This window comes from Vulpes lagopus, chromosome X (genome assembly GCF_018345385.1).
Source record: "Vulpes lagopus strain Blue_001 chromosome X, ASM1834538v1, whole genome shotgun sequence".
NCBI lineage: Eukaryota > Metazoa > Chordata > Mammalia > Carnivora > Canidae > Vulpes > Vulpes lagopus.
Genome location: NC_054848.1, coordinates 47,631,227 through 47,775,405, shown reverse-complemented (window position 1 = coordinate 47,775,405; position 144,179 = coordinate 47,631,227). Strand labels below are relative to the sequence as shown.

General features: G+C 41.5%; 2 protein-coding genes across 4 annotated transcripts; one reads left to right on the top strand and one right to left on the bottom strand.

Moving 5' to 3' along the window:
- Positions 1-26,615: 26,615 nt before the first annotated feature.
- Positions 26,616-93,575, bottom strand: NBDY (negative regulator of P-body association). 3 transcript variants are annotated; one of them, XM_041740691.1, is made up of 3 exons: positions 93,229-93,575; positions 91,792-91,910; positions 26,616-26,869 (listed from the first exon to the last, which is right to left on the bottom strand). In XM_041740691.1, exon 1 carries the CDS (start codon positions 93,462-93,464, stop codon positions 93,258-93,260), a length of 207 nt encoding a protein of 68 aa, XP_041596625.1. In that variant the 5' UTR covers positions 93,465-93,575; the 3' UTR covers positions 26,616-26,869; positions 91,792-91,910; positions 93,229-93,257. The 3 variants fall into 3 exon arrangements, 2 of the variants coding, with proteins under 2 accessions (XP_041596625.1, XP_041596627.1); XM_041740693.1 differs by lacking the exon at positions 26,616-26,869 and adding an exon at positions 84,845-85,688; XR_005985639.1 differs by lacking the exons at positions 91,792-91,910; positions 93,229-93,575 and adding an exon at positions 31,710-32,413.
- A 5,881-nt stretch (positions 93,576-99,456) lies between these two features.
- LOC121483006 (ras GTPase-activating protein-binding protein 1-like) lies at positions 99,457-101,306 on the top strand. The gene has a single exon (XM_041741212.1). It carries the CDS (start codon positions 99,472-99,474, stop codon positions 100,867-100,869), a length of 1,398 nt encoding a protein of 465 aa, XP_041597146.1. The 5' UTR covers positions 99,457-99,471; the 3' UTR covers positions 100,870-101,306.
- The last annotated feature ends 42,873 nt before the right edge of the window (positions 101,307-144,179 follow it).

Below are 144,179 nucleotides of genomic sequence, written 5' to 3'. Positions count from 1 at the left end.
ATGGCTGTATCCTCATTTTCATTAGTTTCCAAGAATTCCTAATTTTTAATTCTTCTATAATTTCCTGTTTGACCCATTCACCTATTAGTAGAATGCTCTTTAACCTCCACATGTGTTTCTTCCACATTTCTTCTTGTGATTGAGTTTTAGTTTCAAAGCATTGTGGTCTGATAATATGGAGGGGACATTCCCAATTTTTGATATCAGATTAAAACTCATTTGTGAGCCAGTATGTGGTCTATTCTGGAGAAAGTTCCATGTGGACTTGAGAAGAATATGTATTCAGTTATGCCCGGATGGAAAGTTCAGTATATATCTGCAAAATCCATCTGGTCCAGTGTATCATGTAAAGCTCTTGTGTCTTTGGAGATGTGGTGCTTAGAAAATCCGTCATTTGCAGAAAGTGCTCTGTTCAAGTCTTCTACTATTAGTGTATTATTATGGAAGTATGTCTTTACCTCATTATTGATTAATTGATATAATTTGCAGCTCCCACAGTAGAGGCATAAATATTCATGATTGTTAGGCCTTCTTGTTGGATAGACCCTTTAAGTATGATATAGTGTCCCTCTGCATCTCTTACTATAGTCTTTGGGATAAACTTTAATTTATCTGATATGAGGATTGCTACTCCTGCTTTCTTTGGGGGACCATTTGAAGGGTAAGTTTTCTCCAAACTTTCATTTTCAGTCTGGAGGTATCCTTAGGTCTAAAAGGACCTTGTAGACAGCAAGTAGATGGGTCTTGCTCTTTTATCCAGTCTCAAACCCTGTGTCTTTTGCTGATATGATCAATCACATTGATTGCTCTATGAATGTTGAACCAACCTTGCATCCCGGGGATAAATCCCACTTGGTCATGGTGAATAATCTTCTTAAGGTATTGTTGGATCCCGCTGGCTAGTATCTTGTTGAGAATTTTTCCATCCATATTCATCAGGGATATTGGTCTACAATTCTCCTTTTTGGTGGGGTCTTTGTCTGGTTTTGGAATTAAGGTGATGCTGGCCTCATAGAACGAGTTTGGAAGTACTCCATCTCTTTCTATCTTTCCAAACAGCTTTAGTAGAATAGGTATGGTTTCTTCTTTAAACCTTTGATAGAATTCCCCTGGGAAGCCATCTGGCCCTGGACTTTTGTGTCTTGGGAGGATTTTGATAACTGCTTCCATTTCCTCCCTGGTTACTGGCCTGTCCAGGTTTTCTATTTCTTCCTGTTCCAGTTTTGGTAGTTTGTGGCTTTCCAGGAATGCGTCCATTTCTTCTAGATTGCCTAATTTATTGGTGTATAGCTGCTCATAATAAGTTTTTAAAATCGTTTTTATTTCCTTCGTACTGGTGGTGATCTCTCCTTTCTCATTCATGATTTTATTATTTTGAGTCTTTTCTCAGTTCTTTTTAATAAGGCTGGCTAATGGTTTGTCTATCTTATTAATTCTTTAAAAGAACCAACCCCTGGTTTTGTTGATCTGTTCCACAGTGCTTCCGGTCTCTATTTCATTGAGTTCTACTCAAACCTTCATTAATTCTCTTCTTCTGCTGGGTGTCGGATGTATTGACTGTTTTTTCTCCAGCTCCTTTAGGTGCAAGGTTAGCTTTTGTATTTGAGTTCTTTACAGTTTTTGGATGGATGCTTGTATTGCGATGTATTTCCCCCTCAGGACTGCTTTTGCTGTATCTCAGAGATTTTGAATGGTAGTATCTTCATTCTCATTAGTTTCTATGAATCTTTTTTTCTTAAAGAGGTCACTTTATTTGTTTATTTTTTAAAGATTTTATTTATTTATTCATGATAGAAAGAGTGAGAGAGAGAGAAAGAGAGAGAGAGAGAGACAGAGACACAGGCAGAGATAGAAGCAGTCTCTATGCAGGGAGACTGACATGGGACTCGATCTCAGGACTCCAGGATCACACTCTGGGCCGAAGGCAGCGCTTAAACCGCTGAGCCCCCTGGGCTGCCCTCCATGAATCTTTTTAATTCTTCTCTAATTTCCTGGTTTATCCTTTCATCTTTTAGCAGGATGGCCCTTAACCTCCACGTGTTTGACATCCTTCCAAACTTCTTCTTGTGATTGACTTCTAGTTTCAAAGCATTATGGTCTGAAAATATGCAGGGGATGATCCCAATATTTTGGTATCGGTTAAGACCTGATTTGTGACGCAGTATGTGGTCTATTCTGAAGAAAGTCTATGAAGGTCTATTCTGAAGAAAGTTCCATGTGCACTTGAGAAGAATGTGTATTCAGGTGCATTTGGATGTCAAGTTCTGTAAATATCTGTGAAATCTTCTATCATTTAAAGCTCTTGTTTCTTTGGAGATGTTGTGCCTAGAAAATCTGTCGATTGTAGAAAGCACTGTGTTCAAGTCATCAAGTATAAGTGTATTATTATCTAAGTATGTCTTAACTTTGGTTATTAATTGATTGATATACTTGGCAGCTCCCACTTTCGGGGCATAAATATTGATGATTGTTAGGTCCTCTTGTTGGCTAGATCCTTTAAGTATGATATCCTGTCCTTCTTCATCTCTTACTACAGTCTTTGGGATAAACTTTAATTTATCTGATATAAGGATGGGTACCCTGCTTTCTTTTGAGGACCATTTGAATGGTACATGGTTCTCCAACCTTTAATTTTCAGGCTGTAGGTGTCCTTAAGTCTAAAATGAGTCTCTGGGATCCCTGGGTGGTGCAGCGGTTTGGCGCCTGCCTTTGGCCCAGGGCACGATCCTGGAGACTCGGGATCGAATCCCACGTCGGGCTCCCAGTGCATGGAGCCTGCTTCTCCCTCTGCCTATGTCTCTGCCTCTCTCTCTCTCTGTGTGTGACTATCATAAATAAATAAAAATTAAAAATAAAATAAAATAAAATGAGTCTCTTGTAGACAGAAAATAGATGGGTCTTGCCTTTTTTTCTAGTCTGAAACCCTGCACCTTTTGATGGGCTCATTAAGCCCTTTCACATTCATAGTTAGTATTGAAAGATATGAATTTAGTGTCATCATGATACCTATTCAGTTCCTGTTTTTGTGGATTGCTCCCTTGGACTTCTTCTATTACAGAATCCCCCTTAGTATTTCTTGCAGAGCTGGCTTGGTGGTCACATATTCTTGCAGTTTCTGCCTACCATGGAAGCTCTTTTTCTCTTCTTCTATTCTGAATGAGAGCCTTACTGGATAAAGTATTCTTGGCTGCATGTTCTTCTCATTTAGGACCCTGAATATATCCTGCCAGTCCTATCTGGCCTGACACTTCTCTGTGGAGAGGTTTGCTGTTAATCTAATATTTCTCCCCATAAGTTAGAGATTTCTTGTCTCTTGCTGCCTTAAGGATCTTCTCTTTATCTTCGGAATTTGCAAGCTTCACTATTAAATGTTGAGGTGTTGAGAGGTTTTTATTGATTTTAGGGGGAGATCTCTCTATGTCCTGGATCTCAAAGCCTGTTCCCTTCCCAAGTTAGGAAAGTTCTCAGCTATGATTTGTTCAAATACATATTCTGGACCTCTGTCCCTTTCGGCGCCCTTGGGAACCCCAATTAAACATAGATTTTTTTCCTTCTGAGGCTGTCATTTATTTCCCTTAACCTATCCTCATGATCTTTTAATGGTTTTTCTCTTTTTTCCTCAGCTTCTTTCCTTGCCATCAACTTGTCTTCTATGTCGCTCACTCTTTCTTCTACCTCATTAACGCTCATCGTTAGGACCTCTAGTTTGGATTGCATCTCATTTAATTGATTTTTAATTTCTGCCTGATTAGCTCTAAATTCTGCAGTCATGAAGTCTCTTGAGTCCTTTATGCTTTTTTTTTAGAGCCACCACTAGCTTTATAATTGTGCTTCTGAATCGGCTTTCTGACATTGAATTGTAATCCAAATTTTGTAACTCTGTGGGAGAGAGGACTGTTTCTGATTCTTTCTTTTGAGGTGAGGTTTTCCTTCTAGTCATTTTGCTCAGTGCAGAGTGGCCAAAACCAACTTGTTCTGGAAAAAGGAGAAAAAGAGAGAGGAGATAAAAGAAAAAAAAAGACGAAAAAATAATAAAAAAGGGGATGGGGGAGTGAACAGAAAACCAAAAACAAGGGGAGTATCCTCTGATTCTATGTACTGTAAATCCCTCAACTTCCCCTGGAACTTTCCAGTGCTGCTTGGTCAATAACTTGCTTTCCCCCCTGTCCTTCTAGCTGGTCTTCTCTGGGAGGGACCTGCTGTGCTGATTCTCAGGTGTGAGCACCTGGGGGAGCTGCTCAGCCCCCTGCCTGGTGCCGGTTTCAGTGGGAGTTGTTTATCCTGTTTATCCTGTGAGGCCACTGTGAGGCTCGGTGGGGGTTGTTTATCCTGTGAGGCCCCAGGAGGAACAACAACAGTGGCGGCAGCCAGCTCTCTAGTCCTGAGTCAGCTCCCGCTGTGACTACCGCAGCTCTCAGTCTGCAGGAGCCTGGATGCTCCGGGGGCGGGGGCCACCAATCTGCACAGCTTGGTGCCACCCAGCGGCAGGAGTGTCCTTGCTGTTCTGAGCCCTCCCGGCCTCTGCCTGTCCCCGGGAGGAGGGCCAGATCTTGGACTATGTCCCCCAGCACCCTGGGCTCCGGGGCTTGCACCACTGGAATGACGCTCCTGGGGCTACGCAGCCCACTCCATGCAGAGCCGCCGCTTGAGCTGCTGCCGGAGCTGCTCCCGGGCTCCACCGGGCTCGGGCTCCAGGCCTTTAGGGCCCTCGGCCTGCAGTGTGTGGCGCTCTCTCCCCCAGGTCGCAGGTCCTCTGTTAGTGCCCCTGGAAGTCAGCCCCTCCTGGGATCCTGCTCCAACTCCCTGCAAGCGCCTTCCCGTTGGGGAAGATTGGTGAAGCTCCTGCTTCTCCAGGTCGGGGCTTTCCTGTCCTGGGGCCACTCGCCTGGGGGCCTTAGCCTGGCTCCTCGCAGGGCCCCTCCCCCTTGGATGCTTTTTTATGTCTTTATTTTTTTTCCGTCTTCCTACCTTGATAGATGTGCGAACTCTTCTCACTGTAGCATTCCATCTGTTCTCTCTTTAAATCTCAGACCAAATTCGTAGGTTTTCAGGATGATTTGAAAGTTATCTAGGTAATTTGGTGGGGACAGGTGACTTGGGGACCCTACTCTTCCGCCATCTTGACACCCTCCCCTCCCTGCTTCTTTTGATGGGATCATTTAGCCCCTTCACGATTAGATTAACTATTGGAAAATATGAATTTAGCATCATTGTAATACCTCTTCAGTCTTTGTTTTGTGGATTATTTCTTTGGCTTCCACTTTCTTTTATAGGGTCCCCCTTAATATTCTTGCAGAGTTGGTTTGGTGGCCACATTCTTTCAGTTTCTGCCTATTTTGGAAGCTCTTTATCTCTCCTATTCTGAGAGCTTTGCTGGGTATTGTATCCTTGGCTGCACTTCTTCTCATTTAGGACCCTCAATATATCCTGCCAGCCATTTCTGGCTTGTTAGGTCTCTGTGGGGACGTCTGCTGTTCATCTAATATTTCTCCCATTATAAGTTAGGAATCTTTGTCTCTTGCTGCTTTAAGGATTTTCTCTTTATCTTTGGAATTTGCAAATTTCACTATTAAATGTCGAGGTGTTGAATGGTTTTTATTGATTTAGGGGGGACCTCTCTATCTCCTGGATCTGAATGCCTGTTTCTGCCTCTGTGTCCATCAAAAGATGAATGGATCAAGAAGATGTAGCATATGTATACAATGCAACGTCATTCAGCCATTAGAAACGACAAATACCCACCATTTGCTTCAACATGGATAGAACTGGAGGGTATTATGCTGAGTGAAGTATGTCAATCGGAGAAAGACAAACATTATATGGTCTCATTCATTTGGGGAATATAAAAAATAGTGAAAGGGACTAAAGGGGAAATAAGAGAAAATGAATCGGCAATATCAGAGAGGGTGACAGAAATGAGAGACACTTAACTCTGGGAAACGAACAAGGGGTGGTGCAAAAGGAGGTGGGCGGGGGACTGGCATGACTGGGTGATGGGCACGGAGGGGGGCACTTGACGGTGTGAGCACTGGCTGCTATGCTATATGTTGGCAAATCGAACTCCAATAAAAAAATATACAAAAAGAAATGAATGCCTGTTTCCCCATATTGGGGAATTTCTCAGGTATGATTTCTTCAAATATGCTTTCTGGCTGTCTGTCCCTCTCTGGAACCCCAATTATATGTAGATTCTCTCTTGGAAGCTCTTTATATATCCTTCTATTCTGAATGAGAGTCTTGCTGGATATAATATTCTTGGCTGCATGTTTTTCTCATTTAGTACCCTGAATATATCTTGCCAGCCATTTCTGGCCTGCCATGTCTCTGTGGGGAGGTCTGCTGTTCATCTAATATTTCTCCCCATATAAGTTTGGAATCTCTTGCCTCTTGCTGCTTTAAGGATTTTCTCTTTATCTTTGGAATTTGCAAGTTTTACTATTAAATATCAAGGTGTTGAACGGTTTTTATTGATTTGGGGGAGGGTACCTCTCTATCTCCTGGATCTGAATGCCGGTTTCCCTCCCCATATTGGGGAAGTTATCAGCTATGATTTGTTCAAATGTGCTTTCTGGCTGTCTGTCCCTCTCAGCGCTCTTTGGAACCCCAATTATATGTAGATCCTTCATTCTGAGGCTGTCATTTATTTCCCTTAACCTTTCCTCATGGTTTTTTCATTGTTTTTCTCTTTTTTCCTCAGCTTTCTTCCTTGCCACCAACTTGTCTGTTACGTTGCTCACTCTTTCTTCCTCCTCATTAACCCTGGTCATTAAGACCTCCAGTTTGGATTGCATCTCATTTAATCGATTTTTAATTTCGGCCTAATTAGATCTAAATTCTGCAGTCATGAAGTCTCTAGAATCATTTATAGTTTTTTTTTTTCCAGAACCACTAGCCACTTTATAATTGTGCTTCTGAATTGGCTTTCTGACATCGAATTGTAATCCATATTCTGTAACTCTGTGGGAGAGAGGACTGTTTCTGATTCTTTCTTCTGTGGTGAGTTCTTTCTTCTAGTCATTTTGCTCAGTGCAGAGGGGTTGTATAAGCAGGCTGCATCAAGAATATCAACCACGACCTAAGCAAATTTCACCCTAGATGATTCTGATGAGGTTAGAGACCAGAAAATGAAAATAAAGATCAGAACGAAATAAAACAAAAGGACCACTAAAGTGAAAAACAAATTTTATTTTATTTTAAATATTTTATTTATTTATTCAGGAGAGACACAGGCAGAGGGAGAAGCAGGCTCCATGCAGGGAGCCGGACGTGGGGCCCAATCCCAGGTCTCCAGGATCACACCCTGGGTGCAGGTGGCACTAAACCGCTGTGCCCCCAGGGCTGCCCGAAAAACAAATTTTAAAACGATGTAGTAAAAATATTAAAGGCCAAAAATGCCAAAGAAGAAGTAAAAAAAGAAAAGAGAAAAAAAGAAGAGAAAAAAGCAAAAGTAAAGTGAAACAAAAGAAAAAAGAGAAAAAATAAATGGAGGGGAACTGGGAGATGGTAGTGGTGACAAAGTTGTAGTGGATGAAGAATGTAGTCTACCTGAGGGGTCCAGAGGGTGATCCTTTGGTTCTGAGTGTATTATGGTCTGTATGTTAGAAGATGCTCAGTCCCAAATTTATATAAACCAGAAATACTTGTATATAGCTCCAACATTGACCACCAAACATAAACGAGATAAAAGAGGGACAGAATGGGAATGAAGAGAGAATATAATCTCACAGAACAAACCAGCATGCTATACCACTTGGTTCTGGGTGCATGCTGGTCATGTTTTAGAAGGTATTAACTTCCGCCATTGCAGAACAAAATACACAGAGAAAACATAAAACACAGAAGAAAATAAAACAAAAAATATCTCGTATATCTTCCAAAATTAAGTTGACTATGTTGAAAGGAATCTAGAAGTGAAAATATATCTAAGACATGTAATTGTAGGGATCCCTGGGTGGCGCAACGATTTGGCGCCTGCCTTTGGCCCAGGGCGTGATCCTGGAGACCTGGGATCGAATCCCACATCGGGCTCCCTGCATGGAGCCTGCTTCTTCCTCTGCCTGTGTCTCTGCCTCTCTCTCTCTCTCTCTCTCTCTCTGGGCATATCATAAATAAATTTAAAAAAAAAGACATGTAATTGTAGAAATATGAACATCAAAAAGGAAGAAACTTAAAAATGAAGAGGTGGTAAAATATTGTAGTTTAGGTGGGAAAATAGAAAAAAATACTGGAAATTATTAGTCTGATATAAAAACGGGTTTTATTGGAAAAGGAGAAAAAAGGAGGCGTACCCTCTAGTTCTATATACTATAAATCCCTGGACTTCCCCTGGAGCTTTGCAGTGTTGCTTGGTCAAGAACTTGCTCTTCTCCTGTTCTTCCAGCTGGTCTTCTGGGGTAGGGTCTGCTGTGCTGATTCTCAAGGTGTGTGTGCCTGGAAAGAGATGCCCTGCCCCCTGGTGGGGGCCCGGCTCAGTGGGAGCTGTTTCTCCTATGAGGCCTTTGTTCCCTTGCCACGGGCCTCTCCCAGGCACAAGGTGAAACAAGGAGGAAAAATAGCAATGGCAGCAGCCAGATCCCCAGCTCTGGAGTCAGCTCCCCACTAGTGACTAATGCAGTCTCCCAGTCCGCACTGGCCTAGATGTTCCCAGGCTGGCATGGGTGCACTGATCTGCACAGCTTGGGGTGTAGGAGGCAGTAGAGTTCTCACTATCCTATGCCCTCCCCGCTTCTGCCTGTCCCAGGGGGAGTGCAGGATCCCCCTGCACAAATTCATCTTGGCTGCTAAGACTTGCATATCTTGCAGATATTTTTACTAAATTAAATGAGGTTAATCTATCAATGCAAGGAAAAAAATGTAACCGTTTTCACAGTATTTGATAAAATGTCATCATTGTTAAGAAAATTGGAATTTTGGGCTTCATCTGTAGAAGAAGAAAACTTTGATTGTTTCCTACACTCAGTGACTTTTTGACTGAAATCAATTCTACAGTTGATAAAGATATTTGTAGTGCCATTGTGCAGCACCTAAGGGGTTTGCGCTCTACTCTGTTAAAATATTTTCCTGTAACAAATGACAATAACACTTGGGTTAGAAATCCGTTTACAGTAACTGTTAAACCAGCCTCATTAGTAGCACGGGACTATGAGAGCCTGATTGATTTAACATCTGATTCTCAAGTGAAACAAAATTTTAGTGAACTTTCACTAAATGATTTTTGGAGTAGCCTAACTCAAGAGTACCCAAGCATTGTGAGGCGTGCAGTTCGTGTACTTCTTCCTTTTGCTACAATGCACCTGTGTGAAACAGGATTTTCATATTATGCCGCAACAAAAACAAAATACAGGAAAAAGACTTGATGCTGCACCACATATGCGGATTCGACTTAGTAACATTACACCTAATATTAAGCGGATATGTGATAAAAAGACACAAAAACACTGTTCTCATTGAAATTAGAGGGTTTTGCATGTCTCTTGATAACCAAATATAAGATGAAAATAAAAGATGATTTCATCTCCAAAAAAAAAAAAATCCACAAATGGATTTTTCTCTTTTTTTTTTTTTTAAGATTTTATTTATTTATTCATGAGAGAGAGAGAAACAGGCAGAGACACAGGCAGAGGGAGAAGCATGCTCCACGCAGGGAGCCCGATGGAGGACTCGATCCCGGTTCTCCAGTCTGAAGGCAGGCGCTCAACTGCTGAGCCACCTGGGCGTCCCTCTCCTGTGGCTCTCCTTGTTCTGGGTCCCTATCTGATGTTGGTCGCCAGCCCTTGTAGACATCACACTCTGCTTTGTCTGCTTGGGCTCCCTGAGATCCTGGGCCGTGTGCTACTGGAATCGCTCTCCCAAGGCTTGTGGCTCCCAAGGCAGCAGGGCACACACACCTCCGTCTGGAGCCACCAGCCTAACCGACTGGCTTTTCCCAGGTACTCTGGCAGGTACGCACTCTAGCCCTTTACCGAGGTCGGTCCACAGATTGCGGTGTGTTTTCCCCCGGGTGCACTTACTCTATTAGTGACTCTGGGAAACTGGAGACTTCACTGCCCCTCCTGCGATTCTGCCCAATTTCCCTGCTAAGCTCTTTTCCGTTCAGGAAGAATCTGGTGCGAATTTTTAAAGTTTCTGCTTTTCCAGGGTTGGGCTTTCCTGTCCTGGTGGCTTTCGCTGCCAGGCTTCAGCCAGGCTCCTAGTGGTGCCCCTCCCCCACTTGAGTCTTTTTTTATTTTATTTTTTTCCACTTCCTACATTACTAGAAGTGAAAACCCTTCTTTCTGTAGCGTTCTGGCTGTTCTCTCTTTAAATCTCAAACTCATAGGTGTTCAGGATGATTTGAAAGTTATCCAGGTAAGTTGCTGGGGCCAGGTGAGTTGAGGGCCCCTACTCCTCTGCCATCTTGCCTATCTGATCTCTCCTCTTTCATTAATTATTTTATTTATTTGGGTCCTTTCCTTTTCTTTTTGATAAGAAGGTCTAGAGCTTTATCAATTTTATTAATTCTCTCAAAGAACAAGCTCCTAGTGTCATTGATATATTCTACTTTTTTTGAAAATTTCTTTATCATTGATTTCTGCTCTAATCTTTATTATGTCCTTTCTCTTGCTGGGTTTTGGCTCTTTTTGATGTCTTTTTCCAGCTCCTCTAGGTTAGGTTGTTTATTTCAAACTTTTCTTGCAGTTTGAGGAACGCCTGTATTACTGTATCCTTCCCTCTTTGGATCATTTTTGCTGCATCCTAAAGGTTTTGGGCTGTTATGTTTTCATTTACATTTGCTTCCATGTATTTTTTTAATTCTTTAATATCCTGGTTCACTCATTCATTCTTTAGTAGAATGTTCTTTAACCTCCATGTATTTGTTGTCCTTCCAATTTTTTTCTTGTGGTTGACCTCAAGTTTTATAGCATTGTGGTCTGAAAATATGCATGGTATGATCTCGGTCTTTTTGTTCCAGTTGAGACCTGATTTGTGACCCAGTATTTAATCTGTTCTGGAGGATGTTCCATATGTACTCAAACAGAATGTGTTTTCTGCTGCATTAGGATGAAATGTTCTATAGCTCTTAAATCCATCTGGCTCAGTGAGTCATTTAAAGCTATTGTTTCCTTGTTCATTTTCTGCTTAGATGATTTTTCCATTGCTGTGAGTGTGGTGTTAAGTTTCCACACCATTATTGTATTACTATCAGTGAGTTTAAGTTTATTAATTGACATATATTTGGGTGCTCCCCAGCTTTCTTTTTAATGTCCAGTAGCATGATAAATGGTTTTCTATCTCCTCACTTTCAATCTAGAGTTGTCTTTGCATCTGAAAGGAGTCTCTTATAAGCAGCATATCGATGGGTCTTTTTTTTATCCATCCTGATACCTTGTATATTTTGATTGAAACATTTAGTCCATTGACATTCAGAGTAATTATTAAAAGACATGATTTTAGTGCCATTGTATTACCTATAAAATTGCTTTTCCTATGGACTGTCTCTGTTCCTTTCTGGTCTTTGTTACTTTTGGTCTCTCTTTCCTGCTCAAAGAGTCCCTTTAATATTTCTTGCAGATCTGGTTTAGTGTTCACAAACTCTTAGTTTTTTGTTTGTCTTAGGGACTCCATCTCTCCTTATGTTCTGAATGAACTCCTTGTTGGATAAAGTATTTTTGACTTTATAGTTTTCCAATTTAGCACTTTGAATATACCATGTCACTCATTTCTGGTCTTCCTGGTCTCCATGGACAGGCCTGCTGCTAAACTTATGTGTCTACCCTTGTAGGTTAAGAACCATTTTCCCTAGCTGCTTTCAGATTCTCTTTAAGCTGGGATGCCTGGATGGCTCAGTGGTTAAGCTCTTTCAGCTCAGAATTCTCTCTTTATATTTGTATTTTGCAAATTTCACTATGTCATGGTGTTGACCCGTTTTTGTTGATTTTGTGGGGGTTTCTCTGTGCCTCTTGGACTTGAATGCCTGTTTCCTTCCCCAGATTAGAGAAGTTCTCAGCTATCATTTGTTCAAATAAATCTCCTGACACTTTTTCCTGCTCTTATTTTTATGGTACTCCTATGATGCAGATATTATTTTGCTTTATGGAATCACTGAATTCATTAAATCTACTCTCTTGACCTAATAGTTTTCTTTCCCTCTTCTTTTCAGCTTCATTATTTTTCATAATTTTATCTTTTATATCATCTGTACATGCCTCTGCTTCTACAATCCTTGTTGTGATTATAACCAGTCAGTTTTGCATCTCAATTATAGCATTTTTTACTTTAGCCTGATTAATATTAGGTCTTTTATCTCTGCAAAAAGGATTTCTCTAGTATCTTATATGCTTTTTTCAAGTCCAGCTCATAGTCTCATCCTTGTTTTTCTAAATTCCATTTTAGATATACTGTTTATATCTATTTTCAACAAATCCCTTGCTGTGATATCTTTCTGACTTTTCTTTTAGGAAGAATTCCTCCATTTTGTTATTTCGGCTAAGTTTCTATATTTTAGTGTATTATAAAATCTTGTTATGTCTCCTGCACTTCAGAGTAATGCTATATTTTTAAAAAATCGTCATACACTCTCCAGGGCTTGGCACTTCAGGAAGTGTTTCTGATGTATGCTGTGTTCACTCTGCTGTTAGGTTTTGGCTGTTCTTTCCCAGTGGTCAGGCCTTTGCAGAGTTCCTCCTTCCTTGCAGTAGGGAGTGTATGGTCCTTTATATAGATGTGCTTTGATTTGTTTGTCAAAATGAGCCTGGGGAAAAAAAAGAAAAAGGAAAAAAGAGAAAGAGACTGATCCTCAAAAAAAGTCTGATCCAAAAAGAGTGAGAGACAGAGACAGAAAAAAAAGAAAAGGAATGAAGAAAAAAAGAAATCACAATCAAAAAGCTATAAGCCTGATTTCAAAGGGGAGGGGGAAGAAGTCTGATGTAAAGAAAAAAAGGAAAGGAAATAAACAATCCAATAAGAAAAATAAATACACTAGGATTCTTTTTTTTAAGATTTTATTTATTTATTCATGAGACACACACACACACACACACACACACACACACACACACACAGAGGCAGAGACACAGGCAGAGGGAGAAGCAGGCTCCATGCCGGGAGCCCGATGTGGGACTCGATCCTGGGACTCCAGGATCACACCCTGGGCTGAGGGCAGGTGCTAAACTGCTGAGCCACCCAGGGATCCCCTATAATTCTGATTCTGAAGGAAAAAAAATTTTTTTAAAAAAAGGAAAACAAATACAGCCTGGTCTTCTTTCTTTTTAAAAAAATTTAGTTTGTTTTAATTTTTTTATTTAAATTCAATTTATCAACATATAGTATAACACCCAGTGCTCATCCCATTAAGTGCCCTCCTTAGTGCTCGTCACCCAGTCACCCCATCCTTCCATCCTCCTTCCCTTTGCAACCCTTTGTTTGTTTCCCATTGTTAGGAGCCTCTTGTGGTTTGTCTTGCTCTCTATGTTTTCCCCACTCAGTTTCCCTCCTTTCCCTTATAGTCCCTTTCACTATTTCTTATATTCCACATATGAGTGAAACCATATGATGACTGTCTTTCTCCGACTGACTTATTTCACTCAGCATAACACCCTCCAGTTCCATCCATGTTGAAGCAAATTGTAGGCATTCGTCTTTCTGATGGATGAGTAATATTCCATTGTGTATATATACCACATCTTTATCCATTCATCTGCTGAAGGACATCATGGCTCCTTCCACAGTTTGCTATTGCAGACATTGCTGATATGAACACTGAGGTGCAGGTGTCCAGCCTGTTCCTATTTCAACCAGATTTGAAGGTGATGCTTTGAAGGACTGTATGATCAGTAGATGTGGTACATGCAGAGTGCTGCCTGTGCTGCTCTTCTGGGGGAGGGACCTGCTGAGCTGGCTGAGAGTCAATCCCATCCAAGTAAAAATGTACTTGCCAAGCACAGGAGGGTGGGGTTTGATATAAGTGCATCCCACCTCTACTGGGGCTGCTGTGTTAATCTCTGAAGTCTATGTTTGTGGTGAAGGTAAAATAGTGACACCCCTCTCTCATTCCTGGAGACTGTATCACACACACACACACACACACACACACACACACACACACACCACTGTTCAGTAAGCCCTTACAGAAAAATGAGTGCCATCAGCATGCCCAGTGCCACAACTTTCCTGCATTTTATCTTTGTCTCATGGGGTTTAGATTCAAAACTCCAAAAATCTTAAAGGAGGTGGCACTGCATGGATCTCCTCCCTTCTCTTACTAGTGCCCTTTGTCCCAGAAAAACAGTCCCATGTTTGCCCAATGTGTGGTATCTATGATGTACCACCTGAAAAAATAGCGACCAGGTTATCCACCTTCTATGAGTGCCTCTACCCCCTGTTGATGAAAGGTCGTTTTTCTCATACCTGCAGGTCTTTTGTCCTGGAGAGGAAATATACCCTCTAATATGTACTCTAGGAATGGAAATGATCTCTCCCATCGTGACCCAGGAGATCACTACATTACTTTGTGTGTTCTCCAGCTAGCACCCTCCTTCTCCCCAGGAGCATAGGCCACAGTTTCACTCTGGCAAAAGTTGTGCACTTCCAAAACCTGGGATTGAGCTCCACACACTGTTTGCAAAAAACCTGCCACACTCAGTTCCCCTGGCTCCCCAGTCTGTGGTCTGGAGAGGTTTTCTTCTTGTGAAAACCTGACACTGCATTCTTTTAACTCCTCTCTCTTTCTCTCCATTTTCTAGCCCCATGGAAAAGGTTCCTTTCCCTCCATGACATGGCAGTTTTTCTCTCCCCCAATTCACTTCCACACACCTCACAGCTGCCACTCTTTCTCCCTCCAACCATTGAAATCTTCATTTCCATTCCTAGGGCAATTTCTTGTGTGTTCCCAGTGATCTGACCTCAATACAACTGTGTTTAGAGATTGAAGAAAGCCCAGGGTCCCCCTATTTCTCTACCTTCTTAACTCATCCCCCCAATACTGTTGTCTATTAACTTTCATAAGTGATTACAATCCACCATATTATATTACTTTGAATATATACTTCCTGTTACCAGTTTGTTGTATACTTCCATATGTTTTCATGTTACATGTTGAGGAAAGACTCAGGTGGCTGGTGTCCACAAACATAAATACCTGTGGGGCAAAAAACTGGCATTATTTGCAGGAGATCATTTTTCCAGGAAAAATGAAGCTATTCTTCCTTTTTGTGTGGTCATTCTTAAGTTTTGTATCCCACTCTTCTGCTGAATTTTCTTTTTTTAAGATTTAATTTATTTATTAATGAGAGACACACAGAAAGAGGCAGAGACATAGGCAGGGAGCTTGATGCAGCACTTGATCCTGGAACTCAGGGATTATGCCCTGAGCCAAAGGCAGACACTCAACCACTGAGCCACCCAAGTGTCCCTCTGCTGAATTTTCTTAAGTGGACTCCACTCCTCTCTAGAGCTGGTTTTCCTCATAGATAGCTAATTACTAATCTTTACAAGTGGATAATGGCTAAGGTCTCCTAAATGGCCATCATGGTAACATCCTGTGCATAGTACGATTTTACATGTTTATTCACAGACGTAAATACATTTAGCTTCTCTAACTTATATAAAACATGATGACAAAAGTATGTAAACTTAACTCTAGTTCAGTAATTAGTGTTTCAGTAGTTTATCTGACTTAGAAATGACCCAACACGAATGACTATGTATTCCTTAATTTAGCAAAATTAAGGTTGCAAATGAGCAGAAAGATTTTGGGAACTAATTTTAGACAGACATACTATAACACCAATCAGCTAGCCCATAATCTCGTTATCTCTCTGTTTTCTATTTTAAACCTTATTTTGCTAGGAAACTGAGTTGGAATAAAAATGTATGCTGACATTATACGTAATGCTGATAACTCAGAAGACACAGCGGTTTTTATTAAGGCAACAGTATTAAACTAGTATTATTGACCAATGATTGCCCAACTCATGTTGACCTGAATAGCATTTGTGTTTCCTCCTATATTTCTTATAGTTTTAAGAATATTTAATTTATTAAGTTCTCATTTATCTCTAGGTCAATTTAAATAAGACTCTTAAGGGATTTTATGAACACATTGGCAATGCCATCTGAAGATAGAAAAATAAAACATATAGATAACATACATTCATACATGTACAGTCATACAGATGCAAACAGAGGTCTTATAGCTTTCATTGTAAAATTTTAACCATGAATCAGGCAACAAAACAATATAAAACTCACTGATTTATATAAAATAGTTGACTGTCATCTTACTCCACTTTATATTTTCATCTAGGTAGTGTTTCTATCCAATATGGGACAAGATAGGGTTATCTGTTACATATTAGGGCTAGTGCTTTTTACTCATATTTGTGGAGATTTTTTAAGATTTTATTTTGTCATAATATGTAATCATATGGAGGCTGTAGACTACCTCTGAGGCTGAAGAGAGACATCTAGTGGCAGTCTAGACATGTCCAAAGTTAGCTATCCACGGATAAAATATTGTCTGTTTCTAATTAGCCCTTGCCTTTTCTCTTTTATTCACAAGTAGTTGCTTTTGATGAACACTTTGTTCCTTGAGTGGCCCCCACACGTAGGCAGCCTAAAATTTAAGTGACTGTAGGGACAAAGGGGGCTGAAGTGGGAAAGGTAAAGTCTGGCAGGGACACCCAGAAAGGGTAGGAATTTGTAGAGGGACATAGTAAAGGATTAAAGGGAGTGATGGGCAAAATTCTAGAGGAGAGCACAGGCAACACCCTCTTTGAACTTGGCCACAACAACTTCTTGCAAGATACATCTTTGAAGGCAAGGGAAACGAACACGAAAATGAACTACTGGGACTTCATCAAGATAAAAGGCTTCTGCACAGCAAAAGAAACAGTCAACAAAACTAAAAGACAACCTACATGATGGGAGAAGATATTTGCAAATGACATATCAGATAAAGGCCTAGTATCCAAGATCTATAAAGAACTTATTAAACTCAACAGCCAAGAAACAAATCCAATCCTGAAATGGCAAAAGACATGAACAGAAATTTCACAGAGGAAGACATAGACATGGCCAACAAGCACATGAAAAAATGCTCCACATCACTTGCCATCAGCGAAATACAAATCAAAACCACAATAAGAGAATGGTGAACCATTGAGAATGGTGAAAATTAACAAGACAGGAAACAACAAATGTTGGAGAGGATGTGGAGAAAGGGGAACCCTCTTGCACTGTGGATGGGAATGTGAACTGGTATAGCCACTCTGGAAAACCGTGGACGTTCCTCAAAGAGTTAAAAATAGAGCTACCCTAGGACCCAGCAATTGCACTACCCCAAAGATACAGATGCAGTGAAAAACTGAGACACCTGCACCCCAATATTTATAGCAGCAATATCCACAATAGCCAAACTGTGGAAGGGGGCTCGGTGTCCATCAAAAGATGAATGGAGGGCAGCTTGGGTGGCTCAGCAGTTTAGCGCCACCTGCGGCCTGGGGCGTGATCCTGGAGACCCGGGATCGAGTCCCACGTCAGGCTCCCTGCATGGAGCCTGCTTCTGCCTCTGCCTGTGTCTCTGCCTCTCTGTGTCTCTCATGAATAAATAAATAAAATATTTTTTTAAAAAAGATGAATGGATAAAGAAGATGTGGTATATGTATACAATGGAATATTAGCCATTAGAAACAACAAATACCCACCATTTGCTTCAACCTGGATAGAACTGGAGGGTATTATGCTGAGTGAAATAAGTCAATCGGAGAAGGAAAAATATTATATGGTCTCATTCATTTGAGAAATATAAAAAATAGTTAAAGGGAATAAAGGGGAAAGGAGAGAGAGTGGGAAATATCAGAGAGTGTGACAGAATATGAGACTCCTAACTCTGGGAAACAAACAAGGTGTAGTGTAAGGGGAGGTGGGCAGGGGGATGGGGTGACTGGGTGACGGGCAGAGGGGAGGGGGCATTTGACGGGATAAGCACTGGGTGTTATACTGTATGTTGGCAAATCGAACTCCAATAAAAAAAAAATACCAAAAAAAAAGGGAGTAATGGGAAAATTAAAGATGGCAAACAGAGGAGTGGAAGCAATGGGAAAGGAGAAATTCTTAGAGGAGTCAGTTTGGGGAGATTGCACGGTTTCCAAAGAGCCCACAAAGTTCAAAACTATCCTCAGCAAAAGTGTACAAACAAGAAGTGGGTAGGCAGAGTTGGTAAAACATATAGTGAGCAGGGGTTCATGAAAGGGGCTTCAATCAACTTAAAAGTTCCCAAAGGAAAATCAGGATCAGATTAAAAAAAAACAAAAAACTTTCACAACAAAAACTTTACAGAGAACCAGAAAAAATTCCAGACCAGGAGTGAGGGGGTGAACTTGACTCAAAACAAGAGCTTGGGAAAAAACCTTCTAGCCCAGGAGTAATAAACACCAATCAAAATGAAGAGCCAAAAGAAAAACTTCAGCTGAGAGCCAAGGAATAATCCCCAGTGAAGACAGAGAGCTAGAAAGAAGGACTTCCACCCCAGATTTCTATAAATAATCACAAAGGAACTCAAAAAAGGGTTATAAAATATAATAGCATGCACCTAAAATGAGGAGATGAGAGGAGGAAAAAAAGTGGGTTCAAAATTTAACTACTAATTTAATATAGAGTGCTATATGGAAAAGAGGTATATACAAACCTAGTGATAACCATACATCAAAAACTAATAAACATGCAAATAATGAAGAGAAAAAAATCCAAATATACCACTAAAGAAAACAAGCAAATCATAAAAGAGAAAGACATGAAAGGATCAGGCAAAATCTTCAGAAATGACCACAAAACAAATAAAATGGCAATAAATAAATACCTATTAATAATTACTTTGGAAAAATTACTTTGAATGTAAATGAACTACATGCTCCAATCAAAACACATATGGTGACAGAATGGATAAAAAAGCAAGACCCATTTATATGCTATCTACAAGAGACTCAGTTTAGACCTAAACTCACCTGCAGATTGATAGTGAGGAGATGAAAAACACAACTTGCAAATGGAATTCAAAGGAAAGCTAGAGAAGAAATACTTATATTGGATAAAATAGACTTTAAAACAAAAACTATAACAAGAAACAAAGGAAGACAGTATATAATCATGAAGAGGACAATCCAACAAGAAGATATAACACTTGCAAATATTTATGCACCCAACATAGGAGCAACCAAATACATAAAACATTTAATAACAAACGTAAAGGAAGTGATTGATAATAATACAATAATAGGAGGGGATTTTAACACCCCACTTAACATCAATGGATACATCACCTAAGCAAAACATCAGCAAGGAAACAATGACTTTGAATGACTCAATGGACAAGATGGTTTTAACAGATATATTCAGAATATTCCATCCTTAACCAGTAGAACACACATTCAAGTGCACATAGAATATTCTCCAGAGTAGATTACACATTAACCCAAAATACAAACCTCAACTAATTCAAGACTGAGCTCATATCATGCATATTTTCTGACCACAACGCTATGAAACTAGATGTCAACCACATGAAACAATTTGGAAAAACCACAAATACGTGGAGGTTAAACAACATGCTACTAAATAATTAATGGGTCAACTAGGAAATCAAAGAAGAAATTTTAAAAGTACAAGGAACACCTTTCAGAATGGCTAAAATCAACAACAAAAGAAACAACAGGTGTTGGCAAGGATGTGGAGAAAGGAATGGCTGTAGCCTTGTGGTGGCAATGCAAACTGGTGTAGCCACTGTGGAATATACAGTATGGAGGTTCCTCAAAAAGTTAAAAATAGAACTACCTTATAATCTAGCAATTGCACTACTGGGTATTTCCCCAAAGAATATAAGAACACTAATTCAAAAGGATACATGCACCCCTGTGTTTATAGCAGCATTATTTATAATAGTCAAGATATGGAAGCAGCCCAAGGTCCATCAATTGATGAATGGATACACACACACACACTCACAATTATTCAGAAATTTTTTAAAAATCTTGCTGTTTGCAAGAACATGGATGGGGCTACAGAGTATAATGCTAAGTGAAATGAATCAGTAAGAGAAAGACAAATACCATATGATTTCAATCATATGTGGAATTAAAGAAATGAAACAAGCAAACAAAATGAAAATAATAATAGACAAAGCAAGAAACAAACTATGCATTATAGAAAACAAACTGATGGTTACCAGAGGGGAGGTAGGTGGGGAAATGGATCAAATAGGTGATGGGGATTAAAGAATGCACTTGTTTGATGAGCACGAGGTGATGTACAAAGTGTTGAATCACCAATATTGTGCACCTGAAACCAATATAACACTGTATGCTAACTAACTGAAATTAGAAACAATTTCAGAGTAAACAGAACCAAATGAAAATGAAAACACAGTGGTAAAAAAATCTCTGAGATGCAGCAAAAGATCTAAGAGGGAAGCTTATAGCAATACAGGCCTAAATCAAGAAGCAAGAAAGATTTCAAATAAACAACCTAACCTTAAACTTAAAGGAGCTAAAAAAGGAACAACCAATAAAACATAAAACCTGCAGAAGGAAGGAAATAATAAAGAGTAGAAGTAAATCATATAGACCTAAAAATTAAACACACACACACACACATTAGAAGAGATCAGAAGAAATCACACATTAGAAGTAAATCATATAAACCTAAAAGTTAAAACACACACACACACACACACACACACACACACACATTAGAAGACATCAGATGAGAAGAGAACCAAGAGCTGGTTCTTTAAACACACCCACACATGCGCATGCAATAAAATTAATAAACGTTTAGCCACACTTTACCAAGAATAAAATATAAAGGGCTTGAATAAATAAAAATCACAAATGAGAGAAGAGTCATAACCAACACCATAGAAATAAAAACAACTTAAAGAGAATGTTATGAGGGGATCCCTGGGTGGCTCAGCGGTTTGGTGCCTGCCTTTGGCTCAGGGTGTGATCCTGAAGACCAAGGATCGAGTCCCACATCAGGCTCCCTGCATGGAGCCTGCTTCTCTCTCTGCCTGTGTCTTTGCCTCTCTCTCTCTCTCTCTCTCATGAATAAATAAAATCTTTTTAAAAAAGAATGTTATGAAAAACTGTATGTCAACAAATTGGATAACGTAGAAGAAATGGATAAATTCCTAGAAACATATAATCTACCAAAACTGAAACAGGAAGAAATAGAAAATTTAAACAGATTGATAACTAACAAGAAAATTGAGTCAGTAATTAAAAAACTGCCAACAGGGACACCTAGGTGGCTCAGCGGTTGAGCATCTGCCTTTGGCCCAGAGAGGGATTCCGGAAGTTCCTGGATCGAGTCCCACATTGGGCTCCCTGCATGGAGCCTGCCTATGTCTCTGCCTCTCTCTGTGTTTCTCATGAATAAATAAAAATTAAAAAAAAAAAAGGTCAACAAACAAAAGTCCAGGACCAGATGTTTTCACAGGTGAATCTTACCAAACATTTAAAGGAGAGTTACTACCTATTCTTCTCAAACTATTCCAAAAAATAGAAAAGGAAAGAAATCTTCCAGATTCATTCTATGTGGCCAGCATTATTACCCTGATACCCAAATGGAATAAAGACAATACTAAAAAAGAGAACTACAGGCCAATATCCCTGATGAATATAAATGCTAAAATTCTTATAAAATAGTAGCAAACCAAACTGAACAATACATTAAAAAATCATTCACCACAATCAAGTGGATTTTATTCCAGGGTTGCCAGTGTGGTTCAATATTCACAAATCAATCAACATCATACATCACATCAATAAGGGTAAGAACCATATGATCATCTCAATAGATGCAGAAAAAAAGCATTTGACAAAGTACAACATCCATTCATGATAAAAAGACTTCCACAAAGTAGGTTTAGAAGGAATATACCTCAAAACAAGAAAGACTGTATCTGAAAAGCCCACAAAGAACATCATCCTCAATAGGGAAACACTGAGAGGTTTTCCTCTAAGGTCAGGAAGAAGACAAGGATGTCTACTTTCACCACTTTAATTCAACATAGTACTCAAAGTCCTAGTCACAGCAATCAAACGGAAATAAAAGACATCCAAATCAGTAAGGAAGAAATAAAATTTTCACTATTTGCAGATGACATGACAGTGTATATAAAACCCTAAAGACTCCACCAAAAATTGCTAGATGTTATAAATGAATTAATTCAGTAGAGTTACAGGATAAAAAAAATCAATATACAGAAATCTGTTGCATGCTTATATAACACTAATGAAACTGTAGAATGAGAAATTAAGAAAACAACATGTAGAATTTAAGAATCAAAACAAACAAGCAAAGGCAAATAAGAAAGAGATAAACTAAGAAACAGATTCATAACTATAGGGAGCAAATTGATGGTTACCAGAGGGCAGGTGCAGGTGGGGGGTGGTGGTTAATGGGTGAACAAGGTGATAAGGATTAGAGTATACGTATGATGATCCCTGAATAATGTATTGAATGGTCCAGTCACATATTGTACACCTGAAACTAATAAAACACTATGCTAACTATATTGGAATTAAAATGGAAAACAATAAAATACTCTTCTTTGGAGATCTTTTAAGAAAGGTATTCTACTGGTTTTGGATGGAGCAATGTGACTGAATCTGCTAGATCCATCTGGTCAAATGTGTCATTGAAAGCCACTGTTTCAAACATGAGAGACTCCTAACTCTGGGAAATGAACAAGGGGTAGTGGAAAGGGACATGGGCGGGGGGACGGGATGACTGGGTTATGGGTACTGAGGGGGGCACTTGACGGAATGAGCACTGGGTGTTATACTATATGGTGGCAAATTGAACTCCAACAAAAAAAGGAAATTAACGATTTCAAGATCAAAAAAAGAAAAGCCTGCTTCTTTGTTATTTTCCTGGAGAATCTATCCATTGATTTAAGTTTGGTGTCAAAGTTCCACACTGTTACTGTATTACATAGATATTTGCATTTGGGTGCTCCCATGTTGGGTACATAAATATTTACAATTGCTATATCTTCTTGTTTGACTATTGTGATTATCATTATATAGCGCCTTTGTTTCTTCTCCCAGTATTTGTTTTAAAGTCTATTTTTCCCAATATTGCTATCCCAGCTTTCTTTACACTTCCATGTGCATAAATGTTTTGTTTTGTTTTTTTTTATCATTTTGATTTCAGTCTCTATGTGACCTTAGGTCTAAAGTGAATCTGTTGAAGTGCAGGATATAGATGGGTCTTCTTTTTCTTTTTTATCAATTCAATCACTTTATGTATTTTAATTGAAGTATTTTGTCCATATACAAAGTAATTATTGATAGGGATGTACTTATTGCCATTTTGTAACTTGTTTTATGGCAGGTCTTTGTTTGTTTTAGTCCTCTGTTCTTTTCTTCTCTTGTGGTTATGGGTTTTTTTTTGGGGGGGGGGTTATAGTGATATGCTTGACTTCCATTCCCTTTATTTTTTGACAAGCTTTTGATTTGTGGTTACCATTAGGCTTATATATAACATTGTATGCATATAGTAGTCTATATTAAATTGATGGCCACTTATGTTTGAACTGGTCTAAATGCACTAAATTTTTAACACAGTGTTCTACATTTTGCGTGTTTTCATTTTAACATCTTTATATTGTGAATATCTTGGCTGATGTTTATCGATACATTTAATTTTACTGATTTTGTGCTTATTTTTTTAATTTCTGCTTATCAATTTTCCTTTCCACTTAGAGCCTTCTTCAACATTTTTGTAAGGCTGGTTTGGTGGTGATAAATTCTTTTAACTTTGTTTGCCTAGGAAATTTTTCTCTCTCCTTCCGTTCTGAAGGACAGCATTGCTGGATAAAGTATACTGTTTGCTGTTTTTTTGTTTTGTTTTGTTTCACTTTCAGCACTTTGACTATATCATGCCACTTTCTTCTGACCTACAAAGTTTCTGCTGAAAACTCCACTGAGAGCCCTGTGGGGTTTCCCTTCTACTTAACTGTTTTCTTTTGCTCCTTTGAAAGTTCTCTCTTTATCATTACTTTTTGCTATTTTAAATATTCTTTATCTTGGAGTGGACATCCTTGGGTAATTTTGTTGGGGGGGGGGTGTCTCAGTTCTTCCTGGCTCTGGATGTCAATTTTCTTCAAATAAATTTTATGCCTACTTTTCTATCTCTTCTTCTCAGATTGCTATAATGTGAATGTTACACTTTGTGTCACTGAGTCCCCTTAATCTCTATATTTTTTTCTCCCTCCTGTTCAGCTTGATTGCCTTCCATTACTCTGTCCTCCAAGCCTGTTCTGCTTCCTCTGGTCTACATATTCCTTCTAGTGTATTTTAATGTTCAGTTATTGAGTTCTTAATTTTTGGTTGTTTTTTTTAAGGTTTTATTTATTCATGAGAGATATACAGAGAGAGAGAGAGAGAGAGAGAGAGAGAGGGGCAGAGACACAGGCAGAGGGAGAAGCAGGCTCCATGCAAGGAGCCCGATGTGGGACTCGATCCCAGGACTCCAGGATCACACCCTGGGCTGAAGGCAGGCATTAAACCGCTGAGTCATCCAGAGATTCCCCTGGTTGGTTCTTTTTTGTTTTCTATCTCTTTGTTGAGGGTCTCACTGAGGTCCTATGTGATTTTCTCAAGTCCAGTGAATATCTCTGTGACCATTACTTTAAATTCTCTGTCAGGCATCTTATTTGTGTTTCTTTTTTCTTTTCTTTTCTTTTTCTTTTTTTTTTTTTTAGCTCTCCTGCTTTGATTTCGTCTTGTTCTTTCATATGGGACATATTCCTCTATCTCCTCATTTTGTCTCTATCTCTTTCTATATGGCAGGAATTTCAGGTATGTTTCCTGCTTGATAGTAATGACTTCAAGAAGAAGTCTTGTAGTGCTCTGCAGTGCAATGTCCCCTGTTCATGAGAACCTGGCACTTCAGACATTGTCTTCTCTGTGCATTGTGTGTGCCTTACTATTGTGGCTAAACTTCAAATGCCTTCAGTCCAGCCATCTGCAATGCCTTTCTTGGCCTGTTGTAGGCAGGGTTTTTTCCTATGTTGTTAGTGGGCCAGTCTAAGGCACTTTGGGCTTGTTAGGTTAGACTTGGTGTTTGCCAGAGCTGCAGTGGCACCCAACTGCAGCATGCTCTCCCTGTGTTGTCTTTTGAGAAGCTTTCATTGGTGGGTGGAGCTTGAAGTCAGAAAATGCTTGCCCTACCCAAACTGTTGGGGATGCAAACTATTGTATGATGTTTCCTTCCCCTCCCCTTGGTTAGAAGTCACTTTGAAATGGTTCCTGCCCTGTTGGGGCTCTTTGCACACTGCCATGCTTGTGGTGCCACTTCGATGGACATTTGTCAAGAGCATGTTGGATAGACTGGGTCTCAAGAGAACATGGGGGCAGGGCACATAGTGCCATCAAGGTCCATGCAGGTCCACTGTAGGTGGGAACTTGCAGCCACTCTGGAAAATACCTGCTGATCCTGGGCTAGAGGTGACACATTTGCAGAAGAGCATGGGGGCATGGTATGCTGTTAGCAAGCTAGGTGAAGAGTGTTTCCTCTGCCCTGGTTCTCATAGGTGCCTGTGTATCTAGGCTGGAGGGAGAGGAAGAGAAAAGGTACCCGCCAGCTCTTCTTTCTTAGAAAAGTCTCCTGAAGATCCCTGCTCTTCTAGCACACACTCTGAGATTTAGTAAACCAATCTCCCTCTCGTATACCTCAGGTATTGTTCAAACTGCTGCTTCTATGCTGGATCTCAGCAAAACTGCTTGTTGTGCTGTCCCATTAAGGGAGGCAATTCAATTTCCTATCACCTTCTGGCTCTCTTGGAGCCAAGATGGGTGATTTTTAAAGTTCCAGGTGTTTAGCCCGACTAAGAACCTGTGAAGTTATGTCACTCTGGTTTTTAAAAGCCAAACGTTATGGGGATTTGTCTTCCCAGTGCAGGTTCTCCATGCTTTGTGTGGGGTATGCTCCTCTCCCTCTCCAAGTTTGAAGGCTCCCTCACTCCCTCCTAGTAGTTGGGCAAGTTTGTTTCCCAACCACTTCTCCACCCTTACTCCCTTTTTCAATGTGGCCTCTTCTTTACAATTAGCTGTGGAAAGTCTGGTCTTCTAGTGTTTGGGTCATTTTCTGCATTTTTTACACTGATGTGGATGTTTTCTAGGTGTATCCAAGGGATGGGGTAAGCCTAGAATCATCCTACTCCACCATCTTCCCTGGAAGTTATAACTTTCAAAAATGCTTTCACATGAAATACACTAGTTCTTTATATACAGAGCATTTTAAAAGTAAAGTGGACTATTACAAAAACCAAGCACATCAACCATTTTGACCAGGAAAACAGTTAATATGTAGAAGAATAAGAGATACCACAGAATGAGTAGAAATACTAACAGAAAAGTGAGGAGAATGTACTGAAAAGTTCTTTATCAGATTTTATACTTTAAATCCCCCACTTGCCTTATATTTTCATACTACAAAAAATGAGTAGATGGTGATCTATAGGAAAAAAGTCATATTTTGACATCAAATTTGTAATATTTTGTATTAGGAGTTATTATAAAACATTTACTAAAAACTCACAACATACTAGATAGTAGACATACAGAACTAACAGAGCAATGAGAAACAAAATTTATTGGGACCTTAAAGGATTTATAGGAATTCAAAGTTACACAACAAAGACTGGGTGTCACCAAAGATAGGACTCAATGGATGCTGCAGGACCATCTCACAGGGGTTGTTTGCCTTAGTGAATTCACCAGAATCCAGGCCATGGCCTTCAATTTTAGACATATACAGCCTGATCTTGGTTATGTTCCAGAATTCATCCAAATTCAGGAGATGAAATTATGCTGATTATATCATAAGACTGAAAGATATAAACACAGAAGGAGAATTTATTAATTTAAATTGAGAAATGCTCGTATAATACAAGTCAGATATGACTTAAGAAGATAACACCCCACTTTCCATTTCCTGGTAGGTTATAAGAAAAACAGAATTATTGGAACATTTTTTCATAAACATAAAATGTTAAGTCATAAGATGCTGATAATGGACATCTGGCTTTATATCTGATGAGTCAATGCACAGTGAATATTGATCTGTCATGTAGACAAGACCTTTCAATCACCCTAGGAATCTTTCCTTAAAAAAGTGCTGGAATGTTTATCTCTGCATTACTTGTTATTCTAGGCTTCCTTAATGGATCAACTGCCTCCATGTTGATACTCTTAGCTTCCAACCTATTCTTACGCTTCGTAGAAACTCTGTATGTATTTATTTAAACAAATGATACATGAATATAGTGGAGCTATATATAAAGCAAACACCATACACACAACTCTTCCCGCCACACTTCTGACTTACTCCAGTGCTCCTATATCCAGAAGACAATTATAAATTCTTTCTAGAGTCTTCTCTATGCACTTATTTATATTTTTATAGGAGTCCAATTTAACAACATATAGCATAACACCCAGCCCTCATCACTCCAAGTGCGCCCATCAGTGCCCATCACCCAGGCACCCCAACACCCGCCCACCTACCTTTATATGACCCCTTGCTCCTTTCCAAGAGTTAGGTGTCTCTCATGTTTTGTCACCCTCGCTGATATTTACACTAATTTTCCCTCCTTTCCCCTTTATTCCCTTTCACTAATTTTTATATTCCCCAAATGAATGAGACCACATAATGTTTGTCCTTCTCCGATTAACTTACTTCACTCAGCATAATACCCTCCAGTTCCATCCATGTCGAAGCAAATGGTGGGTATTTGTCGTTTCTAATGGCTGAGTAATATTCCATTGTATACATATACCACATCTCCTTTATCCATTCATCTTTCGATGGACACTGAGGCTCCATCCACAGTTTGGCTATTGTGGACATTGCTGCTATAAACATGGGGGTGCAGGTGTCCAGTGGTTCACTGCATCTGTATCTTTGGGGTAAATCCCCAGCAGTGCAATTGCTGGGTCGTACGGCAGTACTATTTTAACTCTTTGAGCGAACTAAACACAGTTTTCTGATCTATGCACTTAAATGTACAGTGATAATATTTACTATAAAGTTTTAGCTAAGAGGTTTTCAAACAAGTTAAATCATATGATACATACTATAAGGGAAACTGATTTGATCCACGTAATGTCACAATAATTTTGTATATGAAAATAGAATTTTCCCAATATTTCAAATGCATCATGGAATTATATTGCAAAAAAAATGAACTTAGTCACTTCTCCCATTAAAAAAATTTAGTATACACAGATCTTTTGTGGACCACAAACAATGCAGGGGATTTACCTATGTAGGTGTATTTTAATACATATCATAAATAAAATGTTTCAAGAGCAAAACTTTACAATTTGATATGTATTGTATTAGAAGTTCCATTCTCATAAACAGTATATTTTTAACCACATAATTCTTAAATGAAAGATTATGGAAACCTTAATTATTGAAAGTATGATGAGTGAAGAGTAATATCATAACAAACTTTATTTACATGATGGTAATAAAATGAACTTAAACTCATCTTTCATTATACATTCATGTATTGCCATTGACATGAATCCTTAAGACACCACCCAGTGTTGGAATTGCCTGCCTTACGGGTGTGGATTTTCCCACCCATGTGGAGCTCCCATGGGCTCAGGCATCCAGGAAGGCTTCTCAAAAAGGCCAGGAAGGGAACCACTGGGGAAACCGTAAAAACCTTCAGGATCACGTTCTCCAGGCACTGGGTGGCATGGCTTATGAGGGTATGACCTTAAACAATCACACCGAGGTAGGTGGCCACTGCTTTGCTTTGCATCCCAACCTGCTCTGGCTTAAAAACCCTCATTCCCTGGTTTTGCAAGACTGACTGCCTGATAACCTGATAACCCAACCGACTCCACCCTCTACCGCCCCTCCCCCCCAACAGCTGGCACAGGCACCGGCACAAACACACACACACACACACACAGACACGCGCGCGCGCACACACAGAGGATATCATTCTGGAGGATATCATCCTCTGGAGAGGATATCATGCCCAGAGAGCCAGGGCACACACACAGGAATATCATTCAGCCATAAAAAGGGGATGAAATCTTCCCATTTCCAAGGACATGGATGGAGCCTGAGAGTAGAAGGCTAAGCAAACTGAGTCAGGCAGACAAACACAAATACCTTAGGATTTCACTCAAGGGGGGAATTTAAGAAGAAAACCCAAAGGTGCGGGGGTGGGGGGTGGGGGGTGGGGAAAGAGATCCAGAGGGGGGCTCTTAATTAGAGAGAACTGATGGTTACCCAATGGGAGAAGGTGGGGGTGGTGAAACAGCTGACTGGGGATTAGCCAGTGCACAGAGTCCAGATGAGGACTCTCTGGTGACCTAGGGAACCTAGGTCAGATGAGCACCAGGTGACCTAGGGAACTGCTGAATCAGTATATTGGACGCCCGAAAGGAATGCAACGCGCCGCACGTTAAACTAACTGGAGTCAAAGGAAAAACTTGAAGGAAAAGAAGAAGAAGAAGAAGAAGAAGAAGAAGAAGAAGAAGAAGAAGAAGAAGAAGAAGAAGAAGAAAAAAAAAAAAAAGGCCTAGTTACACTTGCAGGTTTGCCCAAAGTGGTCAAGTTGGCCAGGAGCCCAGCCAGAGTTGAGATGAGTGCTCTGTGGCTTGGATGAGGAGGGGGGACGGTGAGCAGGAGAGCAGGAGAGGAGGAGAGAAGGCAGAGGCTAGAGGAGGCTGGAGAAGGGCAGGGGTGGGGGTGGGGGTGGGGGTGGTGGTGGTGGTGGTGGTGGAGGTGGTGGTGGTTCTCCACCCAGTGTCTGGCAGCCAAAGAGGGAAGAGGAAGGCTCAGTGGGGGCAGGGAAAGGGGTGACTTGCCATCTCTGGAGCCACAGTGCCATCCAGCGGAAACTGTCTCTGAAAAGCCCAGGCAGCAGCAACCTGTCTTCCGCCAGGCACCCGGGTGGGGGCGGCGGGAGGGAACGTCAGCAGGCATGCCCTGGATTGCCTGGGCCCTGCCCAAGCCAGGCTGGGTCTCAGGCCCATCAGGCCTCAGAAGCCCTGATGGAATTGTGCCTGCCAGTGGGACCCAGTGGGGAAGCAGGGTTCTCGGGACCCTGGGGATACAGCAGGCAGCCCTAAGGCCAAACAGCGGGGGGGGGGGGGGGGGGGGGGGGGGGGGGGGGAGGCGGAGCTTCCCTGTCAGCCATTTTGGGGTGGGCCCAGGGGAAGCAACTGGCCACTGACCACAGGGACCAGGGGGGTGTTTTCCTCTGGTGTCCTTTGTGGGGAGTGCCCTGCCTGGGGCCACGCGGGGATCAGGAGGCCCCTTTCGCTTTCCACACTGGGAGCCGAGGCAGTTTAGAGGTTCCGGGCCCGGCCAATGGCGCTTGGCAGTCCCAGGCAACCTCCGGGCTCAGCCATCTCAGGCTGCCCCTGGGGCTTCTGAGTGACTTCCTCAGCTCCGGAGCCAGGGTCCAATCTGGGATCCAGCACACAGGTGAAGGGAAGGCCAGGAGCCAGCTGTCCAGGTGTCCAAGCACAAGGCCCACCGCTTCCCCTTGCCTCTCTGCCCCGTTGTTCTCCCCTCACCGGCCCCAAGCCAGCTCCTCCTCAACTCCTGGGCTTTCCTCACCACTGGAGCCCAGGCGGCTCCCTTGGACAGAAACAATTTCCGCTTGATGGCAGTATGGCTCCACGTATGCCAACTGAATCCGGACCCTGCCCCCTCCCCCTTCATCCCAACCACCTCAGGTCTTGGTCCTCAGCCACATCTAAGGTTAAAAACAAACCAAACAAAACAACAACAGCAGCTACCACAACAGCACTACTCTTGGGCTCTCTCCTTTCTCTCTCTCTCTCTCTCTCTCTCTCTCTCTCTCACACACACACACACACACACACACACACCGCACACGCACAGGCACACACACACATACGCACACGCGCACGCAGAGGTACTCAGAAAGCCAAAGGACAAAGTAAAAACCAAAACGAGGCCCCCACAGCCAGTGCCCCTCAACACGCAAAACACGAAAAATCACAAGGCACTGGAGTTCAGGGGACAAGAAAGGACAGCAACACCACCACCACAACGACACACTTACACACCCCATTACAGGGAAAGGAGAACGAGAGAGGGGGGGAAAAAAAATATATATATATATATACACATAAAAATACACACATAAATATATACATGTATATGTATATATAAATACATATGTGGGAATAGGTATGTGTGTATATGTATATAGACATATACACACACACCTGGCAAGGGGACTCCAGCTGAATACCAAATCACTAAGCAGGGCTAAATGACTGGCGACCAGGAGGCCTGACACCCTGCCGGGCCTTTCCCCTTCCAGTTATCCTACCCCATTGTTCTTGCCCCCTGCTCTCCCCTGAGGTAAGTGGCAAGGGACACCTAAGCCCACCTCTGTGACTCTGACTCTGCGGGGATGGTTTACATCCGTAGGACCTCCCCTGAACAAGCTTTCTCCCCCACTGTCCCCCCCACCCCACCCCTCCCGCAAGCCAGCGCGGCTTGCGGGTCCCTTCGTGGCCTCCCCCCAAGGCCTGTAGCTACAGCCTGAGGTCACCACCGCCTTGCCAGGACCCCACAAAGCAGCCAGAAATGGCCCACCCGACCTGCAGCCACAGGGCCGCATCCAGGGGGCTCCCCAGAATGGGGAACCAAGCACTCACACGAGCACCGACTCTATGGCAGGCAGCCCAGCCCGTGCTCTCACACAGGGGCCTTGGCAAGGCCACCACCAAACATCTCCGGGTCGCGGGGCCCCCACACAGGGCCACCATTCTGCGGAGGACGGCCACCGACTCTCCTCCAACGTGGGAGTCCCCATCTATCTGGGTAAACAGGCCAGGCTCCAGGGTCACAGGCCTTGCTTGAGCAGGCCCGTCCACAGGTGACCAACTCACGCCACCCCCAAGGGCTTGGCTGCGTGTCCCGCTGGGAGAGCCCGCCCGGGAATGTGCGTGCCCGCGTCCCCGTGCCAGTGTGTGCACGCGCGCGCGGCGCGCCTGTCAGTATGCTCAGCGTGCACATGGCGGCGTGCCCGTGTGGCCCCGTGTACCCCCGTGTACAGGCGGCCCCGCCAGGAAAAGGGCCCACCGCCCACCAGGGCAGCCTCTTGCCAAAGGAGCCCTCCTGAGTGCCATCAAGGGTCCTGACCCGGAGGTCGCCCTGGAGGGCACAGAGAGGGCCAAAGGAGAGGCCCAACCACACCCTGAATATGGAGCGGGCACGCGCCATAGGGCCAAAAGAGCCAAAGAGCCCGGGGCATGCACCCAGGGCAAAGAGAGGGTCGGGTCGGAGGACACCCCGGGGAAACACTGGGGTGGGTTTAAAAAGCGGGAGGTCGGGGACCCGAGAGAGGAGAGGGATGAGTTACTTACTCTCTCCCAGGGCAATAAAGGGATGGTCAAGGGATGGTCGTAAGGCGATGCCCCTTGCTCCCCCAATCCACGGGGGCCGCGTTCACTTCCACAGCACCAGTAAAGGTTAACGTGGGGACACGCGCAGAGGAAGAATGCCAGTAAAGACGCGAAAGTAAGGAGTCAAAAGCGGAGAGAGAGCAAAGGAGGAACCCTAGTGCAGGAGAAGAACGAATGTGACCTCAAAAGGCACCGCGCCCCAGCTGGACCTGTGGAAACAGCCAGCCGTGGCTTCCTAGGGGAAGAGCCATCAGCCAAGGCAAAGTCTCAGCCATTTAGGCGAGGGGTTGAGCCCTGTCCAGAGAGAGGCCTGTTTTGCCATGCTCTAGGGCCCAACTCAGGAGCGGGAGGCCAAACAGAAAGGGGCAGGGAGGAAGGAAAGGGGAACAACAAGGAAGGGCGTCTGTCGGGCCCACTGAGCCTCCTTGCACAGAGGCTGGCTGTGTCGTGGCCGTCACAGTGAGGGGGCCTGCCCAGACCGGTCTACCTGAATAAAGCTGTGTATGCCCCTATGCCCGTCCGCCTGCCCGTGCGCCTGTTTGCAGGTGCCTGTGAGTGTAGGGGCCGGGGGGGGGGGGGGGGCGAGAGCTAGAGCCAGAGCTAGAGCGAGAGCGAGCGGGTGTGGGTGTGGGTGTGGGAGGAGGTGTGGAGGTGTACGCCCGAGTTCATGATAGTAAGCACAGGTGACTACAGGGAAAGGTGTGGAGGAGGAGGGCTGCATCGGGACAGATGTGAGGAACCAAAGATGACCCCAGATGCTGCAGAGTGGGGATTCTGTGGCTTGTTTGTTGGTCCGGATCCCCGCCCTTCTTTCTCCCTGCTTTTTCTCCCAGGAAGTGCCAGAGGCGCCCTGCCCTTTAGTGTCTGGGAAAGATCCACCGTAGGTCCTGCTTGGCAGGAAGGTGGGGACCTTCGAAGGTGTCTGTTGCTTGTTTCCGCGTGTGTTTCCTTTTTCTCGCCAATTTCAAAGGTTGGCCTACTTCCTGGAATAGCTTGACTGGAATGGAAGAGTGTCCCAAACAGTGACTGCTCCTTTCTAAGAGTCCTTAAGATACTAACCACCCAGTGTTGGAATTCCCTGCCTTACGGGTGTGGATTTTCCCACCCATGTGCAGCTCCCATGGGCTCAGGCATCCAGGAAGGCTTCTCAAAAAGGCCAGGAAGGGAACCACTGGGGAAACCGTAAAAACCTTCAGGATCACGTTCTCCAGGCACTGGGTGGCATGGCTTATGAGGGTATGACCTTAAACAATCACACCGAGGTAGGTGGCCACTGCTTTGCTTTGCATCCCAACCTGCTCTGGCTTAAAAACCCTCATTCCCTGGTTTTGCAAGACTGACTGCCTGATAACCTGATAACCCAACCTACTCCACCCTCTACCGCCCCTCCCCCCCAACAGCTGGCACAGGCACGGGCACAAACACACACACACACACACACAGACACGCGCGCGCGCGCGCGCACACACAGAGGATATCATTCTGGAGGATATCATCCTCTGGAGAGGATATCATGCCCAGAGAGCCAGGGCACACACACAGGAATATCATTCAGCCATAAAAAGGGGATGAAATCTTCCCATTTCCAAGGACATGGATGGAGCCTGAGAGTAGAAGGCTAAGCAAACTGAGTCAGGCAGACAAACACAAATACCTTAGGATTTCACTCAAGGGGGGAATTTAAGAAGAAAACCCAAAGGTGCGGGGGTGGGGGGTGGGGGGTGGGGAAAGAGATCCAGAGGGGGGCTCTTAATTAGAGAGAACTGATGGTTACCCAATGGGAGAAGGTGGGGGTGGTGAAACAGCTGACTGGGGATTAGCCAGTGCACAGAGTCCAGATGAGGACTCTCTGGTGACCTAGGGAACCTAGGTCAGATGAGCACCAGGTGACCTAGGGAACTGCTGAATCAGTATATTGGACGCCCGAAAGGAATGCAACGCGCCGCACGTTAAACTAACTGGAGTCAAAGGAAAAACTTGAAGGAAAAGAAGAAGAAGAAGAAGAAGAAGAAGAAGAAGAAGAAGAAGAAGAAGAAGAAGAAGAAGAAGAAGAAAAAAAAAAAAAGGCCTAGTTACACTTGCAGGTTTGCCCAAAGTGGTCAAGTTGGCCAGGAGCCCAGCCAGAGTTGAGATGAGTGCTCTGTGGCTTGGATGAGGAGGGGGGACGGTGAGCAGGAGAGCAGGAGAGGAGGAGAGAAGGCAGAGGCTAGAGGAGGCTGGAGAAGGGCAGGGGTGGGGGTGGGGGTGGGGGTGGTGGTGGTGGTGGTGGTGGAGGTGGTGGTGGTTCTCCACCCAGTGTCTGGCAGCCAAAGAGGGAAGAGGAAGGCTCAGTGGGGGCAGGGAAAGGGGTGACTTGCCATCTCTGGAGCCACAGTGCCATCCAGCGGAAACTGTCTCTGAAAAGCCCAGGCAGCAGCAACCTGTCTTCAGCCAGGCACCCGGGTGGGGGCGGCGGGAGGGAACGTCAGCAGGCATGCCCTGGATTGCCTGGGCCCTGCCCAAGCCAGGCTGGGTCTCAGGCCCATCAGGCCTCAGAAGCCCTGATGGAATTGTGCCTGCCAGTGGGACCCAGTGGGGAAGCAGGGTTCTCGGGACCCTGGGGATACAGCAGGCAGCCCTAAGGCCAAACAGCGGGGGGGGGGGGGGGGGGGGGGGGGGGGGGGGAGGCGGAGCTTCCCTGTCAGCCATTTTGGGGTGGGCCCAGGGGAAGCAACTGGCCACTGACCACAGGGACCAGGGGGGTGTTTTCCTCTGGTGTCCTTTGTGGGGAGTGCCCTGCCTGGGGCCACGCGGGGATCAGGAGGCCCCTTTCGCTTTCCACACTGGGAGCCGAGGCAGTTTAGAGGTTCCGGGCCCGGCCAATGGCGCTTGGCAGTCCCAGGCAACCTCCGGGCTCAGCCATCTCAGGCTGCCCCTGGGGCTTCTGAGTGACTTCCTCAGCTCCGGAGCCAGGGTCCAATCTGGGATCCAGCACACAGGTGAAGGGAAGGCCAGGAGCCAGCTGTCCAGGTGTCCAAGCACAAGGCCCACCGCTTCCCCTTGCCTCTCTGCCCCGTTGTTCTCCCCTCACCGGCCCCAAGCCAGCTCCTCCTCAACTCCTGGGCTTTCCTCACCACTGGAGCCCAGGCGGCTCCCTTGGACAGAAACAATTTCCGCTTGATGGCAGTATGGCTCCACGTATGCCAACTGAATCCGGACCCTGCCCCCTCCCCCTTCATCCCAACCACCTCAGGTCTTGGTCCTCAGCCACATCTAAGGTTAAAAACAAACCAAACAAAACAACAACAGCAGCTACCACAACAGCACTACTCTTGGGCTCTCTCCTTTCTCTCTCTCTCTCTCTCTCTCTCTCTCTCTCTCACACACACACACACACACACACACCGCACACGCACAGGCACACACACACATACGCACACGCGCACGCAGAGGTACTCAGAAAGCCAAAGGACAAAGTAAAAACCAAAACGAGGCCCCCACAGCCAGTGCCCCTCAACACGCAAAACACGAAAAATCACAAGGCACTGGAGTTCAGGGGACAAGAAAGGACAGCAACACCACCACCACAACGACACACTTACACACCCCATTACAGGGAAAGGAGAACGAGAGAGGGGGGGAAAAAAAAAATATATATATATATATATACACATAAAAATACACACATAAATATATACATGTATATGTATATATAAATACATATGTGGGAATAGGTATGTGTGTATATGTATATAGACATATACACACACACCTGGCAAGGGGACTCCAGCTGAATACCAAATCACTAAGCAGGGCTAAATGACTGGCGACCAGGAGGCCTGACACCCTGCCGGGCCTTTCCCCTTCCAGTTATCCTACCCCATTGTTCTTGCCCCCTGCTCTCCCCTGAGGTAAGTGGCAAGGGACACCTAAGCCCACCTCTGTGACTCTGACTCTGCGGGGATGGTTTACATCCTTAGGACCTCCCCTGAACAAGCTTTCTCCCCCACTGTCCCCCCCACCCCACCCCTCCCGCAAGCCAGTGCGGCTTGAGGGTCCCTTCGTGGCCTCCCCCCAAGGCCTGTAGCTACAGCCTGAGGTCACCACCGCCTTGCCAGGACCCCACAAAGCAGCCAGAAATGGCCCACCCGACCTGCAGCCACAGGGCCGCATCCAGGGGGCTCCCCAGAATGGGGAACCAAGCACTCACACGAGCACCGACTCTATGGCAGGCAGCCCAGCCCGTGCTCTCACACAGGGGCCTTGGCAAGGCCACCACCAAACATCTCCGGGTCGCGGGGCCCCCACACAGGGCCACCATTCTGCGGAGGACGGCCACCGACTCTCCTCCAACGTGGGAGTCCCCATCTATCTGGGTAAACAGGCCAGGCTCCAGGGTCACAGGCCTTGCTTGAGCAGGACCGTCCACAGGTGACCAACTCACGCCACCCCCAAGGGCTTGGCTGCGTGTCCCGCTGGGAGAGCCCGCCCGGGAATGTGCGTGCCCGCGTCCCCGTGCCAGTGTGTGCACGCGCGCGCGGCGCGCCTGTCAGTATGCTCAGCGTGCACATGGCGGCGTGCCCGTGTGGCCCCGTGTACCCCCGTGTACAGGCGGCCCCGCCAGGAAAAGGGCCCACCGCCCACCAGGGCAGCCTCTTGCCAAAGGAGCCCTCCTGAGTGCCATCAAGGGTCCTGACCCGGAGGTCGCCCTGGAGGGCACAGAGAGGGCCAAAGGAGAGGCCCAACCACACCCTGAATATGGAGCGGGCACGCGCCATAGGGCCAAAAGAGCCAAAGAGCCCGGGGCATGCACCCAGGGCAAAGAGAGGGTCGGGTCGGAGGACACCCCGGGGAAACACTGGGGTGGGTTTAAAAAGCGGGAGGTCGGGGACCCGAGAGAGGAGAGGGATGAGTTACTTACTCTCTCCCAGGGCAATAAAGGGATGGTCAAGGGATGGTCGTAAGGCGATGCCCCTTGCTCCCCCAATCCACGGGGGCCGCGTTCACTTCCACAGCACCAGTAAAGGTTAACGTGGGGACACGCGCAGAGGAAGAATGCCAGTAAAGACGCGAAAGTAAGGAGTCAAAAGCGGAGAGAGAGCAAAGGAGGAACCCTAGTGCAGGAGAAGAACGAATGTGACCTCAAAAGGCACCGCGCCCCAGCTGGACCTGTGGAAACAGCCAGCCGTGGCTTCCTAGGGGAAGAGCCATCAGCCAAGGCAAAGTCTCAGCCATTTAGGCGAGGGGTTGAGCCCTGTCCAGAGAGAGGCCTGTTTTGCCATGCTCTAGGGCCCAACTCAGGAGCGGGAGGCCAAACAGAAAGGGGCAGGGAGGAAGGAAAGGGGAACAACAAGGAAGGGCGTCTGTCGGGCCCACTGAGCCTCCTTGCACAGAGGCTGGCTGTGTCGTGGCCGTCACAGTGAGGGGGCCTGCCCAGACCGGTCTACCTGAATAAAGCTGTGTATGCCCCTATGCCCGTCCGCCTGCCCGTGCGCCTGTTTGCAGGTGCCTGTGAGTGTAGGGGCCGGGGGGGGGGGGGGGGGGGGGGGGGAGCGAGAGCTAGAGCCAGAGCTAGAGCGAGAGCGAGCGGGTGTGGGTGTGGGTGTGGGAGGAGGTGTGGAGGTGTACGCCCGAGTTCATGATAGTAAGCACAGGTGACTACAGGGAAAGGTGTGGAGGAGGAGGGCTGCATCGGGACAGATGTGAGGAACCAAAGATGACCCCAGATGCTGCAGAGTGGGGATTCTGTGGCTTGTTTGTTGGTCCGGATCCCCGCCCTTCTTTCTCCCTGCTTTTTCTCCCAGGAAGTGCCAGAGGCGCCCTGCCCTTTAGTGTCTGGGAAAGATCCACCGTAGGTCCTGCTTGGCAGGAAGGTGGGGACCTTCGAAGGTGTCTGTTGCTTGTTTCCGCGTGTGTTTCCTTTTTCTCGCCAATTTCAAAGGTTGGCCTACTTCCTGGAATAGCTTGACTGGAATGGAAGAGTGTCCCAAACAGTGACTGCTCCTTTCTAAGAGTCCTTAAGATACTAACCACCCAGTGTTGGAATTCCCTGCCTTACGGGTGTGGATTTTCCCACCCATGTGCAGCTCCCATGGGCTCAGGCATCCAGGAAGGCTTCTCAAAAAGGCCAGGAAGGGAACCACTGGGGAAACCGTAAAAACCTTCAGGATCACGTTCTCCAGGCACTGGGTGGCATGGCTTATGAGGGTATGACCTTAAACAATCACACCGAGGTAGGTGGCCACTGCTTTGCTTTGCATCCCAACCTGCTCTGGCTTAAAAACCCTCATTCCCTGGTTTTGCAAGACTGACTGCCTGATAACCTGATAACCCAACCTACTCCACCCTCTACCGCCCCTCCCCCCCAACAGCTGGCACAGGCACGGGCACAAACACACACACACACACACACACAGACACGCGCGCGCGCGCGCACACACAGAGGATATCATTCTGGAGGATATCATCCTCTGGAGAGGATATCATGCCCAGAGAGCCAGGGCACACACACAGGAATATCATTCAGCCATAAAAAGGGGATGAAATCTTCCCATTTCCAAGGACATGGATGGAGCCTGAGAGTAGAAGGCTAAGCAAACTGAGTCAGGCAGACAAACACAAATACCTTAGGATTTCACTCAAGGGGGGAATTTAAGAAGAAAACCCAAAGGTGCGGGGGTGGGGGGTGGGGGGTGGGGAAAGAGATCCAGAGGGGGGCTCTTAATTAGAGAGAACTGATGGTTACCCAATGGGAGAAGGTGGGGGTGGTGAAACAGCTGACTGGGGATTAGCCAGTGCACAGAGTCCAGATGAGGACTCTCTGGTGACCTAGGGAACCTAGGTCAGATGAGCACCAGGTGACCTAGGGAACTGCTGAATCAGTATATTGGACGCCCGAAAGGAATGCAACGCGCCGCACGTTAAACTAACTGGAGTCAAAGGAAAAACTTGAAGGAAAAGAAGAAGAAGAAGAAGAAGAAGAAGAAGAAGAAGAAGAAGAAGAAGAAGAAGAAGAAGAAGAAGAAGAAGAAGAAAAAAAAAAAAGGCCTAGTTACACTTGCAGGTTTGCCCAAAGTGGTCAAGTTGGCCAGGAGCCCAGCCAGAGTTGAGATGAGTGCTCTGTGGCTTGGATGAGGAGGGGGGACGGTGAGCAGGAGAGCAGGAGAGGAGGAGAGAAGGCAGAGGCTAGAGGAGGCTGGAGAAGGGCAGGGGTGGGGGTGGGGGTGGTGGTGGTGGTGGTGGTGGTGGTGGAGGTGGTGGTGGTTCTCCACCCAGTGTCTGGCAGCCAAAGAGGGAAGAGGAAGGCTCAGTGGGGGCAGGGAAAGGGGTGACTTGCCATCTCTGGAGCCACAGTGCCATCCAGCGGAAACTGTCTCTGAAAAGCCCAGGCAGCAGCAACCTGTCTTCAGCCAGGCACCCGGGTGGGGGCGGCGGGAGGGAACGTCAGCAGGCATGCCCTGGATTGCCTGGGCCCTGCCCAAGCCAGGCTGGGTCTCAGGCCCATCAGGCCTCAGAAGCCCTGATGGAATTGTGCCTGCCAGTGGGACCCAGTGGGGAAGCAGGGTTCTCGGGACCCTGGGGATACAGCAGGCAGCCCTAAGGCCAAACAGCGGGGGGGGGGGGGGGGGGGCGGGGCGGGGGAGGCGGAGCTTCCCTGTCAGCCATTTTGGGGTGGGCCCAGGGGAAGCAACTGGCCACTGACCACAGGGACCAGGGGGGTGTTTTCCTCTGGTGTCCTTTGTGGGGAGTGCCCTGCCTGGGGCCACGCGGGGATCAGGAGGCCCCTTTCGCTTTCCACACTGGGAGCCGAGGCAGTTTAGAGGTTCCGGGCCCGGCCAATGGCGCTTGGCAGTCCCAGGCAACCTCCGGGCTCAGCCATCTCAGGCTGCCCCTGGGGCTTCTGAGTGACTTCCTCAGCTCCGGAGCCAGGGTCCAATCTGGGATCCAGCACACAGGTGAAGGGAAGGCCAGGAGCCAGCTGTCCAGGTGTCCAAGCACAAGGCCCACCGCTTCCCCTTGCCTCTCTGCCCCGTTGTTCTCCCCTCACCGGCCCCAAGCCAGCTCCTCCTCAACTCCTGGGCTTTCCTCACCACTGGAGCCCAGGCGGCTCCCTTGGACAGAAACAATTTCCGCTTGATGGCAGTATGGCTCCACGTATGCCAACTGAATCCGGACCCTGCCCCCTCCCCCTTCATCCCAACCACCTCAGGTCTTGGTCCTCAGCCACATCTAAGGTTAAAAACAAACCAAACAAAACAACAACAGCAGCTACCACAACAGCACTACTCTTGGGCTCTCTCCTTTCTCTCTCTCTCTCTCTCTCTCTCTCTCTCTCTCTCACACACACACACACACACACACACACCGCACACGCACAGGCACACACACACATACGCACACGCGCACGCAGAGGTACTCAGAAAGCCAAAGGACAAAGTAAAAACCAAAACGAGGCCCCCACAGCCAGTGCCCCTCAACACTCAAAACACGAAAAATCACAAGGCACTGGAGTTCAGGGGACAAGAAAGGACAGCAACACCACCACCACAACGACACACTTACACACCCCATTACAGGGAAAGGAGAACGAGAGAGGGGGGGAAAAAAAAAATATATATATATATATACACATAAAAATACACACATAAATATATACATGTATATGTATATATAAATACATATGTGGGAATAGGTATGTGTGTATATGTATATAGACATATACACACACACCTGGCAAGGGGACTCCAGCTGAATACCAAATCACTAAGCAGGGCTAAATGACTGGCGACCAGGAGGCCTGACACCCTGCCGGGCCTTTCCCCTTCCAGTTATCCTACCCCATTGTTCTTGCCCCCTGCTCTCCCCTGAGGTAAGTGGCAAGGGACACCTAAGCCCACCTCTGTGACTCTGACTCTGCGGGGATGGTTTACATCCGTAGGACCTCCCCTGAACAAGCTTTCTCCCCCACTGTCCCCCCCACCCCACCCCTCCCGCAAGCCAGCGCGGCTTGCGGGTCCCTTCGTGGCCTCCCCCCAAGGCCTGTAGCTACAGCCTGAGGTCACCACCGCCTTGCCAGGACCCCACAAAGCAGCCAGAAATGGCCCACCCGACCTGCAGCCACAGGGCCGCATCCAGGGGGCTCCCCAGAATGGGGAACCAAGCACTCACACGAGCACCGACTCTATGGCAGGCAGCCCAGCCCGTGCTCTCACACAGGGGCCTTGGCAAGGCCACCACCAAACATCTCCGGGTCGCGGGGCCCCCACACAGGGCCACCATTCTGCGGAGGACGGCCACCGACTCTCCTCCAACGTGGGAGTCCCCATCTATCTGGGTAAACAGGCCAGGCTCCAGGGTCACAGGCCTTGCTTGAGCAGGCCCGTCCACAGGTGACCAACTCACGCCACCCCCAAGGGCTTGGCTGCGTGTCCCGCTGGGAGAGCCCGCCCGGGAATGTGCGTGCCCGCGTCCCCGTGCCAGTGTGTGCACGCGCGCGCGGCGCGCCTGTCAGTATGCTCAGCGTGCACATGGCGGCGTGCCCGTGTGGCCCCGTGTACCCCCGTGTACAGGCGGCCCCGCCAGGAAAAGGGCCCACCGCCCACCAGGGCAGCCTCTTGCCAAAGGAGCCCTCCTGAGTGCCATCAAGGGTCCTGACCCGGAGGTCGCCCTGGAGGGCACAGAGAGGGCCAAAGGAGAGGCCCAACCACACCCTGAATATGGAGCGGGCACGCGCCATAGGGCCAAAAGAGCCAAAGAGCCCGGGGCATGCACCCAGGGCAAAGAGAGGGTCGGGTCGGAGGACACCCCGGGGAAACACTGGGGTGGGTTTAAAAAGCGGGAGGTCGGGGACCCGAGAGAGGAGAGGGATGAGTTACTTACTCTCTCCCAGGGCAATAAAGGGATGGTCAAGGGATGGTCGTAAGGCGATGCCCCTTGCTCCCCCAATCCACGGGGGCCGCGTTCACTTCCACAGCACCAGTAAAGGTTAACGTGGGGACACGCGCAGAGGAAGAATGCCAGTAAAGACGCGAAAGTAAGGAGTCAAAAGCGGAGAGAGAGCAAAGGAGGAACCCTAGTGCAGGAGAAGAACGAATGTGACCTCAAAAGGCACCGCGCCCCAGCTGGACCTGTGGAAACAGCCAGCCGTGGCTTCCTAGGGGAAGAGCCATCAGCCAAGGCAAAGTCTCAGCCATTTAGGCGAGGGGTTGAGCCCTGTCCAGAGAGAGGCCTGTTTTGCCATGCTCTAGGGCCCAACTCAGGAGCGGGAGGCCAAACAGAAAGGGGCAGGGAGGAAGGAAAGGGGAACAACAAGGAAGGGCGTCTGTCGGGCCCACTGAGCCTCCTTGCACAGAGGCTGGCTGTGTCGTGGCCGTCACAGTGAGGGGGCCTGCCCAGACCGGTCTACCTGAATAAAGCTGTGTATGCCCCTATGCCCGTCCGCCTGCCCGTGCGCCTGTTTGCAGGTGCCTGTGAGTGTAGGGGCCGGGGGGGGGGGGGGGGGGGAGCGAGAGCTAGAGCCAGAGCTAGAGCGAGAGCGAGCGGGTGTGGGTGTGGGTGTGGGAGGAGGTGTGGAGGTGTACGCCCGAGTTCATGATAGTAAGCACAGGTGACTACAGGGAAAGGTGTGGAGGAGGAGGGCTGCATCGGGACAGATGTGAGGAACCAAAGATGACCCCAGATGCTGCAGAGTGGGGATTCTGTGGCTTGTTTGTTGGTCCGGATCCCCGCCCTTCTTTCTCCCTGCTTTTTCTCCCAGACTCTAAAATACACTCCTGTTCATAATGTCTTACATATGTCACAGAGAATGATTGTTTCTTCATCAGAGCTTGCTGAGAAAATACTCTCGTTGGTTCGTTATTATATCTCATGGGGAATATATATATCTTTTTTTTTTAGTATATATCTTTTTTCTTTTTTGTCAAAATTGTTATAGAAATTGTATTTTTCGGGCATTTGAATACTTCTGTTTCTACGGACATTTTCAATGTGCTTTGGATATTTTTAAATTTTATTAAGTTTTCTCTTTTGCATAGAGTTCATTCGTTTCAGTGTTCCGAATTTTATGTTTCGTAATGACTAGTTTTGTTTTTTTGAAAGGTTTTATTTATTAATTCATGAGATGCACAGAGAGAGATGGAGAAACATAGGCAGAGGGATATGTATGGTCCTCGACGGGAACCCATGTCAGACTTGATCCGGGACTCAATTCGGGGACTCTGGAACCAGACCCTGAGTATAATGCTAGATGCTCAACTCCTGAGCCATGCAGGCGTCTCCTGGCTGTTGTTTTAAACCCATCTGTGTCTTTTCCCTATTGAGTGTTAGGTTTAGAGAAATCTTAGTCTTTGTAACTTTGTTTCTGTTCTTCATCCCATCTTTTCTCTTGCTTTCCATAGAAAGTCTCAAAAACATTTGATAAATTATCATTGCTTTTTGTCATAACATTAAAATAGAACTACCATGTTATAAAGCAATCTGAATACATAGGAAATCTGCATTTTAAAGATATATGTGTATTCCCAATTTTTTGTTGTATTTTCATAGTAGTCAAGTTGTGCAAAAATTTTCACGTGAGTGGACAAACAGAATAAATAATTATGTTATATTCATATAAGACAATGTTTAAAATATTCTGAAAGGTAATATATCACCCTGAATAAAAGTAATGTAGAGCATAAAATTTCTATTGAAATATATTGCATACTGAAAGAGAAATACTGCAAAATTCATTTATATGTGTAATCTCAGCAAGTCATACTTATAGGATGAGCATAGAATATTGATTATTAGATGTTTGCAATTTGGGAAATGACAAGGTTTTCTTCACTGGCTCCCAATTTTTTAAATATGTTGTATAAATCCTAGAGATCTAATATAGCATACTGTGATTCTAGTTACTAATACTGCAATAATTAATTACATGTCAATTTACGTACTATTTTAGTATCTTACTAAAAGTTCATATAATTGGTCTCACTAAAATAACAAAATATGTAACTGTGAAGGAACGATTTTGTTAATCTGTATATTTGTAGTGTTTATTTCAAATGTATACAAATGTCACACTGTAAATTCTCAGTATGTAACTTTTTTTCCAAATAATGAAAAAGTTTGGAAAAATAAAAATGAATGAAATGTGAATTCAATGGATCTCACATGAACACCTAAGGCTAATGTCAAGAATTTTTAGCAAGTTACATCCTAAATTTCATTATATTCTTATACTACCCATGTGTGGGAACACCATTCCTATCAAATATTGCTATCATATACATTCAAAATAACAGTCAGTGGGTGACGGGCACTGAGAGGAGCACTTTACGGGATGAGCACTGGGTGTTATATATTGGCAAATCGAACTCCAATAAAAAAAATATACAAAATAAAATAAGTCAATTTAATAAGAGGTACTCAAATTTTCTATTAAATCATTTTTACTTCCCTAGCACTTGCTCTTGTCTAAAGGCATTCTAGATACTTTTATTTTTAAAATAGTAAATTTTAGAAATAGAAAATCTATATTTTCCCTTTTCTGTTTATCTGTTGTTTTCCTTTGTTCAACCGATTAATGTATTGTTGGTTTCCTTCTCACTACGAGGGTTTTTGTGACATATTTTGACACTTTTTTTTTTTTAAAGACAACAGAAATTTGTTTCTCACAGTTATGGAGGTTAGAAGTGTAAAATTCAGGTGCTGGCATGTCTGAGTTCTTCTGAGGCCTTAATCCTTAGCTTGCAGATGGCTGAATGGGTAATTTCCTATGTCTTCGGGTGGCCTTTTTCTGTGCAATACACACCCATTTTCTCTTCTTTTCCAAATTTTCACTTTTTAAAAAGTTTTATTTTCCTTTATGAAAATATAGCTTACATACATCATTTTAACTTCAGGTGCAAAACATTGTTATTCAATGATTTTATACATTACATAATGCTAACCACAAGTGTAGTTACCATCTGTCAACAAGCATTGTTATTATATTAGTGACTATAGTTACTATTACTATGCTGTAGTTTTTTTATTCCTGTGACTTATTTATAACTGCAAGTTGGGACCTCCATCTTTTGCGTTCATCCACCAATCCCCTTTGGAACCTCCAGTTCTCTGTATTTATGTGTCCATATCTACTTTTGTTTGTTTTTACATTCCACATATAAGCAGAATTATATGTAATTTGTCTGACTTACTGTATTGTCCATAATACTCTTTATGTTCATCCATGTTTTTGCAAATGCCATTATTTTTATCGCTAAGTTAATATTCCATTGTGTGTGTGTGTTTGTGTATATATATATATATCCCCCTTATACATTCATCTTTTGGTTATGTAGCACAGGCAGCTAACATAACTTGGCCATCAAACATGACATTGTGATAAACATAGGAATGCATATATCTTTTCAAATTAGTATTATTGTTTTATTTGAACCAACAACCAATACTGAAATTACTGTATCATACGGTAGTTCTTTTTTTAATTATTTTATATATATATTATATATATATATTTTATTGAGGTTTGATTTGCCAACATACACTAGAACACTCATTCTTTAAAGAATCTTCCATACTGTTTTCCATAGTGGTTCGTTTAATTTACATTCAAACAACAATGCAGGAGGATTCCCCTTTCTCCATGTCCTTACAAACACTAATTATTTCTTTTGGATTCTAGTTTTTCTGACAGTTGTGAATTGATCTCTCATCTTGGCTTTGATATGCAATTCCCTGATGATTTGTGATGTTGAGCAACTTTTCATATGACTGTTGGCAATCTGTATGTCTTCTTTAGAGAAATGTCTACTCAAATCCTTTACCATTTTCTAAAAATCTGGTTGTTTTTTAGTGTCAAGTTATAGAAGTTCATTATATATTTTGGATATTAATCTCTTATCAAATATTATCACTTGCAAATATCTTCTGCCATTCAGTAGGTTCTCTGTTTTGTTCATGAAACTTTGTTCAAAGTTTCTTTGCTATGCAAAAGTTTCTTATTTTGATGTAGTACCAATAATTTATATTTGCTTTTGTTTCTCTTGCCAGAGGAGACACATCAATAAATATTTTGCTAAGGCTGATGTCAAACAGATTACTCCCTCTGTTTTCTTTGAAGATATTTATGGTTTCAGCTCTCACATATTGGTCTTTAATCCATTTTGTTTATTTTTGTATATGGCATAATAAAGTGATCCAGTTTAATTACCATGCATACAGCTGTCCAGGTTTCCCAATAGCATTTGTTGTAGAGACTGTTATTTCCCCACTGTATATTTATAACACTATGACATAGATTAAATTAATATATATGAGTGATTTTATTTCTGGATCCCCTATTCTTTTTTTTTTTAAGGATTTTATTTATTTACTTGAGAGAGAGAGAGCACACACACACACAAACAGGAAGGAGGGGCAGAGGGAGAGGGAGAAGCAGACTCCTCACTGAGCAGGGAGCCCAACACAGGGCTGCATCTCAGGATCCTGAAATCATGACCTGAGCCAAAGGCAGATACTTAACCAACTGAGCCACCTAGGCGCCACTCCCTATGCTTTTCAATTGATCTATGTCTCTTCTTATGCCAGTACCATACTATTTTGATTACAATAGTGTTTTACTGTATCTTGAAATCTGGGGTTGTGATACTACCTGCATTTTTCTTCTTTTTTTAAAGATTTATTTATTTATTTATTTATTTATTTATTTATTTATTTATGATAGACATAGAGAGAGAGACACACAGACAGAGACACCGGAGGAGAGAGAGAAGCAGGCTCCATGCCAGGAGCCCGACGTGGGACTCGATCCCATGACTCCAGGATCGTGCCCTGGGCCAAAGGCAGGCACTAAACCACTGAGCCACCCAGGGATCCCCACTACCAGCAAAGGGATCCCCATTACCAGCATTTTTCATCTTCAATTTTGTTTTGGCTACTCAGGGTCTTTTGTGGTTCCACGCAAATTTTAGTATTATTTGTTCTTGATCTGTGAAAAATGATAATGTTATATTTTATTGAAATTCTAAACTACTTTTTTAAAAAGATTTATTTATTCATGAGAGAGAGAGAGAGAGAGAGAGAGGCAGAGACATAGGCAGAGGGAAAAGCAGGCTCCCCATAGGGAGCCCAATGCGGGACTCAATCCTGGATCCCAGGATCACAACCTGAGCCGAAGGCAGGCTCCCAACTGCTGAGCAACCCAGGTGTCCCATAAACTACTTTAAATAGTATAAACATTTTAACAATTTTAATTCTTCTAACCCACGAACATTGGGTTTGTGCTGTCTTCAAATTTTTTCATCAGTTATCTTACAGTTTTTAAGAGTATAGGTTTTTTATTTCCATGGTTAAATTTATTCCTAGGAGTATTATTCTTTTTGTTACAACGGTAAATGGAGGGCAGCCTCGGTTGCTCAGTGGTTTAGCGCTGCCTTCCGCCCAGGGCATGATCCTGGAGACCCGGGATTGAGTCCCACGTTGGGCTCCCTGCATGAAGCCTGCTTCCCCCTCTGCCTGTGTCTCTGCCTCTCTCTCTCTGTCTCTCATGAATAAATAAATAAAATCTTTAAAAAAAACCAACTGTAAATGGAATTATTTTCTTAATTTGTCTGTGAGTTCATTATTAGTGTCTAAAACCACAATAGAGGCACCTGGCTTAGTCAGTTAAACATCTGACTCTTGATTTCAGCTCAGATCATGGTCTCAGAATCATGGGATTGACTGGGCCCCATGTAGGGCTCCACCCTCTGTAGGGAGTCTGATTGAGGACCTTCTCCCTCTCTCCGATCTGCCCCTCTCTCTAATAAATAAATAAATCTTTGAAAATACAATAAATTTCTGTATATTAACTTTCTATTTTGCAAATTCACTGAACTTATTTGTAGGTTTTAATACGTTTTTTTTTGGTGAAGTCTTCAGGGTTTTCATTATATAGCATCAAATCTGCAAATAAGGAGTTTGATTTCTTACCAGATTTGATGCCTTTTATTTATTTTTTGTCACTTTATTTTTTATTATTTTAATTTCGATGTAGTCCCAAGAGCTTATTTCCTTTTTTCCCATTGCCTCAGGAGACACATACAAAAGGGTGCTGCTGTGATGAATGTCAGAGAAACTACTGTGTCCTCTTGTAGGATTGTTATGGTTTCAAGGCTCCTATTAGATCCTCAATCCATTTTTGAGTTTATTTTGGGTTATGGCATAAGAGGGTGGCTCAGTTTATTCTGCATGTAGCTATCTAGTATTCCCAACACCATTTGTTGAGGAGACTATCTTCTTTCCATTGCATATTCTTGCCTCCATTATTGAATTTTTTTAAAGATTTTATTTATTCATAGAGACAGAGGGAAAGAGGGGCAGAGACACAGGCAGAGGGAGAAGCAGGCTCCATACAGGAAGCCTAATGTGGGACTCGATCCGGGATCTCCAGGATCACACCTGGCTACAGGCAGTGCTACACTGCTGCGCCACCAGGGCTGCCCTCCATTATTGAATTTTAATCAACCATGTAATCGTGGGTTTATTTCTTGGCTTTCTATTCTGTTCCATGGATCTGTCTCAATTTTTATGCCACTACCATATTTTACTACTTTGTAATATAACTTGGAATCTGGAATTGTGATACCTCTATAGTTTTTTTCTTTTTCAAGACTGCTTTCACTATTCCAGTTCTTTTCTGGTTCCATACAAATTTTAGGATTGTCTGTTCTACTTCTGTGAAAAACGCTGCTGGTATTTTGATAGGGAGTTCATTAAATGTGTAAATAGCTTTGGGTAGTATAGACATTTTAACAATATTTGTTCTTCCAATCCATAAATACAGAATGTCTTTCCATTTTCTTTGTGTCATGTTCAATTTCTTTCATTAAAATTTTATAGTTTTCAGACAGATCTTTCACCTTTTTGGTTAATTATATTCTTAGGTATTTTATTATTTTTGATGCAATTGTAAATGAGATTGTTTTCTTACTTTATCTGCTGTTTTATTATAAGTGTATAGAAATGAAACACATTTCTGCACAATGATTTTGCAATCCTGCAGATTTTACTGAAATTCATTTATCAGTTCTAGTAATTTTGTGGTGGAGTCTTTAGGTTGTTTTATATAGGGTATCATATCATCTTTAAATAATGGAAGTGCTATTTCCTTACTGATTTGAATGCCTTTTGTTTTTTTTGTTTTCTGATTGCTGTGTGTAAGTTTAACAGTACTATGTTGAGTAATATTGGGGAGTGTGGACATCCTTGTCATCCTTCCTGACCTTAAAGGAAAAGCTCTCAGTTTCTCCCCATTGAGTGTGATGTTAGCTCTGTGTTTTTTTTATGCTGAGGTATGTTCCCTCTAAACCCACTTTGTTGAATGGATGTTGTACTTTCTCAAATTTTTCTACGTCTCTTGAAATGATTGTATCATTTTTATCCTTGCTCTTACTGATAGGATGTATAACATGAATTTGCAAATACTGAATTACTCTCCCAGAAATAAATCCCACTTGATCATCTCAAGTGATTTTTTTTCTGATGAATTGTTGAATTTGGCTTGCTAGTATTTTATTGAGAATTTATTGAAAAACTTTGCATTTATGTTTTTCAGGGACCTCGGTCAGTAGTTCTTTTGTGGTGTCTTTATCTGGTTTTGTTATCAGGGTAATGCTGTCCTCATAGAATGAATTTGGAAGTTTTTGTTCCACTTCTGATGTTTGGGAAAGTTTTATAAGAATAGGTATCAACTCTTCCTTAAATGTTTGTTTGAATTCCCTGTGAAGCCATCTAGTCCTGGACTTTTGTTTGCTGGGAGTTTTTTGATTACTGATTTAATTTCTTTACTGGTAATTGTTCCTGATTCAGTTTTGGTTGGTTATATATTTCTAGGAATTTATGCATTTCTTCCAGGCTGTCCAATTTGTTGGCATATAATTTTCATATTCTCTTACAATCTTTTGTATTTTTGTGATGTCAGTAGTTTTTCTCCTCTTTCATTGATGATTTTATTTGAACCCTCTCTCATTTTTTTCCCATGAGTCTGGCTAAAGGTTTATCAATTTTGTTGATCTTTTCAAAAAACCAGCTCCTGATTTCACTGAACTTTATTATTATTATTATTATTTTGCTTTCTATATCATTTGTTTGCACTCTAATCTTTATTATTTTTATTCTTCTCCTAGTTTGGTGTTTTGTTTGTTGTTCTTTTTGTGGCTCCTTTAGGTGTAGAGTTAAGCTGTTTATTTGATATTTCTCCTGCTTCATGAGGTTGGCTTGTATTTGCTGTAAATCTACCCCCTTAGAACTGCTTTTTCTGCCCTCCCCCCAAAGACATTGAATCATTGTATTTTCATTTTCAATCCTCTCCATTAAATTTTTATTTATTTAAGATTTTATTTACTTATTTAATCATGAGAGACAGAGAGAGAGGGTAGAGACAGGCAGAGGGAGAAGCAGGCTCCCCACAGGGAGCCTGATTCAGGGTTCAATTCCAGACCTCAGGACCACAGGATCATGACCTGAGCCAAATGTGGATGCTCAACCTCTGAGCCACCCATGTAATTACCCATGTAATTTTTAATTTCATCTTTGATTTCATGGTTTTCCCATTCATTGCTTAGTAGCATGGTATTTAACCTCAATGTATTTGTATTCTTTCCAGGGTTTTTCTCATGGTGAATTCCTAGTTTCATAGCATTGTCTGAAAAGATTTATGGTATGACTTCAATCTTTTTGAATTTGTTGAAACTTGCTTTGTGGTCTACTATGTGATCTAGTCAGAAGAATGTTCCATGTGCACCTGAAAAGCATGTGTATTCTGCTGTTTTAGGATAGTTTGTTCTGAATGCATTTAAGTCCATCTGGTTCAGTGTGTCATTCAACACAACTGTTACCTTGTTAATTTTCTATTGGGATGATCTGATTACGTAAATGAATTCTTAAAGTCCCTACTATCACTGTTATTACTATTAATTAGTTCCTTTATGTTTGTTATTAACCATCTTATGTATTTTGCTTTCTCATGTTTGCAGCATAAATCCTTTCAATTGTTTTATGTTCCTTTTGGATTGTCCCCCTTATTACTATATAGCATCTTCCTTGTCTGTGCTTAAAATCTTTGTTTTAACATCTATTTTGTCCACTGTAAGTTCTGCTACCTTGGCTCTCTTCAGGTCCATTTGCATGATAAATTTTTTCCCCATCTCCTCACCTTCAATCTGGAGGTGGATTTAGGACTGAAATGAGTCTATTGTAGGCAGCACATCAATGGTTCTTAGTGGTTTTTGTTTTAATCCATTCTGATACCCTATGTCTTTTGATTGGAGTATTTAGTCCACTTACATTCAGAGTGATTACTGGAAGATATGAATTTACTGCCATTGTGTTACTGTGAAGTTGGTGTTTCTGGAGATTTTCTATGTTCCTTTGCAATCTTTGTTGCTTTTGGTCTTTTTCCCCCAAAGAATCTCCTTTAATAGTCCTTGCAGGGATGATTTAGTGGTCATGAACTCCTTCAGTTTATCTGGGAAACTCTCTAATTCTCCTTCTATGATGAAAGAAAGCCTTGCTGTACAATGTATTGGTCTTCACTACATATTTTTCCCATTCAACATGTTGAATATACCCTGCCACTCTCTTCTGGCCTGCCATGTTTCTTGGACAGCTCTGCTATGAACTTGATTTGTCCTCCATTGCAGGTGAAGGACTTCTTTTTTTTTTTTTTTTCTACTTTTAGGAATCTTTCACTGTCTATGTGTGTTCTCTCAGTCCTGAGATTGATTTCCTGGATGTGAAGAGTGATTTGATATTTAGGTAGCTGTGATTGACAGATAAAGTATGCATAAAGTCCTACTACTCCATCATCTTAACCTAGATTCAGCAGTTTATATGTTTCTAGGAATTTATCCATTTCTTCCAGTTTCCCAATTTGTTGGCATATAGTTTTTCATAATATTCTCTTATAATTGTTTGTATTTCTATGGAGTTAGTTGTTATTTCTCCACTCTGATTTGCAATTTTATTTCTTTGGGTACTTTCTCTTTCCTTTGATAATTCTCTCTAGAGGTTTATCAATTTTATTGAGCTTTAAAAAGAACCATCCTCTGGTTTCTTTGATCTATTCCATTATTTTTTTTAAGTTTCTACATCACTTATGTCTGTTTCATCTTTATTATTTCCTTTCTTCTTCTAGCTTCAGGCTCCAGGTGTTGTTCTTTTACGAGCTCCTACATGTGTAAATTTAGGGTGTTTATTTGAGATTTTCTTGCTTAAGATAAGGTTTATTGCTGCACATACATCCCCCTTAAGACTACTTATGCATCCAAAAGTTTTTGGACCATTGTCCAATGTGGTCATTTGTATTTCTTCCCATGTAGTTTTTATTTCTATTTTGATTCTGTGGTTGATTTCTTTCATTGTTTGTTAGCATGTTGTTTAACATCCATGTTATTTGTGGTCTTTTCAAATTTTTTCTTCTGATTCACTTTAAGTTTCACAGCATTGTGGTGAGAAAATATGCATGGTATGATCTCCATCTATTTATACTTGTTGAGTCCTAATGTGCGACCTCATATGTGATCTATCCTGGAGAATATCCCAAAAAAGAATATGTGTATTCTGCTGCTTTAAGATGAAATGTTCCGGGACTCCTGGGTGGCTCAGTGGTTGGGCACCTGCCTTCGAATCAGGTCTGATCCCAGGATGTGGGATCGAGTCCCACATCAGGCTCCCTGCAAGGAGCCTGCTGCTCCCTCCGCCTGTGTCTCTGCCTCTCTCTCAGTCTGTGTCTCTCATGAATAAATAAATACATCTTTAAAAAAAGATGAAATGTTCTGAATATATCTGTTAAGTCCACCTGGTCCACTGTGTCATCCCAAGCCATTGTGTCCTTGTTGATTTCCTCCATCACTGATCTATTTATTGCTGTAAGGTGTTACAGTCCTCGACTATTTTTATATTATTAATTATTTACTTTGTATGGTGGTTAATTGATTCCTATATTTGGGTGCTCCCAAGTTAGTGGCATAAACATATACTATTGTTAGATCTTCTTGCTGGATAGACCCCTTTATTATGATATAGTGCCCTTCTTCATCTCACATTACACTCTTTGGTTTAAATCTCGTTGGTTATAGATATGACTACTCTGGCTTCCTTTTGACTCCATTATCAGGATAAATGGTTGCCCATCCCCTCACTTTAAATCTGCAGGATTCTTTAGGTCTAAAAGGATTTTCTTGAAGGCAGCAAATAGATGGGTCTTGGTTTTTTATCCATTTTATCACCATAAGTGTTTAAGGTTGGATTATTTAGTCCATTTATACTCAATGAAATTATTGATAGATAATTATTACTTGCCATTGTGGTACTTTTGTTGTTTTTTGGAGTTCTCTGATCATTTATTTAATTGCTCCTTCATCATTTGTTGGTTTTCTTTAGTGATATACCTGATTATTTCAAATCTATTAGTGTTTTGGATTTCTGGTTACCATTATGTTTCTATATCACATGTTCTGAATATATTAGCCAACATTAAGTTAATTGTTGCTTAAGTTTAAACTCTTTTTTTAATAAAAAATTTATTTTTCATTGCTGTTCAATTTGCCAACATACAGAACAACACACAGTGCTCATCCTGTCAAGTGCCCCCCTCAGTGCCTGTCACCCATTCACACCCGGGCACTGCACTCCTCCCCTTCCACCACCCTTAGTTCGGATCCCAGAGTTAGGGGTCTTTATGTTCTGTCACCCTTTCTGATATTTCCCACACATATCTTCTCCCTTCCCATATATTCAGTTTCACTATTATTTATATTCCCCAAATAAATGAGAACATATAATGGTTGCCCTTCTCCGATTGACTTATTTCACTCAGCATAATACCCTCCAGTTCCCTCCATGTTGAAGCAAATGGCGGGTATTTGTCATTTCTAATGGCTGAGTAATATTCCATTGTATACATAAACCACATCTTCTTTATCCATTCATCTTTTGATGGACACCAAGGCTCCTTCCACAGTTTGGCTATTGTGGACATTGCTGGTAGGAACATCGGGGTGCAGGTGTCCCGGCGTTTCATTGCATCTGTATCTTCAGGGTAAATCCCCAAAAATGCAATTGCTGGGTCATAGGGCAGGTTTATTTTTAACTCATTGAGGAAGCTCCACACAATTTTCCAGAGTAGCTGCACCGATCACATTCCCACCAACAGTGTAAGATGGTTCCCTTGTCGACACATCCTCTGCAACATTTGTGGTTTCCTGCCTTGTTAATTTTCCCCATTCTCACTGGTGTGAGGTGGTATCTCATTGTGGTTTTGATTTGTATTTCCCTGATGGCAAGTGATGCAGAGCATTTTCTCATGTGCATGTTGGCCATGTCTATGTCTTCATCTGTGAAATTTCTGTTCATGTTTTTTGCCCATTTCATGATTGGATTGTTTGTTTCTTTGCTGTTGAGTTTAATAAGTTCTTAATACATCTGGGAAACTAGCCCTTTATCTGATAGGTCACTTCCAAATATCTTCTCCCATTCTGTAGGTTGTCTTGTAGTTTTCTTGACTGTATCCTTTGCTGTGCAAAAGCTTCTTATCTTGATGAAGTCCCAATAGTTCATTTTTGCTTCTGTTTCTTTTGCCTTCGTGGATGTATCTTGCAAGAAGTTACTGTAGCCGAGTTCAAAAAGAGTGTTGCCTGTGTTCTCCTCTAGCATTTTGATGGAATCGTGTCTCACATTTAGATCTCTCATCCATTTTGAGTTTATCTTTGTGTATGGTGAAAGAGAGTGGTCTAGTTTCATTCTTCTGCATGTGGATGTCCAATTTTCCAGGACCATTTATTGAAGAGACTGTCTTTCTTCCAGTGGATAGTCTTTCCTCCTTCATCGAATATTAGTTGACCATAAAGTTCAGGGTCCACTTCTGGGTTCTCTATTCTGTTCCACTGATCTATGTGTCTGTTTCAGTGCCAATACCACACTGTGTTGATGACCACAGCGTTGTAGTGTACAACCTGAAATCTGGCATGGTGATGCCCCCAGATATGGTTTTCTTTTTTATTCCCCTGGCTATTCAGGGTCTTTTCTGATTCCACACAAATTTAAAATAATTTGTTCCAACTCTCTGAAGAAAGTCCATGGCATTTTGATAGGGACTGCATTAAATGTGTAAATTGCCCTGGGTGACATTGACATTTTAACAATATTAATTCTGCCAATCCATGAGCATGGAATATTTTTCTTTTTTTTTTTTCTTTTTTTTTTTTCATGGAATATTTTTCCATCTCTTTGTGTCTTCCTCAATTTCTATCAGAAGTGTTCTATAGTTTTTAGGGTATAGATCCTTTACCTCTTTGGTGAGGTTTATTCCTAGGTATCTTATGCTTTTGGGTGCAATTGTAAATGGGATTGACTCCCTAATTTTTCTTTGTTCAGTCTCATTGTCACTGTATAGAAATGCCACTGAATTCTGGGCATTGATTTTATATCCTGCCAGCTACCAAATTGCTGTATGAGTTCAAGCAATCTTGGGTTGGAGTCTTTTGGATTTTCTATGTAGAGTATCATGTCATCGGTGAAGAGGGAGTGTTTGACTTCTTCTTTGCCAATTTGAATGCCTTTAATGTCTTTTTGTTGTCTGATTGCTGAGGCTAGGACGTCCAGTACTATGTTGAATAGCAGTGGTGAGAGTGGACATCCCTGTCTTCTTCCTCATCTTAGGGGAAAGGCTCCCAGTGCTTCCCCATTGAGAATTATATTTGATGTGGGCTTTTGGTAGATGGCATTTAAGATGTTGAGGAATGTTCCCTCTATCCCTATACTCTAAAGAGTTTTGATCAGGAACGGATGCTGTATTTTGTCAAATGCTTTCTCTGCATCTAATGAGAGGATCATATAGTTCTTCTTCTTTTTTCTTGCTGATATGATAGATCTTGTTTTTTTTTTCTTGCTGATATGATAGATCACATTGATTGTTTTACGAGTGTTGAACCAGCCTTGTGTCCCAGGAATATCCTACTTGGTCATGATGAATAATTTTCTTAATGTACTCTTGGATACTATTGGCTAGTATCTTGTTGAGAATTTTTGCATCCATATTCATCAGGGATATTGGTCGACAATTCTCCTTTCTGGTGGGCTCCTTGTCTGGTTTTGGAATTAAGGTGATGCTGGCCTCATAGAACAAGTTTGGAAGTACTCCATCTCTTTCTATCTTGCCAAACAGCTTTAGTAAAATAGGTATGGTACCTTCTTTATACGTTTGATAGAATTCCCCTGGGAAGCCATCTGGCCCTGGACTTTATGTCTTGGGAGGTTTCTGATGACTGCTTCAATTTCCTCCCTGGTTATGGGCCTGTCCAGGTTTTCTATTTCTTCCTGTTCTGGTTTTGGTAGTTTGTGGCTTTCCAGAAATGCATCCCTTTCTTCTAGATTGCTTAATTTATTGGAGTATAGATGTTCATAATATGTTTTCTAAATCATTTGTATTTCCTTGTTGTTGGTAGTTATCTCTCCTTTCCCATTCATGATTTTATTAATTTGAGTCTTCTCTGTCTACTTTTTAATAAGGCTGGCTACTGGCTTATTGCCTGTTCAGGTTTTCTATTTCTTCCGATTCCGGTTTTGGTAGTTTGTGGCTTTCCAGAAATGGGTCCATTTCTTGTAGATTGCCTAATTTATTGGCTTTTAGATGTTCATAAGATAATATGGTTTTTTTATTTTTTTTTTTATTTTTTTTATTTTTTTGATAATATGTTTTTAAAATCGTTTGTATTTCCTTGGTGTTGATAGTCATCTCTCTTTTCTCATTCATGATTTTATTAATTTGAGTTTTCTCTCTATTCTTGTTAATAAGGCTGGCTAATGGTTTATCTATCTTATTAATTCTTTCAAAGAACCAACTTCTGGTTTTGTTGATCTGTTGCACAGTTCTTCTGGTCTCGATTTCATGGAGTTCTGCTCGAATCTTTATTATCTCTCTTCTTCCACTGGGTGGACGATCTATTTGCTGTTTTTTCTCTAGCTCCTTTAGGTATAAGGTTAGCTTTTGTATTTGAGTTCTTACCAGTTTTTGAGTGGATGCTTGTATTGCAATGTATTTCCCCCTCAGGACTGCTTTTGATGCATCCAAAGATTCTGAACGGTTGTATCTTCATTCTCATTAGTTTCCATGAATCTTTTTAATTCTTCCTTAATTTCCTGGTTGACCCTGTCATCTTTTAGCAGGATGGTCCTTAACCTCCACGTGTTTGACGTCCTTCCAAACTTCTTGTTGTGATTTAGTTCTAATTTCAAGGCATTATGGTCTGAGAATATGCAGGGGACGATACCAATCTTTTGGTATCGGTTCAGACCCGATTTTTGACCCTGTATGTGGTCTATTCTGGAGAAAGTTCCATGTGCACTTGAGAAGAATGTGTATTCAGTTGAGTTTGGATGTAAAGTTCTGTAGATATCTGTGAAATACATTTGGTCCAGTGTACCATTTAAAGCTCTTGTTCGTTTCTTTGGAGATGTTGTGTTTAGAAGACCTATCAAGTGTAGGAAGCGCTAGATTGAAGTCACCAAGTGTATTATTATCTAAGTATGTCTTAACTTTGGTTATTAACTGATTGATATATTTGGCAGCTCCCACATTGGGGGCATATATATTGAGGATTGTTAAGTCCTCTTATTGGATAGATCCTTAATGGATGATATAGTGTCCCGCTTCATCTCTCACTACAGTCTTCGGATAAATTTTAGTTTATCTGATATAAGGTTGGGTACACCTGCTTTCTTTTGAGGACCATTTGAATGGTAAATGGTTCTTCAACCTTTTATTTTCAAGCTGTAGGTGTCCTTCTGTCTAAAATGAGTCTCTGGTAGACAGCAAATAGATGGGTCCCGCTGTTTTATCCAGTCTGAAACCCTGGGCCTTTTGACAGGGTCATTAAGCCCGTTCACATTCAGAGTTACTATTGAAAGATATGAGTTTAGTGTCATCATGATATCTATTCAGGCCTGTTTCTGTGGATTGTTCCACTGAACTTCTTCTTAAAGGGGAATTTTAGGAGTCCCCCTTAGAATTTCTGGAGAGCTAGTTTGGAGGTCAAATGTTCTTTCAGTTCCTGCCTGTCTTGTAAGTTCTTTATCTCTCCTTCCATTCTGAATAAGAGCCTTGCTGGATAAAGTATTTTTGGTTGCATGTCTTTCTCATTTAGGACCCTGAATATATCCTGCCAGCCCTTTCTGGCCTGCTAGGTCTCTGTGGAAAGGTCTGCTGTTACCCTAATACTCCTCCCCATAAAGGTCAGGGATTTTTGGTCTCTTGCTGCTTTAAGGATCTTCTCTTTTTCTTTGGAATTTGCGAGCTTAACTATTAAATGTCGAGGGGTTGAATGGTTTTTATTGATTTGGGGGGGGGGATCTCTCTATTTCCTGGATCTGAATGCCGGTTTCCCTTCCCAGATTAGGAAAGTTTTCAGCTATGATTTGTTCAAATACATATTCTGGCCCTCTGTCCCTTTAGGCGCCCTTGGGAACCCCAATTAAACGTAGGTTTTTCTTTCTCAGGCGATGGTTTATTTCCCTTAATCTATCCTCATGGTCTTTTAATTGTCTCTTTTTTTTCCTCAGTTTCCCTCTTTGCCTTCAACTTGTCTTCTATGTCACTCACTCGTTCTTCCACCTCGTTAACCCTCATCATTAGGACTTCTAGTTTGGATTGCATCTCATTCAATTGATTTTTAATTTCTGCCTGATTAGATCTAAATTGTGCAGTCATGAAGTCTCTTGAATCCTTTATCCTTTTTTTCTAGAGCCACCAGTAGCTGTATAATAGTGCTTCTGAATTGGCTTTCTGACATTGAATTGTAATCCAGATTTTGTAACTCTGTGGGAGAGAGGACTCTTTCTGATTCTTTCTTTTGAGGTGAGGTTTTCCTTCTAGTCATTTTGCTCAGTGCAGAGTGGCCAAAAACAAGTTGTATTGGGAAAAGGAGAAAAAGAGAGGAGAGAAAGAAGGAAAGAAAAGAGAAAAAGAAGAAAAAAAGAGAATAGAGAAGGAAAAGGAAAATAAAAGGGTGGGAGAAGCAAACAGAAATCAAAAAGGAAAAAAAAACACGGGGGAGTATCTTCTGATGCTGTATACTTTAAGTCCCCTGACTCTCCCTTGAACTTGTCCGTTTAGCTGGTCTTCTTTGGGTTGTACCTGTTGTGCTGATTTTCAGGTGTTAGCACTTCCGGGGGGGAGCTGCTCTGCCCCCTGCCTGGTGCAGGGCTCAGTGGGGGTTGTTTACCCTGTGAGGCCCCAGGAGGAACAACCACAGTGGCGGCGGCCACCTCTGGGGCCCTGGATTCAGCTTCCGCAGTAACTATGAAGCTCTCCGACTGCAGGGGCCTGGATGCTCCGGGGGCGGGCCGCTGATCTGCTCAGCTCGGGGCAGGAGTGTCCTTGGTGTCCTTGGCCCTCCTGACCTCTACCTGTCCCGGGGGGAGGCCGGATCCTGGGCTGTGTCTCCGACGCCCTGTGCTCCTGGGCCTGTGCAGTTGGATTCACAATCCGGGCCGCGCAGCATCCCCTCCGCGGCGCCGCCGCCGGAGCTCCTCCGAGGTGCTCCCGGATCAATGCGTGCGCGAGCTGCAGTCCTTTAGGGAGCTCAGTGCACTCTCCCAGGTGTGCAGTTGCTCTGTTAGTGTCCCAGGGAGCCTGAGGGCATCCCCGCCCTTCCTGGGTTCCTGCTCTAACTCCCTGGGAGTGCCTTTCTGCCCGGGAAGATTGGTGAAGCTCCTGCTTCTCTGGGATGGAGCTTTCCTGTCCTGGGGCACTTGCCTCATGGCCTTAGCCTGGCTCCTCGGGGGGCCCCTGCCCCTTGGATACCTTTTGTTTCTTTAATTCTTTTTTCCACGTCTTCTTACCTTGATTGAAGTGCGACCTCTTCTCACTGTAGCATTCCAGCTGTTCTCTCTTTAAATCTCATGCCGAATTCGTAGATTTTCAAGATGATTTGAAGGTTATCTACGTAATTTGGTGGGTACAGGTGATTTGGAGACCCTACTCTTCCGCCATTTTGCCCCTCCAATCTAAACTCATTCTTTACTCCTCTTCCCTCGATGTTTTAAGTATATGGTGTCACATATTACAACCTTAATTTTGTGAAGACTTTGACACATTTTTGCAGGTATACTTAGTACTGGTTTTGTATTTCCTACTTTTCATACTCTATGGTTTTCCCACTCAAAGAGTCCCCTTTAACATTTCTTCTGGGTTTAGTTTAGTGGTCATAAGCTTCAGTAAGATTGTCTGAGAAACTCTTTATCAGTCCTTTTATTCTAAATGATAGCTTTGGTGGATAGAATATTCATGGCTGTAGACAGAACTTTGAATATATCATGCTTCTTCCTTCTGGTCTGCAATGTTTCTGCTTTAAATCAGTGATATTCTTATGCAGTCTCCCTTTTATGTAACTGTCTACCTTTCTCTTGCTGTCTCTGAAATTCTCTCTGTTTAAGTTTTCACCATTTTTATTACTATGTGTCTTGATGTGTACTCTCTTGGGTTGAAATTTTGGGTGAATTTCTGTGCCTCCTAAATCTGGATCTCTTTCTCTCTCCATATTCAGGTCGTTTTCAGCTATTTATTATTCCTTTAAGTACATATTTTGCCCACTGCCCTCTCCTCTCTTCTCTCTTCTGGGAACCTTATAATGATAATGTTATTACTCTTGATGCAGTCATTGAGTTCTCTCAGTCATTTCTGATTATGCAGTATCTGTCTTTCACCTGTTCACTTTGATTAGTTTCCATTAGTCTATCCTTCAGGTCATATATAAGTTCCTCGTCTTCCTGTAGTCCACCTTTTATTCCATCTATTGTATTTTATATGCCATTTATACAGCTCTTCATCTCTGATATGTTTTTTTTATCTCTTTGTCAAAGGTCTTAATGATGTCTTCCACCCTTTCCTCAAGACCAGTGAGTATCTTTATGATCATTACTTTAAATTCTCTATCAGGCATATTACTTATATCTGTTTTACTAAGGTCTCTTGCTGTGGTTTTGTCTTGTTCTTTAATTTGGGACATATTCATATGTCTCATTTTGTCTAACTCTCTGTGTTTCCGTGTGTTAGGAAGTCCCATATAGCTCGTTCTTGAGGGTCAAGGCATTATGAAGAAGATGTCTTAGAGTGTCCTGAAGTACATATGCTCTGTTCCCCAGAACAAAGCATGTCATGGACTGTCACCTATATGTGTTGCATGTGCCCTGCTGTTGTGTCCTGTCCAGTTTCTTCCTTATTCCAATCTTATACAGAGACTCTCTTTGCCTGCTGTGGTTAGTTGTTAGTATTTGGTCTCAGAGTTGGGTGGAGTATTCAGTTTTAACAAGGTGCACTCTGGTCTGCTTGTGAAATGAGATCTGCTGTCACTCCCAGAATTTAGGCCATCCTGGGTTCATCCAAAACTGTGTAAGGCTGGCACAGTGCACAATGTTATCTAGGGGCATGTCAGGCTTTTATATGACCTGCCACTGCTGCCACTGCCACTGCCACAAGGATCCAGGCCCCTTAAAACATGTGAGTTGGGAAACGTGGTGTTGACAAGGTCTGCACTGGTCTTCTGGTTAGAAGACTTGTAACACAATGACTGAGGGAAAGGTGAGTGGGAAGAGCAGGTCCACCATAGTGTAAGGTACAGAGCTAGAAGTAAGCAAGGTAGTCATGGTTACCATCCACGCTGGTTTCTGCTGGTGGCTGGGTGTTTATGCTGAGGAATCCAGGAGGAGATATCATCTGCTGGAACTGTTTTTCCTGCACAAATCCATCAGCAATCCCTGTCTCTCCAGGACAGAGTCTAAGATCAGTAAATAACTGCCCTCATGTATTCTCCAGGTGTTTTTCAAACAGGTACTTCTAAGCTGGACCTCTACGGTCTGTTTATTTGTGCTCTGAAAGGGTGGGGACACAACTTCCTCTTGTCCTGCCTGCACTTCCAAAGCCTATCCCACTGATTTTTTAAATTCTAGGCTTTAAGTCCCACTGGTTTAAAGAACTCATGAAATTTGGTCTTCTTAATTTCAAAGACAAATGTTATGAGGATTCTTCTTCCCAGGCTTCTTCTTCCCTTTTTTTTTTTTAAATTAGGAATGCATAACATTTATTTCCTTGACATTTGTCTTCCAAAGAGATCACAGTGTTTCAGTGTCAGTTCAAACAGGGGAAGAATCTCAGGGAAGTATCCTTCACATAATTATAGGACCATCGGTAATAATGTCTCTTAGTTCTTTCCAAATCCATAAAGATGCATTTCCTGATGAGTGACTGAGCTCGGGGTCCAATTCCCTGCTCCGCTGTGTCGGGTATACTTGGACACAAGCTCGAGCTTGTAAATAAACCCTCGTGTGTTTGCATAGGTGTCGGCTTCTTGGTGGTTTCTAGGATTCGCAATCTTGGGCACAACAGTCCTGTGGTTCTGAATAGTCCCTTCTGATGTGGATGTGGCCCCCAACGGCGCCTCCAGAGTCCTCCAGGGGGTCCTGAGGAAGCCGGGCTCCTGTGAGTGCAGACATGGCCCCACGTGTTCCTGAGTCATAGTCAGCGGGTCCTAAGGACACCAGGTCTCCTGTCACTGTGGACTATGCCTCACATCCTCTGGAAGCCTCACAGAAGGTCCTCAGGAGGCCGGGGGCTCCTGTCAGCCTCGACATGGCCCCACATCCCCCTGAAAACTCACCGGGAGGTCCTGAGGAGCCTCCCCAATGTGATCATCTATATCTTTTTTTTCCATTTATATATATTTTTAAACCACAGGGTTTGTTTTGTTTTTTCTGTAATCTAGGGTAGAAAATCTGCTCCAAGTCTGTCAATGCTATGCCTCAAAGGTACGGTTCACAGAACGAGGGGTGGGTTCTCATGGTTTCCCTATGTCTGTCTCTCCTGTCATCATCAATGTTGTCCTTTTATCCTTTATTGTGAAGAACTGTTCAGTCAGCCCTCATTTCTTTTGAAGGAATTACTCTATATTAAGGTAACTTAGTAAATCTCTGGAAATGAGTTCAGGGTCTTCCTATGTTGCATTCTTAGATCCTGTTCCAAATTTCCTCTTCCTTCAAACACTAACATATTTTGACACACTTTAAATTTTTTTTATCTAAATTCCATTTAGTTAACAGTATAATATTAATTTCAAGTATACAATACAGTGATTCAACACTTCCATACAACACCTGGTGCTCATCACAAGTACACTCCTTCATCCCCATCACCTATTTAATCCATTCTCTCTAGTAACCATCAGTTTGTAATCTATACTTAAGAGTCTGTTTCTTCGTTTGCCTCTTTTTCCCTTTATTTCTTTTGTTTCTTAAACATATGAGTGAAATCATGGGGTATTTGTCTTTATCTGATGGACTCATTTCACTTACCATAATATTCTAGGTCTACTTGATGTCATTCATTGATTTTTATGGCTGAGTAATATTCCACTGTGTGTGTATTTGTGTGAGTGTCACTTCATTATCCATTTGTAAGTCAATAGACACTTGAGGTATTTACATAATTTAAGTATTTTAGATAATACTGCTATAAACATCAAGGAACACATATACATTTGAATTACTATTTTGTTTCCTTTGGGTAGATACCTAGTAGTGCCATTGCTGGAATGTACAGTATTGATATTTATAAGATTTTGAGGAAACTCCATATTATTTTTCATAGCGGCTGCACCAGTTTGCATTCCTAACAAGAATACAAGACAGTTATCCTTGCTCCACATTCTTGCCAAGACCTGTTGTTTCCTGTGATGCTGATTTTAGCCATTCTGACTGGTATGAGGCGCTCACTGTAATTTTTTTTAGTATTTTTAAAATAAATTTATTTTTTATTGATGTTCAATTTGCCAACATATAGAATAACACCCAGTGCTCATACCATCAAGTGCCCACCTCAGTGCCTGTCACCCAGTCATGCCCACCCCCCACCCACCTGCCCTTCCACCACCCCTAGGTCATTTCCCACAGTTAGGAGTCTCTCATGTTCTGTCTCCCTTTCTGATATTTCCCACTCATTTTTCTCCTTTCCCCTTTATTCCCTTTCACTACTTTTTATATTCCCCAAATGAATGAGACCATATAATGGTTGCCCTTCTCCGATTGACTTATTTCACTCAGCATAATACCCTCCAGTTCCATCCACGTTGAAGCAAATCGTGGGTATTTCTCCTTTATAATGGCTGAGTACTATTGCATTGTATACATATACCACATCTTCTTTGTCCACTGATCATTCGATGGACACCAAGGCTCCTTCCACAGTTTGGCTATTGTGGACATTGCTGCTAGAAACATCGGGGTGCAGGTGTCCCGGAGTTTCACTGCATCCGTATCTTTGGGGTAAATCCCCTGCATTGCAATAGCTGGGTCATAGGGAAAGTCTATTTTAACTCTTTGAGGAACCTCCACATAGTATTCCAGAGTGGCTGCACCAGTTCACATTCCCACCAACAGTGTAAGAGGGTTCCCCTTTCTCCACATCCTCTCCAACATTTGTGGTTTCCTGCCTTGTTAATTTTCCCCATTCTCACTGGTGTGAGGTGGTATCTCATTGGGGTTTTGATTTGTATTTCCCTGATGGCAAGTGATGCAGAGCATTTTCTCATGTGCTTCTTGGCCATGTCTATGTCTTCCTCTGTGAGATTTCTCTTCATGTCTTTTGCCCATTTCATGATTGGATTGTTTGTTTCTTTGCTGTTGAGTTTAATAAGTTCTTTATAGATCTTGGAAACTAGCCCTTTATCTGATATGTCATTTGCAAATATCTTCTCCAATTCTATAGGTTGTCTTTTAGTTTTGTTGACTGTATCCTTTGCTGTGCAAAAGCTTCCTATATTGGTGAAGTCCCAATAGTTCATTTTTTCTTTTGTTTCTATTGCCTTCGTGGATGTATCTTGCAAGAAGTTACTGTGGCAGAGTTCATAAAGGGTGTTGCTTGTGTTCTCCTCTAGATGCAACTGAATACACATTCTTCTCGAGTGCACATGGAACTTTCTCCAGAAGAGACCACATACTGGGTCACAAATGAGGTCTGAACCGATACCAAAAGATTGGTATAGTCCCCTTCGTATTCTCAGACCATAATGCTTTGAAATTAGAACTGAATCACATTAAGTTTGGAAGGATTTCAAGCACGTGGAGGTTAAGGACCATTCTGCTAAAAGATGAAAGGGTCAACCAGGAAATTAAGGAAGAATTTAAAAGATTCATGGAAACTAATGAGAATGAAGATACAACCGTTCAAAATCTTGGGGATACCCCAAAGCAGTCCTGAGGGGGAAATACATCGCAATACAAGCATCCACTCAAAAACTGGAAAGAACTCAAATACAAAAGCTAACCTTACACCTAAAGGAGCTAGAGAAAAAACAGCAAATAGATCCTACACCCAGCAGAAGAGAGTTAATAAAGATTCGAGCAGAACTCAACGAAATCGAGACCAGAAGAACTGTGGAATAGATCAACAAAACCAAGAGATGGTTCTTTGAAAGAATTAATAAAATAGATAAACCCTTAGCCAGCCTTATTAAAAAGAAGAGAGAGAAGACTCAAATTAATAAAATCATGAATGAGAAAGGAGAGATCACTACCAACACCAAGGAAATACAAACGAATTTAAAAACATATTATGAACAGCTATACGCCAATAAATTAGGCAATCTACAAGAAATGGACGCATTTCTGGAAAACCACAAACTACCAAAACTGACTGGAAAAATAGAAAACCTGAACCAGCCAATAACCAGGGAGGAAATTGAAGTAGTCACCAAAAACCTCCCAAGACACAAAAGTCCAGGGCCCAATGGCTTCCCAGAGGATTTCTATCAAACCTTTGAAGAAAAAACCATACCTATGCTACTAAAGCTGTTCAGAAAGATAGAAAGAGATGGAATACTTCCAAACTTGTTCTATGAGGCCAGCATCACCTTAATTCGAAAACCAAAGACCCCACCAAAAAGAATTACAGACCAATATCCCTGATGAACATGGATGCCAAAATTCTCAGTAAGATACTAGCCAATTGGATACAACAATACATTAAGAAGATTATTCATCATGACCAAGTAGAATTTATCCCCGGTATGCAAGGCTGGTTCAACACCTATAAAACAATCAATGTGATTCATCATATCAGCAAGAGGAAAAACAAGAACCTTATGATCCTCTCAATAGATGCAGAGAAAGCATTTGACAAAATACAGCATACATTCCTGATCAAACCTCTTCAGTAGGGATAGAGGTATAGAGGGAACATTCCTCAGCATCTTAAAAGCCATCTATGAAAAGCCCACAGCAAATATCATTCTCGATTGGGAAGGACTGGGAGCCTTTCCCCTAAGATCAGGAACAAGACAGGGATACCACTCTCACCACTGCTATTCAACACAGTACTGGCAGTCCTAGCCTGAGCCATCAGACAACAAAAAGACATTAAAGGCATTCAAATTGGCAAAGAAGAAGTCAAACTCTCCCTTTTTGCAGATGACATGATACTCTACATAGAAAACCCAAAAGACTCCACCCCAAGATTGTTAGAACTCATACAGCAATTTGGCAGTGTGGCAGGATACAAAATCAATGCCCAGAAGTCAGTAGCATTTCTCTACATTAACAATGAGACTGAAGAAAGAGAAATTAAGGAGTCAATCCCATTGACTATTGCACCCAAAAGCATAAGATACCTAAGAATAAACCTCATCGTAGTTTTGACTTGAATTTCCCTGATGATGATTGATGTTAAGCATCTTTTCATGTGTCTGGTGGTTACCTATATATCTTGTTTGGAAAAAGGGTGTTGATATCTTCTGCCAATATTTTAATAAGAATTATTCTTTGTCAAGTTGTAGAACTTCTTTATATATTTTGGATACAAACCCTTTATTAGATATGTCATTTTCAAATATTTTTCTCCCATTTTGAAGATTGCCTTTTACTTTTCCTGATTGTCTACTTCACTGTACAAAATCTTTCTATTTCGGGATCCCTGGGTGGCGCAGCGGTTTGGCGCCTGCCTTTGGCCCAGGGCGCGATCCTGGAGACCCGGGATCGAATCCCACATCGGGCTCCCGGTGCATGGAGCCTGCTTCTCCCTCCGCCTGTGTCTCTGCCTCTCTCTCTATCTCTCTGTGACTATCATAAATAAATAAAAAATTAAAAAAAATTAAAAAAAAATCTTTCTATTTCGATGAAATCCCAATAGTTTATTTTTGTTTTGTTTCCCTTACCTCAAGAAACATATATAGGAAGAAGTTGCTACAGCAATTGGTAAAGAGGTTACTCTATAGTTTCTCTTCTAGGATTTTATTGGTTTCCATATCAGATTTAGGTACTTTATCCATTTTGAATTTATGCTTGTGTATTGTGTAACAAATTTTCATTCTTTTGAATGTTGTAGTCCAATTTTCTGAAAACATTTTTCCGATGAGACTTATTTGCTCATTGGATATTCCTTCCTGCTTTGTTGAAGATTAATTAACCATATGGGTTGTAGGTACATTTCTTGGACTTCGATTCTGTTCCATTGATCTACGTGTATATTTTTGTGCCAGTTCCATGCTGTTTTGATCACTACTCCTCTGTAAGAGAAATTGAATTTTGGATTTGTGATGCCTCTAGCTTTGCTTTTTTTCTTTTTGAAGGTTCCTTTGGCTATTCAAGGATTTTTGCAGTTCCATACAAATTTCACGATTGTTTTTCTACCTCTGTAAAAAACTGTGCTGGTATTTTGATAGAGAGTACATGAAATGTGTAGATTGCTTTCCATAGACATTTTAACAATATTTGCTCTTATAATCCATAACTTGGGACTTTCTGTTTTTGTGTGTCATCTTCAATTTTTTCATTAGTTTCTTAAAGTTTTTTTTAATTTTATTTATTTATGATACTCATCACAGAGAGAGAGAGAGAGAGAGAGGCAGAGACATAGTCAGAGGGAGAAGTAGGCTCCATGCAGGAAGCCTGACGTGGGATTCGATCCTGGGTCTCCAGGATCGCGCCCTGGGCCAAAGGCAGGCGCTAAACCGCTGTGCCACCCAGGGATCCCAGTTTCTTAAAGTTTTAAGAATAATGGTCTCTTACCTCTTTGGTTAGGTTTATGCCTAGGTGTCTCACTGTTTCTGGTGCTATTATAAGTGGGATTCACCCTTGATTTCTCTTTCTCTTGTTTCATTATTGGTGTATAAAAATGCAGAAGATTTTTGTATATTGATTTTGTGTCCTGTAACTTTACTAAACTCAGTTATCACTTCAAGCAGTTTTTTGGTAGTGCCAAGTTTTTTTTTTTAATAATAAATTTATTTTGTATTGGTGTTCAATTTGCCAACATACAGAATAACACCCAGTCCTCATCCTGTCAAGTGCCCCACTCAGTGCCCATCACCCATTCACCCCCACCCCCCGCCCTCCTCCCCTTCCACCACCCTTAGTTCATTTCCCAGAGTTAGGAGTCTTCATGTTCTGTCTCCCTTTCTGTTATTTCCTACCCATTTCTTCTCCCTTCCCTTCTATTCCCTTTCACTATTATTTATATTCCCCAAATGAATGAGACCATATAATGGTTGCCCTTCTCCGATTGACTTATTTCACTCAGCATAATACCCTCCAGTTCCATCCACGTTGAAGCAAATGGTGGGTATTTCTCCTTTCTAATGGCTGAGTAATATTCCATTGTATACATAAACCACATCTTCTTTATCCATTCATCTTTCGATGGACACCGAGTCTCCTTCCACAGTTTGAGTGCCATGTTTTCTATATAGAGAATCATCTCCTCTGAAAATAGTGAAAGTTTTACTTCTTCCTTGCAAATTTGGATTTTTTAGGGGGGGGTCTGGTTACAATGGCTAGGACTTCAAATGCTATGTTAAATAAAAGTGGTAAGAGTGAACATCAATGTCTTGTTTCTGGCCATAGAGGAAAAGCTCTCAGTTTTTCGCTCACTGAGGATCATATTAGTTATGAGTATTTTGTATATGGCCCTTATGATGCTGAGATATGTTGCCTCTATCCCTACTTTGTTGATAATTTTTTTTTAATTTTTTTTTTAATTTTTTTTTATTTATTTATGATAGTCACACAGAGAGAGAGAGAGAGGCAGAGATACAGGCAGAGGGAGAAGCAGGCTCCATGCACCGGGAGCCTGTCGTGGGATTCGATCCCGGGTCTCCAGGATCGCGCCCTGGGCCAAAGGCAGGCGCCAAACCGCTGCGCCACCCAGGGATCCCGATAATTTTTATCATGAATGGATGTTGTAGTTTGTGAAATAATTTTTCTGCATCTATTGAAATTATCATGATTTTTGCCCTTTCTTTTATTAATATGGTATAGCATAATGATTGATTTTTGAATATTGAAACACTCTTGCAGCCCAGGTATAAATGCCACTAAATTGTGATATTGATTCTTTTAATGTACTGTTGGATTCAATTTACTAATAATTTATTGAGAATTTTTGCATCCATATTCATCAATGGTATTGGTCTATAATTCCCCTTTTTTAGTTGAGAATGCCTGGTTTTGTTACCAGTGTACTACTGGCCTCACAAAATGAAATTGGAAGTTATACTTCAATTTCTATTTTTTGGAATAGTTTGAGAAATATAGGTATTAACTCCTCTGTTAATGTTTTCTTGAATTTACCTGTGAAGCCATCTGGTACTTGACTTTTGTTTTTTGATTGCTGATTGAATTTCTTTGCTGGTTATCAGTCTTTTCAACTTTTCAATTTCTTCTTGTTTCAGTTTTAGTAGTTTACATGTTTCTAGGAATTTATCTATTTTTTAGGGTGTCCAATTTGTTGGCATATAGTTTCTCATTATATTCTCTTCATAATTGTATGTATTTCTGTGGTGTTGCTTGTTATTTCTCCTCTCTCTTCTGTGACTTAATTTATTTGAATTCCTTTTCTTTTTGATAACTCTGGCAGGGGAGTTATCAATTTTATTAATTTTTTCAAAGGATCACCTTCTGATTCCATTGATCTCTTCTGTTCTTATTTTGTCTTTTAAGATTCTATATCATTTCTTTCTTTTCTAGTCTTTATATTCTTTCGCTTGCATTATGTTTCCTTTGTTGTTCTTTATCCAGCTCCTTTATGTATACGGTTAGATAGTTTGAGAGTTTTCTTGCTTTGCGAAGTCGGCCTTATTACAATTTACATTCCTCTTATGACTGCTTTAGCTGCATTCTAAATGTTTTGGACCACACTGAGGGGGGCACTTGGCGGGATGAGCACTGGGTGTTATGCTAAATGTTGGCAAATTTAACTCAAATTAATTAATTAATTAATTAATTAAAACTAAATAAATGTTTTGGACCATTGTGTTTTCATTTTGTTTCCTTGTATTTATTTCTTATTTGATTTCCTGATTGACCCACTCATTGTTTAGCAGAATGTTGTTTAACTTCCATGTATTTCTCATATTTCTAAATTTTTTTCTTCTGGTTGACTTCAAGTTTCATAGCGTTATGGTCAGAAAATATGCAAGATTTGATCTCAAACTTTTTATTTCTGAGGTGTAATCTGTGACCTAATATGAAATCTACTGTGGAGCATATCCCATGTGCACTTGACAAGAATATATATTCTGAAGCTTTGGGATGGAATGTTCTGAATGTATCTGTTAAGCAGTTCTTGTCCAGTATGTCATTCAAAGCCATTGTTTCCTTATTGATTTTCTGTTTAGATGATCTATCCATTAATGAATATGGGCTGTTACTGCCCCTTTATATTAGTGTATTATCATCAATGAGTTCCATTATGTTTGTTATTAACTGTATTTTATATTTGGGTGCTCCCATGTTGGATGTATTAATATTTACAATGGTTATATCTGTTAGATAGTTGCCTTTATTATGATATACTATGTTTCTTCAAATCTTGTTACAGTCTTTGGTTTAAAATTTGGATTATCCAGGGATGCCTGGGCGGCTCAGTGGTTGAGTATCTGCCTTTGGCTCAGGGTGTGATGCCACCCACAGTCCTGGGATCGAGTCCCTTGTTGGGCTCTTCGCAGGGAGTCTGCTTCTACCTCTGCCTATGTTTCTGGCCACCTCTCCCACTCTGTCTCTCATAAATAAAATCTTTAAAAAATAAAAAATAAAATCTAGTTTATCCAGGCACCTGGGTGGCTCAGTGTTTGAACATCTGCCTTTGGCTCAGGTCGTGATCCCAGGGGTCCTGGGATTGAGTACCACATCAGGCTGTGGGCAAAGGAACTGCTTCTTCCTCTGCCTATGTCTCTACCTCTCTCTTTGTGTCTCTCATGAATAAATAAATAAATAAAACCTTAAAAAATAAAATCTAGTTTATCTGATACAAGCATTGTTACCTTTATGTTCTTTTGAGGTCCATAATACATGTTTCTCTATCTACCCACTTTCAATGAGCAGGTTAAGTCTGCTATTTCTTTACTGATCTGTCTACACATTCTATTCATTATTGAAAGTGAAGTATTTATGTCTTCAACTATTACTATTTCTCTCTTCAGTTTTCTCCGCTTATAAAGCATAGTCTGCCATCTCTGCACTTAATCTCACCTCCATCAAACTATTAATTATACCCACTTTTTCCTGTTCCTTCAGCCTCTCCTTATTTGACATTTCTATAAATATTTAATATTCTCAAGTCTTTTCCTTCCAAACAAGGTTTCATTTAACCTTATGTTCCTCTCATTATATTTATCCTTATTCCCCTGTATCATAGTTCAACTTCTTGAAAGCACACTCTACACTCTCTAAACACATCTCCAATCTCCCTCCATGCACTCCCCAAACACCTACAATCATTTTCTTCTATGCCAAATCAAGGCCTTCTTTTGATAAATGACTGTTCTCCCCTTCCTTTCTCAATGCCAACAAATACTTTAAAGTCTTTTACAAAAACATGCTGATATTGTTGATTACCTCCTCATTCTTGATATATACTTTTCCTTTAGGTGATAGGACACTCCTTTTTTTTTTTTTTTTTTTTTAGGACACTTCATTTCCTATTCATCTTCCTTCCATCTTTGGCTATGCAGTTTCATTTCCAGAATCCTCTTCCTCTCACAGTCTTTTGAATGTTGTTGTGCTTCAGCATTCCACTTCACTCTCCGGTCTCATATTATACACTCCCCATGACTTTAGCTCCCATTTATGTACTCACAATCCCCATCTATATGCTGATAACATCCAAATCTGCATTCCTTGTCTGTAATTCTAACATTCTTTTTTTTTTTTTTTTTAATTCTAACATTCTAAAGAATGTTTACATGTGAATGTCCCACAAGAATCTCAAATCAATCATGGCTGAAAATGAAGTATACCTCATCAACTTTCTTCACCGGGGTGCCTCCCATTTATAGTGTATATTTAATTCAAATCTCCCTTAGAGATGATTCTGTCTCCAGCACTAAAATGTGTAATCTTCAAGGGCAGGTGCACAGTTTAATACTCTGTGTACCTGACACACAAAAATTCTTAGTAAGTGCTGATAGAATTGAACTGAATAAGTTTCAAATTAACATATTTTCTTCCCTAGAAAATTTGAAGATCTCTTCCTCTATAGTTTCTTCAAAATTAATAAGATTTCATGTTTCCTGTCCTTAATATATGTACTAAAACATTTTATTTTGCTGTGAGGGCACTGATGACTTTCTGATCTTTGTGACTGGGGAGTTGCTGAAGCCTTTCCTAATTCTTAGAACATCCTCTCTAACAGGCTGTTTCAGAATCTCTTTTCTCATACACAACACTGGAGTGCACCAAAATTCTAAGGTTTTTATAAAAACATGTCTGACCGGGATCCCTGGGTGGCTCAGCGGTTTAGTGCCTGCCTTCGGCCCAGGGCACGATCCTGGAGTCCAAGGATCGAGTCCCACATCAGGCTCCCTGCATGGAGCCTGCTTCTCCCTCTGCCTCTCTCTCTCTCTCTCTCTCTCTCATAAATAAATAAAATCTTTAAAAAAAAAATAAAAAAGCGTCTCACCAAAGAACACATACTCTGTGATTCCATGTATATAAAGTTCAAGCACAGGCAAACTTGATAGATGGTGATTAAAGTCAGAATAGTGGTTACTTCTTGAGGGTACTAACTTGAAGGGGCACAAATGAACCTTCTGGGTTACTGAAAATGTTCTATATTTTGACCTAGGTTGTGGTTACATAAATGGATAAATATAGGTATAAACTTATCAGAACTACATACTTAAGATTTATGTACTTTACTATAAGTTATATATCAATTAATAAACAATATAAAAGAAACAAACTTATGAACTTCTGTTGTGTACTTTATCTTCTACATTCCTAATCAACAAGATGGGAAGATGCTATGGTGAGAATTCAATGTGTATCAATGTGCATCTACCAAGCATATGATATGTACAATAATAGATAAATACCAGACAGAGACATGGCAATGAGGAAGTAATCACTTCTAGAAGCAAAGAACAAGAAATAAAAGAAAACTTTCTTAAGATTAAGACAACTGAGGGATCCCTGGGTGGTGCAGCGGTTTGGCACCTGCCTTTGGCCCAGAGCGCGATCCTGGAGACCCGGGATCGAATCCCACGTCGGGCTCCTGGTGCCTGGAGCCTGCTTCTCCCTCTGCCTGTGTCTCTGCCTCTCTCTCTCTCTCTCTCTCTCTCTCTGTGACTATCATAAATAATAAATAAAAATTAAAAAAAAAAAGATTAAGACAACTGAGCAGGACTATGAAGAGCAAAGTTCTATGAAGAGCAGGACTATGAACTTTGCTCCTGTGCATTACAGGAAAACAAATGCACAAAAAAATGGGAATCAAACATAGTAGATTCAAGGAAACCCTGGTAAAACATAAACTACAAGAAAGGGATTATAGAAAACTTGGGGTGGTGTAGGGATTAGTGGTAAGAGAGCAGTTCCAGTAAGAGGCATGGCATAGAGAATTTTTAGGCTACACTAAGACTATCACAGGAAACAGAAAGTCATTAAAAGATTTTTAATTAGAGAAACAATATGGTTAGATATATACTCTAGAGACTGTACAAAAAGTCATCAGGCAGTAGTGGAGGCAGCAGCTTCAGTTAGGAAACTATTTTTGTCATCAGGAGAAAGGGTAAGGGCCTAAACTAGGGTACCACAGAACACCTGGGTGACTCAGTGGTTGAGCCTTTGGCTCAGGGCATGATCCTGCAGTCCTGGGATTGAGTCCTACATCAGGTTCCCTGCAGGGAGCCTGCTTCTCCCTCTGCCTACGTCTCTGCCTCTCTCATGAATAAATAAATAAAATCTTTGAAAGATAAAAATAAATAAACCAGGGTACTGGAATAGAGTTTTAGAAATGGAAAAGAAGACAAATTCATGAGATATTCTGAAGAATAATCGTTTATGATTTTGCATCAGATGAAAAAGTGGAGGTAAAAAAGGAGAAATATGACATGATGCCCAAGTCGTCTATCCTTGAGAATATTAGTACCAACAAAAATGTGGTGCTAGTGGTGGAGTAAAAAAGAGTTCAGCTGGCTTGATGAGTCTGAAGCCTGATATAAAGGCATGTGCCGGTGATACAGATTGGTAATCATCTGCATTTGTATATTTAATTAAACTCAAGGCAGTGGGCGAGATTGCAAAGCAGAACTGAGACTTCAAACAGGGAGTTTTAGGAACCACTAAATCTAAAGATTCCAGCAGAGGAGGAGTACTCAAAAAAAGAGTGAGAAACAAAGGCTAGATATATAAGAGAAGAACTGAAAGAGAAGGATGTCCTAGGAAGCAAAAGAGGAGAGAATTTTAAATATTAGAGTCACAATAAAAGCTTAAAGCGATTCACTAAATCTGGCAATCAGATCTATGGTAATCTCTACCACAAAGCATAATGCATAGCCATTCTAACAATTTCCTGCATCTCTACATACAGTTTTTCAACATTATCACCCATTCTTATCTACTCTACTCTAAGCTAGTATTTCTCAATCCTCAAGCCCTGTTTCTTATTTTATTGCTTATTTCACTATACTGAAGTAAAATATACAAAATATCAAAAACATTATATCTACAATATAAAAGAGAAAAACAAAGCAGTTTATGGTGAAACAGAATGTATTTCAAAATGGAAATGCTGGGTCATGACAACACTAAAAGACACATGTAGACAAATATACATAGAATGCCTGTAAATGTACTAGTTACAAATGCTCTTTTACAGGTCTGTTTTTACTCTCATTTCAAATATCCAAGAACAGTATTTTTGTAGGTGAAATGATTTTCCAAATTGAACATTCTTGGTAACATTCTGAACAAAACAAAGTAAGATCTATGTTAGTGTACATGGTAGATGCAGTCCTGGAAAAGTCAGTGTATATTAAAACTTTCTTCTTTGTATATAATATGAAGTTTGATTCAAGGCCTGGATCAATACAAAGGGGCGTTTCATCTATATAAACATCCAATGGGATAGTCAAAAGTTGTCTGGGACATAGAAAAATTATATTTTTGTGCAGCCTGTTCTGACACAAAACCCTGATCATAATAGGACAGGAAGTTCTCCAGTCATTATGATTATCTACAAGCGCTTCACAAACTTTCAAATGATCTCCTTTGGTTGATACTACCATCATTGAGAGCCACCACCACTTTATTCCCATCCAAAGAAGAAAACAATCCCTTCCTTAGCATTGCATGCCCATTTAATAACAAGGCTGATTTCTTTTCTTTCTCAGTTATTAGGAATTCGCTTCTCTTCTAGAACATCAATCTCTTCCTCCTTACTTGTTGCTTTCCTAGGCCAGTAAGCTTTCCCAACTTTCTGCAATTTTTAACAACCTGCCATGGCACTTAAACCTCTTACAATTATCATCCATTTTTATCTTCCCCTCCTTACCTGAACATCTCTGAGTGGTCTATACTGGCTTCAATTTGGCACCTTCTAGTCATTCTTCAACCCACTGCAGCCTTACTTCTAACAACACTGAAACTATTCATGAACTCAATGTAGTTTTTCGCATTGAACTAAACTTATTGAATCCTCTACTATCTATAATGCTGCTGTCCACAATTCTCTTAAAATGGGCATCAAGGAGGCGGGGCAAGATGGCAGAAGAGTAGGGTCCCCAAGTCACCAGTCCCCACCAAATTACCTAGATAACCTTCAAATCATCCTGAAAACCTACAAATTCCACTTCAGATTTAAAGAGAGAACAGCTGGAATTCTACAGTGAGAATAATTCACGCTTCTATCAAGGTAGGAAGACAGGGGGAAGAAAGAAAAAAAGAAACAAAAGGCATCCAAGGGGGAGAGGCCCATGAGGAACCAGGCTAAGGCCATGAGGCAAGTGACCCCAGGACAGGAGAGCCCCATCCCAGAGAAGCCGGAGCTTCACCAACCTTCCTGGAGGGAAAGAAGCTCACAGCGAGTTGGAGAAGGATCCCAGGAGGGGCGGGGATGCCCTCAGGCTCCCTGGGACACTAACAGAGCACCTGCGCCCCAGGGAGAGCGAGCCACACCCCAAGGCCAAGCTCCTTAAAGGGCTGCAGTGGATGCCGGCTGGACCCAGGAGGAGCTCCGAGGCGGCACGGGGGAGGCTCCGGGAAGTGGGCTGCGCGACCAGGAACAGGTCGGAAGTGGCTCCGGCAGAGGCTCGGAGCAGAGGGCGCTGCACGGCCGGGAGCGCGACTCCAACAGCGCAGGCCCGGGAGCATAGGGCACCGGGGACACAGGCCAGGATCCAACTTTCCCCCAGGACAGGCAGAAGCCAGGAGGGACCAGGACAGCAAGGACACTCCTGCCACCAGGCGACCCCAAGCTGAGCAGATCAGTGGCCCGCGCCCCCGGAGCATCCAGGCCCCTGCAGACTGAGACCTCCTTAGTTAGGACAGGAGCTGACTGCACCTGCTACTGTTGTTGTTCTTCCTGGGGTCTCACAGGATAAACAACCCCACTGAGCCTCACAGTGGCCTCACAAGATAAACAGGTTAAACAACTTTCACTGAGTCCTGCACCAGGCCTGGGGCTGAGCAGCTCCCCCAAGTGCTAACACCTGAAAATCAGCACAGCAGGCCCCTCTCCCAGAAGACCACTTAGACCTACAGGGGAAAAACAAATTATTGACCAAGGAGCACTGGAAAGTTCCAGGGGAAGTCAAGGGATTTACAGTATAGAGAAGCAGAGGATACGCCTCCTTGTTTTTTGTTTTTTTGATTTCTGTTTGCTTCCCCCCCTTTTTTTATTATCTTCAGTTTTTTTCCTTTTTTTTCTTTTTTCTTTTTCTTTTCGTCTTTCTCTTCTCTCTTTTTCTCCTTTTCCCAATACAACTTGTTTTAGGCCACTCTGCACTGACCAAAATGACTAGAAGGAAAACCTCACCTCAAAAGAAAGAATCAGAAACACTCCTCTCTCCCACAGAGTTATAAAATCTGGATTACAATTCAATGTCAGAAAGCCAATTCCGAAGCACTATTATACAGCTACTGGTGGCTCTAGAAAAAAGCATAAAGGACTCAAGAGACTTCATGACTGCGGAATTTAGATCTAATAAGGCAGAAATTAAAAATCAATTAAATGAAATGCATCCAAACTAAAGGTCCTAATGAGGAGGGTTAACGAGGTGGAAGAACTAGTGAGTGACATAAAAGACAAGTTGATGGCAAAGAGGGAAACAGGAAAAAAGAGACAAAGAATTAAAAGATCATGAGGAGAGATTAAGAGAAAGAAATGAAGCCAGAGGAAGAAAAATCTAGGTTTAATTGGGGTTCCCGAGGGCGCAGAAAGGGACAGAGGTCCAGAATATTTATTTGAACAAATCATGGCTGAAATTTTTCGTAATTTGGGAAGGGAAACAGGCATTCAGATCCAGGAAATAGAGAGATCCCCCCCTAAAATCAATAAAAACCGCTAAACATCTCGACATTTAATAGTGAAGTTTGCAAATTTCAAAGATAAAGAGAAGATCCTTAAAGCAACAAGACACAATAAATCTCTAACTTTGATGGGGAGAAATATTAAATTAACAGCAGACCTCTCGGGATCCCTGAGTGGCGCAGCGGTTTGGCGCCTGCCTTTGGCCCAGGGCGCGATCCTGGAGACCCGGGATCGAATCCCACATCACATCAGGCTCCCGGTGCATGGAGCCTGCTTCTCCCTCTGCCTGTGTCTCTGCCTCTCTCTCTCTCTCTCTCTCTGTATGACTATCATAAATAAATAAAAATTAAAAAAAAAAAAACAGCAGACCTCTCCACAGAGACCTGGCAGGCCAGAAAGGGCTGGCAGGATATATTGAGGGTCCTAAATGAGAAGAACCTGCAGCCAAGAATATTTTAACCAGCAAGGCTCTCATTCAGAATAGAAGGAGAAAAAAAAGAGCTTCTAAGATAGGCAGGAACTGAAAGAATGTGTGACCACCAAAACCAGCTCTGCAAGAAATTTTAAGGGGACTCTTAAAATTCCTCTTTAAGAGGAAGTCCAATGGAACAATCCACAAAAACGGGGACTGAATAGGTATCGTGATGACACTAAACTCGTATCAGTCAATAGTAACTCTGAACGTGAACGGGCTTAATGACCCCATCAAAAGGCACAGGTTTTCAGACTGGATAAAAAAGTAGGACCCATCTATTTGCTGTCTAAAAGAGACTCATTTTAGACAGAAGGACACCTACAGCCTGAAAATAAAAGGTTGGAGCACCATTTGCCATTCAAATGGTCCTCAAAAGAAAGCAGGGGTAGCCATCCTTATATCAGATAAACTAAAATTTACCCCGAAGACTATAGTGAGAGATGAAGAGGGACACTATCTCATACTTAAAGGATCTATCCAACAAGAGGACTTAACAATCCTCAATATATATGCCCCGAATGTGGGAGCTGCCAAATATATCAATCAAATAATAACCAAAATTAAGACATACTTAGAAATAATACACTTATATGTGGTGAGTTCAATGTAGCACTTTCTAAAATTGATTGCTGTTCTAAGCACAACATCCCCAAAGAAACAAGAGCTTTAAATGATACACTAGACCAGATGGATTTCACAGATATCTACAGAACTTTATATCCAAACTCAACTGAATACACATTCTTCTCAAGTGGACACGTAACTTTCTCCAGAATAGACCAAATACAGTTTCACAAATCAGGTCTGTACCAATACAAAAAGACTGGGATTCTCCCCCGCGTATTCTCAGACCATAATGCTATGAAATTAGAACTAAATCACAAGAAGAAGTATGGAAGGATTTCACATACAACTAGAGGTTAAGGACCATCCTGCTAAAAGATGAAAGGGTCAACCAGGAAATTAAGGAAGAATTAAAAAGATTCATGGAAACTAATGAGAATGAAGATACAACCACTCAAAATCTTTGGGATGCATCAAAAGCAGTCCTGAGGGGGAAATACATCGCAATACAAGCATCCATTCAAAAACTGGAAAGAACTCAAATACAAAAGCTAACCGTACACCTAAAGGACCTAGAGAAAAAACAACAAATAGAACCTACACCCAGCAGAAGAAGAGACTTAATAAGATTCCAGGAGAACTCAACGAAATCGAGACCAGAAGAACTGTGGAACAGATCAACAAAACCAGGACTTGGTTCTTTGAAAAAATTAATAAGATAGATAAACCATTATCCAGCCTTATTAAAAAGAAGATAGAGAAGACTCAAATAAAATCATGAATGAGAAAGGAGAGATCACTACCAACACCAAGGAAATACAAACAATTTTAAAAACATTATGAGCAGCTATATGCCAATAAATTAGGCAATCTAGAAGAAATGGACACATTTCTGGAAAACCACAAACTACCAAAACTGGAACAGGAAGAAATAAAAAACCTGAACAGGCCAATAACTAGGGAGGACATTGAAACAGTCATCAAAAACCTGCCAAGACACAAAAGTCCAGGGTCAGATAGCTTCCCTGGGGAATTCAATCAAACTTTTAAAGAAGAAACCATACCTATGCTACTAAAGCTGTATAGAAAGACAGAAAGAGATGGAATACTTCCAGCCTTGTTCTATGAGGCCAGCATCACCTTAATTCGAAAACAAAATACTCCACCAAAAATGAGAATTATACACCAATATCCCTGAGGAACATGGATGCAAAAATGCTAAATAAGATACAATAGGATATAACAATACCTTAAGAAGATTATTCAACATGACCAAGTAGGATTTATCCCCAGCATGCAAGGCTGACTCAACACTCAGAAAACAATCAATGTGATTCATCATATCAGCAAGAGGAAAAACAAGAACCATATGATCCTCTCAATAGTTACAGAGAAAGTATTTTTTTAAATTTTTATTTATTTATGAAAGTCACATACACAGAGATAGAGAGAGAGGCAGAGACACAGGCAGAGGGAGAAGCAGGCTCCATGCACCAGGAGCCCGACGTGGGATTCGATCCCGGGCCTCCAGGATCATGCCCTGGGCCAAAGGCAGGTGCCAAGCCGCTGCGCCACCCAGGGATCCCCAGAGAGAGTATTTGACAAAATACAGCATCCATTCCTGATCAAAACTCTTCAGAGTGTAGGGATAGAGGGAACATTCCAACATTCCTCAAAATCTTAAGAGCCATCTACGAAAAGCCCACAGGAAATATCATTCTCGATGGGGAAGCACTGGGAGCCTTTCCCCTAAGATCAGGAACAACACAGGGATGTCCACTCTCACCACTGCTATTCAACACAGTACTAGAAGTCCTAGCCTCAGCAATCAGGAAACCAAAGAAATAAAAGGCATTCAAATTGGCAAAGGATAAGTCAAAGTCTCCCTCTTCACAAATGACATGATACTCTACATAGAAAACCCAAATGACTCCACCCCAAGATTGTAGAACTCATACAGCAACTTGGCAGTGTGGCAAGATACAAAATCAATGCCCAGAAGTCAGTCGCATGTCTCTACGCTAAAAATGAGACTGACGAAAGAGAAATTAAGGAAATATTCCCATTTACAATTGTACCCAAAAGCATAAGATATCTAGGAATAAACCTAACCAAAGAGGTAAAGGATCTATACCCTAAAAACTATAGAACACTTCTGAAAGAAATTGAGGAAGACACAAATTGATGGAAAAATATTCCATGCTCATGGATTGGAATAATTAATATTGTGAAAATGTCAATGTTACCCAGGGCAATTTACACGTTTAATGCGATCTCTATCGAAATACCATGGACTTTCTTCAGAGAGTTGGAACAAATTATTTAAAGATTTGTTTGGAATCAGAAAAGACCCCGAATAGCCAGGGGAATTTTAAAAAAGAAAACCATAGCTGCGGGCATCACAATGCCAGATTTCAGGTTGTACTGCAAAACTCTAGTCATCAAGACAGTGTGGTACTGGCACAAAAACACACATAGATCAATGGAACAGAATAGAGATGTGGGACTCGATGTCGGGTCTCCAGGATCAGGCCCTGGGCCGAAGGTGGTGCTAAACCGCTGAGCCACCTGGGCTGCCCTAAGTATTTCATTTTTGAGACTGTTAATGTAAATGGTATTGTGGGTGGACCCCACTTTATGAAATTGACCATCAACTTTATGGTCAACTAATATTCAATAAAGGAGGAGAGACTATCCATTGGAAGAAAGACAGTCTCTTCAATAAATGGTGCTGGGAAAATTGGACATCCACATGCAGAAGAATGAAACTAGACCACTCTCTTGCACCATACACAAAGATAAACTCAAAATGGATTAGAGATCTAAATGTGAGACAAGAGTCCCTCAAACTCCTAGAGGAGAACACAGGCAACACCCTTTTTGAACATGGCCACAGTAACTTCTTGCAAGATACATCCACAAAGGCAAAAGAAACAAAAGCAAAAATGAACTACTTGGACTTCATCAAGATAAGAAGCTTTTGCACAGCAAAGGATACAGTCAACAAAACTACAAGACAATCTACAGAATGGGAGACGATATTTGCAAATGACGTATTAGATACAGCCCAATAACCCAATAACCAATATTCAGCCCAATAACCAAGGAGAATTGAAGCAGTCATCAAAAACCTCCCAAGACACAAAAGTCTAGGGCTGGATGGCTTCCCGGGGGAATTCTATCAAATGTTTAAAGAAGAAACAATACCTATGCTACTAAAGTTGTTCCGAAAGATAGGAAGGGATGGAATACTTCCAAACCCATTTCATGAGACAAGCATCACCTTAATTCCAAAACTAGACAAAGACCACACCAAAAAGGAAAATTATAGACCAATACCCCTGATGAACACAGATGCAAAAATTCTCAACAAGATACTAGCCAATAGGATCCAACAGTATATTAAGAAGATGATTCAGCATGATCACGTGGGATTTATCTCCAGGATGCAAGGCTGGTTCAACACTTGTATAGCAAACAATGAGATTGATTATATCAACAAGGGAAAAAACAAGAACTATATCATCCTCTCAATTGATGCAGAGAAAGCATTTAACAAAAGACAGCATCCATTCTTGATCAAAACTCTTCAGAGTGCAAGGATAGAGGGAACATGCCTCAGTATCTTAAAAGCCATCTACGAAAAGCCCACAGCAAATATCATTCTCAATGGGGAAACACTGGGAGCCTTTCCCCTAAGATTAGGAACACGACATGGATGTCCACTCTCACCACTGCTATTCAACACAGTACTAGAAGTCCTAGCCTCAGCAATAAGGCAACAAAAAGAAATAAAAAGCATTCAAAATGGCAAAGGTAAGTCAAACTCTCCCTCTTCACAAATGACATGATACCGTATATAGAAAACAAAAAAATCCACCCCAAAATGGCTAGAATTCATACAGCAATTCAGCAGTGTGGCAGAATACAAAATTAATGACCAAAAATCAGTAGCATTTCTATACACTAACTATGAGACTGAAGAAAGAGAAATTAAGGAATCAATCCCATTTACAATTACACCCAAAAGCATAAGATGCCTGGGAATAAGCCTAACCAAAGAGGTAAAGGATCTATACCCTAAAAACTACAGAACACTTCTGAAAGAAATAGAGGAAAATACAAAGAGATGGAAAAATATTCCATGCTCATGGATTGGCAGAATTAATATTGTGAAAATGTCAATGCTATCCAAGGCAATTTACATATTTAATGCAATCCTATCAAAACAATGGACTTTCTTAAGAGTTAGAACAAACCATCTAAAGATTTGTGTGGAATCAGAAAAGACCCTGAATAGCCAGGGGAATATTAAAAAACAAAACCACAGCCAGGGGCATCACAATACCGGATTTCAAGTTCTACTCCAAAGCTGTGATCATCAAAACAGCGTGATACTGGCACAAAAAAAGACACATAGATCAATGGAACAGAATAGAGAACCCAGAAATGGGCTCTCAACTCTATGGTCAACTAATATTTGACCATGCAGGAAAGACTATCCACTGGAAAAAGGACAGTCTCTTCCGTAAATGGTGCTGGGAAAATTGGCCATCCACATGCAGAAGAATGAAACTAGATCATTGTCTTACACCAGACACAAAGAGAAATTCAAAATGGATGAAAGATCGAAATGTGAGACAAGAATCCATCAAAATCCTAGAGGAGAATACAGGCAACACCCTCTTTGAACTTGGCTGCAACTTCTTGCAAGATACATCTAAGAAGGCACGGGAAATAGAAGCAAAAAGGAACTACTGGGATTTCATTAAGATAAAAAGCTTCTGCACAGCCAAAGAAACAGTCAACCAAACTAAAAGACAACCTACAGAATAGGAGAAGTTATTTGCATATGACATATCAGATAAAGGGCTAGTATCCAAGATTCATAAAGAACTTATTAAACTCAAGAGCATAGAAACAAGCAATCTAATCATGAAGCGGGCAAAAGCCATGAACAGAAATTTCAGAGGAAGACATAGACATGGCCAACAAGCACATGAGAAAATGCCCCGCATCACTTGCCTTCAGGGAAATACAAATCGAAACCACAATGATATACCACCACACACCAGTGAGAATGGGGAAAATTAACAAGACAGGAAACAACAAATGTTGGAGAGGATATTGAGAAAGGGGAACCCTCTTGCACTGTTGGTGGGAATATGAACTGGTCCTGCCACTCTGGAAAACTGTGTGGAGGTTCCTCAAACAGTTAAAAATTGAACTGCCCTATGACCCAGCAATTGCACTGCTGGGGATTTACCCCAAAAAACAGATGCAATGAAACAGCAGGACACCTGCACCCCAATGTTTATAGCAACAATGTCCAAAATAGCCAAGCTATGGAAGGAGCCTCCGTGTCCATCGAAAGATGAATGAATAAAGAAGATGTGGTATATGTATACAATGGAATATTACTCAGCCATTACGAACGATGAATACCCACTATTTACTTCAATGTGGATAGAACTGGAAGGTATTATGTTGAATGAAGTAAGTCAATTGGAGAAAGACAAACATTATATGGTCTCATTCATTTGAGGAATATAAAAAATAGTGAAAGTGAATAAAGGCGAAAGAGAAAATGAGTGGGAAATACGAGGGTGACAGAACATGAGAGACACCTAACTCTGGGAAACGAACAAGGGGTGATGGAAGGGAGGCAGGCGGTGGATGGGTTGACTGTGGGACAGGCACTAAGGGAGGAACTTGAGGGTTGAGCACTGGGTGTTATGCTATATGTTGGCAAATGGAACTTCAATAAAAAAATATAGGAAAAAAAAGAAAAAGAAATCCTGTCAGTACCAGCACAGTGGATAAAACTTGAGGACAGTATACTAAGTGAACTAAGTCAGAAAAAAACAATGTATGATCTCACTTATACATGGAATCTTCCTAAAAGGAAAATAAACTCATAAATACAAAGAGTATGTTGGTAATTTCCAGAAGTTGAAGGATAGGAGAAATTGGTGAAAGTGGCCAAAAGGTATAAAGTTTCAACTGTAACATCAATAAGTTCCTTGTATCTAATACATTAATAACACAATGTACATTATACTTTAGCTAATAATATAATTATATAAATATATAAATATATGTATACAATATAGTTACAGTGTATTTCCAACATAGTTAACACTATAGCATAATGACTATAATTAACAATATAATATCGTATAGTTAATAGCTGCTGAGAATAGATAGATTGTTCTCACCACACAGGGGTCACCTGGTTGCCTCAGTCGGTTATGTGTCCAACTCTTGAGTTCGGCTCAGGTCATGATCTCAGGGTCGTGAGACTGAGCCCCTGCACTGGGCTCTGTGCTGAGCATGGAGCCCGCTTAAAATTTTCTCCCTCTCTCTCTGCCCCTCCCGCTTGCGTGATCTCTCTCTAAAAAAATAATTAAAAAAAAGTTCTCACCACAGAGAAAAAATTGGTAACTGTGTGAGATAACTGTGTGAAAACTTACTGTGGTAATTATTTTTTAATATATAGGTATAGCAAACCATCTTATTGTATACTGTAAACCTGCAACATTACATGCCAAATATATTTCAATAAACCTAGACAAAAAAGAACTATAATATAGCTTGCATTGTCCACTTGGATTATATGTTCTTCCAAAAACATCCCTTTTTCATTAATTATAAGTGCATAATCTTGACAATAAACATTTATGAAACAAAAATTGGAATAATGTAAAGTATCTATTTTGACACATATGGGAGATTATATAAGAGAAACACATCTTTCTGAGGAAATACACACTGAAGTATTTACAGGTACTTAAGTATTTCCCAGTAAATGAATATGGTATCTGCTAGGAACTCTTAAATAGCTCTGAGAGAGGAAGAGGGAGAAGGGCAGGGGAAGAAGGGAAGGTAGAGGTAAGAACTGATGGGGGAGGAGTAAGGAAAAAAGAGAAGAGAGAGGAAGAAGGGGTTTGAGAGAGAGAAAAAGAAATAGAGAATGAAAAAAGCAAACATGGAAGGAGGGGCAAGATGGCGGAAGAGTAGGGTCCCCAAATCACCTGTCCCCAACAAATTACCTACATAACCTTCAAATCATCCTGAAAATCTACGAATTCAGCCTGAGGTTTAAAGAGAGACCAGCTGGAATGCTACAGTGAGAACAGTTCACGCTTCTATTAAGGTAGAAAGACGGGGGGAAAAAAGAAAAAAAGAAACAAAAGGCCTCCAAGGGGGAGGGGCCCCGAGAGGGGCCGGGCTGAGGCCGGGGCGAGTGTCCCCAGGACAGGAGAGCCCCGTCCGTCCCGGAGAAGCAGGAGCTGCACCAACCTTCCCGGGCAGAAAGGCGCCCGCAGGGAGTTAGAGCAGGACCCAGGAGGGCGGGGATGCCCTCGGGCTCCCTGGGACACTAACAGGCACCTGCAGCGTGCACAGGAGAGTGCACCGAGCTCCCTAAGGGCTGCAGCACGCACGGCAGGACCCAGAGCAGCTCCGCGGAGGGAGCTACGCGGGCGGGAGCAGCTCGGCGGCAGCGACTCCTGCAAAGGAAGAGGCTCCGCGCGGAGGGGGCTATGCGGCTCCGGTAGCAGCTCCGAGGGGCTTAGGCGGCGGCTCCGCGGAGGTGGCTGCACGGCCCGGAGCGCGAATCCAACAGCGCAGGCTCCGCAGCACAGGGCGCCGTGGCACAGCCCAGGATTCGGCCTCCCCCCGGAACAGGCAGAGGCCGGGAGGGCCCAGGACAGCAAGGACGCTCTTGCCCCGAACTGAGCAGATCAGCGGCCCCGCCCTGGAGCTGCCAGGCCCTGCAGACAGAGAGCCCCGAAGTTACTGCGGGGGCTGAATCCAGGTTTCCAGAGCTCCCATAGACATTGTGGCTGTTCCTTCTGAGGCCTCAGGCATAAACAAACCCCACTGAGACCTGCACCAGGCAGGGGGCAGAGCAGCTCCCCCAACTGCTAACACCTGAAAAACAGCACAGCAGGCCCCTCCCCCAGAAGACCAGCTAGAAGGACCAGTTCCAGGGGAAGTGAAGGGACTTAAAATATACAGAATCAGAAGAGATTCCCCATGGTTTTTGTTTTTTTCTTTTTTTGTTTTTCCTTCTTTATGATTTCTGATTGCTTCCCCCACCCCTTTTTTTCACCTTTCTTTCTCTTTCTCTTTTTCTTCTCTTTTCCTTTTTTTCTTCGTTCTCTTTTTCCTTTTTCTCTTTTCTTTCCTTCTCTCTCTCTCTTTTTCCCCTTTTCCCAATACAACTTGTTTTTGGCCACTCTGTACTGACCAAAATGACTAGAAGGAAAACCTCACCTCAAAAGAAAGAATCAGAAACACTCCTCTCTCCCACAGAGTTACAAAATGTGGATTACAATTCAATGTCAGAAAGCCAATTCAGAAGCACTATTATACAGCTACTGATGGCTCTAGAAAAACGCATAAAGGACTCAAGAGACTTCATGACTGCAGAATTTAGATTCAATCAGGCAGAAATTAAAAATCAATTCAATGAGATGCAATCCAAACTAGAAGTCCTAACGACGAGGGTTAATGAGATGGAAGAACGAGTGAGTGACATAGAAGACAAGTTGATGGCAAAGAGGGAAACTGAAGAAAAAAGAGACAATTAAGACCATGAAGACAGATTAAGGGAAATAAACGAGAGCCTGAGGAAGAAAAACCTACGTTTAATTGGGGTTCCCAAAGGCGCCGAAAGGGACAGAGGGCCAGAATATGTATTTGAGCAAATCATAGCTGAAAACTTTCCTCATTGGGGAAGGGAAACAGGCATTCAGATCCAGGAAATAGAGAGATCCCCCCCTAAAATCAATAAAAACCGTTCAACACCTCCACATTTAATAGTTAAGCTTGCAAATTCCAAAGATAAAGAGAAGATCCTTAAAGCAGCAAGAGACAAAAAGTCCCTGACATTTATGGGGAGGAGTATTAGGGTAACAGCAGACCTCTCCACAGAGACCTGGCAGACCAGAAAGGGCTGGCAGGATATATTCAGGGTACTAAATAAGAAGAACATGCAACCAAAAATACTTTATCCAGCAAGGCTCTCATTCAAAATGCAAGGAAAGATAAAGAGCTTCCAAGACAGGCAGGAACTGAAAGAATATGTGACCTCCAAACCAGCTCTGCAAGAAATTTTAAGGGGGACTCTTAAAATTCCCCTTTAAGAAGAAGTTCAGTGGAACAATCCACAAAAACAAGGACTGAATAGATATCATGATGACACTAAACTCGTTCAGTCAATAGTAACTCTGAACGTGAACGGGCTTAATGACCCCATCAAAAGGCACAGGGTTTCAGACTGGATAAAAAAACAGGACCCATCTATTTGCTGTCTACAGGAGACTCGTTTTAGACAGAAGGACACCTACAACCTGAAAATAAAAGGTTGGAGAACCATTTACCATTCAAATGGTCCTCAAAAGACAGCAGGGGTAGCCATCCTTATATCAGATAAACTAAAATTTACCCCGAAGACTACAGTGAGAGATGAAGAGGGACACTATCTCATACTTAAAGGATCTATCCAACAAGAGGAATTAACAATCCTCAATATATATGCCCCAAATGTGGGAGCTGCCAAGTATTTAAACCAATTAATAACCAAACTGAAGAAATACTTTGACAATAATACACTTATACTTGGTGACTTCAATCTAGCTCTTTCTACCCTCGATAGGTCTTCTAAGCACATCTCCAAAGAAACAAGAGCTTTAAATGATACACTGGACCAGATGGATTTCACAGATATCTACAGAACTTTACATCCAAACTCAACTGAATATACATTCTTCTCAAGTGCACATGGAACTTTCTCCAGAATAGACCGCATACTGGGTCACAAATCGGGTCATCACAGATACCTACAGAACTTTACATCCAAACTCAACTGAATATACATTCTTCTCAAGTGCACATGGAACTTTCTCCAGAATAGACCACATACTGGGTCACAAATCGGGTCTGAACTGATACCAAAAGATCGGGATATCTTATATCCCGATACCCTGTATATTCTCAGACCATAATGCCTTGAAATTAGAACTAAATTACAGGGATCCCTGGGTGGCGCAGCGGTTTGGCTCCTGCCTTTGGCCCAGGGCGCAATCCTGGAGACCCGGGATCGAATCCCACGTCGGGCTCCCTGCATGGAGCCTGCTTCTCCCTCTGCCTGTGTCTCTGCCTCTTTCTCTCTCTCTGTGTGACTATCATGAATAAATAAATAAAATCTTTAAAAAAAAAAAGAACTAAATTACAACAAGAAGTTTGGAAGGGCCTCAAACACGTGGAGGTTAAGGACCATCCTGCTAAAAGATGAAAGGGTCAACCAGGAAATTAAGGAAGAATTAAAAAGATTCATGGAAACTAATCAGAATGAAGATACAACCGTTCAAAATCTTTGGGATGCAGCAAAAGCAGTCCTGAGGGGGAAATACATCGCAATACAAGCATCCATTCAAAAACTGGAAAGAACTCAAATACAAAAGCTAACCTTACACCTAACGGAGCTAGAGAAAAAACAGCAAATGGACCCCACACCCAGCAGAAGAAGAGAGTTCATTAAAATTCGAGCAGAACTCAATGAAATCAAGACCAAAAGAACTGTGATGAGCCCAAATGTCCATGAATGGATATGCATGAATGGATAAAGAAGATGTGATGTGTATACATATAATGGAATATTACTCAGCTATCAAAAATGAAATCTTGCCTTTTGTAACAATATAGATGGAGCTAGAGTCTATTATGCAAAGTGATATGTCAGTCAGAGAAAGACAAATTCCACTTGATTTCACTCGTATGTGGAATTTAAGAAACAAAAAAGAAGAACATATAGGAAGGGAGGGATAAAAAAGAAAGAAAGAAGCAAAGCATTAGAGACTCTTACAATCTGAAGGTTGATGGAGGGAGGTGGGTGGATATGGGCTAAATGGGTGATGGGTATTAAGAAGGGCACTTGTGATGAGCAATGGGTATTATATGCAAGTGATGAATCACTAAATTCTTCTCCTGAAACTAATGTTTTACTATATGTTAACTAACAGGAATTTAAACAAAAACTTGAGATGAAAGAAAAAGAACAAAACAGAAAAAAAGACAAAATAAAAATTTTAAAGACTCAAATATAACTATCAGGAAAAATTTCATCATTCACTAGCATGTACATACATTTATATGTATTTAATAGAAGAAATATTTTACATGGCCCAAATCTTTTGGAATGAGCAGCTCATGTATATTTTGCTTTTTTTAATCAGGAAGATTAAAAAAACATTTTAAAGCAGAAAAGAAGATGAAAATAAGAAAATATTCAATGGTTACTATTGCTTTCAGATTAAACTACATACCCTAAGCATAACATTTAAGTTCCGTGCACCTCCAAGTCCTTCTCCAAGATTCAGTTATACTCAAGTTTTTCATGGTAGCCTGCTTTGGAGCTTTTGTCTTGTAAACACCAGGCCTGAAAACCAATCTCTACCCTTCCACAAGACAGATGTCACTCACCCTTTAAGGCCCACCCAAATCACAATCTGATTTGTAAATTAAGCCCATGAATCAAAAAAGAAATCTTAAGAGAAATTACAATCTAATGACAATAAAATACTACACATAGAAATCTGTGAAATTCTTTTAAAGTCATATGTAATGGAAGATTTATAGTCATAAATTCTTATTTTAGAAAAGGCACTTGATAATTACTAGGCTAAAGGTCCAAAATATAAATTAGAAAAAGACAAAACATAAAGCAAGTAAAGAAAATAATAAAGATTAAAGCAAAAATTTTAAAAATAAAATATTCAGCCATGAGGATGCTGAAACCAAAATCAGGAAATGTATTAGAAAATTGATTATTGTAATTTATTGCATTATTACAGTCTCAGAATAATGGAGAAAAACTCCATATTTATTCATAATTAAAGAGTCTCAGCATACTAAAAATAGCAATGAACTTCCTTATTCTGAAGAGAGAAATCTAAAAGTGGTGAAACATTTGTAGAATTCCCTTGTAAATTCAAAAGCAAGAGAAGAAAATGCTCTATCACTGCTACTGTTTTCATTGTACTGAAGATCCTAGCTGGCAGGTAAGAGAAGCTAAAATATAAATATAGGACAAGAAACTGACATTATTCACAAAATAATTAATAGATAATCCAAGGAAATCTATATGTTATCAGAACAAACAATTCAGAAAGACTGTAGCACATAAAATCAATATGTAAAAATAATAATCATGTTCCCTTTTATGAGCAAAAATCAGAAAGTGTGGTTTAAATGATGCATTTCACAGTAACAACAAAAACTATAAGGTAATTAGGAGTGAACCTAACAAAGCAGCCTATAAATTACATTATTATCATATGATATATATGGTTTCATATAATGTAGAAAATAGTTTCAATTTTACCATTTGGTGCTAGCTTTACTTTTTGTTTGGCTTTTTTTACAACTCTTATTCCTCTTCCTCCCTTATTAAGTTTCAGTAAATATATTACTTTAAAAAACACAATTACCTGGTGCAGGACATCAGAAAAAGCAGGGCAGCAGTGTCCATAATCTTAATTGTCCTCACTGGGTGAACCATTTTATGAATATACCAAGGAAATGGAGTCATTCTCCAATCCCTCTGAGACTGAAAAATAGTAAAAATAAGATAAAATGATTTCCTCTGTTATTGTCCATCTCTTTCCCCTAGCTTCCTCAAGTCCTTATGCTCCACTATGCTCCCATTTCTCTTATATATTCCTGTAAAACACTATGGATAATATTAAAAGAGGTCTATTGCAAATTAAGAGCATAGACTCATCCATTTCCTACAGCTCCCAGCACAATGCCTAGTCCTTTGCAGGGGCTCCATAGAGGTTTATTGCATGAATGAAGAAAGGATGCCCTGTTTCCTTGGATTTTAAGGATCTATGAGGCTTGGGTCAGATTTGGTCTTCTTTTTTTGCATTCTAGAAGGTCATCTAAATAGAAGTCTGTTTTTTACTATCATAGTAAAAACTGGACTCCTAAAATACATCACTTGATTGAAAATATTCAATGGTTACAATTGCTTTCAGATTAAACTACATATCCTAAGCATAACATTTAAGTTCCGTGCACCTCCAAGTCCTTCTCCAAGATTCAGTTATACTCAAGTTTTTCATGGTAGCCTGCTTTGGAGCTTTTGTCCTGTAAACACCAGGCCTGAAAACCAATCTCTACCCTTCCACAAGACAGATGTCATTCACCCTTTAAGGCCCACCCAAAGTTCCCCTTTCCTTTTTGATGGGTCATGATTACTATCAGGCAGAATGACTTTATCCATCCTGAGTGATCCCTGCATACCCTGGACAAGCAAACATTATGGCACTTGGGTTTGACTTACCACATTGTAACTTTTTTATTTTTTTATTTACTAATTTTCCTGCCACTCACAGAGAAACACACATTCCTGAGACTCACTTTAGAATACCCTCTGAAAGCACAGGAATTAGGCTTGCTAGCATAGGAATGAGGCCTTCCCTACATCGTTGATCTTGAATCAAGGATTTTTTAATGGAAAACTTTCAAATATACACAAAAGTAGTGAGAACAGTATAATGAATCTCCATGTATATATCACTCAATTATGATCAACTCATGAACATTTTATTTGAAATCCCCATTTCGTCCCCACTGAATTACTTTTAAGCATATCAAAAGATTTAAACCTATTTCTTAAAAATGTAACCACAATTATCACATTTAATATATTAACTAATATATTAAAAATATATTACTTAACGTCAATATCCATAATTTCATCCAACCATATTTTGTGAAGCGCTATTTAATGCCTCCATTTTTGTTTTTCAATTTTGAAATCGTGATAAGAATAGAAAAAAGAGGAAAGAGATCTGGGAAATTGCATAATTAAGTTGCAGGGAGCCTGAATGTCCAAGATGAGAAAGAAAAAAAAATCTGACCTGGTTTGCGATGTGAGAAGTATATTCTACTACTTCTCCGGAGGAGGAGGGTGCGACTTCAGTCCGGGTGATGCAGGAGAAGGTGCGGAGGGGAGAGGGTTACTACCTCCGTTAGGAGTTCCTTCCGGATAATCCCACCGTGGTGCTAGGAGGCAGCGCTTTTTTGGAGGCCTGGTTTCCCGCGTGTTTCCAGGAGGGAGCGTGGATCTCCCGGAGGCACAAGGTTGGTCCCCCATAAGGATTATAGGACTGGGCGTCAGCTCTCTCCAGTGGGCCCGGCGAGGCCGAGACCTGAGATGGCGGCGGGTCCCTTCCAGGCACAGAGCTTCCTCTGGTTTTCGCGCTTACCGTATTTCCTGTATCCTGAAACGCACATCCCCTCTCCGCCTCCTCCCTCCCTTCCCTACTCCACCCATTTTAATGTTTCTTCAGGGGCGGGTCTTAAGAAGACCCGGCGTATAGTTAATATATAATGTTTTTCCACAGCACATCCCCCAAAATGTAACTAAATCTATGTTCTGTCTTCAATCAATGCAATTTTAAGATTAGAAGAAATTTAGGTTTACTCCTAGATGGTGATCTCTGCATAGATAGATTGTGGAAAAGCGCAGGGGAGGGGACGGGGAAGGGAGGTGCGCAGATGGGGGTAGGGAGGAGAACAAAGAAATTAGTTAAGAGCTAAGTGCTTTACTATCGAGTTACTAATGCGCAACCCAGAGCCCTGAAACTTCCTAGGACCATTTAAAAAGCAATATGCAAACGTGTTAGTTGACTGAAGTGTAGAATAGCACACTAGCATTGACCACGGAAAATAAATTCACCGTATGTCATAGAATGTAATATCACTTTTTTCTTTATATTTTAACAAATTAGAAATCTCTGAAAGCTTATTTTTTTAAATGTCTAATTTTTTTAATGTTTTAACATCTATAAAATTTCAGTTGATGAATCTCAACTGATGAAATGTCACACTTTAATTAGCAATGTTTTTGTTCTCTTTCCCAGACTTAAGGAAAATAATAATTCATCTTACTATCTGGTGTATTATATTCTATGATATATGGTAAGCAACCAGAGGAGGGTGCAAAGTGGCTTAGAAAAAAAGGCTAGTGGAACTTCTTAGACCTTCATTCAGCATTCACATCCATCCCCTTTAGCTATGTGCAAACTAGACCATACTTTTACAGCACTGTCCTAAGTGTTTTTCAATGAAAAGAATTCAATCCTTAATGTCGAAAAGAACTTTTAAAATACTCTGTTATTTACAAGCTCTGTGATATTTAAGTAGTTCATTAAACAGAGCTATAGTTTCCAGGAGATTATAATTTCTTCCTTTTAAAACTATTGCCAAAAAATAAGTAATAATAATAATAATAAAACTATTGCCATAGTTAGGGATCACGTATTTAAAGTACTTATTACATGAATGCCTCTCATATTCACCATCACTACCTTCCTCTAAGTACCAAAACAGTCCTTTACACAAACTAGGAACTAAATAAATGTTTAGGAAATAAATGACCCTATGGTTTTCTACCGGATGTTACTAATAAAGAAAAATATTGCAGCAATGGGTTAATGAAAACATGTGAGGGGAAATCAGGAGAAACAATGCTTTAGATTGAGAAAAGCAGTTGGAACTAGACATAACATGGTATCACCAACATAGATCTGGTAGTAGAAGTCATGGAAATGCATGTTATCTTCAAGAGAAAATATAGAGAAAAAGAAAATGGCCTGAAGACAGAGTATTGATTGATTATAGACTGAAGTGTAGTTTACTGTAGAGGCTGAGAAAGAGTAGCCAAAGTCAGAGGAGAGGATTCTAACCTAGTGTTTCTCACTCTTGGCAGCATTGATATTTGAGGCCAGATTCCTCTTTGTGGTAGGGGCCTGCCCCGTGCCTTGTAGGATGTTTAGCAGTATCCCAAATAGGACAGTGGCACCTCCTTATCAGTCCCAGCTGTGAAAACCAAAAATGTCTCCAGACACTGCCAAAGTGCCCTGGGAAGCAAAATTATCCCCACTGAGAACCATTGGTCTATCCTTAATCCTCCAAACTCACTTGTTCATAGTCTTTACTTCAGTGAATGTCATCCTTTCTACCCAGTTGTACAAGTCAAACTTTACTATTTTTTATACTCCAGAATATTACATTATTTTCCAAAGTAAATGAGGTAACATTTTTGCAGTCTTTTCAGATGAATCTCTAAATCTGTGAGACTAAAGACTTTAAGAGTAAAAGTTAAAATTAAGTTGTTTCATAGTTATTTTAATAAATTAAGATAATATTGCCTATTTTAGTAAAATAACAGGAATTAAAAGTTATAACAAATCCAGATGTGTTATATTTACGGTAAACATTTGACTTGTGGAAATAATCCCAACTTAAAGCTGCTGCCATCAACCTGGACTATTTATACCTCAACTGGATTTACTTATTTTTATTTTTAATTGTGGTAAAATATACATAAAATTTTACATCTTAATCATTTTTAAGTGTACAGTTTAGTAGTATTGAGTATATTCACAATGTTGTACAACAAATCTCCAGAATTTTTTCGTACTCCTTAAATAATGCTTTCCCGGGATCCCTGGGTGGCGCAGCGGTTTGGCGCCTGTCTTTGGCCTAGGGCGCGATCCTGGAGACCCGGATCGAATCCCACCTCGGGCTTCCGGTGCATGGAGCCTGCTTCTCCCTCTGCCTATGTCTCTGCCTCTCTCTCTCTCTCTGTGACTATCATAAATAAATAAAAATGAAAATAAAATGCTTTCCCTCTTTTCCCTTTCCCAATATTTGGTAACCATCATGATACTCCTAACTGCATTTTGTTTATTTTTGTTATACTAAAATGGAAAACTAAAGCTTTTTTAAAGCTAGGTCTCAAAATGATTCTCCCCATCACCTTCTCCAAGTTAAACTTTTTTTTTTTTTTTAACATTGATGAAATAGGTGATTGTGAATCATGAAACCAGAAGAGGGCTAGCAAACCAGATTTGAGAAGTGTTATAGATCTGAATTTCTTTCATGAAGTTCTCAAAAGGTGACAACAGAGGGGAAATGACAATCTCCTTTATAAATGGAGCTGGGAAAACTGGATAGCCAAATGAAAAGGAATGAAACTGGATCACTGTTTTGCACCATACACAAAAATTGACTGATAGATTAAAGACTTGAATGTAAGACCATAAACCATAAAACTCCTAGAAGAAAACAGGCAGTAAGCATTTTGACATCAGTCTTGGTGATATGCTCCAAAGGCAATGGCAACAAAAGCAAACATAAACAAATGGGACTACATCAAATTAAGAAGCTTTTCCACGGTGGAGGAAACCACCAACAAAATAAAAAGGCAATGTATTCAAAAGGAAAAAGGTTTTGCAAATTGTACATCTGATATGGGTCCAATAGCCAAAATGTATAAAGAAGTCATCCAGGACAGCCCCGGTGGCTCAGTGGTTTAGCATTGCCTTCAGCCCAGGGCGTGATCCTGGAGACCTGGGATCGAGTCCCACGACAGGCTTCCCACATGGAGCCTGTTTCTCCTTCTGCCTGTGTCTCTGCCTCTCTCTCTCTGTCTCTCATGAATAAATAAATAAAATCTTTTAAAAAAGAAGTCATCCAACCCCAATAGCAAAAAAAAAAAAAAATCTGATTAAAAAATAGACAGAGGATCCAAATAGACATTTTCTCCAAAGAAGACATGCAGTTGGCCAATAACTTCATGAAAAGATTATCAACATCACTTATTATCAGGGAAATGCAAATCAAAACCACAATGAAATATCCTCTCACACCTATTAGAATGGCAATTATCAAAAAGATAAGAAATAAGTGTTGGTAAGAACATGGAGAAAAAAGAATACTTATGCACTGTTGGTTGGAATGTAAATTGATGCAACAACTATGGAAAACAGTATGAAAGTTCCTGAAAAAATTTAAAAACATAACTACCATATGATCCAGCAATTCCACTTATGGGTACTTATCCAAAGGAAACAAAAAATAATAAAAAGATATATGCACATCCCGTGTTCACTGAAGCATTATTCACACAATAGCTAAGATAGAAACAAACTAAATGTCCAGTGATGGATGTGTGGATAAAGAAGATATGGTATACACACACACACACACACACACACACACAAAAGCACAATGCAATATGACTCAATCGTGAAAAAGCATGAAATATTGTTATTTGTGACAATATAGATGGGCCTATAGGGTATTATTCTAAGTGAAGTAAGAGAAAAACAAACACCGTATGATTTCACTTACATGTGGAATAAAAAAAAAAAAAAGCAAAACAAAACTCACAAATTGGTGGTTGCCAAAAGGGAGGAGGTTCGGGAGGTAGGTAAAATGGGTGAAGGAGATCAAGGGGTACAAATGTTCAGTTATAAAATAAATGTCATGGGGTTGTAATATGCAACATAATGGACTATAGTCAATAATATATTGCAAATTTGAAAGATGCTAAGAAAGTAAATCTTAAAGTTTCCTATTACATGAATTTTTTTTTGTAATTTTATGTGGTGACAGATGGTAACTAGACTTACTGTGGTGATAATTTCCCAAGGCATACAAATGTTGAAGTATTGTGTTGTACAGCTGAAACTAATATAATGTTGTGTGTCAATTATACTTTAATCAAAAACTTAGAACAGAACAAAACTGAACCCACCTCTGCATGATTGTAATCTGTTTTAATGTTGAGTTTTAATTTTATTTATTTTTACTTATTTTATTTAAATTCAACTAGTTAACATATAGTGTACTATTGGTTTCAGATCTAGAATTCAGTAATTTATCAGTTATTCAGTTATATGCAAATATATTCAATATTCCATTGTATTCATTGTTAATTTTTTAATGGCTGCCTACAATCCCATTATATGGACTTAGACTAATTTTTTATTTAACTGATTTTCTGTGGATCGATGTTTGTGGACACTTTAGTTGTTCCCACTTTTTTATTAAAAGTTAATCCATATGCCATAAAATTCACCTTTTTATAGTATGGAATTTGGTCTGCTTAAGATTATTCACAAAATTGTGCATCTATCACCATTATTTAATTCCAGAACATTTTCATCACTCCAAAAAGAAACTACGTACACATTAGTAAGCACTTTCAATCCTCTCCTACCTCAGCCCCTGGAAACTACTAATTTCTTTTCTCTATATATGAATTTGTCTATACTGGACATTTCATATAAATGGAATCATATAACATATGACCTTATGCATCTGGATTCTTTAAGCATACTTTTCAGGTTCATCATGTTGTACGATGTATCACTTCTTTATTTTTAATATTTTAAAAATATTTTCATTGTAGTAACATACACATAACATAAAGTTTATTATGTTTTTTTTTATTTTAAAAGACCTGAATCATTTTAAAGTGTTCAGCTCAGAAGTGTTAGGTGTTATGCAACAATTTCCAGAAGTCTTCATCTTGAAAAATTGAAATGCTATAACCATTAAGTAACAACTCCTCATTCACCACACCGCCAGCCCCGAGCAACCTCCATTCTACTTTTTATCTTTATGATTTTGACTACTCTAGTACCTCATTAAAATAGCGATATATTAGTCTTTTTGTGAATGAATTATTTTCCTTACTATAATGCCTTCAAGATTCATTCATATTGTAGCATACGTCAGAATTTTACTTTAAAAGGTGAATTTGTGTCAGAATTTCCTTCCTTCCTTTCTCCAGAATAGACCACATACTGGGTCACAAAGCCAGTCTGAACCAATACCAAAAGATTGGGATCCTCCCCTGCATATGCTCAGACCATAATGCTTTGAAATTAGAACTAGGGCACCCCCCGGTGGCGCAGCGGTTTAGCGCCGCCTGCAGCCCGGGGTCTGATCATGGAGACCCAGGATCCAGTCCCACATCGGGCTCCCTGCATGGAGCCCGCTTCTCCCTCTGCATGTGTCTCTGCCTCTCAGTCTCTCTCTCTCTGAATAAATAAACTTTTAAAAAAATGCTTAAAAAAAGAAATTAGAACTAAATCACAAGAAGAAGTTTGGAAGGATTTCAAACACGGAGAGGTTAAGGACCATTCTGCTAAAAGATGAAAGGGTCAACCAGGAAATAAAGGAAGAATTAAAAAGATTCATGGAAACTAATGAGAGGTGCGGACGCAGTTGCGTGAGGGGATTTCGCCGTGGAGCAGAGCTTGTTCCTCTCCCGCTCAGCCGCGCAGGTTGAATTGACCAAAGCAATGGTTATGGAGAAGCCTAGTCCCCTGCTGGTCGGGTGGGAATTTGTGAGACAGTATTATACGCTCCTGAACCAGGCCCCAGACATGCTACACAGATTTTATGGAAAGAACTCTTCTTATGTCCATGGGGGATTGGATTCAAATGGAAAGCCAGCAAATGCAGTCTATGGACAGAAAGAGATCCATAGGAAAGTGATGTCACAAAACTTTACCAATTGCCACACTAAGATTCGCCATGTTGATGCTCATGCCACTCTGAATGATGGTGTGGTGGTCCAGGTGATGGGGTTGCTCTCTAATAACAACCAGGCTTTGAGGAGATTCATGCAGACATTTGTCCTTGCTCCTGAGGGCTCTGTTGCGAATAAGTTCTACGTTCACAATGATATCTTCAGATACCAAGATGAGGTCTTTGGTGGCTTTGTCACTGAGCCTCAGGAGGAATCTGAGGAAGAGGTAGAGGAACCTGAAGAAAGACAGCAGACACCTGAGGTGGTACCTGATGATTCTGGAACTTTCTATGATCAGAGTGTCAGCAATGACTTGGAAGAACATTTAGAGGAACCTGTTGCTGAACCAGAACCTGATCCTGAACCAGAACCAGAGGAAGAACCTGTGTCTGAGATCCAAGAGGAAAAGTCTGAGCCAGTATTGGAAGAAACTGCTCCTGAGGATACTCAGAAGAGTTCTTCTCCAGCACCTAGGGACATAGCTCAGACAGTACAGGAAGACTTGAGGACATTTTCTTGGGCATCTGTGACCAGTAAGAACCTTCCACCCAGTGGAGCTATTCCAGTTACTGGGATACCACCTCATGTTGTTAAAGTACCAGCTTCACAGCCCCACCCGGAATCTAAACCTGAATCTCAGATTCCACCGCAGAGGCCTCAGAGGGATCAAAGAGTGCGAGAACAGACGATAAATATTCCTCCCCAGAGGGGACCCAGACCAATCCGTGAGGCTGGTGAGCAAGGTGACATTGAGCCCCGAAGAATTGTGAGACACCCTGATAGTCACCAACTTTTTATTGGCAATCTACCACATGAAGTGGACAAATCAGAGCTTAAAGATTTTTTTCAAAGTTATGGGAATGTGGTGGAGCTATGCATTAACAGTGGCGGGAAATTACCCAATTTTGGTTTTGTTGTGTTTGATGATTCTGAGCCTGTTCAAAAGGTCCTTAGCAACAGGCCCATCATGTTCAGAGGTGAGGTCCGCCTGAATGTGGAAGAGAAGAAGACTCGAGCTGCCCGCGAAGGGGACGGTCGAGATAACCGCCTGCGGGGACCAGGAGGCCCTCGAGGTGGGCTGGGTGGTGGAATGCGAGGCCCTCCCCGTGGAGGCATGGTGCAGAAACCCGGATTTGGAGTGGGAAGGGGAATCGCTCCAAGGCAGTGAATTGCTCTTCATTGATCTTCACACAGCTCCTGCAGAATGGTGAATTTCTTACACCAGCGTTTGGTATCCTGGAGTTTGACCCTGGTCTATGATAAACTGCTTAAGTTTGTACAATTTTACTTTTTGTGTTAATGATGTGTGCTCCCTCTCCCGCCCTTCCCCCTCCTCACCTTTTAGTCCTTCACTTCCAATTTTGTGGAATGATATTTTAGGAAAAACAGATTTTTAAAGAAGAGAAAAAGACTGAATTTCCTTGCTTTACTTTTGCATATACAGACTGGATTTTTTTTTTTTAACAGCTGTTTCCCCAAAGGAATGTGTCTTGCTTATTACTGACATTTGGTATGTTTCATTCATTGGAATATTTCTTATTTTCTATGTGTTGCAAAAGCCTGTGAGAAACACAGGATTTGATAAACATTTGAAGGCAGGAAAAATCCAAATTGTTTGTTCTTTGAGAGTCATGACTACCTTCTGGTGTGTAGAAATTGCCATTGGAAAAATTGACAGTTCTGATTCTTGCTGGTATGGTTAAAAACTGAATAAAAGGTATTAGTAGAGTTTTTTTTTTTCTTTTGATATGTGATCACCAACAATTACAAACTTAACTGTTTTTACCATTTAAATTGTGAGATAGGTTTTAAATGTCTAGAATGCAACTGATTGAGATTTCTTTTGAAGTAGAGTTTTTTCATGTTTAATTTGTATTTGTAAAAAAAAAACAAAAAAACAAAAACACAAAAAGCCCAAAAAACAAAAAAGAAACCCCCAAATCCAAATAACATAAAACCAGAGCAAAACTGTTGTGCCTTCTATTTATCTTTGATTCCAGCCTTGGCAGTTAAAGGAAAAAAACAAAGTCTAGATTTGTTTTACCAGGTGTAGAGTATGTTGGGATTGAAGAATCCCTCTTTTCCCCTAGTATGTCTTCTGTTCATTTGTTACGCCTTATTCTTAAAATTGAGTCTCAAACTGGAATGCCGTTAAGGACAGATATGCTTCTATGGAGGTCCTTTGACCAAAAGTCCAGCATTTGTATTTTTATTTCAAAACCTGTTCAGATTTCTAATCATAGCCCCATACAAAGGAATATAACTTTATTATTGGACTTTGTGCTCTGGTATCTGCCCGTTTTTTACTTTAAATCATAGCCATATGGTAAATTTTCTATTTTGTTATGGTTCTCTTTTATTGATGGGCATGCAGTGGGTGTTTCTTGGAAATGGCCAATTTTTATTAAAATATTTCTGGAAGAAAAAAAAAGAAACTAATGAGAATGAAGATACAACCGTTCAAAATCTTTGGGATACAGCAAAAGCAGTCCTAGGGAAGTATACATCCCAATACAAGCAGCCATCCAAAAACTGGAAAGAACTCAAATACAAAAGCTAACATTGGGGATCCCTAGATGGTGCAGCGGTTTGGCGCCTGCCTTTGGCACAGGGCGGGATCCTGGAGACCCGGGATCGAATCCCATGTCAGGCTCCCGGTGCATGGAGCCAGCTTCTCCCTCTGCCTGTGTCTCTGCCTCTCTCCCTCTCTCTGTGTGACTATCATAAATAAATAAAGGAAAAAAATATTTTAAAAAAAGCTAACCTTACACCTAAGAGAGGTAGAGAAAAAATAACAAATAGATCCTACACCCAGCAGAAGAAGAGAGTTAATAAAGATTCGAGCAGAACTCAATGGAATCGAGACCAGAAGAACTGTGGAAGATCAATAAAACCAGGAGTTGGTTCTTTGAAAGAATTAATAAGATAGATAAACCATTATCCAGCCTTATTAAAAAGAAGAGGGAGAAGACTCAAATTAATAAAATCATGAATGAGAAAGGAGAGATCACTACCAACATCAAGGAAATACAAACGATTTTAAAAACATATTATGGACAGCTATATGCCAATAAATTAGGCAATCTAGAAGAAATGGACGCATTCCTGGAAAGCCACAAACTACCAAACCTAGAACAGGAAGAAATAGAAAACCTGAGCAGGCCAATAACCAGGGAGGAAATTGAAGCAGTCATCATAAAACTACCAAGACACAAGAGTCCAGGGCCAGATGGCTTCCCAGGGGAATTCTATGAAACTTTTAAAGAAGAAACCATACCTATTCTGGTAAAGCTTTTTGGAAAGATAGAAAGAGATGGATTACTTCCAAATTCGTTCTATGAGGCCAGCATCACCTTAATTCCAAAACCAGACAAAGACCCCACCGAAAAGGAGAATTACAGACCAATATCCCTGATGAACATGGATGCAAAAATTCTCAACAAGATACTAGCCAATAGGATCCAACAGTACATTAAGAAAATTATTGACTATGACCAAGTAGGATTTATCCCCGGGACACAAGGCTGGTTCAACACTCGTAAAACAATCAATGTGATTCATCATATCAGCAGGAGAAAAACCAAGAACCATATGATCCTCTCATTAGATGCAGAGAAAGCATTTGACAAAATACAGCATCCATTCCTGATCAAAACTCTTCAGAGTGTAGGGATAGAGGGAACATTCCTCGACATCTTAAAAGCCATCTACAAAAAGCCCACAGCAAATATCATTCTCAATGGGGAAGCACTGGGAGCCTTTCCCCTAAGATCAGGAATAAGACAGGGAGGTCCACTCTCACCACTGCTATTCAACATAGTACTGGAAGTCCTAGCCTGAGCAATCAGACAACAAAAAGACATTAAAGGCATTCAAATTGGCAAAGAAGAAGTCAAACTCTCCGTCTTCACTGATGACATGACACTCTACATTGAAAACCCAGAAGCCTCCACCCCAAGATTGCTAGAACTCATGCAGCAATTTGGTAGCATTGCAGGATACAAAATCAATGCCCAGAAATCAATGGCATTTCTATACACCAACAATGAGACTGAAGAAAGAGAAATTAAGGAGTCAATCCCATTTACAATTGCACCCAAAAGCATAAGATACCTAGGAATAAACCTAACCAAAGAGGTAAAGGATCTATATCCTAAAAACTATGGAACACTTCTGAAAGAAATTGAGGACGACACAAAAAGATGGAAAAATATTCCATGCTCATGGATTGGCAGAATTAATATTGTGAAAATGTCAATGTTACCCAGGGCAATTTACACGTTTAATGCAATCCCTATCAAAATACCATGGACTGTCTTCAGAGAGTTAGAACAAATTATTTTAAGATTTGTGTGGAATCAGAAAAGACCCAGAATAGCCAGGGGAATTTTAAAAAAGAAAACCATAGCTGGGAGCATTACAATGCCAGATTTCAGGTTGTACTACAAAGCTGTGGTCATCAAGACAGTGTGGTACTGGCACAAAAACAGACACATAGATCAATGGAACAGAATAGAGAACCCAGAAGTGGACCCTCAACTTTATGGTCAACTAATATTCGATAAAGGAGGAAAGACTATCCATTGGAAGAAAGACAGTCTCTTCAATAAATGGTGCTGGGAAAATTGGACATCCACATGCAGAAGAATGAAACTAGACCACTCTCTTGCACCATACACAAAGATAAACTCAAAATGGATGAAAGGTCTAAATGTGAGACAAGGTTCCATCAAAATGCTAGAGGAGAACACAGGCAACACCCTTTTTTAACTCAGCCACAGTAACTTCTTGCAAGATACATCCACGAAGGCAAAACAAACAAAAGCAAAAATGAACTATTGGGACTTCATCAAGATAAGAAGCTTTTGCACAGCAAAGGATACAGTCAACAAAACTCAAAGACAACCTACAGAATGGGAGAAGATATTTGCAAATGACCTATCAGATAAAGGGTTAGTTTCCAAGAGCTGTAAAGAGCTTATTAAACTGAACAGCAAAGAAAGAAACAATCCAATCATGCAATGGGCAAAAGACATGAACAGAAATCTCACAGAGGAAGACATCGACATGGCCAACATGCACATGAGAAAATGCTCTGCATCACTTGCCATCAGGGAAATACAAATCAGAACCCCAATGAGATACCACCTCACTCCAGTGAGAATGGGGAAAATTAACAAGGCAGGAAACCACAAATGTTGGAGAGGATGCGGAGAAAAGGGAACCCTCTTACACATTTGGTGGGAATGTGAACTGGTGCAGCCACTCTGGAAAACTGTGTGGAGGTTCCTCAAAGAGTTAAAAATAGACCTTCCCTACAACCCAGCAATTGCACTTTTGGGGATTTACCCCAAAGATTCAGATGCAATGAAACGCCGGGACACCTGCACCCCTATGTTTATAGCAGCAATGTCCACAATAGCCAAACTGTGGAAGGAGCCTCGGTGTCCATCGAAAGATGAATGGATAAAGAACATGTGGTTTATGTATACAATGGAATATTCCTCAGCCATTAGAAACGACAAATACCCACCCTTTGCTTCAACGTGGATGGAACTGGAGGGTATTATGCTGAGTGAAGTAAGTCAATCGGAGAAGGACAAACATATATGTTCTCATTCATTTGGGGAATATAAATAATAGTGAAAGGGAATATAAGGGAAGGGAGAACAAATGTGTGGGAAATATCAGGAAGGGAGACAGAACATAAAGGCTCCAAACTCTGGGAAACGACCTAGGGGTGGTGGAAGTGGAGGAGGGCGTGGGGTGGGAGTGAATGGGTGACGTGCACTGAGGGGGGCACTTGACGGGATGAGCACTGGGTGTTATTCTGTATGTTGGTAAATTGAACACCAATAAAAAATAAATTTATTTTTTAAAAAAAGGCAGATAGAACATAAAGAGTGCTAACTCTGGGAAATGAACTAGGGGTGGTGGAAGGGGAGGAGGGCGGGGGGGGGGTGAATGGGTCACGGGCACTGAGGTGGGCACTTGACGGGATGAGCACTGGGTGTTATTCTGTATGTTGGCAAATGAACAGCAATAAAAAATAAATTTATTATTAAAAAAGTATTTCCTTCCTTTGATAACCCGAATAGTATTCCATTGTATGTGTATATTACAATTTATTCATCCATTCACCTGTTATTGCACATTAGGGTTACTTCCACCTTTGGACTATTGTGAATAATGCCTCCATGAGAATGGGTATACAAATAAATTTCAAAGATCCTGCTTTAAATTTTTATGGGTATGACCCAGAAAAAGAATTAATCGATCACATAGTAATTCTATGCATGATTTTTTTAGGAAACACCAAAATGTTTTCCATAGTGGCTACACCATTTGACATTTTCACCAACAGTGCACAAGGGTTTCAGTATCACCACTTCTTTGCCAACACTTGTTATAATTATTTTTTGACATGCATCAAATTATTTTTGCTGTTTCTTCACAGTAGTTTTTAAAACTGAGGTATAATTGGGGTGCCTGGGTGCTTAGTCGGTTAGCATCTGCCTTGGGTTCAGGTCATGATCCCTGGGTTATGGGATTTAGCCCAGCATCAGGCTCTCTGCTCAGCAGGGAGTCTGCTTCTTCCTCTCCCTCTGCCCCTTCCCCCAATCCTATCTCAAACAAATTATAACATCTTATATTAGCTTCAGTTGTACAAAATAATGATTTTATACTTATACATACCGCAAAATGATCACCACAATAATGTCACTTAATATTTATCACCATACATACTTACAGAATTAATTTTCTTGTCAAGAGAACTTTTGAGATCTACTCTATTAGCAACCATCAAATTGGTACTACAGTATTTTTAAGTATATTCGACAAGTCATACATTATGTACTCATGATCTGATTTTGTTTCAAGTTTTATTAATTTAGGTTCTTTTTTAAATTTAAAATCAATTAATTAACATATAGTGTATTATTAACTTGAGAGGCAAAGTTATGTGATTCACCAGTTGAATGTAACACTCAGTGCTCATTGCATCAAGTGCCCTCTGTAATGCTTAGCACCCAGTAACCACGACTCCCCACCCACCACCCCTCCAGAAACCTTTAGTTTCTTTTCTTTTCTTTTTTTTTTTTTTAAATCTTTAATCTTTTTTTTTTTATTTTTATTTTTATTTATTTATGATAGTCACAGAGAGAGAGAGAGGCAGAGACACAGGCAGAGGGAGAAGCAGGCTCCATGCACCGGGAGCCCGATGTGGGATTCGATCCCGGGTCTCCAGGATCGCGCCCTGGGCCAAAGGCAGGCGCCAAACCGCTGCGCCACCCAGGGATCCCCAAGTTTCTTTTCTATAGTTAAGAATCTCTCATGGTTTGTCTCCTCTGATTTCGTCTTATTTTATTTTTCCCTCATGTGTGTTCTGATTTTTTTAATTAATTAATTAATTAATTAATTTATTCATGAGAAACAAAGAGACAGAGGCAAAGACAGAGGCAGAGACATAGACGAGGACCCTGATGCAGGACTCGATCCCAGGACCCCAGGATTAGGACCTGAGCCAAAGGTAGACGCTCAACTACTGAGACACCCAGGTGCCCCTGTTCATCTGGTTTGTTTTTAAAATTCCACGTACAAGTGAAATCCCATGGTATTTGTCTTTTTCTGACTGACTTGTTCCACTTAGCATAATACACTCTAGTTCCTTACAGGTTGTTGCAAATGTTAAGATTTCAATATTTGATGGTGGAGTAACATTTCATTGTGTATATATGCCACCTCTTCTTACCATTCACCTGTCAATGGACACCTGGACTTTTTCCATAGGTTGGCTATTGTAGACATTGCTGCTATAAACATTGGGGTGCATATGCCACTTCAAATCACTATGTTTGTATCCCGTGGAAAAATATCAATAACTTCATTGCTGGGTCAAAGGGAATTAGACATTTTAATATTTTGAGGAATCTCTTTACTGTTTTCCAGAGTGGCTGTACCAGTTTGCATTCCCAATGGTTCCCCTTTCTCCACATCATCACCAACATCTGTCATTTCCTGACTTGTTAATTTTAGCCATTCTGCTTTGTGTGAGGTGGTATCTCATTGTGGTTTTGATCTCTATTTCCCTGATGCAAAGTGATGTTGAGCATTTTTTACATGTGTCTGTTGGCGATTTGTATGTCTTCATTGGAGGAATGTATGTTCATTTCTTCTACCCATTTCTTGAATGGAATATTTGGATTTTTGGGTGTTGAGTTTGATAAGTTCTATTTTTATGTATATATTTATTGGAGTTCCATTTGCCAAAATATACTATAACACCCAGTGCTCATCCTGTCAAGTACCCCCCTCAGTGCCCCTCACCCAGTGACCCTATTCCCCCACCAACCTACCCTTCAATTACCCCTGGTTCATTTCCCAGAGTAAGGAGTTTCTCATGTTTTGACACCCCCTCTAATTTTTCCCACTTATTTTCTCTCCTTTCCCTATAATCCCTATCACTATGTTTTATATTCCCAGTCTGAGGGAAACCATATAACGATTGTCCTTCTCCGACCGACTTACTTCACTCAGAAAAACACCCTACAGTCCCATCCACGTCGAAAAACTCGTGGGTATTCATTGTTTCTAAGGGCTGAGTAATAGTCCGTTGTATATATAGACCACACCTTCTTTATCCATTCATCTTTCTATGAATACCATGGCTCCTTCCACAGTTTGGCTATTGTGGACATTGCTGCTAAAAACATCAGGGTGCAGGGGTCTCGGTTTTTCACTGCATCTGTATCTTTGGGGTAAATCCACAACAGTGCAATTGCTGGGTCGTAGGGTAGCTCTATTTTTAACTCTTTGAAGAAACTCCAAACACTTTACCAGAGTGGTTGTACAGTTCATATTCTCACCAACAGTGCAAGAAGATTTCACTTTATCCACATTCTCTCCAACATTTGTTATTTCCTGTCTTACTAATTTTCTTTTTTTAATAAATTTATTTTTTATTGGTGTTCAATTTGCCAACATATAGAATAACACCCAGTGCTCATCCCATCAAGTTCCCCCCTCAATGCCTGTCACCCAGTCACCCAACCCCCCACCCACCTCCCCTTCCACCACCCATAGTTTGTTTCCCAGAGTTAGGAGTCTTTCATGTTCTGTCTCCCTTTCTGATATTTCCCACACATTTCTTCTGCTTTCCCTTTATTCCCTTTCATTATTTTTTAAATACTCCAAATGAATGAGACCATATACTGTTTCTACTTCTCCGATTGACTTATTTCACTCTGCATAAATACCCTCCAGTTCCATCGACATCGAAGCAAATGGTGGGTATTTGTCGTTTCTAATGGCTGAGGAATATTCCATTGTATACATATACCACATCTTCCTTATCTATTCATCTTTCGTTGGACACCGAGGCGCCTTCCACAGTTTGGCTATTGTGGACATTGCTGCTATAAACATCGGGGCGCAGGTGTCCCGGCGTTTCATTGCATCTGTATTTTTGCGGTAAATCCCAGCAGTGCAATTGCTGGGTCGACAGGCAGATCTATTTTTAACTCTTTGAGGAATCTCCACACAGTTTTCCAGAGTGGCTGCACAAGTTCACATTCCCACTAACAGTGCAGGAGGGTTCCCCTTTCTCCACATCCTCTCCAACATTTGATGTTTCCTGTCTTATTAATTTTCACCATTCTCACTGGTGTGAGGTGGTATCTCATTGTGGATTTGACTTGTATTTCCCTTATAGCAAGGGATGCGGAGCATTTCCTCATGTGATTGTTGGCCATGTCTACGTGTTTCTTTTTTTAAAAAAATAAATTAATTTTTTATTGGTGTTCAATTTACCAACATACAGAATAACACCCAGTGCTCATCCCGTCAAGTGTCCCCCTCAGTGTCTGTCACCCATTCCCACCCCCCCGCCCTCCTCCCCTTCCACCACCCCTAGTTCGTTTCCCAGAGTTAGGAGTCTTTTTTTTTTAATTTTTATTTTATTTTTATTTATTATTTTTCTTTTTTAATAAATTAATTTTTATTGGTGTTCAATTTACCAACATACAGAAAAACACCCAGTGCTCATCCCATCAAGTGTCCCCCTCAGTGCCCGTCACCCATTCACCCCCACCCTCCACCCTCCTCTCCTTCCACCACCCCTAGTTCGTTTCCCAGAGTTAGGAGCCTTTATGTTCTGTCTCCCTTCCTGATATTTCCCACACATTTCTTCTCCCTTCCCTTATATTCCCTTTCACTATTATTTATATTCCCCAAATGAATGAAAACATATAATGTTTGTCCTTCTCCGATTGACTTATTTCACTCAGCATAATATCCTCCAGTTCCATCCATGTCGAAGCAAATGGTGGGTATTTGTCGTTTCTAATGGCTGAGGAATATTCCATTGTATACATAAACCACATGTTCTTTATCCATTCATCTTTCGATGGACACTGAGGCTCCTTCCACAGTTTGGCTATTGTGGACATTGCTGCTATAAACATAGGGGTGCAGGTGTCCCGGCGTTTCATTGCATCTGTATTTTTGCGGTAAATCTCCAGCAGTGCAATTGCTGGGTCGTAGGGCAGATCTATTTTTAACTCTTTGAGGAACCTCCACACAGATTTCCAGAGTGGCTGCACCAGTTCACATTCCCACCAACAGTGCAGGCGAGTTCCCCTTTCTCCACATCCTCTCCAACATTTGTTGTATCCTGTGTTATTAATTTCCACCATTCTCAATGGTGTGAGGTGGTATCTCATTGTGGATTTGATTGTGTATTTCCCTGAAGGCCAGTGATGCGGAGCATTTCCTCATATGATTGGCCATGTCTATGCCTTTCTTGGTGAAATTTCTGTTCATGTCTTTTGCCCATTTCATAATTGGATTGTTTGTTTCTTTGCTGTTGAGTTAATAAGTTCTATGTAGATCTTGGATACTAGCCCTTTATCCGATGTGATTTGCAAATAATTCTCCCATTCTTTAGGTTACCTTTGGTTTTGTTTGCTGTTTCTTTTGCTGTGCAGAACCTTTTTATCTTGGGCAGTCCGAGTGGCTCAGCAGTTTAGCGCCACCTTCAGTGTGATCCTGGAGACCCAGGATCGAGTCCCACGTGGGGCTCCCTACATGGAGCCTGCTTCTCCCTCTGGCTGTGTCTCTGCCTCTCTCTCTCTCTCTGTCTCTGTCTCTCATGAATAAAGTCTTTAAGAAATTAAAAAAAAACCTTTTTATCTTGATGATCTCCCAATAGTTCATTTTTGCTTTTGTTTCTCTTGCCTTCATAGATGTATCTTGCAAGAAGTTGCTGTGGCCAAGTTCAAAAAGGGTGTAGCCCATGTTCTCCTCTAGGATTTTATTTTATGTTATTTTTTTAATTTTTATTTATTTATGATAGTCACAGAGAGAGAGAGAGAGGCAGAGACACAGGCAGAGGAAGAAGCAGGCTCCATGCACCGGGAGGCCGATGTGGGATTCGATCCCGGGTCTCCAGGATCGCGCCCTGGGCCAAAGGCAGGCGCCAAACCACTGCGCCACCCAGGGATCCCTCCTCTAGGATTTTAATGGATTCTTATCTCACATTTATTTTGAGTTTATCTTTGTGTATGGTGTAAGAGAATGGACTTGTTTCATTCTTCTGCATGTGGATGTCCAATTTCCCCAGCACCATTTATGAAGAGACTGTCCTTTTTCCAGTGGATAGTCTTTCCTGCGTGGTTGAATATTAGTTGACCATAGAGTTGAGGGGCCATTTCTGGTTCTCTACTCTGTTCCATTAATCTATGTGTCTGTTTTTGTGCCAGTACCACACTCTCTTGATGATCACAGCTTTGGAGTAGAAATTGAAATCTGGCATTGTGGGCAGCCCCCGTGGTGCAGCGGCTTAGCACCACCTACAGCCCAGGGTGTGATCCTGGAGACCCGGGATCGAGTCCCATGTTGGGCTCCATGCATGGAGCCTGCTTCTCCTTCTGCCTTTGTCTCTTCCTCTCTCTCTCTCTGAATGAATAAATTAAAAAATAATATTAAAAAAAAAAAGAAATCCGGCATTGTGAAGCCCCTGGCTCTGGTTTTCTTTTTCAATATTCCACTGGTTTTTCGGGGTCTTTTCTGATTCCACACAAATCTTAAGAATATTTGATCCAACTCTGTGAAGAATGTCCACGGTATTTTGATAGGGACTGCATTGAATGTGTAAATTGCCCTGGGTAGCATGGATATTTTCACAATATTAATTCTTCCAATCCATGAGCATGGAATATTTTTCCATCTGATTGTGTCTTCCTCAATTTCAGAAGTGTTCTGTAGTTTTTAGGGAATAGGTACTTTACCTCTTTGGTTAGGTTTATTCCGATAGATCTTATGCTTTGGGTGCAATTATAAATGGGATTGATTCCTTATTTTCTCTTTCTTCAGTCTCATTGTCAGGGTATAGAAATGCCACTAGTTTCTGAGCATTGATTTTGTATCCTGCCACATTGCCAAATTGCTGTATGTGTTCTGGCAATCTTGAAGTGGAGTCTTTTGAGTTTTCTATGTACACTATCATGTCATCTGCGACGAGGGAGAGTTTGACTTCTTCTTTTTGGTGTATTTTTTATTGGAGCTCGGCTTGCTAACATATAGCATAACACCCACTGCTCATCCCGTCCAGTGCCCCCCTCAGTGCGTGGCACTCAGTCACCCCAACACCCGCCACCTGTCTTCCACCACCTTTGTTTGTCTCCCAGAGTTAGGTGACTCTCATGTTCTGTCACCCTCACTGATATTTCCCGCTCATTTTCTCTCATTTCCACTTTATTCCCTTTCATTACTTTTTATATTAGCCCCTATGATTGAGACCATATAATGTTTGTCCTTCTCTGATGTACTTACTTCACTCAGCATAATACCCTCCAGTTCCATCTACGTCAAAACAAATGGTGGGGGGATCCCTGGGTGGCGCAGTGGTTTGGCGCCTGCCTTTGGCCCAGGGCGCGATCCTGGAGACCCGGGATCGAATCCCACATCGGGCTCCCGGTGCATGGAGCCTGCTTCTCCCTCTGCCTGTGTCTCTGCCTCTCTCTCTCTCTCTCTCTCTCTCTGTGACTATCATAAATAAATTAAAAAAAAAAAAAAAACAAATGGTGGGTATTTGTCATTTTTATTGGCTGAGGAATATTCCATTGTATACATAAACCACATCTTCTTTATCCATTCATCTTTCGATGGACACCGAGGCTCCTTCCACAATTTGGCTATTGTGGACATTGCTGCTATAAACATTGGGGTGCAGGTTCCCCATTGTTTCACTGCATCTGTATCCTTGGGATAAATCTCCACCAGTGCAATGGCTGGGTCATAGGGCAGGTCTATTTTTAACTCTTTGAGGAACCTCCACACAGTTTTCCAGAGTGGCTGCACCAGTTCACATTCCCACCAACAGTGCAAGAGGGTTCCCCTTTCTCCACATCCTCTCCAACATTTGTTGTTTCCACCATTCTCACTGGTGTGAGGTGGTATCTCATTGTGGTTTTGATTTGTATTTCCCTGAAGGCCAGTGATACGGAGCATTTTCTCATGTGCTTGTTGGCCATGTCTAAGTCTTCACTGTGAAATTTCTGTTCATGTCTTTTGCCCATTTCATGATTGGATTATTTGTTTCTTTGCTGTTGAGTTTAATAAGTTCTTTATAGATCTTGATTACTAGCCCTTTATCTGATAGGTCATTTGCAAATATCTTCTTCCATTCTGTAGGTTATCTTTTAGATTTGTTGGCTGTTTTTTTGGCTGTGCAGAAGCTTTTTATCTTGATGAAGTCCCAATAATTCATTTTTGCTTTTGTTTCTCTTGCCTTCATGGATGTATCTTGCAAGAAGTTGCTGTGGCCAAGTTCAAAGAGGGTGTTGCCTGTGTTCTCCTCTAGGATTTTGATGGAATTTTGTCTCACATTGAGATCTTTCATCCATTTTGAGTTTATCTTTGTGTATGGTGTCAGGTAATGGTCTAGTTTCATTCTTGTGCATGTGGATGTCCAATTTTCCCAGAACCATTTATTGAAGAGACTGTCTTTTTTTCCAGTTGATAGTCTTTCCTGCTTTGTCGAATATAAGTTGACTATAAAGTTGAGGGTCCACTTCTGGATTCTCTATTCTGTTCCACTGATCTATGTATCTGTGTTTGTGCCAGTACCACACTGTCTTGATGACCACAGCTTTGTAGTACAACCTGAAATCTGCATGTCCTCTACTCTTCAGTGAGCCCTCTGACAAAAGTAACCTATCACTCCTATCTCCCTGGTTTCTGTAAGAGCTCTAGGTTCACCCTGCCTGTACCAAGCATTTTTATCTCAGGCACATGACTGAGATTCAATCCTCCACATATTAGGGACTTCTGGGGTGTGAACCTACACTGTTCCTCCCAGGGGAGGGACATCTTGACACCCTTCTGCCTTTTGCTGAACCCATCCTAGGAAAGCAGTCACACGACCATGCAACAGTTCCCAGTTTATGGCAACACAGAGCAGAAAGTTGCTCCTAGACTCATTCTTCTCAGCCGGCTTCCCTGCTCCTATGTCTGGGAACTCCGCCCCACTCAGGCACCATTCATTCTTCTTGTGACCCACGGGGATCCTGAGACCACTCTGTTACCCTGGGATTCTACCCTGCTTCACCATCTGAGCACCTCTTAGCCAGGCACATCCCTCACTGTAGGAGACTTCTTTTTTTTGGTGGGGGGTGTTTCTTTTTTTTTAATAAGAAATTAATTTTTTATTGGTGTTCAATTTACCAACATACAGAATAACACCCAGTGCTCATCCCGTCAAGTGCCCCCCTCAGTGCCCGTCACCCATTCACCCCCACCCCTGCCCTCCTCCCCTTCCACCACCCCTAGTTCGTTTCCCAGAGTTAGGAGCCTTTATGTTCTGTCTCCCTTCCTGATATTTCCCACACATTTCTTCTCCCTTCCTTTATATTCCCTTTCACTATTATTTATATTCTCCAAATGAATGAGAACATATAATGTTTGTCCTCCTCTGATTGACTTATTTCACTCAGCATAATACTCTCCAGTTCCATCCACGTCGAAGGAAATGGTGGGTATTTGTCGTTTCTAATGGCTGAGGAATATTCCATTTTATACATAAACCACATCTTCTTTATCCATTCGTCTTTCGATGGACACCGAGGCTCCCTCCACAGTTTGGCTATTGTGGACATTGCTGCTAGAAACATCGGGGTGCAGGTGTCCCGGCGTTTCATTGCATCTGAATCTTTGGGGTAAATCCCCAACCGTGCAATTGCTGGGTCGTAGGGAAGGTCTATTTTTAACTCTTTGAGGAACCTTCACACAGTTTTCCAGAGTGGCTGCACCCGTTCACATTCCCACCAACAGGGTAAGAGGGTTCTCTTTTCTCCGCATCCTTTCCAACATTTGTGGTTTCCTGCCTTGTAAATTTTCCCCATTCTCACTGGTGTGAGGTGGTATCTCATTGTGGTTTTGATTTGTATTTCCCTGATGGCAAGTGAAGCAGAGCATTTTCTCATGTGCATGTTGGCCATGTCTATGTCTTCCTCTGTGAGATTTCTGTTCATGTCTTTTGCCCATTTCATGATTGGATTGTCATGATTGGATTGTTTGTTTCTTTGGTGTTGAGTTGAATAAGTTCTTTATAGGTCTTGGAAACTAGCCCTTTATCTGATACGTCATTTGCAAATATCTTCTCCCATTCTGTAGGTTGTCTTGTAGTTTTCTTGACTGTATCCTTTGCTGTGCAAAAGCTTCTTATCTTGATGAAGTCCCAATAGTTCATTTTTGCTTTTGTTTGTTTTGCCTTCATGGATGTATCTTGCAAGAAGTTACCGTGGCCGAGTTCAAAGAGGGTGTTGCCTGTGTTCTCCTCTAGGATTTTGATGGAATCTTGTCTCACATTTAGATCTTTCATTCATTTTGAGTTTATCTTTGTGTATGGTGCAAGAGAGTGGTGTAGTTTCATATTTCTGCATGTGGATGTCCGATTTTCCCAGCACCATTTATTGAAGAGACTGTCTTTCTTCCAGTGGATAGTCTTTCCTATGTAGGAGACTTCTAAAATTTCTGGTTTTCCATTCTGCTGGTTATGGTACCTTGAAGTTGTCACCTTAAAGAGACTGCCTCCCCTTTGCCATATCCTCAGGTATATCATCTCAGATTCAAGTCTGTGCACCTCCTACCTTTCAAATGGTGGTCGTTTTTCTATTGGTCTACTGGCAGCATTTGTTTTCTTAGATCTCTGATTGATTTCTCTGGCATTCGCAATGATCTGATAACTATCTAGTTTTATTCAAGGGACAAGAGAAACTTTAGGTCTTCCCATGCCTCTGCTATCCTAACTCCTCACATGGGAGCTTTTTGAATACTGATTTAATTTCTTTGGTGCTTATTAGTCATTCAAATTTTCTATTTCTTCCTGTTTCAGTTTTGGTAGTTTATATGTTTAAGTTTCTAGGAATTTATTTCTTTGGATTGCCCAGTTTGCCAGCATGTAATTTTTCATGGTATTCTTTTATAATTATATTTATGTGGTGTTGATTGTCATCTCTCATCTCTCATTCATGATTTTATTTCTTTGGGTCTTTTCTATTTTGTTTTTATAAGTCCGGTTAAGGATTTATCAATTTTGTTAATTCTTGCAAAGAACCAACTTCTGGTTTCACTTGATTTGTTCTACTGGATTTTGTTTGTTTCTGTATCACTTTTTCTGCTCTAATCTTTATTATTTTTCTTCTGCTGCTGGCTTTAGTCTTCGTTTCTTGTTCTTTTTCTAGCCTCTTTGTTGTAAGTTAGATTGTGTATTTGAGAGTTTTCTTGCTTCTTGAGGTAGGCCTGTATCGCTATATAGTTCCTTCTTATGACCACTTTTGCTGTAGCCCAAAGGTTTTGAACCATCATGTTTTCATCTTTGTTTCCACGTACTTTTTCATTTCTTTAATTTCCTGGTTAAGTCATTCATTCATCAGTAGGATGTTCTTTAGCCTAGATGAATTTGTGTTCTTTCTAATTTTTTTCTTATGGTTGACTTCACGTTTTATAGCACTGTGGTCTGAAAATATGTATGGTATGAGCTCAATCTTTTTGTACTTGTTGAGGGCTGATTTGTGACCTGAGGGCTGACTATGTGATCTGTTCTGGAGAATATTGTATGTGCACTGGAAAAGATTTGGTATCTGATGCTTTAGGATGATATGCTCTGAATATATCTGTTAAGTTCTTCTGGTACATTGTGTCATTCAAAGCCATTCTTTCCTTGTTGATTTTCTGTGTAGGTGATCTGTGCATTGCTATAGGTGGGGTGTTAAATCCCCTACTATTGTATTATTATCAATTGCTTCCTTTATGTTTGTTATTAATTATTTTATATATTTGGGTGCTCCCCTATTGAGGACATAAATATTTACAATTATTAATCTTCTTTTTGGCTAGACCCCTTTATTATGATATAGTGCCCTTCCTTATCTCTTGTTACAGTCTTGGTTTAACATCTAGCTTGTCTGATAGAAGTATTGCTACTCTGGCTTTCTTTTGACATCCATTAGCATGATCAATGTTTCTCCCTCCCCTCACTTTTCTTTTCTTTTTTTTTTTTTAATTTTTATTTATGATAGTCACAGAGAGAGAGAGAGAGGCAGAGACACAGGCAGAGGGATAAGCAGGCTCCATGCACCGGGAGGCCGATGTGGGATTCGATCCCGGGTCTCCAGGATCGCGCCCTGGGCCAAAGGCAGGCGCCAAACCGCTGCGCCACCCAGGGATCCCCCTCCCCTCACTTTTCAATCTGCAGGTGTCTTTAAGTCAACAATAAGTCTTTTATATGCAGCATATATTTGGATTTTGTTTTGTTTTCCATTCTGACACCCTATGTCTTTTAATTGGAGCCTTTATTCCATTTCTATTTTGAGTGATTATTGATAGATTTCAACTTAGTTTCATTTTATCATTTCTTTTGTCATTGTTTCTGGAGATTTCCTCTGTTCCTTTCTAGGCTTTGTTGCTTTTGGTCTTTCCTTCCTACTCAAAGGATCCCCCTTTAAATTGCTTGCAAGGCTGGTTAGTGGTCATGAACTCCTTTAGGTTTTGTTCATCTGGAAACTCTTTATCTCTTCCTCTATTCTGAATGATAGCCTTGCTGGATAGAGTATCCATGGCTCTGTATTTTTCCCATTCAGCATTTTGAATGTATTATGCCATTCCCCTCTGGCTTGCCATGTTTCTGTGGAGAGATCTGTTGCTAGCCTTTTTTGTCTCCCCCTGTATATTAGGGACTTCTTTTCTCTTGCTGCTTTTTCTTCATCTTTATATTTAGCAAATTTAATTATAATGTGTCTTGACATTGGCTTTTTTGTTGTTGATTTTGGTTGGCATTCTCTGTGCCTCCTGGATATAGATGTGTGTTTCCTTCCTCAGATAAGGGATATTTTCATTTATAATTTCCTGAAATAAATCTTCTGCCCCCTTTACCCTCTCTTCTTCTACTTGGACAGCAATGATGCCAATGTTATTGTGCTTTGGAATCACTGATTTCCCTAAGTCTATATTTGTACTTTAATATTTTTCTTTCCTCTTTTGATCAAGTCTTATTTTCCATTCTTTTTTCTTCTATATCACTTATTGGTTCCTTAGCTTCTTCCATCCTTGTGGTCGTTACATACATTTGGTTTTGAATCTTTGTCATTGCATTTTTTTATTTCATCTTGACTAGTTTTAAGGTCTTTTATCACTGTAGTAAAGGACTACCTGGTGTCTTCTATGCTTTTGTCAAGCCCAGCTAGTTTTTAAAACAGAAAATTTCCAACATTTAAATAATATTTCTCTGGGATGCCTGGATGGCTCAGTGGTTGAGCCTCTGCTTTTGGCTCAGGGCGTAATCCTGGGGTCCCAGGATAGAATTCCGCATTGGGCTCCCTGCACGGAGCCTGCTTCTCCTTCTGCCTGTGCCTCTGCCTCTCTCTCTCTGCTTCTCATGAATAAATAAATAAAATCTTAAAAAATAGTGTTTCTCCTTGTGTGCACTGGGGAGGAGTGTTGGGACTTTGCCAGAGTGTGGAGTTTTAACTAGGTGTGCTCTAGTTTGCTTGTGAAGAGATCTGATGCAATTTCCACTACAGTTGAAGCTTTGCATAACACTGTCCTGAGAAGACTTGGTGCCTGTGAGGGTTTGTGCTGGTCTTCTGGAGGATGGGCCCACTGATCTGGTTTTTGGTCACACTTGACTAAGAAAAGCAGTACCCTACAGAGCTCAGGGGGCAGGTCTTTTGTAAGTGGTTTAGGCTGATAATGTTGGTGCTGTGCTGCTTAGTTATTTTATGCCAAGGGGCTAGGGAGGGAAATGTTGCTAGCCCCCTACCTTGTCCCTGGAGAGGGTGTTCACACTGGCTTTTCCCTGAGAAGCCCTCCCAGAAGAGCAAACAATCTCCAATCATGTGTCTAAAATATCCCTCTGATCCCTGCGTTGGCCCTGTCTCTGTCTGGGCTGTCTGCCAACCTGGAAGCACAGTGCACCTGTGTTTTATTCCAGGCAGGCCAGCTCATTTTAGGGAGCTGGCATGGCCGAAACCCATGCTGTTACTCTGGGGGAGATTGTCACTCTGCTGGGTTTCATGCAGGTTTGTCCCAGGAGGGCAGTTACACCAATGTGCAGAGGCATGGGATTTGGAGTAAATCACTACAAAGAGCCATTGTGCAGGTTAGCTGCTCTCAGCAGATGTCTAATGAGGGGCCAGGGAGGGAATGTCACCTGCAGGCTCTTTTGTCCCTCAGAGAGGCAATGCCACCTGTCTCAGTTTTGCTCCAAGAAGGAGGAAACTTCTCTACCAGTGTATCTCAGGCAATTCTCAGATCGTGCTCTCTGCCCCTGGGTTATCTGCTGTCTTCTCTACAGAAGTTCTGCAGTGCTCTCAGGAGTATATACCAGCTACACCACAGACTGCTAAAACTTCTAGTCCCACTGGTTGTAAAAACTCAAAAAAATCAACCCCTCTCATTTTCTCCATCAATGTCTCTAGGGAAGTGTTTTCCTCGTGCAATTCCCTGTGTGCTCCTCTCCCTCTCTCACCTCTCTCTGTGGCCAGGGCTCCTTCCCCTCTGCAGCACTCTTGTTCCTTTTCTTCCCCCAAATCATGCCTCTGGACCTCCTACCTACCTCGATGTGGCCTCTTCACTCCCTGTAGTTGTGCAGTTTAGTCTGTCAGTCCTCAGATCAATTTTTGGGGTACTCAGAATGATTTTATATTTATCTAACTGTGTTCGAGGGACAATGCAAGGCCAAAGTCCTACTATTTTACCATCTTAGCTTCTTCTACTCCATTACTTATTAGTTTATAACTGGAAGCTATATATGTATAGCATATGTATATATGTATATACATATATATATCACTTATTTATCCATTCATCCATCAATGCATACTTTGGTTAACATATCTTGGTTATTATAAATAATGCTGCAGTGAACATGGGTTGCATATATCTTTTCAAGTTAGTTTTTTTTGTTTTCTTTGGAAAAATACCCACAAGTGAAATTGTTGGGTCATATGGTAGCTCTATTTTTAATTTTTGGAGGAACCTCCATAGTAGTCATCTTAATGTGTGTTAGGTGTCATCTCATTGTGGTTTACATTTGCATCTCCCTAATGACTAGTGAAATTAGGAATGTTTTCATGTGCTTATTGGATGCTTGTGTATCTTCTTTGGAGAAACTTTTTTTCAAATCTGTGACCATTTTAAAATTGAGTTATTTCTCTTTTTATGACTTAGCTATAAGTTTTCTTTGCATATTTGGGATAACAGACTCATCAATTATACTTTGCAACATTTTCTCCTATTTTGTGGGTTATTTTTTCATTTTCATGGCAGTGTTTTCATCCACAAATTTTAAAAATTTAGATCAGGTCTAATATTTTTGTTGTTGTTTGTGCTTTGAGTGTCATAAATATCTGGATCCATTACCAAATTCGATGTGATAAAGATTCGTGTGCCCCATTTTTTCCTAAGTGTGTTGTAGATTTAGATCTTACATTTAGGTTTATGATCTATTTTGAGTTAATTTTAACATACGGTGGAAGGTAGAGATCTAACTTCGTTTTGTTCAGGTGGATGTTCAGTTGTTTCCAGAATTAGTTTTTGGAGATACTACCTCCCCACGGCCACCCCACTGAATAGTTTTGGCAGCCTTTTAAAAAATCAGTTGACCACAAATACAAGAATTTATGTCTGTATTCTTGATTTTGGTATGTTTAATAATGTCCCACGTGTCTCTGAACCTCTGTTCATTTTTCACTTTTTTTCCTTTTATGTGTCTCAGAATGAGTTATCCCAATACACCAACTTTAAGTTGATCAATTCTTCCTTCTACTTGTTCAAATATTCTATTGAGCCCCTCTAGTGATTTTTTTTTAAAAGAAATTTCAGTTACTGCACTTTTCAATCACTTAATTTCTATTTGGTTCTTTTTAAAAATTTCTACCTCTTTATTGATACTTCCTACTTTATGAGAGACCAATCTCATACTTTTCTCTTTTTCTTTTCCAAATTTTTACTTACATTCCCGTTAACACACAGTTTAATATTAGTTTCAAGTGAAGAATTTAGTGATTCATTGCTTAAATACAACACCCAGTGCTCATCATGAGTGAACTCTTTAATTCCCATCACTGTTTTTTTAAAGGTTTTATTTATTTATTCATCATGAGAGACACACAGAGAGAGGCAGAGACATAGGCAGAGGGAGAAGCAGGCTCCCCAGAGGGAGCCTGAAGCGGGACTTGATCCCAGGATCCCAGGATCATGACCTGAGCCAAAGGCAGATGCTCAACCATTGAGCCACCCAGGTCCCCCAATTCCCATCATTTATTTAAGCCATCCACCTTCCCACCTCCCCTCCGGTAACCCTCAGTTTATTCTATGTAATTAAGAGTCTGTTTCCTGGTCTGCCTCTTTTCCCCGTCTTCATCTGCTTTGTTTCTGAATTTCCACATATGAGTTGAATCATATGGTATTTGCCTTTCTCTAACTAACTTATTTCACTTAGCATAATGGTTTATCTTTCCATCCTTGTTATCGCAAATGGCAAGATTTCATTCTTTTTAATGGCTGAGTAAACCTCATAATATGTATATATATTCTTTATCCATTCATCAGTCGATGGACATTTTTCTTTAGTTCTTTAGAAATGGTTGTCTTCTTTCTGTGTGTATAGTTTATTATTTTCTGTGTAAGGAGCATAATTTCCTTATTTATTTGCATGCCTTATAGTTTTTGTTGGAAACAGTGCATTTTACATTTAAATTTTAAATTTTAAATAATACTACCTGAAAAATTCTGCAGATTAAATTTTCTGTTCCTAAGACTCGTTGCTTTTCTTACTTGTGATAACACTGTAGTTTGTTCAGTGACTTTTTGAATCTAATTTTGTATAGTCTGTATTTTTGTCATGTTGTGTGGTCACTGAAGTCTGCTCCATTAGTTCAGTGGTCAGGTAATAATTACAAAAATATTTCTATATACGTTTGTAACCAATAGGTCTCCCAGGAGTTCTGTGTACATGTTTGTGTATGCCTTCAACATTCTAACAGGAGTTGACAACTCTGCTTTCATCTTCACTTCCTGCTTACATAGAGCCTCAAAGTCAGCCAGAGGTAAGGATTTGGCTTCTTTGGTTCATATCCACACAATCCTGGGCATATGCACATGCATATGTGCGATCTTCTAGATTACCAGGAATACATTAAGCCTTTTCTTTTTTCAAAGATTTATTTATTAATTTGAGAGAATGAGAAAGAGAGGGTGGCAGAGCAGGGGGAAAAGGAAACAGAAACTTAAGCAGACTCTGCACTGAGTAGGGAGCCAGACTTGAAGCTATATTTCATGACCATGAGATCACAACCTGAGCTGAAACCAGAAGTCAAACACTTCAACTACTGCTCCACCCAGGAGCAGAACTTTTCAAATCCTCGATGGAAATGTCATTTCTGAGCTGTTCCTTCTGACATTTTTTATTATCCTATTGTTTCCAACATTGTTTTTTTAAATAAATATTTTTATTTATTTATTTGAGAGATGGAGAGAGGCAGCATGAGCGGGAGGGGGGGCAGAGAGAAGCAGAGGCACCTCTGAGCATGGAGCCTGATGCAGGCCTCCATCTCAGGACCCTGGGATCATGACTTGAGCCAAAGGAAGATGCTTCACTGACTGAACAACTCAGGCGACCCCCAACATTGTTTAATTGGTGACATTGAATGTCTTTCAATGTGCTTATTGGTCATTTATATATCTTCTTTTGAGAATAGCGTATCCAAGCCCTTTGCACATTTTTCAGTTAGGTTGCTTATAATTTTTTGGCTTGTAGGATTTTTTGATTTTGGATATTAAACACTTATCAATAATGCATATGTTTTCTCCCATTGTGTAGGATGCCTTATACTTTATTGTTTGTGTCCTTTGATGTACAGAATTTTAAAATTTCTATGTAGTACAATTGATCTCTTTTTACGTTTGTTACCTATGGTCTTTGGGTCATATCAATGAAATTGCTCCTCTATTCCCTACTTCCTCATATCCCTGATTTATTCTATGAATTTTGTCTTTGATTCATTGATATTCACATTTTGTATGTCATATAAGGTAAGGGACCAACTCAAATTTTTGCCTTTGTATATTCAGTTTTCCAATGCAATTTGTAGAAAAGACTGTCCTTTTTCCATTAAATAGTGTTAGCACTCTGATTGAAAAGTAAGTGAAGGGCAACTGGTTGGCTCAAGACTGAGAGTCCGCCTTTGGCTCGGGTTATGAACCAAGGATCCTGGGATCAAGTCCTGCATCAGGCTCCCTGTGTGGAATCTGCTCCTCCCTTATCTCTGAAACTCTCTGGGTGTCTCTCATGAATAACTAAAATCTCTAAAAAATTTTAAAAAATTATTTCAGCATATGCAATAGTTTATTTCTTAGCTTTCTATTTTATTGAATTTTTCTATGTAAATATCTTTTTTGATATTTTTTATTGGAGTTCGATTTGCCAATATATAATGCCCAATGCTCATCCCATTAGGTGTCCTGCTCAGTGCCCATCACCCAGTCACCCCTTTACCCTGCCAAACACCCCTTCCACTACCCCTTAATTTCCCAGAGTTAGAGGAGTCTCTCATGTTCTGTCACCTTCTCTGATATTTCACACTGATTTTCTCTCCGTTCCCCTTTAATCCCTTTCACTATTTTTTATATCCTCTGAATGAATGAAACTATATAATGTTTGTCCTTCTCTGATTGATTTACTTGACTCAGCATAATACCCTCCAGTTCTATCCACGTTGAAGCAAATGGTGGGTATTCGTCGTTTCTAAGGGCTGAGTAATATTCCATTGTATATATAGACCACATCTTCTTTATCCATTCTTCTTTCGATGGGCACCAAGGCTCCTTCCAAAGTTTGGCTATTGTGGACATTGCTGCTATAAATATTGGGGTGCAGGTGTCTCGGCTTTTCCTGCATCTGTATCTTTGGGGTAAATCCCGAGTAGTGCAAATGCTGGGTTGTAGGGTAGCTTTATTTTTAATTCTTTGAGGAACTTCCACACAGTTTTCCAGAGTGGCTGCACCAGTTCACATTCCCACGAACAGTGCAAGAGGGTTCCCCGTTCTCCCCATCCTCTCCAACATTTGTTGTTTCCTGTCTTGTTAATTTTCACCAGTCTCACTGGTGTGACGTTATATCTCATTGTGCTTTTGGTTGTATTTCTCTGATGGTAAGTGATGTGGAGCACTTTCTCATGTGCTTGTTGGCCATGTCTATGTCTTCCTCGGGGAGATTTCTATTCATCTCTTTGCCCATTTCATGATTGGATTGTTTCTTTGCTGTTGAGTTTAATAAGTTCTTAATACATCTTGGATACTAGCCCTTTATCTGATATGTCTTTTGCAAATATCTTCTCCCACTCTTCTACTAAAAGTAGGTTGTCTTTTAGTTTTGTTGACTCTTTCTTTGGCTGTGCAGAAGCTTCTTATTTTGATGACCTCCCAGTAGTTCATTTTTGCTTTTTTTCTCCCTTGCCTTCATAGAGGTATCTTGCAATAAGTTGTTGTGGCCAAGTTCAAAGAGGGTGTTGACTGTGTTCTCCTCTAGGATTTTGATGGAATCTTGTCTCACATTTAGATCTTTCATCCTTCTTGAGTTTCTCTTTGTGTCTGGTGTAAGAGAATAGTCTAGTTTCATTCTTTTGCACATGGATGGCCAATTTTCCCAGCACAATTTATTGAAGAGACTGTCCTTCTCCAGCGGATAATCTTTCCTGCTTTGTTGAATATTAGGTGACGATAGAGCTGAGGGTCTACTTCTGGATTCTCTATTCTGTTCCATTGATCTATGTGTCTGTTTTTGTGCCAGTACCACACTGTCTTGATGATCACAGCTTTGTAGCACAACTTGAAATCCGGCATTGTGATGCCCCTTGCTCTGGTTTTCTTTTTCATTTTCCCGTGGCTATTTGAGGTCTTTTCTGATTCCACACAAATCTTAAGATGTTTTTTCCAACTCTCTGAAGAAAGTCCATGGTATTCTGACAGGGATTGCATTCAATGTGTAAATTGCCCTGGGTAACATTGAAATTTTCACAATATTAATTCTTTCAATCCATGAGTATGGAATATTTTTCCATCTCTTTGTGTCTTCCTCAATTTCTTTCAGAAGTATTCTGTAGTTTTTAGGGAATAGATCCTTTACCTTTTTGGTTAGCTTTATTCCTAGGTATCTTATGCTCTGGGGTGCAATTATAAATGGATTGACTCCTTAAATTCTCTTTCTTGAGTCTCATTGTGAGTGTATAGAAATGCCACTGATTTCAGGGCATTGATTTTGTATCTTGCCCCACGGCTGAATTCCTGTATGAGTTCTAGCAATGGTGGGGTGGAGCATTTTGGGTTTTCTATGTATAGTATCATGTCATCTGCGAAGAGGGAGAGTTTGACTTTTTCTTTTGCCAGATGGAATGCCTTTTATTTCCTTTGTTGTCGGATTGCTGAGGCTAGGACTTCCAATACTATATTGAATAGCAGTGGTGAGAGTGGACATCCCTGTCTTGTCCTGATCTTAGGGGAAAAGCTCACAGTGTTTCCCCATTGAGAATGATATTTGTTGCGGGCTTTTCGTAGATGGCTTTTAAGATGTCGAGGAATGTTCCCTCTATCCGTACACTTTCAAGAGTTTTGATAAGGAATGGATGCTGTCTTTTGTCCAATGCTTCCTCTGCAACTATTGAGAGGATCATATGGTTCTTGTTTTTTCTCTTATTGATATGATCTATCATATTGATTGCTTTACAAGTGTTGTACCAGCCTTGCATCCCGGGGATAAATCCCACTTGGTCATGGTGAATAATCTTCTTAATGTACTGTTGGATCCTATTGGCTAGTATCTTGTTGAGAATTTTTGCATCCATGTTCATCAGGGATATTGGTGTATAATTCTCCTTTTTGGTAGGGTCTTTGTCTGGTTTTGGGATTAAGGTGTTGCTTGCCTCATAGAACGGATTTGGAAGCACTCCATCTCTCTCTATCTTTCTGAACAGCTTTAGTAGAAAAGTTATGGTTTCTTTTTAAACGTTTGAGAGAATTGCCCTGGGAAGCCATCTGGCCCTGGACTTTTGGGTCTTGGTAGGTTTTGCTGCTTCAATTCACTCCCTAGTAATTGGCTCTTCGGGTTTTCTATTTCTTCCAGTTCCAGTTTGGTAGTTTGTGGTTTTCTAGAAATGTGTCCATTTCTTCTAGATTGCCTAATTTATTGACGTAAAGCTGCTCTTAATAAGTTTTTAAGATCATTTGTATTTCCTTCGTATTGGTGGTGATCTCTCCTTTCTCATTCATGATTTATAGTCTTTTCTCTCTTCTTTTTATTAAGGCTGGCTAATGGTTTATCTATCTTATTAATTCCTTCAAAGAACCAACTCCTGGTTTTTTTGATCTGTTCCACAGTTTTCTGGTCTCGATTTCGTTGAGTTCTGTCCGAATCTTTATTAACTCTATTCTTCTGCTGGGTGTAGGATCGTTTTGCTGTTTTTTCCACAGCTCATTTAGGTACAAGGTAAGCTAATATGTCTCCCCATAAAGGTTAGAGATTTCTTGTTTCTTGCTGATTTAAGGATCTTCTTTATCTTTCGAATTTGCAAGTTTCACTATTAAATGTGGAGGTGTTGAGTGGTTTTTATTGATTTTAGGGGTGGGTCTCTTTATCTCTTGGATCTGAATGCCTGTTTCTCTTCCCAAGTAAAGAAAGCTCTCAGCTATGATTTGTTCAAATACAGATTCTGGACCTCTGTCCTTTTCGGTGTCCTTGGGAACCCCAATTAAACGTAGATTTCTCCTTCTGAAGCTCCCATTTATTTCCCTTAATCTATCCTTATGATCTTTTAATTGTTTTTCTTTTTCCTCAGTCCCCTCCTTGCCATCAATTGTCTTCTATGTCACTCACTCGTTCTTCGACCTCGTTAACTCTCCTCGTTAGGACCTCCAGTTTGGATTGCATGTAATTTAATCGATTTATAATTTCTGCCTGATTAGATCTAAATTCTGCAGTCATGAAGTCTCTTGAGTCCTTTATGCTTTTTTCTATAGCCACCAGAAGCTGTATAATAATGCTTCTGAATTGGCTTTCTGGCATTGAATTGTAATCCAGATTTTGTAAATATGTGGGTGAGAGGACTGTTTCTGATTCTTTCTTTTGAGGTGAGTTTTTCCTTCTAGTCATTTTGCTCAGTGCAGAGTCGTCAAAAATAAGTTGTATTGGGAAAAGGAGAAAAAGAGAGAAGAGAAAAAAAGAAAAACTGAAGAAGAAAAAAAGGGGAGGAGGAGGCAAACAGAAAACCAAAACAAAGGGGTGGAGTATCCTCTGATTCTATATACTGTAAATCCCTTGACTTCCCCTGGAACTTCCCAGTGCTGCTTAGTCATTAACTTGCTTTCCCCCTGTCCGTCTAGCTTGTCTTCTGGGGGAGGGGTCTGCTGTGCTGATTGTCACGTGTGTGTATTTGGCGGAGCTGCTTAGCTGCCTGCCTGGTGCCCGGCTCAGTGGGAGTTGTTTATCCTCTTTTTCCAGTGATGCCACTGTGACACTCAGTGTGGGTTGTTTATGCTGTGAGGCCCCAGGAGGAACAAAAGTCGTGGCGTCCAGCATTCCAGTCCTGGAGTCAGTTTCGTCAGTAACTACCATTGCTCTCGATCTGCAGGGCCTGGATGCGCCAGGGGTGGGTGGCACCTATCTGCACAGTTCCGGGGGAAAGGCGGCAGGAGCCTCACCGCTGTCCTGTGCCTTCCCGTCCTCTGCCTGTCCAGGCGGGAGCACTGGATCTTGAGCTGTGTCCCACAGCGGTCTGGGCTCTGGGGCCTCCACTGCTGGAATTGCGCTCCCATGGCCGTGCAATCCCTCTGTGAGGAGGTGCCCCCGGAGCCGCTCCCGGCCCTCCGGGTCGGGTGCCGCGGCCCTTTAGGGAGCTGGGCCAAGGTGTGTGGTGAGCTCTCCCTCGATTTCAGGTTCTCTGTTAGTGCCCCTGGGAGCCTGAGGGCGTCCCCGCCTCTCCTGGGATACTGCTCCAACTCCCTGTGAGTGCCTCTGGTTCTGGGTAGATTGGTGAAGCTCCTGCTTCTCCGGGAAGGGGCTTTCCTCTCCTAGGGGCACTCGCCCTGCGGCCTTAGCCAGGCTCCTCGCTGGGGCCCCTCCCCCTTGGATGCTTTTTTATTTCTTTATTTTTTTTTCTGTCTTCAAACCTTGATAGAAACGTGAACTCTTCTCAATGTAGCACTCCAGCTGTTCTCTCTTTAAATCTCAGACCAAATTCGTAAGTTTTCAGGATGATTTGAAATTTATGTAGGTAATTTGGAGGGGACAGGTGACTTAGGGATCCTATTCTTCCGCCATCTTGCCCCCACCCTTCTGGACATTGATTTTGTATCCTGCCACACTGCTGAATTATTGTATGAGTTCCAGCAATGTTGGGGGGGAGTTTTTGACTTTACCATATAAAGTATCATGTTATCTGCAAAGAGGGAGAGTTTAAATTCCTCTTGATGAATTTGAATGCCTTTTGTTTTTGTTGTCTGCTTGATGAGGCTAGGACTTCTAGTACTATGTTGAATAGCAGGGGTGAGAGTGCAAATCCATGTCCTATTCCTGATCTGAGGAAAAGGCTCCCAGTCTTACCCCACTGAGAATGATGTTTGCTGTGCTGTTTTCAAAGCTGGCTTTTCAGATGCTGTGAATGATCCCTCTATTCCTACACTCTGAAGAGTTTTTTATTTCTAATTTTTTTTTAGAGTTCAAATTGTCAACATATAGCATAACACCCAATGCTCATCCCTCCACGTGCCCCCCTCACTGCCCATCAACCAGTTACCCCAACCCCTCGCCCACCTCCCTTTCCACTACCCCTTGTTCGTTTGGCAGAGTTGGGTGTCTCTCCTGCTTTGTCAAACTCACTGATATTTTCAATCATTTTCTCTCCTTCCCCTTTATTAACTTTCACGAATTTTTATATTCCCCAAATGAATGAGAGCATATAATGTTTGTCCTTTCCGATTGACTTATTTCACTCAGCAAAATACCCTCCATTTCCATTGTTGTCAAATCAAAAGGTGGGTATTTGTCGTTTCTAATGGCTGAGTAATATTCCATTGTGGACATATACCACATCTTCTTTATCCATTCATCTTTCGATGGACACCAAGGCTCCTTCCAGTTTGGCTATTGTGGACATTGCTGCTATAAACATCGGGGTGCAGGTGTCCTGGTATTTCACTGCATCTGTATCTTTAGGGTAAATCCCCAGGAGTGCAATTGCTGGGTCGACAGGCAGATTTATTTTTAACTCTCTGAGAAACCTCCACACAGTTTACCAGATTGGCTGCACCACTTCACATTCCCACCAACAGTGCAAGAGGGTTCCCCTTTCTCCAGATACTCTCCAACGTTTGTTGTTCCGAGCCTTTTTAAATTTCCCCATTCTCACTGGTGTGAGGTGGTATCTCATTGTAGTTTTGATTTGTATTTCCCTCATGGCCAGTGAGTGGAGCATTTTCTCATATACTTTAGAGCCATATCTATGTTTTCCTCTGGGAGATTTCTGTTCATGTCTTTTGCCCATTTCATGATTGGATTGTTTGCTTCTTTGCTGTTGAGTTTAAAAAGTTCTTAATACATCCTGGATACTAGCCGTTTACCTGGTAGGTCATTTACAAATATCTTCTCCCATTCTGTAGGTTGTCTTTTAGTTTTGTTGACTGTTTCTTTTGCTGTGCAAAAGCTTCTTATCTTGATGAAGTCGCAGTAATTCATTTTTGGATTTATTTCTCTTGTCTTCAAGGATGTATTTTGCAAGAAGTTGCTGTGGCCAAGTTCAAAAAGGCTGTTGTTTGTGTTCTCCTCTAGGATTTTCATGGAATCTTGTCTCACATTTAGATCTTTCATCCATTTTGAGTTTATAATTCTGTATGGAGTAATAGAATGCTACAATTTCATTCTTCTGGATATGGTAGTCCAATTTTCCCAGCACCATTTATTGAAGAGACTGTCTTTTTTCCAGTGGATACTCTTTCCTCCTTTGTCGAATATTAGTTGACCATAAAGTTGAGGGTCTACTTCTGGATTCTCTCTTCTGTTCCATTGATCTATGTGTCAGTTTTTGTGCCAGTAACATACTGTCTTGATGACCACACCTGTAATGCAACCTGAAATCTGGCACTGTGATGCTCCCAGCTATGGCTTTCTTTTTTGAAATTACCCTGGCGATTCGGAGACTTCTCTGATTCCACACAAATCTTAAGATGATTTTTTTTCCAACTCTGTAAAGAAAGTCAATTGTATTTTGATAGGGATTGCATTAAACGTGTAAATTGCCCTGGGTAGCATTGACATTTTCACAATATTAATTCTTGCAATCTATGGGCATGGAATATTTTCCTTTTTTTATAATACATTATGTTTTAATGGTGTTCAATTTGCCAACATACAGAATAATACACAGTGCTCATCCTGTCAAATGCCCACCTCAGTGCAAATCACCCATTTACCCCATCCCCCGCCCTCCTCCTATTCCACCACCCCTAGTTCGTTTCCCAGAGTTAGGAGTCTTTATGTTCTGTCTCCCTTCCTGATATTTCCCACAAATTTCTTCTCCCTTCACCTCTATTCCCTTTCACGATTATTTATACTCCCCAAATCAGTAAGAACATATAATGTTTGTCCTTCTCCGATTGACTTATTTCACTCAGTATACTACCCTCCAGTTCCATCCACGTCAAAGCAAATGGTGGGTATTTGTCGTTTCTAATGGCTGAGTAATATTCCATTTTATACATATACCACATCTGCTTTATCCATTCATCTTTTGATGGACACCGAGGCTCCTTCCACAGTTTGGCTATTGTGGACATTGCTGCTAGAAACATCGGGGTGCAGGTGTCCCGGCGTTTCATTGCAACTGTATTTTTGGGGTAAATCCCCAACACTGCAATTGCTGGGTCGTAGGGCAGGTCTATTTTTAACTCTTTGAGGAACCTCCACACAGTTTTCCAGAGTGGCTGCACCAGTTCACATTCCCACCAACAGTGGAAGAGGGTTTCCTTTTATCCGCATCCTCTCCAACATTTGTGGTTTCCTGCCTTGTAAATTTTCCCGATTCCCACAGGTGTAAGGTGGGATCTCATTGTGGTTTTGATTTGTATTTCCCTGATGGCAAGTGATGCAGAGCATTTTCTCATGTGCATGTTGGCCATTTCTATGTCTTCCTCTGTGAGATTTCGTTCATGTCTTTTGCCCATTTCATGAATGGACTGTTTGTTTCTTTGGTGTTGAGTTGAATAAATTCTTTATAGATCTTGGAAACTAGCTCTTTATCTGATATGTCATTTGCAAATATCTTCTCCCATTCTGTAGGTTGTCTTTTAGTTTTGTTGACTGTATCCTTTGCTGTGCAAAAGCTTCTTATCTTGATGAAGTCCCAATAGTTCATTTTTGCTTTTGTTTCTTTTCCCTTCGTGGATGTATCTTGTGAGAAGTTACTGTGGCCAAGTTCAGAAATGGTGTTGCCTGTGTTCTCCTCTAGGATTTTGATGGAATCTTGTCTCACATTTAGATCTTTCATCCATTTTGAGTTTATTTTTGTGTATGGTGCAAGAGAATGGTCCAGTGTCATTCCTCTGCATGTGGATGTCCAATTTTCCTAGCACCATTTATTGAAGAGACTGTCTTTCTTCCAATGGATAGTCTTTCCTCCTTTATCGAATATTAGTTGACCATAAAGTTCAGGGTCCACTTCTGGGTTCTCTATTCTATTCCATTGATCTATGTGTCGGTTTTTGTGCCAGTACCACACTGTCTTGATGACCACAGCTTTGTAGTACAACCTGAAATCTGGCATTGTGATTCACCCAGCTATGGCGTTCTTTTTTTAAATACCCTTGGCTATTCGAGGTCTTCTCTGATTCCACACAAATCTTAAGATAAGTTTTTCCAACTCTGTAAAGATAGTCCATTGTATTTTGATAAGGGTTGCATTAATCACATAAAATGCCCTGGGTAGCATTGACATTTTCTCACTATTAATTCTTCCAATCTATGGGCATGGAATATTTTCCCATTCTTGGTGTCGTCCTCAATTTCTTTCAGAAGTGTTCTGTAGGTTTTAGGGTATAGATGCTTCACTTCTTTGGTTAGCTTTATTCCTAGGTATCATAAGCTTTTGGGTGCAATTATAAATGGAATTGACTCCTTAATTTCTCTTTCGTCAGTTTCATTGTTAGTGTAGAGAAATGCCACTGACTTCTGGGCATTGATATTGTATCCTGCCATGCTACCAAATAGCTGTATGAGTTCTAGCAATCTTGGGGTGGAGTCTTGTGGGTTTTCTATGTAGAGTATCATGTCATTGGCAAAGAGGGAGAGTTTGAATTCTTCTATGCGAATTTGAATGCCGCTTATTTATTTCTGTTGTCTGATTGCTGAGGGTAATACTTCTAGTACTATATTGAATAGGAGTGGTGAGGGTGGACACCCCTGTCTTGTTCCTGATCTTAGGGGAAAGGCTCCCAGTGCTTCCCCATCAAAAATGATATTTCCTGTGGGCTTTTCGTTGATGGCTTTTAAGATGTTGAGGAATGTTCCCTCAATCCCTACACTCTGAAGAGTTTTGATAAGGAATGGATGCTGTATTTAGTCAAATGCTTTGTCTGCATTTAGTGAGAGGATCATATGGTTTTTTTTTTCTCTTGCTGATATGATGAATCACAATGATTGTTTTACGAGTGTTGAACCAGCCTTGCATCCGGGCATACATCCTACTTGGTCATAGTGAATAATCTTCTAAATGTATTGCTGGATCCTGTTGGCTAGTATATAGTTGAGAATTTTTACATCCATGTTCATTAGGGATATTGGTCTGTAATTCTCCTTTTTGGTAGGGTCTTCGTCTGCTTTTGGAATTAAGGTGATTTTTCCCTTATAGAACGAATTTGGATGTACTCCATGTCTTTCTATCTTTTGGATCAGCTTTACCAGAATAGGGATGGTTTCTTCTTTAAACGATTGAAAGAATCCCCTGGGAGGCCATCTGACCCTGGACTTTTGTGTCTTGGGAGGTTTTTGATGACTGCTTCAATTTCCTCCCTGGATATTGGCCTGCTCAGGTTTTCTATTTCTTCCTGTTCCAGTTTTGATAGTTTGTGGCTTTCCAGGAATGCGTCCATTTCTTCTAGATTGCCTAATTTATTGGCGTATAGCTGTTTATGTTTTCAAAATCATTTCTATTTCCTTGGTGTTGGTAGTTATCTCTCCTTTCTCATTCATGATTTTATTAATTTGAGTCTTCTCTCTCTTCTATTCAGTAAGGCTGGCTAATGGTTTATCTATCTTATTATTTCCTTCAAAGAACCAACTCCTGGTTTTGTTGATATGTTCCACAGTTCTTCTGGTCTCGATTTCGTTGAGTTCTGTCAAATCTTCATTAACTCTCTTCTTCTGCGGGGTGTAGGGTCTATTTGTTCTTTTTCCTCTAGCTCCTTTACGTGTCAGGTTAGATTTTGTATTTGAGTTCTTTCCAGTTTTTGGAAGAATGCTTGTATTGCGATGTTTTTCCCCCTCTGGACTGCTTTTGCTGCATCCCAAATATTCTGAATGGTTGTCTCGTCATTCTCATTAGGTTCCATGAATCTTTTTAATTCTTACTTAATTTCCTGGTTAACCGTTTTATCTTTAAGCAGAATGGTCCTTTATCTCCACGTGTTTGACATCCTTCTAAACTTCTTGTTGTGATTTAGTTCTAATTTGAAGGCATTATGGTCTGAGAATATGCAGGGGACGATCCCAATCTTTTGGTATCGGTTCAGACCTGATTTGTGACCCAATATATGGTCTATTCTGGAGAAAGTTCCACGTGTACCTGAGAAGAATATGTATTCAGTTGAGTTTGGATGTAAAGTTCTGTAAATATCTGTGAAATCCATCTGGTCCAGTGTATCATTTAAAGCTCTTGTTTCGCTGGAGATGTTGTGCTTAGAAGACCTGTTGAGTGTGGAAAGTGCTAGACTGAAGTCACCAAGTATAAGTTATTATCTATGTATGTCTTAATTTTGTTTATTAATTGATTGATATATTTGGCAGCTCCCACATTAGGGGCATATATATTGATGATTGTTAAGTCCTCTTCTTGGATAGATCCTTTAAGTATGGTATAGTGTCCCTCTTCATCTCTCACTACAGTTTTCGGGATAAATTTTAGTTTATCTGATATAAGGATGGCTACCCCTGCTTTCTTTGGAGGACCAAGTGAATGGTAGATCGTTCTCCAACTTTTTATTTTCAGGCAGTAGGTGTCCTTCTGTCTAAAATGAGTCTCTTTTAGATAGCAAATAGATGGGTCCTGTTTTTTTTATCCAGTTTTAAACCCTGTGCCTCTTTATCTCTCCTTCCATTTTGAATGAGAGCCTTGCTGGATAAAGTATTCTTGATTGCATGTTCTTCTCATTTAGCACCCTGAATATATCCTGCCAGCACTCACTGGCCTGCCAGGTCTCTGGAGAGGTATGTTGTTACCCTAATGCTCCTCCCCATAAAAGTCAGGGATTTCTTGTCTCTTGCTGCTTTAAGGATGTTCTCTTTATCTTTGGAATTTGCAAGCTTAACTATTAAATGTTGAGTGTTGAACGGTTTTTATTGATTTTAAGGGTGGGATCTCTCTATTTCCTGGATCTGAATCCCTGTTTCCCTTCCCCGAATAGGAAAGTTTTCAGCTATGATTGTTCAAATAGATATTCTGGCCCTCTGTCCCTTTCTGCGCCCTCGGGATCCCCAATTAAACGTAGGTTTTTCTTCCTCAGGCTGTCGTTTATTTCCCTTAATCTATCTTCATGGTCTTTTAATTGTTTGTGTCTTTTTTCCTCAGTTTCCCTCTTTGCCATCAACCTGTCTTCTATGTCACTCACTAGTTCTTCCACCGCGTTAACTCTCGTCGTTAGGACTTCTAGTTTGGATGCATCTTATTCAATTGATTTTTAATTTCTGCCTGATTGGATCTAAATTCAGCAGTCATGAAGTCTCTTGAGTCCTTTATGCTTTTTTCTAGAGCCACCAGTAGCTGTATAATAGTGCTTCTGAATTGGCTTTCTGACATTGAATTGTAATCCAGATTTTGTAACTCTGTGGGAGAGAGGACTGTTTCTGATTCTTTCTTTTGAGGTGAGGTTTTCCTTCTAGTCATTTTGCTCAGTGCAGAGTGGCCAAAAACAAGTTGTATTGAGAAAAGGAGAAAAAGAGAGGAGAGATAGAAGGAAAGAAAAGAGAAAAAGAATAAAGAAAAAAGGAAGAAAAAGAAAAGAAAAATAGAAAGAAAGAAAGGAAAAAAAGTGTGTGGAAGGCAATCAGAAATCAAAAAGCCAAAAAAAAAATCGGGGTGGGGGTATCTTCTGATTCTGTATACTTTAAGTCCCTTGACTTGCCCTGGATCTTGTTCCTCTAGCTGGTCTTCTGGGGGAGGGGCCTGTTGTGCTGATTTTCAGGTATTAGCACTTGGGGGAGCTGCTCTGCCCCTTGCCTGGTGCAGGGCTTAGTGGGCATTATTTACCCCGTGAGGCCACAGGAGGAACAACCACAGTGGCGGCGGCCAGATCTGGAGCCCTGGATTCAGCTCCCGCAGTAACTATGGAACTCTAGGTCTGCAGGGGCCTGGATGCTCCGGGGGGCGGGTGGAGCCGCTGATCTCCTCAGCTTGGGGCAGGAGTGTCTTTGCTGACCTGGGCCCTCCTGGCCTCTGCCTGTCCCGGGGGGGAGTCGGATCCTGGGCTGTGTCCCCAGTGCCCTGTGCTCCCGGGCCTGTGCTGTTGAATGTGTGCTCCAGAACGGGCAGCCCCCTCCACACGGAGCCCCTCAGAGCTGCTCCACACCTGAGCCCCTCAGAGCTGCTCCCGTGACCGTGCAGCCCCCTCACCGCAGAGCCGCTGCCCGAGCCCCCCGAGCTGCTCCCAGAGCCGCGCAGCCCTCTTTTGAGGACCTCTTGAAGGGTAAATCGTTCTCCACTCTTTCATTTTCAGGCTGCAGGTGTCCTTAGGTCTAAGAGGAGTCTCTTCTAGATAGCAAAAGGATGGATCTTGCTTTTTTATCCAGCCCCAAACCCTGCATTTTTGATGGGATCATTTAACCGATTTACGTTGAGAGTAACTATTGAGAGGTATAAATTTAGTGTCATCCTAATACCTCTTCAGTCCCTGTTTTGTTTCGTTCTTTTTGTTTTTGGATTATTTCTTTTCCCTTCTCTTTCTTTTATAGGTTCTCTCTATTTGTTGTCCAGCTGGTTTGATGGTCACATATTCTTTCAGTTTCCGCCATTCATGGAAGCTCTTTATCTCCCCTATTCTGAATGAGAGCCTTGGTGGATAAAGTATTATGGGCTTCATGTTTTTTCTCCTTTAGTACCCTGAACATATCTTGCCAGTGCTTTCTGGCCTGCCTTGTCTCTATGGAGAGGTGTGCTATTAATCTGATGTTTCTCCCCATATAAATAAAGAGTCTTTTGTGTCTCACTGCTTTAAGAATTTTCTCCTTTGGTTTCTAATTTGCAAGTTTCACTACTAAATGTGGAGGTGCTGAACTGTTTTTTTTTTTTTTTTTTTTTTTTTTTTTTTTTTTTTTTTTGGTGCTGAACTGTTTTTATTGATTTTGTGAGAAACCTCTCTATCTCCCGGATCGGAATTCCTATTTCACTCCCCAAATTAACAAAGTTCTCAGTTATGATTTGTTCAAGTACACTTTCTCGCCCTCTATCCCTCTGGGTGTCTTCTGGAACCCCAATTATAAAAATATTCTTTCTTCTTGGCCTATGATTTATTTCCCTTAGTCTTACCTCACGGTCTCTTAATTTTCTCTTTTTTTCCTCGCTTCCTTCCTTACCATCAACTTCGCTTTTATGTCATTCACTCTTTATTCCACCTCATTAATCTAGCCATTTTGACATCCATTTTGGTGAGGCGGGTCAAGATGGTGGAATACCAGGGTCCCCATGTCACCTGTCCCCTCCAACTTAGATAACTTTCAAATCATCCTGAAAACCTACGAATTCAGTCTCAGATTTAAAGAGAGAAGCGTTGGAATGCTACCATGAGAAGAGTTTCCGCTTCTATCAAGGTAGGAAGACGATAAAAAAATAAGGAAATAAAAAAGCATCCAAGGGGGAGGGGCCCCCATGATGAGCGGGTCTAAGGCCCCACTGCGAGTGCCCCTAGGACAGGAAAGCCCAGGCCTGGAGGAGCAGGAGCTTTACCTATCACCCCTGGACGGAAAGGCGCTGCAGGGAGCTGGGGCAGGATCCCAGAAGGGGCAGGGATGCCCTCAGGCTCCCAGGGGCACTAACAGATGGACTGCGCCCTGGGGGAGAGTGTGCGACATGCTGTGGGCCGAGCTCCCTAAAGGTCTGTAGGGTGCGCCCGGTGGGCCTCAGGAGAAGTTCCGGCTTCAGCTCGAGTGGTGGCTCTGCGCAGAGAGGGCTGTGGCATCCCGAGACTGCGCGTGGAGCGGTGCAAGACCCGTAGCCCAGGAGACTGAGGGACAGATCAGAGATCCGGCGCTCCCCCCGGCACAGGCAGAGGCCAGGAGGACCCAGGACAGTGAAGACGCTCCTGCTGCAGGACGAACCCAAGCTGTCCAGAACGGAGCCGCCCGCTGCCAGAGCATCCAGACCACTGGGAACTGAGAGCTGCGGTAGTTACTGCCGGAGCTGACTCCAGAACTGGAGAGTTGGGCGCCCCCACTGTTGTTGTTCCTCTTGCTGTCACCTTCTACCTGGGACTGAGCAGGAGCCACACAGGATAAACAGCTCCCACTGAGCCATGCACCTGGAAAGGGGCTGAGCAGCTCCCCCAGGTGCACACACCTGAGAATCAGCACAGCAGGCCCCACCCCCAGAAGACCAGCTAGAAGGATAGGGGAAAAGCAAGTATTGACCAAGCAGCCCTGGAAAGTTCCAAGAGAAGTCGAGGGATTTACAGTATATAGAATCAAGATAATCCTCCATTTTTTTTGTTTCTGCTTTGTTGCCCCCACCCTTTTTTTTCCTTGCCTTTTTCTTTCTCTTTTCTTCTCCTTTTTCCAGTAAAACTTGGTTTTGGCCTCTCTGCACTGAGCAAAATGACTAGAAGGAAAAACTCACCACAAAAGAAAGAATCAGAAACAGTACTCTCTCCCACAGAGTTGCAAACTTTGTATTAAAATTCAGTGTCAGGCTCCCTTGGACACTAACAGACACCTGTGCGCCCAGGAGAGTGCGCTGAGCTCCCTAAGGGCTGCAGCGTGCACGGCTGGAGCCAGAGCAGCTTGGAGGGGCTCGGCCGGTGGCTCTGCAAAGGGGGCTGCGCCACCCGGGAGCAGCTCGGAGCCCACTCCGGCAGAGGAAGCAGCTCCAAGAGGAGGGCGCTGCGCGGCTCCGGGAGCAGCTCAGAGGGGCTCTGGCAGAGGAAGCGGCTCCCTGCGGAGGGGGCTGCACGGCCGGGAGCAGCTTGCAGGGGCTCGGGCGGCGGGGCTGCGGAAAGGCGGTGGCGCGGCCAGAGCACGAATCCAACAGCGCAGGACCGGGAACACAGGGTACCTGGGCACAGCCCAGGAACAGGCCTCCCCCCGGGACAAGGCAGAGGCCGGGAGGGCCCAGGACCACAAGGACGCTCCTGCCCCAAGGTGAGCAGATCAGCGGCCCCACCCCCGGAGCATCCAGGCCCTGCAGACAGAGAGCCCCGGAGTTACTGCGGGAGCTGAATCCAGGGCTCCAGAGCTGGCCCCGCCACTGTGGCTGTTCCTCCTGGGGCCTCACGGGGTAAACAAACCCCACTGAGCCCTGCACCAGTCAGGGGGCAGAGCAGCTCCCCCAAGTGCTAACTCCTGAAAATCAGCACAACAGGTCCCTCCCCCAGAAGATCAGATAGGACAAGTTCCAGGGGGAAGTCAAGGGACTAAAAGTACACAGAAACAGAAGATACTCCCCCGTATTTTTTTTTCTTTTTGATTTCTGTTTGTTTCCCCCACCCTTTTTTCCCTTCCTTTTTCTTTCTCTTTTTCTTTCTTTCTTCCTTTTTTCTTTTTCACTTTTCGTTCCTTCTTTCTCTCCTCTCTTTTTCTCCTTTTCCCAATACAACTTGTTTTTGGCCACTCTGCACTGAGCAAAATGACTAGAAGGAAAACCTCACCTCAAAAGAAAGAATCAGAAACAGTCCTCTCTCCCACAGAGTTACAAAATCTGGATTACAATTCAATGTCAGAAAGCCAATTCAGAAGCACTATTATACAGCTACTGGTGACTCTATAAAAAAGCATAAAGGACTCAAGAGACTTCATGACTGCAGAATTTAGATCCAATCAGGCAGAAATTAAAATTCAATTGAATGAGATGCAATCCAAACTAGAATTCCTAACGATGAGGGTTAACGCGGTGGAAGAACGAGTGAGTGACATAGAAGACAAGTTGATGGCAAAGAGGGAAACTGAGGAAAAAAGAGACAAACAATTAAAAGACAATGAAGACAAATTAGGGGAAATAAACGACAGCCTGAGGAAGAAAAACCTATATTTCATTGGGGTTCCCGAGGACGCCGAAAGGGACACAGGGCCAGAATATGTATTTGAACAATCATAGCTGAAAACTTTCCTAATCGGGGAAGGGAAAATGGATTCAGATCCAGGAAATAGAGAGATACCCACGTAAAATCAATAAAAACCGTTCAACACTCGACATTGAACAGTTAAGCTTGCAAATTCCAAAGATAAAGAGAACATCCTTAAAGCAGCAAGAGACAAGAAATCCCTGACTTCTATGGAGAGGAATATTAGGGTAACAGCAAACCTCTCCACAGAGACCTGGCAGGCCAGGGAGTGCTGGCAGGATATACTCAGGGTCCGAAATGAGAAGAACATGCAACCAAGAATACTTTACCAGCAAGGCTCTCATTCAAAATGAAAGGAGAGATAAAGAGCTTCCAAGACAGGCAGGAACTGAAAGAATATGTGATCTCCAAACCAGCTCTGCAAGAAATTTTAAGGGGGACTCTTAAAATTCCCCTTTAAGAAGAAGTTCAGGGGAACAATCCACAAAAACAAGGACGGAATAGATATCATGATGACACTAAACTCATATCTGTCAACAGTAACTCTGAACGTGAACGGGCTTAATGACCCCATCAAAAGGCGCAGGGTTTCAGACTGGATAAAAAAGCAGGACCCATCTACTTGCTGTCTACAAGAGACCCATTTTAGACAGAAGGACACCTACAACCTGAGAATGAAAGGTTGGAGAACAATTTACCATTCAAATGGTCCTCAAAAGAAAGCAGGGGTAGCCATCCTTATATCAGATAAACTAAAATTTACCCCGAAGAGTATAGTGAGAGATGAAGAGGGACACTGTATCATCCGTAAAGGATCTATCCAACAAGAGGACTTAACAATCCTCAATATATATGCTTCGAATGTGGGAGCTGCCAAATATTTAAACCAATTAATAACCAAAGTTAAGACGTACTTAGATAATAATAATAATACACTTATACTTGGTGACATCAATCTAGCGCTTTCGACACTCGATAGGTATTCTAAACACAACATCTCCAAAGAAACAAGAGCCTTAATGATACACTGGACCGGATGGGTTTCACAGATAACTACAGAACTTTACATCCAAACTCAACTGAAAACACATTCTTCTCAAGTGCACATGGAACTTTCTCCAGAATAGAACACATACTGGGTCACAAATCGGGTCTGAACCAATATCAAAAGATTGGGATCGTCCCCTGCGTATTCTGAGACCATAATGCCTTGAAATAAGAACTGAATCACAACTAGAAGTTTTGATGGACCTCAAACACGAGGAGGTTACGGACCATCCTGCTAAAACATGAAAAGGTCAACCAGGAAATTAAGGAAAAATTAAAAAGATTCATGGAAACTAATGAGAATGAAGAGACAACCGTTCAAAATCTTTGGGATGAGGCAAAAGCAGTCCTGAGGGGGAAATACATCGGAAAACAAGCATCCATCCAAAAATTGGAAAGAACTCTCATACACAAAAGGTAACCTTATACCTAAAGGAGCTAGAGAAAAAACAGCAGATAGATCCTACACCCATCAGAAGAAGAGAGTTAATAAATATTCAAGCGTAACTCAACCAAATCGAGACCAGAAGAACTGTGGAACAGATCAACAAAACCAGGAGTTGGTTCTTTGAAAGAATTAATAAGATAGATAAACCATTAGCCAACCTTATTAAAAAGAAGAGAAAGAAGCCTCAAATTAAGAAAATCATGAATGAGAAAGGAGAGATCACTACCAACACCAAGGAAATACAAACGATTTTAAAAACATATTATGAACAGATATACGCCAAGAAACTAGGCAATCTAGAAGAAATGGACGCATTCCTGGAAAGCCAGAAACTACCAAAACTGGAACAGGAAGAAATAGAAAACCTGAACAGGCCCATAACCAGGGAGGAAATTGAAGCAGTCATCAAAAACCTCCCAAGACACAAAAGTCCAGGGCCAGATGGCTCCCTGGGGAATTCTATGAAACGTTTAAAGAAGAAATCATACCTATTCTACTAAAGCTGTTTGGAAAGATAGAAAGAGATGGAGTACTTCCAAATTCGTCCTATGAGGCCAGCATCACTTGAATTCTGAAACCAGACAAAGACCCCACCAAAAAGGAGAATTATAGACCAATATCCCTGTTGAACATGGTTGCAAAAATTCTCGACAAGATACTAGGAAAAACAGTACATTAAGAAAATAAGACCAACAGTACATTAAGAAACAGTACATTAAGGATTCAATAGTACATTAAGAAAATTATTCACCATGACCAAGTAGGATTTATCATCGGGACACAAGCCTGGTTCAACACTTGTAAAATAATCAATGTGATTCATCATATCAGCAAGAGAAAAACCAAGAACCATATGATCCTCTCATTAGATGCAGAGAAAGCATTTGACAAAATACAGCATCCATTCCTGATCAAAACCCTTCAGAGTGTAGGGATAGAGGGAATATTCCTCGACATCTTAAAAGCCACATACGAAAAGCCCACAGCAAATATAATCCTCAATGGGGAAGAACAGGGAGCATTTACTCTAAGATCCGGAACAAGACAGGGATATCCACTCTCACCACTGCTATTCAACATAGTACTGGAAGTCCTAGCCTCAGCAATCAGACAACAAAAAGACATTAAAGGCATTCGAATTGGCAAAGAAGTCAAACTCTCCCTCATCGCTGATGACATGATACTCTATGTAGACAACCCAAGTGCCTCCACCTCGAGATTGCTAGAACTCATAGAGCAGTTTGGCAGCATGGCAGCATACAAAATCAATGCCCAGAAGTCAGTGGCATTTCTCTACACTAACAATGAGACTGAAGAAAGAGAAATTAAGGAGTCAATCCCATTTACAATTGCACCGAAAACCATAAGATACCTAGGAAAAAACCTAACTAAAGAGGTAAAGGATCTATACCCTAAAAACTATAGAACACTTCTGAAAGAAATTGAGGAAGACACAAAGAGATGGAAAAATATTCCATGCTCATGGATTGGCAGAATTAATATTGTGAAAATGTCAATGTTACCCAGGGCAATGTACACGTTTAATGCAATCCCTATCAAAATACCATGGACTGTCTTCAGAGAGTTAGAAGAAATTATTTTAAGATTTGTGTGGAATCAGAAAAGACCCTGAATAGCCAGGGGAATTTTAAAAAAGAAAACCGTAACTGTGGGCATTACAATGCCAGATTTCAGGTTGTACTACAAAGCTGTGGTCATCATGACAGTGTGGTACTGGCACAAAAACAGACAATTATAATTTTCAATGGAAAAGAATAGAGAACCCAGAAGTGGACCCTCAACTTTATGGTCAACTAATATTCGATAAAGCAGGAAAGACTATCCATTGGAAGAAAGACAGTCTCTTCAATAAATGGTGCTGGGAAAATTGGACATCCACATGCAGAAGAATGAAACTGGACCACTCTCTTTCACCATACACAAAGATAAACTCAAAATGAATGAAAGATCTCAATGTGAGACAAGATTACATCAAAATCCTAGAGGAGAACACAGGCAACATCCTTTTTGAACTTGGCCACAGTAACTTCTTGCAAGATACATCCACGAAGGCAAAACAAACAAAAGCAAAAATGAACTATTGGGACTTCATCAAGATAAGAAGCTTTTGCACAGCAAAGGATACAGTCAACAAAATTAAAAGACAACCTACAGAATGGGAGAAGATATTTGCAAAGGACATATCAGATAAAGGGCTAGTTTCCAAAATCTATAAAGAATTTATTAAACTCAACACCAAATAAACAAACAATCCAATCATGAAATGGGCAAAAGACATGAACAGAAATCTCACAGAGGAAGACACAGACATGGCCAACACGCACATGAGAAAATGCTCAGCATCACTTGACATCAGGGAAATACAAGTCAAAAGCACAATGAGATACCACCTCACACCAGTGAGAATGGGGAAAATTAACAAGGCAGGAAACAGCAAATTTTGGAGAGGATGCGGAGAAAAGGGAACCCTCTTACACTGTTGGTGGGAATGTGAACTGGTGCAGCCACTCTGGAAAACTGTGTGGAGGTTCCTCAAAGCATTAAAAATAGACCAGCCCTACGACCCAGCAATTGCACTGTTGGGGATTTACCCCAAAGATTCAGATGCAATGAAACTCCGGGAAACCTGCACCCCGATGTTTCTAGCAGCAATGTCCACAATAGCCTAAGTGTGGAAGGAGCCTCTGTGTGATCGAAAGATGAATGGATAAAGAAGATGTGGTTTATGTATACAATGGAATATTACTCAGCCATTAGAAACGACAAATACCCACCATTTGCTTCAACGTGGATGGAACTGGAGGGTATTATGCTGAGTGCAGTAAGTCGATCGGAGAAGGACAAACCGTGTATGTTCTCATTCATTTGGGGAATATAAATAA

Excerpts from the sequence above, each read along its gene's own strand:
- LOC121483006 (XM_041741212.1), top strand. The coding sequence starts at position 99,472 with ATGGTTATGGAGAAGCCTAGTCCCCTGCTGGTCGGGTGGGAATTTGTG.
- NBDY (XM_041740691.1), bottom strand. The coding sequence starts at position 93,464 with ATGGGGGACCAACCTTGTGCCTCCGGGAGATCCACGCTCCCTCCTGGA.